The sequence below is a fragment of the Macaca nemestrina genome, chromosome 7, assembly GCF_043159975.1.
Source record: "Macaca nemestrina isolate mMacNem1 chromosome 7, mMacNem.hap1, whole genome shotgun sequence".
Lineage (NCBI taxonomy): Eukaryota > Metazoa > Chordata > Mammalia > Primates > Cercopithecidae > Macaca > Macaca nemestrina.
In genome coordinates, this window is record NC_092131.1 from 138,845,653 (window position 1) to 138,989,831 (window position 144,179).

A 144,179-nucleotide genomic window follows, 5' to 3' on the forward strand; every position below is an offset into this window, starting at 1 on the left:
GGTAAAACATTTCAGAAAGAAGGGCAGTCGAATGGTTAATCAAGTGGCCAGGCACAGTGGCTTATGCATGTAATCCCAGCACTTTGGGAGGCCGAGGCAGGCGGATCACTTGAGGTCAGGAGTTTGAGATCAGCCTGGCCAACGTGGTGAAACCCTGTCTCTACTAAAAATACAAAAATTAGCCGGGCGTGGTGGCAGGCACCTGTAATCCCAGCTACTCAGGAGGATGAGACAGAAGAATCACTTGAACCTGGGAGGCAGAGGTTGCAGTGAGCCAAGATTGCACCACTGCACTCCAGCCTGGGCCACAGAGTGAGACTTCTCTGTCTCAAAACAAACAAACAATCAAACAAAAACCAAAAAAACCCAAGCTACCAGTGAATTATGTCCACTGGATTTAGCCATACAGAGGTCATCAGTGACCCTCCCAGACATAGGGGTAAAAGGCAGTCTGTAAAATATTCTTACATGAATCTATGGTAAGAAAAAAAGGAAAGAGGAGAAAATGGAGAAATTTAGCTTTGGAAGAGAAGAGACAGGACACCAGCTGAAGACAGGAAATGGAGGGATCTTCAGAACATTTCACCCAGTTTCCTTGGTAACAAGTGATGCAATTTTGATCCTGCTGTGATCCTGAAGGTCAGAATGAAGTTACCGGCCCTATAGGAGTCAACCCTAGGACCCAGATTTCATGCAGCACTGGTTTTGTTGATGGTACAGGATGAGAGTCTTAACTACATTCTCTTAGAGTTTTTTTCAACTTCAGCTTGCAAACAATATTAACAAGTAAATTTTTTTTAAGGCAATGCAAAAGGAAGTGGCTGGGCACAGTGGCTCACACCTGTAATCCCAGCACTTTGGGAGGCTGAGGCGGGTGGATCACTTGAGATCAGGAGTTCGAGACCGGTCTAGCCAATACGGTGAAACCCCATCTCTACTAAAGATACAAAAATTAACTGGGCGTGGTGGCACACACCTGTAGTCCCAGCTACTCAGGAGGCTGAGGCACGAGAATTGCTTGAACCCGGGAGGCAGAGGTTGCAGTGAGCCAAGATCATGCCACTGCATTCCAGCCTGGGTGATAGAGTGAGACTCCAACTCAAAAGTAAATAAGTAAATAAATAAATAAAGGCAATGCAAGAGGAAGAAACCTTAAGAAACAAAAACAAGGAGGGCAAATATTGTTCATAAGAAATCAGATAAAGAATTACTACCTAGTTTATACTAAGTATCCATGTTTATAATGCCAAGTTGATTTAATTTATATTATATTTAATTTATATTCCAAATTTAGAAACCATAAAACGAAATACCTTCCTTGAGACATCAGAGAGAAAATTGCAATGATGGTAGAGTATCACATGATCTGTATTAGAGAAGTTACCAGTGTTTCTTAGAATTTTAGAGCTGAGAAAGGACATAGAGGTTATCCAATAAATTTTTTTTTTAAAGCAAACAGAGGATACAACAAGCCTAGAAAATGCTCCATTAATGAGCAGCAGAACCCGCTTGGAACCTGGAAGTCTTGATTTCTAGTTCAGGCCTCTTTTTGCTAGATCTAGCTGCCTCAACTGAAGTCTGACACACTTTTGATAATTTATTGACTAATGTGACTACCTATATGAAATATTTCCCTAAAATTTCATTGCAATATTTACTCATAAGGAACAAAAACTCATTTCATGTATTTAACAGTTGCTCTTTTTTTTTTTTTTTTTTTTTTTTTGAAATGGAGTCTTGCTCTGTCGCCAGGCTGGAGTGCAGTGGTACGATCTCGGCTCACTGCAACCTCTGCCTCCTGGGTTCAAGTAATTCTCCTGCCTCAGCTTCCCAAGTAGCTGGGACTACAGGCGCGTGCCACCACTCCCGGCTAATTTTTGTAGTTTTAGTAGAGACAGGGTTTCACCACGTTGGCTAGGATGGTCTCGATCTCTTGACCTCGTGATCTGCCCGCCTCGGCTTCCCAAAGTGCTGGGATTACATGCATGAGCCACCGTGCCCGGCCAGCAGTCGCTATTCTTAACCACAGCAATTTCCATTTTTCTTTCATCACCCAACTACTTTTGCCTTAGGCAAATGTATATTTATTTATTTTAATTTATTATTTATTTTATTTTCTATGGTACATTCTCATATATCCCTGGAACTAATATTGGAACACCAATCTTGAGGGTTGGAATCATGAAGTGGGAGAGAGGGTTTCCTCAATTTATCAATACCTAAACAACATTCTGGGTGATCTCTTTAAAAGCAAATCCATCTATACTTAATAAAGATTAATATAGTGTAAGATATTTGACACAGATTAAGATAGTATAAGGCAGTGGTCCCCAACCTTTTTGGTATCAGGAACTAGCTTCCTGGAAGACAGTTTTTCCATGGACTGTGGGTTGGGGTGAGGGGGATGGTTTCAGGATGAAACTCTTCCACCTCAGATCATCAGGCATTAGATTCTCATAAGGAGCACAAAACCTAGATCCCTCACATGCACAGTTCACCACAAGGTTCACACTCCTATGAGAATCTAATGCTGCCGTTGATATGGCAGGAGGCAGAGTTCAGGCAGTAATGCTCCCTGGCCTGCCACTCACCTGCTGTGTGGCCCAGTTCCTAACAAGCCACAGACCAGTACCTATCCATGTTCCCAGAACTGGGGACCCCGTAAGGTATTTAACAAAGATTAAAAGAACCAGAATAAAGATCATATAAGGCCAAGGTCGGATTGCTTGAGCCCAGGACTTTAAGACAAGCCTAGGCAACATGGTGAAACCCTGTTTCTACCAAAAAAAACCCACAAAAATTAGGCTGGGTGCAGTGACTCACACCTGTAATCCCAACACTTTGGGAGGCCAAGGTGGACAGATCACCTGAGGTCAGGAGTTTGAGACCAGCCTGGCCAACATGAGGAAAACGCATCTCTACTAAAAATACAAACATTGACTGGACACAGTGGTTCACACCTGTAATCCCAGCACTTGGGGAGGCTGAGGTGAGTGGACTGCCTGAGCTCAGGAGTTCGCAACCAGCCTGCACAACATGGTGAAACTACGTCTCTACTAAAATAAAAAAATTAGCTGGGCATGGTGGAAGGCGCCTATAGTCCCAGCTACTGGGAAGGCTGAGGAGGAGAATCGCTTGAACCCGGGAGGTGGCGCTTACAGTGAGCCGAGATCATGCCACTGCACTCCAGCCTGGGCAACAGAGTGAGACTCCACCTCAAAAACAAAATCCAAAAGCAAAACAACGAAACAAAAAATTAGCCGGGAATGGTGGCGCATGCTTGTAATCCCAGCTACTCAGGAGGCTGAGGCAGGAGAATCCCTCGAACCTGGGAGGCGGAGGTTGCAGTGAGCCGAGATTGCGCCACTGCACTCCAGCCTGGATGACAGAGCAAAACTCTGTCTCAAAAAAAAAAAAAAAAAAAAAAAAAAGCCAGGCATGATGGTCCATGCCTATAGTCCCAAATGCTCAGGATGCTGCGGTGGGAGAATTGCTTGAACCCAGGAGGTCGAGGCTGCAGTGAGTTAAAATTGCACCACTGCGCTTCAGCCTGGATGACAGTGAAACTGTCTCAAAGAAAAGTAAATGGAGAACAAAACTTCTAAATTACACTTAGCTCGCAAATTACACTTCACTTACTTCATGGGCGTGTGAATTTTGATGATGACTGAAGTACTGATTCTTTCATTTATGTATGATTATTTTGACACAGGATCTCACTTCTGTCGCCCAGGCTGGAGTGTGGTGGCACTATCACAGCTCATTGCAGCCTAACCTCCTGGGCACAAGCGATCCTCCCTCTTCAGCCTCCAGAGTAGCTGGGACTACAGGCGCGTGCCACCATGCCTGGATAATTTTTCTTTTTTTTTTTTGTAGAGACAGGGTTTCCCCACATTGCCTAGGCTGGTCTCCAACTCCTGAGCTCAAGTGATCCACCTGCCTCAGCCTCCCAGAGTGTTGGGATTACAGGCGTGAGCCACTGCGCCAGGCGATTCTTTCATTTATTAGACATCTACCATGTGCCAGACCCCTTACTGGGTATGGTAGATACAAAAACTAAAGACACAACTCCCACCCTTCAGGAGCTTAGAGTCTATCTAGTAGAGAAGGAAAGTAAATAGACAACTCAGATCCATGTGGTGAGTGACACTTTGGGCATACACAGGAGGCTTCTAAGCAGGGGTGGGTTGTAGCTAAAATCTTGCCAGAGAAACCGTCAGTGAGTCTTTTTTTTTCCCCCCCCGAGACAAGAGTGTCGCTCTGTTGCCCAGGCTGGAGTGCAGTGGCATGATCTTGGCTCACTGGAAACTCCACCTCCCGAGTTCAAGTGATTCTCCTGCCTCAGCCTCCCCAGTAACTAGGACTACAGGTGCCCACCACCACGCCCAGCTATTTTTGTATTTTTAGTAGAGACGGGGTTTCACCATGTTGGCCAGGCTGGTCTTGAACTCCTGACCTCAAGTGATCTGCCTGCCTCGGCCTCCCAAAGTGCTGGGATTACAGGTGTGAGCCACTGCGCCCGGCCCCTCAGTGAGTCTTGAAAGTAAGTGGAGGCCAACCAGGTAAAGGAGGAGGAAGTCAGCAGAAGGAGCAATGTAAGCCAAGGAATAAAATGATATGATGTGTGGGGGAACTGCATTTACTCATGAGGTTCAAAGGAAGAGTATGAGTTAAGGTGTGACGAGATTTAAGGCTGGGGAGAAAGAGGTGGGGATGGCAAAGGACTTTGTTTGCCATGCAAAGGAGTTTTTATTCCCAAGGTTAGGCAGTAGCACTAAAGCATTATATGTGGCAGGGACAGGATAAGATGCCACCTGTAAAACTCAGCACTGTGAAAACCGGATTGGAGGAAAATAAAATTAGAGGTGGGGAGACTGATTTGGAGAGATTACAGTGATCTAGGCAGAAGCTAAGGGGGCCTCAACAAAGACAGTGGCAGTAATAATGGACAAGTAGATAGGGGTAGGACCCACAAAATCTGGAGGTTGACTAAGGATCTACACAGATGATGGTGCTACGTATTATGATGGAAAAAGGACAGGCTGCCCCTGCCCCCAGAAGTGGGGTTTGCTTGGGGAAGGGGAAAAGACAGAGTTGAGTCTGAGTTTTAGACATGTTGTGTGTGATGTACCTGTAGTAGATCCAAGGGTGGATGTCCGGTAGGCAGGTAACTTTGAGGTCTGGCCCTCTGGAAAGTGGCTGGGGCTAGAGATACACGTTTGAAAAATGTTTTAGCTTTCTATTGCTGCTGTACTAAATTACCACAAACTCAGTGACATAAAGCAGCACAAATTTAGACTTACAGTTCTGGAGGTCGTAAGTACAAAATGGGTCTGACCTGGGCTAAAATCAAGGTGTTGGAGCAGGCTGGCTCCTTCTGGAGGCTGTAGGGGAGAATCTTTTTCCAGATCCTGCAGGCTGCTCACATTCCTTGGCTCACGGCTCTGCACAGCATCGCAGCACCTTTTCTCCCTCTGCATCCATCATCACGTGGCTTTCTTCTAATTCTGACTCTTCCTCTCCTCTCATGAGAAGGACCCCTAGGATTACACTGGGTCCACTTGGATCAAGATAATCTCCCATTTCATGATCCTTAACTCTATCCCCTCTGCAAACTCCTTTTTGCCATACAAAGTAACATTTGGAGGTTCCAGGGATTAAGACATGACCGTCCTTGAGGGGGTAGGGGAAGGGGGGTAGGGGCATTATTCAGCCTTACCACAGAAGTTATGAGCATTTAAAGAGCCACGAAAAAGGGTGAAATTATTGTGCACAAGTGGGAATCATGGGAATACTGTCAGAGAAGCCAAGGAAAGAACATTTCTCGGGTGGGGGAGAAATATACGGTGAAATGCTGCCAAGAAGTTAGCTAGGAACAGAACTGAAAACTGTCTACTACTTTAGCAGCTAGGCTGTCGTAAGCACAATGTCAGCGAAGTGCTGGGTGGGTAGAAGACAAACCGGAGTAGGTTAAGGAATAAATGGAAAAAGAAAAAGTGAGGATAGTAACTATAGGCACCTCTTTGAAAACAGATGCCTTTAAGCATAACATAAAGAAGAGGAAAAAGAACAGTAGGTGAGAAAGGTCCACAAGCCACAGGGTAGGAGGGTTGAGGATGCTCAGAGGCTGAAGGAAAGGGCTAAGAAATGATAAGGGTTTGAAGGTACAAGAGAAAGAGCTGTGAGTTCCCTGAAAGGCAGGATAGTAGTGGGAGGATGAATTCAGAGAAGGGGCAGAGAGAAGAGCCTGGGGTAAGAATGCCTCTGAGACCAAGAGGAAGGAGGTGAGGATGAAGGTGGCCTGTAGGTTAGGGAGGGAGAGGAGGCTAACGTGTTTCCTGACTGATGCTTTCCTCTGGAAGGAGGGAGGTGAAAGATCAGTCCGTGAAGAGGGACAGGGAAAAGGTAGGAAGCTTGAGAAGAACAGTGAAGGTCTGAAATGGCTGTGGGATGAATGGGAAAGGCTGAGACTGGGAACATGTGCAAACAAAGTAGGAGAGTATCGACAATGCTGGTGCCATCAAATTGGTTCTTTCCGTCTGGGCGTGGTGGCTCATGCCTGTAATCCCAGTACTTTGGGAGGCCATGGTGAGAGCATCACTTGAGCCCAGGAGTTGGAGATCAGGCTGGGCAACATAGTGAAACCCTGTCTCTACCAAAAAAAAAAAAAAAAAAAAAAAAAAAAAAATTAGCTGAGTTAGGTAGTGCCTGTAGTCCCAGCTACTCAGGAGGCTGAGGTGGGAGGATCACCTGAACCTGGGAAGTAGAGGCCACAGTGAGCCATGATCACACCACTGCACTCCAGCCTGGGTAACAGAGTAGACCTTGTCTCAAAAACACCATAAGGCTGGGCATGGTGGCTCACGCCTGTAATCCCAGCACTTTGGGAGACCAAGGCGGGCCGATCACCTGAGGTCAGGAGTTCAAGACCAGCCTAGCCAAAATGGCAAAACCCCATCTCTACTAAAAATACAAAATTAGCTGGGCATGGTGGTGTGTGCCTATAATCTCAGCTACTTGGGAGGCTGAGGCAAGAGAATTGCTTGAACCTGGGAGGCAGAGGTTGCAGTGAGTCGGGATTGTGCCACTACACTCCAGCCTGGGCAACAGAGTGGGGCTCCATATAATTAAAAAAAAAAAAAAAAAAAAAAAAGCACCACAAAACAAATTATTTTCAAGTGAAAACACAACAACAGAAACTAAATTTGCAAGGTCTAAGAAAGGAAGGGTGATCCATTTAAAGCTACAGGTTCTACAACAGAATAACCTTAGTGTATGCTGAGCTAAGTATGATGAACAGGAACAGGGGAGCTGGCTATTTTTCTAGATCTTTAAACAATTCTGGGTCAGATATAAAGTTTGCTAAAATATCTTAAGTCTGCCATGGTTTGAGTCATATACCTATCAAATTTGCAGAAACATTTTAAATTTTATTTATTTATTTATTTATTTTTGTGAAACAGGTCTCACTCCACTGTGTAGGCTGGAGTGCAATGGCCCAATCCCAGCTCATGGCAACCTCCACCTCCCAAGTCCAAGCAATTCTTCCACCTCAGCCTCCTGAGCAGCCGGGACCACAGGTGTGTCCTGCCATGCTCGGCTAATTTTTGTATTTTGTAATTTTGTAGTAGAGATCGGTGTCTCACCATGCTGGCCAGGTTAGTTTTGAATTCCCGACCTCAAGTGATCCACCCACCCCAGCCTCCCAAAGTGCTGGGACCACAGGCGTGAGCCACTGCGTCTGGTCCAAATTTGCAGAAACATTTTTAAAATGTGCAGTCCATTTCAGAGAGCCATTAGCATTTTCATTTTCATTACGTAGTTTTTATTTTAGACGAACATTATTATAAAAAAAAAGTTCACCTGGAATAAAATCCATTTAAAAAAAACACAGCATCAGTATCAGTACACAGTTAATGAACTGGCTTAAACAAGATTAACCACATGACAGGTCCACTTATCTGCAGGAGCTTTTCACATTAAGCCATTGGAGTAAAAATAAAATATGTTTAAACATGTACAGTAGGATAATTATATGGAAAAACTAGAGAGTTTCCATTAGGGGCATGATTTTCATCAAACAGTTTATGGTATTTTGCATGAAAGGAACTGCAGTGTCAGCTGCAAACAAAATAAAACCCATCTGTAAGGTCATAAAATTGAACTATAATAACTAAATTCACATTTTAAGAAAAGGTAAGAAAGTGAAATAAGTTCTATTAGTTTCTTGGCACAAGAAATGCAATTGCATATGGCACACGCATTTCAAGAAATGAAGTAAAATCTGAAAATATCCCTAGAATAATTGTTTGCTAAGTTTTATTTCTGTACATTTCATTTAGATTTTTTTCAGAGTGAACATGATAGTCATTAATTTTATTAGTCTAAAAAAATGACTGATTCTACTCTAAAGTCGTGCTAGAATTTGAAATTCTTTTAGCATGTCCTGTCCGTCTGGGTCCCTCTGTATCAAGGGATTTCATTTTTAGACATTCCTTTCCAACCACTCCTGTGCGCCCTTTGGATGTAACAAGGAAAAAAGAATGTCTCTTCTGTTTAAAAAAAAAAAAAAATTATAAGAAACCTGATTGCAGAAATGAGTGCTTAAAATTTACGGTAAGTAAACCAACATAATGAAATGTGGTTTTCAAATCTTCAGCTTAGAAGCTCATCTTTAAAGACTGAGAACTACATTTGTAAAGGAATCTAAGTCATGAACTTGAAAAGAATGTCTGCTTAAATCTATCACTTACTGACCACAGGAAAAACTTTATAAGCCTTAATATAGACTCTCAGCATTCAGAACCTGTAAAATGGAGTTATAATCTCTTACTTAGAAACTTCTGCAAAAACGCACCTATATTGCACAGCTAAATTTATTAATGGAGACAGGGAGATAATACTTTTTTTATGCTACTGGATATGACATGTATGCTCTATTCTAAACTAATATTTCCTACCTTTCCCAATGATGTCTTCAGTTCAAAACAAAACATAGAGTCTAAATTTTGTTAGATGCTTAAAAGCTGGCTCACTGTTTTTCTACCAGGTATTAGAATACTAGTTAGCTAAATGAGGTATAATTAAAAAATAGTCCTTCAAAGTAAAGAGTATAGTCTTCTGAAAATTTGTAACAAAGACTGCACAAAATGTTTATGTAAATAGTAAGAAACCCTGCAGCACCCACTAACTGATGCACAGGTAGATTATTGTATCATAGTCTCTCCAAGTAAAATATAGCTAAAATAAGTTCCCAGTGAAACATTTTACAATCAACTGATTTACATGCTACTTAGTTACAGCACATTTCCACTGTCTGACAGGCTCAGACTCTATTTGAAAAGGTCTAGTCCAATCATTGTCAAAAATTTACACATGATAATAGAGTGCAGCCACGGAACCACTAATACTGCTGCAAAACTCTTCATGTACCTTATCTGTAAGACCGCAAAAATGTCCACAAAAAACTAGATTTCTTCCGTTTCAGCAGGGAACAGACAATTATCTGTCATTGAATTCATCTACAAATAGAAAAAATAATGCACTGTATGTACATTATTAAGCAAAGTGGAATATTTATTGGGTCATTTTATCATGCAGAAAGTGAATTACCTAAGGTCTTAGCTCAATGTATATACAATTTAGCAAAGCTAAATGTAAGAAAATAGCAAGGACAATTTATTTCTATATAACAGAGCATATACTCCCAGTTTGCTGCTACTTCAAAGAGCACTTTTAGACTCATCTAACTTTCACAGGCTCTTTCAAGTGAAGTTCATGGAGACTAGTTATTCCACATAAGACAAAAGAAGAAAGAAGAAATAGAACCAAAGCAAAGCATTCTGTTAAAAAAAAAAAAAAAGTAATAAAAGCTAACCACAGAATATGTCAGTTTTGGTTTGCAGACAACCCCTGAGATTATATAAACCAAAGCATTAAGACACCAAATAGTCAGAGGTAAATTACTAAGAGAATTACATTCATACATGGTGTCATAGCACTTATCTTTTAGAAGGTACTTTGTTACCATCCAGAAAGCTTAACTGCTTGGAATTTTTTTCAGGAAATAGTCAATATAAGATGTTTCTAAAAAATTATTTTTTCCTTTTGAAAATGTATCTAATTTGAAGATAGTAGAATTACAATAAACTTTCAATCACGGAACTACTAATTATACTAGAAGAGCAATGAATGACTTTTAAGCCTATAGGTAATTACAAAAAAAAATTACGGAGGCTGAAATTTGTCAACAATAAGTTTAGTGTATCAAAAATAGCTTGGGCATATTTGCAGCTGCTAAATTGTTCCTTTATTTTCAAGTAAGTACGAAAGATCGACTGGTCCAAGCATTCTAAAGACATATCTTAATTTGAAGAGAATTCTCTGTGGTAACAAGCAATCCCTTTCCACTGCCATCTCCTGTTCTTAACTATCCAGCATGATAGTAGCCTTTGTGAAGCAAAACAGGCATACCAGGAAGAATAATTATTAACAGAATTCATTTCCCTCATCCCCTCGGTATTATCCCCCCTCTGCGTTATGACACTGAAGGCTAGAGTAACAGCAATGACATAGTGATCTGAATTTAGCACATAAGTTAACACTAAATACCTTATGATGGTTTTATCTACACAAGTATACCAGTACCAGTGTTTGCTGAGAAAGGCAACTAAGCTTTTGGTCGGCTTTAGCCCAGATGACTAGACTAAGTTCTGTAACAATGAACCAAAACAGATGGAACTGGGTTCTACACATTCAACAACAGCTGTTTGAAAACTGAAACCTTGGTCCTGTTTTCTCTAATGAAAAGGCAAGACTTTTCCTAGAGGCTACACTAGATCTAAGTACTTTTATTTCTAAAAATACCTCCCAAATAAAACCAACCAAAAGTCATTATTTTCACCATTACCAAGAGCTAGCTCTATTAAATTTATATCAACAAGTTAATCTGTCTTTATATAGGTAAGCTTTCCACAAACTAAAATCTAAACCTAACTTTTGTAGACAGGGGTTATGGCAGGAATTTGGTATTACAACTAAACCAGCCAGCTAAGGAGTGAACCTAAGAAAAAATCTATTACATATCCTTATTGACAGAATCACAGTTAGACGCTGGACTAAAACCCTAAATGGTCTATCTCTCAGCCCACGTAAAATTTCAGCTCAACAAGTTCACAAATAGAAACAGATAATAATGTTCGAATGTGTTACTAGTTTTAGGTAACTGAGTGATTACAGTAAGTCAAACATGGAAAAGAATAGCAAATACAAACCCCAGGGAAAAATGAGATTATGGTGATTTCCAAATGCAGTTTCTATAGATTAGGCAGAGGTAATCATTTTAAAAAGTGATTCATTCAGCTACCCAGACTCTGGCAAACAGGTCAGGAAGGAGCAAAGCTCTTAACAATCTGAAGAAATAAAGAAACTGTGGCCTTTGATGACTAGATGGGCATTTCAGTAAAATTTTTTAATGACTTTAATGATTATTTAAGAAAAAGCCCTTAAATAAATGCTACCAAGGCAGTAATATTTGACCATATGAACCAGACCAAATACCCTTTTAGTATATTAACCTCTGCCGTAAATGCTCTGCTTTTAACATTGCCACACGTACAATTTTGTCTAGAACTTCACGACACAAAAGTGTGCAAACATGAGTCTAAGATTGTGCTGAAATAGGGAAAGGCTAACACTGATGTGCAAAGTAAAAAAGAAAGATAACTTCTGTAACAGGTACTAAAACAAGGAAAAAACGAGTTAGGTCCTGCATGTGTCTCCACTTCATTGCTTCCATGTTTGAAAAAAGCAGCCTGTTCTTTTGCTAGGCCATGAGGCTGGAATCCACTTGGCATTCTGTGTTGAGAGGTCTAAGTTCAGTGGTGCTCTCAGCAGCAGCCGGGAGGTGTGATTCTGAGGCTGGGTGACCTGTGCTTTCAGAGAAGCAGGAAAGGGCCCTCTAGGTGTGCTGCAGTCTCTCAGAAAGAGTTCATCAAAGTAGCGAGCAACGAAAGAAACTGGTCTTCTTTGATCGGTTTTCTGTTATTTTCACTGGTCCACCTGCTCCTGCTGAATTGCTGTCATTCTAAAAAATAGAAGATAAAGTTACCAAGGAAATAAAAGTTTCATGGTTTGACCTCAGTTACCTAAAAAATAAAAATAACTAACCACACCATGTGAAATGTGTATTCTAGTGACATGTGTATTCACTAGAGTATTTTATTAGAACGGGAACTAGTTAAGCACCAATGTTGTCTTTTTATTTGGAAATGGTGAATTAAAAGGAGGAAAATGCCCTTAAAACAGCAGCTTTTATATCAATAATGTATTAGATAGGAAGCTTCTATTTCCAGTTCCAATAGAGTGCAAAGTTTCAAAGGTAATGATGGAAACAATGTTAAGATACTGGCATAGGCAATTCTGTTAGAGGTAAGAAGAGCTAGTAGTATAAGGTATGCAATTATACTCAGGACTCAGCATAAAACAAACTTTCAAGGTTGTCTTAATGATTTCAAATTTAAGCACACTTTAGCAACTTCAAAAGCATAGCTACATAGATATAAATATCTGTCACATGAAAACTGAACTGGATAATTTTATGGCAAAAATCGAATTTGTGCCATTACTGTTTTTATTATTCTGGTCAAAACTCAATTTCAAGATCACTTAAACAGCCAGATGAAAGATATGAAACAGCTGCAGTTCAGAAATAAGAATCCTAAACATATAGAACTAAGAATCAGAGTTCAACCAAATGAGTATCTGAGTCAGGGAAAAAAATGAGTTTAATGTGAATATCTTATAATTAGACCTATCCTTTTCATCAAATGCCAAATAGAGAGCATAATGGAAATAAAAATTATAAGTGATACAAACCATTTTTCTGTTGAGTTTTGTCATTATATCTCGTGCAAGTGTAAAAAATGCCTATAGGTAAAACAAAACATTTTCATTATTATATATTCACTATATATATATATATATATTCCCCCCACCTCAGAGATGGGGTCTTGCTATGTTGCCCTGGCTGGATTGGAACTCCTGGGCTCAAGCAATCCTCCCACCTTAGTCTCTCCTGAGTAGCTAGGACTGCAGGTGTGAGCCACGATGCCTGACTTATTTTAAAACAGAAATACAGAATTTTTCATTATTTCACTATAAATATACCACTTTAAAGTTTTAACATTAAGAAAGTAACAATTGTAATCATAGTATGCATGTGTTTACTCTTTTGAGATTGTATCATAAACATTTTCTAATGTTATCAAACTATCATTCATTCATCAAACATTTTCTTCATGTGACATAATATCTCTCACAATAACACCCTTGTTGAATCACGAGTAACTTCCTCAGTACACCAAAAACAGGCCACAAGCTCTGTCTAAGCTACCTAACTTCCCTAGAGCAGGGCACAGTGCTGATCTAGGAGATGCTAAATATCTAGTTTAATGAGTGAATCATTATGTATTACCCTATAGCTCTAAAATATGTCTTCACAAAAAACTCTACTTTTTATTTCTGACCTTTTCTTTCAAATTGCTCTCACTGTTATAGCTGAATATGTATAATTTTCCGTGTCTTAACACTTCAAAATCCCAACAGTTGCTGGAGCTCTCGGCTAAACTCCCCACTGTGGAAGTCAGTTCAAATAGAAGCAGGGCAAATCTGATTAATCTTAGTGATTAATTTATCCATAATGTCTCTTGATACAAACCAAGCATTTTTTAAACCCATCATCTCTTTTTCTATGAAGCCAAGAACTATTAAAGATTCTCCATTTGTCCCCATGCTAAACCCACTGTTAAATCAGCCTCTGTTCCCAACACTACTGATCCCCAAAAACTGTTCACGACAAGGATTATTTCCAATCTAATCAAATAAATATGACAACTACTATTATTACTCATTGTCAGTGTCTCACTGTCAAACTCGTCACCTATGAGTCTAACTACACTGATTTAAAGCTCTGGTAAAATTTGTTACCATCTGTATGCCTGGCTAGAATAAGCAGCTCAGGCAACTCCCAGTTCAGGGAGCTCTATCCATACTGTTGCAAATTATAGGATTTCATTCCTTTTTATTGCTGAATAGTATTCCATTGCATATACATACCACATTATTATTTATTTATTTATTTTTTAGACGGAGTCTCGCTCTGTTGCCCAGGCTGGGTGCAGTGGCACAATCTCCGCTCACGGCAAGCTCCGCCTCCCGGGTTCACACCATTCTCCTGCCTCAGCCTCCCGAGTAGCTTGGACTACAGGTGCCCACCACCATGCCCGGCTAATTTTTTGTATTTTTAGTAGAGACGGGGTTTCACCGTGTTAGCCAGGATGGTCTCGATCTCCCGACCTCGTGATCTGCCCACCTCGGCCTCCCAAGGTGCTGGGATTAAAGGCGTGAGCCACCGTGCCTGGCCCATACCACATTTTCTTTATCCGTTCATCCACTGATGGACACTTAGGTTGATATACTGATTTCTGTCTTTTGGGTAAATATCCAGTAGTGAGACTGCTAGATCATATGGCAGTTCTATTTTTAGTTTTTTGATTGTTCTCCATAGTGGCTGTACTAATTTACATTCCTACCCACAATATATGAGGGTTCCCCTTTCTCTACATCCTTTCCAGCATTTGTTATTGCCTATCTCTTTGATAAAAGCCATTTTAATTGGGGTGAGATGATAGCTCACTGTAGTTTTGATATGCATTGCCCCGGTGACTAGTGATGTCGCCATTTTTTCATATACCTGTTGGCCATTTGTTTGTCCTCTTTTGAGAAATGTCTATTCAGATCTTTTGCCCATTTTTAACTTGGATTATTTCTGATGGCGGGAAATTCTTTTGTAGCAAGCAGAGGGAAGCATTTTTCTGCTTATCTAAGCTTGTGTAAATAAATCAGTAGAGGCTTCCTGTTTCCTAACACCCATCGGCCAACCTAAACAAATAACTGTTATATTATTTAAAACAAAGAAAAAGTTCTGATCAGTGTCCACTGGCTAATAAAGTCATGTAGGTCTCGATTTTTAACCATCATGTTATGATGAACAATGAGTAACCTAGGAAATTAAATGTTTATGAGACTATCAGTATGATTAATTACATGTATTAATACATATCACATGTAAATTACAGTAAATTACATGTATTATTTTTATGATCAGTTGAAAAAATGTTTTTTAAAAAAGAAAATATCAACAGTTCTCTTGGTGAAGAAAACCTATTTTTTTTTTTTTTTTTTTTACCCTTTAAGTTCTGGTATACATGTGCAGAATGTGCAGGTTTGTTACATAGGTATACACGTGCCATGGTGGTTTGCTGCACCCATCAACTGGTCATCTACGTTAGGTATTGAAGAAAACGTATTCTCCTAAGACTTTAGATGGTTTGGTTTTCCTTAACAGCTATCTTAATGAAAATTTATTAACGCTACTCCCTGATAAACACACTTTCTTATTTCTACTAAATGCCACTGTTACAATTTATTGTGCTTAATCTACCTCAAATGTGTACACTAAAGAAATGTGTCCTATAAACTAACAGCTTAATTTTCCCTTGAGAGAGTACAGCCTTGAAAGTGATTTAACTCTTCTGCTGCAGGCATACAGAATGACATGAATGAGCACAGGACACTGGTTGGTCTTCTAGTCAAGGATTTCCAGCTGCCCAAACAAAGGGTAAAACTGAACTTCCACATTCTATTCTGTGAATCTTAACTGTGCAATCTAATTAACCCACGTGGAGGCTACGTGCTAGAAATTCAACAACCAGTATCTGCGTAAAAATCAGAAGCAGCCAGTTGTGGTGGCTCACGCCTGTAATCCCGGCACTTTGGGAGGCCAAGGCGAGTGGATCACGAGGTCAAGAGATCGAGACCATCCTGGCCAACATGATGAAACCCTGTTTCTACTAAAAATACAAAAATTAGCTGGGTGTGGTGGTGCACACCTGTAGCACCAGCTACTCAGGAGGCTGACACAGGAGAATCGCTTGAACCTGGGAGGCAGAGGTTGCAGTGAGCTGAGATCATGCCACTGCATTGCAGCCTGGCAACAGAGCGAGACACCATCTCAAAAAAAAAAAAAAAAAAAAAAAAATTAGAAGCACAAAAGCCTACAAAGTGGAGTTGGGTCAACAAAAGGCATTCACTAGGTCAGAAAATACCAAAGCTTTGAGAGCTGCTTGAACACAGGCCCCTAAGCACCTGTGCTGCTCTGTAACAAGTCACCAAACGTTTCCTTCTTACCTCTTCTACATTTGCACTGGATTTTGCGCTTGTCTCCAAGAATTTAATCCCATAGTCAATTGCTAGCTGAAAGGCAAACAGAAATATTTAAATTTAGCAAAAGATGCTCGAACATATAATGCATTTATATTTCTTAGGTTTTTCAAAGTCTCAAAGGTAGGGTATCTATTTCAGAACTCCTGTGGTTCTCAAATTTCTTTGTTTTCTTCTACTGTATTCGGAATTTAATAATTTAACTTAATCATCATAAGAAAGATGGCACAACTTCCATTTAAAACATACTTTAAGGCCGGGCGTGGTGGCTCACGCACTTTGGGAGGCCGAGGCAGGTGGATCACGAGGTCAAGAGATCGAGACCCTCCTGGCTAACACGATGAAACCCCGTCTCTACTGAAAACATAAAAAATTAGACAGGCGTGGTGGCACGCGCCTGTAGTCCCAGCTACTCGGGAGGCTGAGGCAGGAGAATTGCTTGAATCCAGGAGGCGGAGGTTGGAGCGAGTGGAGATCACGTCACTGCACTCCAGCCCGGGTGACAGAGCAAGACTCTGTCTCAAAATAAATAAATAAATAAAATAAAATAATAATAATAATTTAAGTACTTCTCTTTTTTTCTTTTTTTGTACTTTTAGTTCTCTAATATAGGATAAATATCTCCTGAGGTAGGAGAATAGGGTCTGTTGGCAGGGAACCTAAAACCAATTCATACTGACTTCCTATAACTAAATCAAAAGAAAAACCCCAGTCTTCCACGCCCAAGTAACACAAGTACAGGGGTTATTCCCTTTGCAACCTCCTCCCGTTTTCTGACTCACAGATTAAAAATGGAAAGTACCTCTGATTGGTTCTCTCCCACAACCAATCAGACGTCTGCGCAGGGCATAACTTTGTAACTTCATTTCATCCTCTGATTGGTCACCTTCTGCAACCAATCAGACTGGTCATGGGCCACTACTTCATTTATGTAGGGTGTGAACGAAGTAACCCATGGGAAATTTCTAGAGGGTATTTAAACCTCAGAAAATTCTGTAACCAGTGCTCAAGCTGCTTGCTCAAGCCCACTCCCACTCTGTGGAGTATACTTTCATTTCGATAATTCTGTGCTTTTTTTGTCTTCATTCTTTCATTGTTTTGTTTGTGCGTTTTGTCCAGTTCTTTGCTCAAAATGCCAAGAACCTGGATGACTTTGTAGTCAAGATCCTCCACTGGTAAAACTACCATTAGCCTGGGATTCATTCACTCCTTTTATCTGCTCCCAAAGTATAATTCTCCAACTTTACTATACTGACCAGGCGCAGTGGCTCGCGCCAGTAATCTCAGCACTTTGGGAGGTCGAGGCGGGCGGATCACCTGAGGTCAGGAGGTAGAGACCAGGATGGCACATGGCGAAACCCGGTCTCTACTAAAAATACAAAAATTAGCCAGGTGTGGCGGCGGGCGTCTATAATCCCAGCTACTTGGGAGGCTGAGACAAGAGAATCGCTTGAACCAGGGAGCTGGAGGTTGTAGTGGGCCCAGATCGTGCAATTGCATTCCAGCCTGGATGACAAGAGTGAAACTCCGTCTCAAATAAAAAACAAAAACCTATACTGACTTTTAATTACCCTTGTTTTTTTTTTTGAGACAGAGTGTCACTCTGTTGCCCAGGCTGGAGTGCAGTGGCACTCTCTCAGCTCACTGCAACCTCCGCCTCCCGGGTTCAAGCGATTCTTCTGCCTCAGCCTCCTGAGTAGCGGGGATTACAGGTGCGTGCCACCATGCCCAGCTAATTTTTGTATTTTTAGTAGAGACAGGGTTTCACCATGTTGGTCAGGCTGGTTTTGAACTCCTGACCTCGTGATCCGCCCACCTTGGCCTCTCAAAGTGCTGGGATTACAGGTGTGAGCCATCGTGCCAGGCCTTAATTACTTTTAATAAATGAGTCCAGAACTGAACAAAAATTTAAATACTAAAGTATTCAAGCTTTGATTTCTATTAAGACAAATTGAACTCTCATATATTCCTCAAAAAGTTCTTAGTTTATTTACAATGCTAAAATTAAGTAAATGTTTTTAGGGGAAAAAAGTCTTTAGCAAAAGTTCACAGTCAAATTGAAAAACAAAATGTGGCCAGGCATGGTGGCTCACACCTGTAACCCCAGCACTTTGGGAGGCCGAGGCAGGTGGACTGCTTGAGGCCGGGAGTTCAAGACGAGCCTGGCCAGCATGGCAAAACCCCGTTTCTACTAAAAATACAAAAACTAGCCGGGTGTGGTGGCACATGCCTATAATCCCAGCTTCTTGGAGGCTGAGGCATAAGAATTGCTTGAACCCAGGAGGCAGAGGTTGCAGTGAACTGAGAATACACCACTGCACTCCAGCCTGGGAGACAGAGCAAGACTCTGTCTCAAAAAAAAAAAACCAAAAAAAAAAAAAAAGAAAGAAAAAAGAAAATTCAATTTGCATATATAATTTTTTTAAAGGCTAAAGCAAAATTCCAAGACTTAAAAAGTGAAGCTTCTAAGTCAATTTAGAATCTGCCACAGAAGTAAATATGTGCACAAAATATCCTTTTGCTTTACAGGAGGACACAAAAGAGAGAAATGCCCATAAACAACATATAAATGACATCCATAGCTTGATCAATTACAAGGAATTTATCCATAAAACCTAAAGCTAATGTATAGTAAAATATTCTTAGGGGAAAAAATGAATTGGAAAATGATTCCTGTTGAAACTTCACCTACCCTGTAACTTTTTTTAAAAAAAGAATGAATTACTTTAGCTTCAAAACTGGGCATTTTCACACAGATCTGGAAGAAACAGCCTGAACTCTAAGCTGCAGGAATCTGAGAAAGGACCAATTTGTATCTCCCAGAAAACATTAGCAAATTCTTTAGGAATGAGTCATGACCACACAGTATAGGGAGCTGGATCTCGAATACTAATTCACACCATTCAAGTATGGATTACATCTCTTTGTTGTTGATATCCAATTTAAAAGGATTAAAACACAGATTAAAAAAAAAACTTAAATCAATAATTAAACAATATGAAGAAAAGAAATGCTTAATGTGAGTAGAATCCAACCTTTATTCATTCCATTCACATTTACCTTCTCCCCTCTTTCTTTTGACACTTGTCTTTTGTCATTCATATCACATTTGTTACCCAGGATCATTCTTTCAACATCGGAAGAGGCATGCTGCAGGGAGAAAATAGCATGCTATAAAAACAGCCTGAGAAAAACCCATTACTTACTAGACAAATCCAACTTGTCAGAAACACATGAATTTAATAAGACAAATAATCTTTCACTCACACAAGGCCTAATTCAGAGAAAAGTTTAAAGATGGGAGGAGGGGCAAAGCTACAGCACAAGAGCCCTCACAGAGCCTGTGCAAACCTTCTTCCTGAGGTTTGGAAAGAAGGTGGAACACACACAAATAAAGCTTACGGTGATCTAATGACAAAATTTCCAAATATTTGGGTCAAAGAAGGACAAAAACTTGGTACTGAGTGAACGAGTGGAGAAGGCATTCTGGATTCTGAACTATTTTAAAAAGAAATTCATCTAAGTTAATAGAAACGTGTACAAAATTGTATCAGTCAGATTTCTTTCTTAAGTGACAAAGACATTAAAAAATCTTAATACCAATTATCCTGGGATTAAAACAATCTTCAAATATCTAAGATAGAGAAAATGTCAGAAGGGTAAAAAGTTGCCAGGGTAAAGAGATACTGTTGCTAGCCAAACAGCATGGTGGGATAGAAGTTGGGAACCAGATGTTTTAATCCTGGCTCTTCTTTTTAAAGGCTGTATGAGCACAGGCAAATCATTTCTTTCTGGTCTGTTATTCATGTGTAAAATGTGATCTAGGATTAAATTATTTCCCATATCTGGCCCAAACTTAAAATCTTGTGACATTATTTCTCTGTTCCCCTATGCCCCCGTAGTCAGACTGGCAGCACCAGAGATTTATGGAGCTCTTCAGAGAGAGAAGGCCCAACCTGCCCATGCCCTGCTTCTAAGCAGCTCAGCTGCCTTGCAGAGACAGAGGAGCCTTTTAAAAGCACCCAGCAGGACTCTTCTCCAATGTCACCATTCTCTTTCCGCACATACCTCTTCAATGTTTCTGATCCAATTTTTAATATTGTCAAAGGATTTTTCATTTGTGATGTCATAGACCAGCATAATGCCCTGTAATGGGGAAAAAGACCTTTATTTAGTACTTTATATATTTAAAGTTATAGTATATAATGTCAATGTACTCCTACCCTCCAGAAACCTTTTGTTTGTCCATTTTTCCCTTTACAAAAGGATTCATAATAAATTTGAAAAGTACAGAGAAACAAAAATCAATAAATACATTATTCCACTGGTCTCACCATGTAAACAAAAACCCTGTTAACATTTTCACTGTTAACCTTTAACGAACTGGTGATTGTGGTAAAGGTGAGACACCCTTTCCACCTGGCCTAACATGAAAACAATCAGCACCAACTGGGCTGAGTGTTCAGTCAAAACACAGATAACACTGGGAGTAAGAGTTCGTCACTTCCATTGTGCACTTGTTTATTCCAAGTAGAAACTATCTTGCTTCCTACTGTTCTACTAAGATTGAGACTACACTGATTTAAAATTATTTTTTATATATGTTGATCAAAAAATAGGTTGTCACTATTTATCTAAGTACATCACAGACACTTAAAATCCAATGTATTTGTTATACTGGTTTAATGAAAGGCATTCTCGTCATATTTTTAAAGACTCCATGTCTGATATATCTTTCTTTCTTTCTTTTTTCTTTTGAGACAGTCTCCCTCTGTCACCCAGGCTGGAGTGCAGGGGCACGATCTCCGCTCTCTGCAAGCTCTGCCTCCCAGGTTCACACCATTCTCCTGCCTCAGCCTCCCGAGTAGCTGGGACTACAGGTGCCCGCCACCACGCCCGGCTAAGTTTTTGTATTTTTAGTAGAGACGGGGTTTCACCATATTAGCCAGGATAGTCTCGATCTCCTGACCTTGTGATCCGCCCACCTCAGTCTCCCAAAGTGCTGGGATTACAGGCGTGAGCCACTGCGCCCGGTCCATGTCTGGTATCTCTAAAAGGTTTACCTTCCAAATGTTTAAACTAACACCGGTATGCTATTGCAAAATCTATATCCCCAGACCACACTTCTGTACTAAGTGCTAGAACTACTCACCTGTCCATCTACTACACAAATATTTAGTGAGCACCTACTGTGTGCCTGATACTATACCAGATGCTACTAGCAATGAACAAGATAGAAAAGGTCTCTTCCTCTTGTAGATGGCTAGCAAAGACAACAGACAATGAACCAATATCTATACAACTAATCATAATTTTGACAATTGCTATGAAGATGCACGGGGAGCTCATATGCTAGGGATGTAATTGAATCTGGTTGAGGGGCTGGAGTGGGCAGGGGAGGCTTCCCTGAGGAAATGACATTAAAGCCAAAGCCGGGGATCTTAGTAGACATAAACTAGGCAAAGAACTAGGAGCTAGGGTGAAGAGGGGAAGCCCAGGTACCTGGCAAATGGCAGAAACATTGTAAATCTCTTACTGATGTTGAATCAGAGACCACTGGATTGAGTGAAAGAAAGTCAGCTCTGCAAGGCTGCACAGATCTAATGGGTGGAGGGCACAAGCTGAGGCTGAAGGGCTAGGCTGGGGTACTCGAGAGACCACTGTCTGGACATTGGCCAATAGATACCCCCTGTGATCACGGCAAACTCAACAAAGTAAAACATGAGGTTGTCTTGTCTCCTTTGAATCTTCTATTTGTCCCTGTATTACCATTTTGGTGAAAGTAATACAACCCAGTCAGCCAGTCCAAGCACACATGTGGGAGCTGTCTTCTTTGCTATAGCCAATCAGTCACTAAGTCCTGGAGACCCAATGTCCTAAATATTCCAGAATCTTACCTATCACACACACAGCCTTATTCAGATTCTCACAAATTAGTCTTTACCTGGATTCCCATCATCTTTAATTGATTTCCCTGATGAATTTCATTCTTTTTTTTTCTTTCTTGTTTTTTTTTAAGAGACGAGGTCTCGCTATGTTGCCCAGGCTGGCCTCAAACTTCTGAACTCAAGCAGTCCTCCCACCTCCGCCTCCTGAGCTGCTGAGATTCTGGGCATGAGCAACCACATCCAGCTTCCCTGCTTTCATTCTTAGCCTCCTCTAATCCACTTTCCATAAGGGCACTAGAGCTATCACTTCATTGATCAAATCTCTTTAGCACCTCTCCATTACACTCAAATTTAAATTAAAATTCCTTAGTATGGTAGGGGGAAGTCCTTCCAGGTCTGGCTTCCAACTTTGTAAGTAAATATAAAATATAAACATAAATAAATATATATCATATAAAACACACACATACATATAGACAAAGAATACAGGAAATTAAATGTTAACAGAATATATCTCTCAGAGTAGTGGGATTTTAGATGATTTCTTGGGATTTTCAAAGTTTCCTATAGTATATGTATCCTTTTTGCAACCAGAAAAACATACATTATTGTTTAAATGACAAACAACTCCTCTATCCTCCCTTCCTCTAGCCTCAAATACAAATGCTTCACTTCGGTTACATGCTGGAAAGGCGATTTTACAATTGTCTCAATGTAAATAATTTTATTTATAAAGGTCAGCCTGGGCGTGGTGGCTCACGCCTATAATCCCCAGCACTTTGGGAGGCCAAGGCAGGTGGATCACCTGAGGTCGGGAGTTCGAGACCAGCCTGGCCAACATGGTGAAACCCTGTCTCTATTAAAAATACAAAATTAGCTGAGCGTGGTGGTGCATGCCTGTAATCTCAGCTACTTGGGAGGCTGAGGCAGGAGAATCACTTGAACCTGGGAGGTGGAGGTTGCAGTGAGCCGAGATCGTGCCATTGCACTCCAGCCTGGGCAACAAGAGTGAAACTCTGTCTCAAAAAAAAAAAAAAAAAAAGGTCAAAGTAGAGAACTATACATTTTAAAATCGTCAAAATGGTAAATGTTCTATTATGTATATTTTACCACAATAAAAATAAATCAAAGTGGATTCTGCATAATTCCTGATGCAATGTGTTTGGCTGCCTACAATATTAAAATTACCCAAATTATTGCCCTAGCTCTACCATTCTTTGGACTGTGTGAACAACCCAGATCATACGTGCCATTTCATCATGAAGTTTCATTTCACTGGTTAGCACAGAAAGTGTGAACATGGTGTGGTGTTATGAACACAAGCTCTAGAGTCTGAGGCTCCTAACTCAGACTCCAGCACATATTAACTGGGAGATCCTGTAGACATTATTTTATTCCTCTCAGTCTCCATGACCTCATTTACAGAATGAGGACAATACTTCTTCCATGCTAGATCGTTTTGAGGATCTACTGAGATATGTGTAAACTACTTCACCTAGAGTCTGGGACATAGCTTGGACTCAACAAATGGCAGTTATCATTAATTTATATCTTTAGTTTCAATAGCAGAAATCATTCACCTATTTCTTATGTTTTTAAGCTAATAAGATTATGAATCAGTTAGAAATACAAATTCAAGTGTATCAGTTAAAACTTTATGTATCTAGTATATATCTACAAGAAGAACAGCTTCCTAAGAATTCAGAAGATGGTGTTGGTCTATGAGAAATGTTAATAATGTAATGATATGGTCCTGTTTTTCCCCAAAGCCCAAATGTCCATCAGGATCACTGCTATGCCTATGAATGCTGCTGATGTGTTTGAAGTGACATGGTGACAGACTCCAGTATAGTGCTTGTCAACATGCCACATACCTGAATCAACCAAACTAAACCTGCCATAACCACTACTTGCTGAAAATGGGGGCCCCGCAACCCACTGGAACAGATGACTTGAGAGATCCAAGACTCAGGCACAGCAGGATTTCCTGAAGATTTATCTAAGATGGTTTCTAGATCTAAAATATCCCACCGATTCACCCCTTTAGCAAGCATTTATTGAGCCTCTACTACGTGTCAGATACTGGCATTGTATACAGGAGAACAAAGACAGAAATCTCTACCTTCAAAATGTGGAAAATAATACTCTTTAGAATAGCAACAATTTCTAATTATCTGAAGTAATGTGAGGAAAGACTAGGCAGTAAATAAATTAAAAGACAATCCTCAAATCTAAATATATTATTTAATATATTTCCATGCCCTCTTTCTTCATACAATGGACTACAGCCAGACATTCAAGCAAAACATTTACTCTCATATTCTAAGTGCCCCTGCCCACCCTCCAGTGAAAATGAGCATGCAAATGGTGTCAGCACATCATTCCTAGCATGCAAAAAACTACTCAACAGAAAGGCATGTGTGTCTAAGATGCCTCTAATCAGAATTACCTGTAAACTATTCCAAATCATCCCTGTTATGATGTTCTTTTTATCCCTAAAATTCCTTCCTGGGGGAAACAAACAAACGACAAACAAATGTCTTCCTGGCACATATAATAAGCCCCTTCCCTTTGATTCCAGTCTAAGCAAAATAGAGAGTGGCTGGCAGCTATTTTTATTAAAACGATGACCCTTTACAATCTTAAAAGTATTATAGGGTGGAGTGTGCGGAACAAATACACATAAAATGGTTAGTGGTACACTTCCGCTTTAAAAAGAAATCCCTACTCTTCTTGTGGGGATGAGTTATGATGCTACTCCAACACTGGAGAGTGAGTGGTGGTGGAGGACGAAGGGCAGCATGTCAGTGAGGGGATCTGTGGGTTCAGACCACATCTTCCTGGAGGCGTGGGGACAGCTATCACCCCTTCAGCTCTGTCACCCTAGCACCACTCCAGGAATACAAGAATCTTTTAAGCAATGAGTTGGGAATGATGGCAGCTGGTACCCTACAATCTACCAGTTGGGGTTCACGATCTCAGTTGTTCAACCGTCAGACTCTCTGAGCATACTGGATTTCATCATAGTTCAAGACTCCAACTTGTGCTTGGCTTAGGCCTAAACACCAGAGATAAAGCCGTGGTCTGAACCTGACATTCTAGGCATGGTTAAGCACAGCTCATGGAAGTAAGGCGGCTTTCAAGCTGCCTTACTCACCACTGTACTCCTAGCATCACACTGCCCAGAGCCAAAAAGCAATAAAAGTGCACTGAATAGATGAAACATCTTAGGATAGAACATAACAAGTGACAAAGTTATGACAGCAAGGAAAAATGCCTGGATTCAGCAAAGAACTTGGTAGTCAAGATTCACCAGATTCTTTCCGGCCAGCTGGCAGAATGTGGTCAGGGGGATGACAGAGACATGAGCCACAGCAGTGGATGTTGTGGAGGTGGTGAGGTAAGAGATAATGGTGGCAGGGCTGAATGACAAGACAGTATAAGAAAGGAATACTTAGTCATAGGGCTTGTGGTTTGCTAAGATTGCCATAAGGTATTAATAAAAGGAAAAATAATGAAAATATAGAATCATATCAGAATGTGTGGAGGAGTTCTAGAACATCTATAAGTTAATCACCTGATTATTGTGATGAAGACCACTGGCAAAGTATACAGTTGCTAAACACAACCAAAAAACCCTTTAAATGTCTTGTTTCCCCATCATAAATTGTATTTTTCTCCATTGTACTAGACTCCAGCTTGAATCCTATAATCTTGGCAAACAAACATTCATGCTTTACTTCTACCTGAAGAGTTACAAAACCCTACAACACACTCACCATGGCTCCTCTGTAGTACGCTGTCGTGATTGTTCGGAATCTTTCCTGACCCGCTGTGTCCCTAAAATATGAAACAAAGGAGAGTGGTTTTTAAAGTCATCACCAGCATCACTGAGGAGAAACCCTGCTGTAGGAGATGTAATTCTGGTCTGCTCAGGGTGCAGTGGTCACAGGGGAAAGGAGAATGAGACACAAAGGGAGCCCTCTGCACATCTGCAAGCTGGAGGCGGTGGTAGCCACAGGAGCCTGTCAAGAGCTCACAATGACCCGGGTGAAAAACCCAGACCTTGATAAAAACAGCAACAGAAAAATAGACAGAAAAATCCTCCTAGGAACTGGCGTGTTATATTAGTCGAACACACGTGGGAGGGAATAGAGAATAATTCTAAATTCTTGGACTCCCGGAGGTAGTTATAATCCTTTTTGTAAGTGCTTAATGATTAAAGCACTTTGCTTTCTTGCCTGAATGTCTGATTTCTGTATAAAGCAAGCAGTTGAGCTGGACTTATTACTGTGTACATTCTGCTCTGCAGAGCACAATAAAATAGATCTCCTTAAGAACTCGTTCAGCTATGGAGCCCATGATTTCATGGGGACCTGGAGTTCAACACATAAATTTTGACAATGTTTTCAGACTTTTAAACATAAACAACATGTCAAAACTCTATAAACTTTCACATATTTTTGCTTTTTAGCTGATGGCATACCATTAAAATGCATTCTGAAAAATACAAGAGTTTCTGATTTCATTTATAGAAGCAATCCTATAAAGGAAGTTAAATTTCCTTGATACTTGAGAGAATCAATATTCTCAAATTTTCCACTTCCAGCCAGAGCTAATTCATTCCCTGTGCTACTAAGACAATTTAATTGCAGGACAGAAAGCAGCATTTGTGGAAATAGACTAGAAATCTAGTATATATCAAATCCTAATAAAATATGAAGGCCCAGGGGAATATCATAAGTTAAAAAGCAATAAATACCTCAACGTAGACATATACCTTACAAAATACTTTCACACTGCACTCACGTGATGTCTACCACAGCCCAGTAGGGTGGGCTACTGGGTGGGGGTATTACCAGTATCCAAGTTCTGCAGATGAGAAAACAAGCTCAGAGGAACTATGGCCCGAGCTCTGCCACTAAAGAGCTCATACTATTTGTTTATTTATTTGTTTGTTTTTGAGACGGAGTCTCGCTCTGTTGCCCAGGCTGGAGTGCAGTGGCACAATCTTGGCTCACTGCAACCTCTGCCTCCCGGGTTCAAGCAATTCTCCTGCCTCAGTCTCCCGAGTAGCTGGGACTACAGGCGCCTGCCACCACACCCAGCTAATTTTTGTATTTTTAGTAGAGACGGGGTTTCACCATATTGGCCAGGATGGTCTCCAACTCCTGACCTTGTGATCTACCCGCCTCGGTCTCCCAAGGTGCTGGGATTACAGGTGTGAGCCACCGCGCCCAGCCCAGCTCAAACTCTTGAAGGAGACAAGCATCTTAGGTCTCAGCTGTTCAGCTCTGGGTCAGGCCTCACACAAAAGCTATCTTATCTTGTCATTCTCTTTGATCAGCATTAGATACATGGGGCACTTGTTTGATGCACAGCTAACAAATCATGGGGAAATGGAAGCCAAGCACTTTTGGGTAGACTAACGATATTTTCTTGATTTGAACACACTGCTGACCTAGAACCCGCTTTGCAGTGAGGATGGAAGAAAAACATTACCACTCTAAATGTAAGTTGTGAGGACTGAATGGAGACAATTTTGTTGCTGAGAGTAATGAGAGATTGTGCCATGATGTTGTGGCTACTCTCTATTAAGTTATAATTAGCTGATCACACACAGGCTCCTAGAAACACTTATGATCAGGACTACACAGCACAGAGTCAGAAATTCTCTGAGAAACCCAAGGAGGGGATCATGAGAAAAGATGTAATTTTTTAAATCTGTAAAATATTTGGCATCTTGTTCAATACCAATGGATGGAAAGGGCAGCCTATAGTAACCTTCATAACATTTTCCAATGAAGTACACTGGAAACCACTAGGAAGCTAATCACTATGTTACAGGGCAGTTGAGTAGTTGTCCCAGCTTCATCACATATGCCCTCAGGTGGACCTAATCACTCTCAGTCCCTGTTTCCTTCTCTATAAAAGAAGGGCTGGGGGATATTCTTCTTCTATCCCAGTTCTGAGATTCAAAAAAGAAATAGAGCCTAAGGCAAAAGCTAATATGTATAACTTTACTCTTCAGCCCTGCCTCATTCTTAGTCAGTGCTGCTCTGAATTCTACGTTTTGTCTACTGCTGTCATCATTACACATTAGATCTGCAAACATCACCAAAAACCTCCCCAAAGCTCCAAATCTATATGGCTCCATGCAAGGCACTGAACTGAAAGAAATTAAACCAGCTTCTAGGAGGTTAAAAAAAAAATCTAAGAAGAGCTTCTGAGTTCATGTCAAAAATATTCAATCTAGCAATCTGGAGGAACCATATTTATTCATTGTAGTTGGACAGATTCTTCAGGAGTTTATGAACCAGAGTTGGGTAATCATAAGATCTTTGCCTTGTATATTGCAACATTAGAGTTGGGAAACATCCTAAGGACTGATAGTTTGTGTTCCTCCAACATTTATATGTTGAAGCCTAATCCTCAATGTGATGGTATTTAGATAGGGGAACTTTGGGAGGTAATTAGGTCATGAGGGTGGAGCCCTCTTGTGAAAGGGATTAGTGCTCTTCTAAGAGACACCAGAGAGATGATCTCTCTCTGGGCCATGTGAGGATACAAGTGAGATAGCTGTCTACAAATCAGAAAGCAAGCCTTCACTAGACGCTGGATCTACTGGCACCCTGATCTTGGATTTCCCAGCCTCCAGAACTGTGAGAAATAAATGTTTATTGTTTAAGACACCCATCTATGGTATTTTTGTTATAGTAGCTGTGATAGTGTGATACAGTAAGAAACACATACAATAAGAAACATATTTGGTCTCTGCTCCTGATTCTTGGCACACAGATAGTAAAATTCTTGGACTCTCCAACAAAGTGTTTAAGTTCTTTTTGTGTGCTAATGAAATAACTGGTGGCTGGGGCTCCTGTCCAGCCCCAGGATAGGAGGCTGGTTGCCAGGAGAACCAACCAACTAATAGGTGGGCTGGAACTTCAGTCCTACCACCCAACCTCTGGAGAAGAGAGAGGGGCTAAAGGTTGACTTAATCACCAATGGCCCACGATGTAATCAAGCACGGCTACATAAGGAAGCTTCCATAAAAATCCAAAAGGACTGGGTTTGGAGAGTTTCAGGATAGTGAGACACGTGGAGGTGCTGGATGTGCTTGGAAGGTAGATGCCCCCTCCCACAAGGAAGGAAGTGTGGAAGTTCCTCACCCCTTCCCACAGGCCTTGCCCTGTGCATCTCTTCCATCTGGCTGTTCATCTGTATTCCTTGCAATAATAAATGGGTAAACACAAATAAAGTGTTTCCCTGAGTTCTGTAAGCTGCTCTAGTAAATTAAAGGAATCAGAGGAGGGATCATCAGAATCCCAATTTATAGCCAGTCAGTCAGAAGTAGAGGTGACAACCTACTACAACTGAGTATCCCTTATCTGAAAATCCAAAATCTAAAATGCTCCCAAATCCAAAACTTTTTGAGTGCTGACATGATGCCACAGTGGAATATTCCACACCTGAGCTCATGTGATGGGACACAGTCAAAATGTAGGCATACAACACAGTTTATTCAAAAAATTTCATTGGCCAGGCGCAGTGGCTCACACCTGTAATCCCAGCACTTTGGGAGGCCAAGGCGAGCGGATTACCTGAGGTCAGGAGTTCAAGACCATCTGGCTACCATGTAGAAACCCCGTTTCTACTAAAAATACAAAAAAATAGCAGGGCATGGTGGCGCATGCCTGTAATCCCAGCCACTCAGGAGGCTGAGGCAGGAGAATCACTTGAATCCGGGAGATGGACATTGCAGTGAGCTGAGATCATGCCATTGCACCCCAGCTTGGGCAACAAGAGCGAAACTCCATCTCAAAAAAAAAAAATTAAAATATTGTATAAAGTTATGTTCAGCTTCATGTGTATCAGCTGTATATGAAACATAAATGAATTTCGTGTTTAGACTTGAGTCCCATCCCCAAGATATCTCATTATGTATATGCAAATATTCCAAAATCCAAGAAAATCCAAAATCGGAAACACTTCTGTTCCCAAGCATTTTGGATAAGGGATACTTAACCTGTACTTGCAACTGGCAGCTGAAGTGGGGACACTGCGGGACCCAGCCCTCAACCTGTGGGATCTGACGCTATCTCCAGGTAGACAGTATCAGAATTGACTTAAATTATAGGACAACCCAGAAAGAAAAAGAAGATTAAAAAGTATAGGACACCCAATTGGCATCGGCTGGAGAATTACCTGGTGTTGGTAGGGGAAACCCCCTGACATCTGGTGTCAGAAGTACTGTGCTATGTATGAGAAAAAAAGTGTGTTTAAAAATATCTTACAGAGCAGCCTGAACTATGACATAATTTTTTTCTTTTTTTTCTCAGTCTTCATTTTTCTACTTAATAAGAAATATGCAAATAAATCATAAAATATCATAGCTGGAGGGGAACCTCCAGTGTCATCAATCCAACCAATTTACAAGTGAGGAAAAGGTGAGACCGACAAGGGAAATAACAGGCCCAAAGCCGTCAATGTGGAGGCATCATGGCTAGAACCTAGATCTGTACTTCCTGCCAAAGGTTCCTACGACGTGATTACTTTGTCTTACCAGATTTCAAAGCTACAACAACTGTGACGAAGAAGTAATCTGCATTCCTTAGAATTTAGTTTCCTCCCCTCAAAAATTGTAGTTTCGGAAAGATGAGCTATGGGATCTCTTCTGGCTCCAACAGTTAGTACCCTTTCTCACCTTCCCAGCTCTTGGTGGAGATACCTTTGAAGGATTCCCAATACTTACTTATTTCGCCTTGCTTCTGATAAAGAAAAGATGTTTTAGCTATCACAAGATGACTCTAACTTATTACAATTCACATTTAATTCCTACTTTCAATTCCTAATTAAAGCAGAAACTCTGTGTGTGTGTTTACTTACCATATCTGAAGCTTAATTTTCTTTCCATCTAGTTCTATCGTTCTGATTTTAAAATCAATTCCTGCCAGAAAAACAAAGAAAGATATGTTAAGTTTCTTCAGATGTAATCCAAGTCTCATTAGGAAGAGGACAAAGATTTCTATTGAAAAAAAGCTCTCCAACGCACTGGAAAATGTGAACACAGAGAGGGTGTGAATGGTATGTTTCCTCTGAATACAGGCTGGAGAAAGGAATGCTAATTACTCAGCAAAGAATTCCCACACATGTTAAATGCAACGTATTATATGCCTCATTATTCTGACACAAATGGATCACATCCTGCAAAGTTATATAATTTAGATAGATTGAGAACATGCCATATTTCCAACTTCCTGAAGTACATGTAAACAATGCTTCCTATCTACTCCTCAACCCCAATCCTTCCCTAAAGAAGGCTATGGGACCGCTTTAAAGAATATTCCTCCATCCTCTTCCATTTTTTTAATTCAGATTTTGCAATTGACTATGGAAAAAAATCTGCATATTTGACAGTACGGGAGGGAAAGCCTGCATATCTATTTTAAACAGTTAGCAAGTATTTTATACACATTTTAATAAATGTTCCCCACAGATTACTTGCTAGAGCTGAAAACAGGCAGAATAGACTTTAGCCCTGACTGTACTCTAGAATTGCCTGGTACTATGATCTGAATGTCCTCTCCAAAACTCACGTTGAAATTAGATTGCCATTGTGGGACCTTAGAGATACTAAGTACTAAGAGGTGGGACCTTTCAGAGCTGATTCATGTGGAGCCTGTAAGAATGGATTGTCCTTATCACAGGAGTGAGTTATCTTGAGAGTGGGTTTTTATAAAAGTGAGTCCTGCTCCTCCTACATTCTTTTCTGCACGAGCGTACTTCCCTTTCCAGTCTTCCAGCATGAGATAATGAAGCATGAAGGTCCTCAACAGATGCTGATGCCATACCCTTGGAGTTCCCAGCCTCCAGAACTATAAGCTAAATAAATTTCTGTTCATTATAAACTATGCAGTTTCAGGTATTCTGTCATAGCAGCAGAAAATGGACTAAGATGACTGAGAAATATTAAAAAAAACCACACACACAAAAATTCATGATTAGGCCCACCCCCTTCCCCAAATTCTGAGATTGTGACTTAAGTAGTCAAGGGTGGGACCTGGGCACTGGTAATTTTTAAGTTTCCCAGATGATTCTAACCTGAAGCCAAGAGTTTTGGCTTTCGAAGGGCTATGCCTTTTGAAGGGCTCTGGCACTTCAAAAGTTCAACCCTTCCCTCACATATTTTCCCCCACTATGGTAGTTCAAAACTTATTTATCACTGTCAACGACAAGGAACCACAAAGCCCTTGACAAATATCAGCAAGCTCTATCATATATTAGGAATAAGCTTTCTGAGGAGACCAGTTAGTGAATACAACTTAGTTGCAATTTGCCAAATCCTCATCATCTGGCTACTCAGCTTTGTTTAGATTTTTCTATTATTTTGCATTATATCCAGCAGGGGTTCTCAACCCCTGGGCCACGGACCAGTACTGGGCTGCACAGCAGGAGGTGAGTGGCAGGCAAGTGACAGAAGCTTCATCTGTATTTACAGCTGCTCCCCATTACTTGCATTGCCGCCTAAGCTCAGCCTCCTGTCAGATCAGCGGTGGCATTCGATTCTCATAGGTGCGCAAACCCTATTGTGAACTGCACATGCGGGGGATCTAGGTTGTACACTCCTATGAGAATCTAATGCCTGATGATCTGTCACTGTCTTCTATCACCCCCAGATAGGACCATCTTGTTGCAGGAAAACAAGCTCACGGCTCCAGCTGATTCTACCTTGGTGAGTTGTATAATTATTTCACTATATATTACAACGTAATAAAAATATAATATAAGTGCATAATAATAATCAAGTAATGCGCTTGAATCATTCCTAAACCACCCCCACTACCACCTCCAGTCACTGGAGGAAAAACTGTCTTCTATGAAATCAGTCCCTGGTGCCAAAAAGGTTGGGGACCACTGCTATACAGAACCCCTTAAAGTGGTTTCCAAGAAATTTCAGGAAAACATGTAAATTACGTATCCTCTAAATTGACTCAAACATTAACTCCAGTTTTGTTTGTTTTTTTTTTTTTGAGACGGAGTCTCACTCTGTTGCCAGGCGGGAGTGCAGTGGGGCGATCTCGGCTCACTACAACCTCCGCCTCCCAGGTTCAAGTGATTCTCCTGCCTCAGCCTCCCGAGTAGCTGGGACTACAGGCATGCACCACCGTGCCCAGCTAACTTTTTGTATTTTTAGTAGAGATGGGGTTTCACCATGTTGGCCAGGATGGTCTCATTCTCCTGACCTTGTGATCCGCCCGCCTCGGCCTCCCAAAGTGCTAGGATTACAGGTGTGAGCCACTGTGCCCAGCCAACTCCAGTTTTTTTAGGTGGGGAGCATTCAACTGCTAAGTTACTACAATGTTTCTTCATATAAACAATGAAAGCACCCCAAAAAGCTGCTTCCTAGCTCCAGCTTTATACAATGCATAGACATAAACCAACTGAATTTCCCCCCTTTTTCTCTGTGTGGTACTTTTCCCCCAGGGAGCCTTTTTAGATACTCTTGTGAGTCTTGAAATAGGCAACAATCACACCCAAGCTAATTTAGCAGAACACCTTCTCAATCATTATTTCCCCTCACTAACAATCATAAATTATTAGTAAGTATTAGGTTGGTGCATAAGTAATTGTGGTTTTTGCCATTCTTTTTAATGGCAACCTAATACAATCTGATAACCAATATTCCCAAGTTATCTGGCTCACATTTTCTCCGTTAAGGTACCTCCCTCAGCATTTCAGGGTCTGGAAAGGTGACACAAAACTCAGCAACTCAGCATAAATATTACTGCTAGCATCTGACAAAATGTCCTGTTTCCATCACTCATGTAAGATTTAATAGACATTGATTTTTATTTTGATTTACGTTTTACATGCCACCAAATCCAGTGTAACAAAGACCCTCTAGGAATCCTCCTCCAACCTTTACCTCTCTCTGGGCCTGGCATCAAGAAGAATGCCCAGCACCTGGTATGTACTCAATACATGTTTCTTCAGATTAACATTTTAAAACAATTCATGACTTTCCAAATCCATAGAAACAGAATAGTAGTACAATGGTAGTTACCAGGATCTGGAGGGAGGGGGAAAGGAATAGTTGTTTAATAGGTTTGGAGTTTCAGATTTGCTAGATGAAATAGTTCCAGAGATCATTTGCACAACAGTGTGAACATGTGTAAAACTACTGAACTGTACACTTAAAAATGGTTAAGATTGCAACTTACATATTATGTTTTTTACCAAAATAAAAAATAATGACTTTCAAAATGCCTGCTGTATACTTGAATAAATTAATTAGAAGGCTAATGTTCAACATTTCACCACTGAAGAGTTCATTCACTTATTTTATTTATTTATTTTTTTGAGACGGGTCTCCTTCTGTCGTGCAGGCTGGAGTGCAGTGGCGTGATCTTGGCTCACTGCAACCTCTGCTTCTTGGGTTCAAGAGATTCTCCTGCCTCCTGCCTCAGCCTCCCGACTAGCTGGGATTACAGGTGTGCTCCACCACACCCAGCTAACTTTGGTATTTTCAGTAGAGACGGGGTTTCACCATGTTGACCAGACTGGTCTCGAATTCCTGGCCTCATGTGATCCACCTGCCTTAGCCTCCCAAAGTGCTGGGATTACAGGCATGAGCTAGCCTGCCCGACCTTCATTCACATTTTAAATAAAAGACATCATATACCAGAATATTTGTTCAGATTAATACTTTCCTTAAAAGATAGTAACTCCTGTTCTTTTAAGGTTGATTTTGCCTATAATTGGAAGTCATGGGCAACTTTACCACCTTTACTCAACAACGCCAATTTGAGGCTCCTTAAAGTCTCACTCTCCATTCATCTAAAACACTTCAAAAACTTCCTACTGACAGAGGCTTTTTTTTTTTTTTTTTTTTTTTTTTTTTGGTATTTGTTAGGAACATTATCTTTCAGTTATGTGAGAAGTTCTACAAGATGGTGATACTTAGCCATCTTTTCACTGCTCAAAGGTTTTCGATGTTTGTAAGAGCTGTGAACTATGGTATTTAGCTTTTGCTTATGCTGCTGTCAAGGGCCAATTGACAGACAAGTGCTGTAGAACAAATTCAAATTAGCACAACATGGAAAAAAAAAGTAAGTGGGGACCTAAAATAGGCAATAGTTTTAGAAAGTAAGAATTTCACTAAAAGTGGTAAAAATTCATTGAAAAGCACTGAACTGTAGGTTAGGTTCTGTCACTAAAAACTTGTGAACAGGCTGCTTGACTGCTCTGAATCTACATATCCTCATCCATAAAAAAGGGTTGACAGCATCTAATTAGATAAATTAGATGATTTATGTGAACGTGCTCTGGGATCTCTGAAATTCCATATAAACCTAAGAGATTACACATTGAGAGTCTATAACCCGACAGCTCTTGTCACTTCATGCATGGATTATTTGTAATAGTTTTCCAGGATACTGTGCCAACATCTCTCCCTGGTCTAATTCCCCTATATGCCACTTCTAGAATAACTTGCAACAATCCCTGTGGTAACGTCGCTGTACTATTTAAGAAGCCACGGAGCCAACTTCTTCAGCCTGGTGATACAGCCTTTCCCACCAGATGCACCATTCTCCTGACACTGCAAACCTCAGAGTTTCTCCACACGAGGCCTTTTGCTTCTTTCAGTGGGCCCCATACCTCCTTTCCTCCACTCCTGCATGACCACCTCACTTTGCAGCCTTCTCTGAGGATGCCATTCCACCCATGTAATTCTCTCTCTTCTCTCCTCAGCTCTTCACTCAGCCATGCCCATTCCTACCTCAAGACCTGGCTTTTGCACAGTGATTTAATCCTGTGTCATTGGGTTTTATTAACATAGTGCCCTGCAATTGCTCTCAGATCATGCAAAGACTCTATCCTCTCTTTGCCCGTTAAGTTATGCACAGAAACATGTGTACAGTAACTAAATTAAAGGGTAAGTACTCTTACATATTTAATTAAACATTATATACTACTAAGGGTGAAGATGGCTTTAAAAACTTTGGAAATTTGGCCAGGTGCGGTAGCTCATGCCTGTAATCCCAGCACTTTGGGAGGCCAAGGCGGGCGGATCACCTGAGGTCAGGAGTTGGTCAGCCTGGCCAACATGGTGAAACCCCTACTCTACTAAAAATATAAAAATTAGCTGGGCGTGGTGGCGGGTGCCTGTAATCCCAGATAGCGGGGAGGCTGAGGCAGGAGAATGAATCACTTGAACCCAGGAGGTGGAGGTTGCAGTGAGGTGAGGTTGCACCACCACACTCCAGCCCAGGCAACAGAGTGAGACTCTGTCTTAAAAAAAAAAAAAACTTTGGAAATTTCTTAATATATTATAGTTACAATAGTAAGGATGCTGAGAACTCTTATTTCAATAAGAAAATAAAGACACAATACAATTAGCTTGACAATAATATCAGTAGTGAATTAACATTCATGTTAAAATTTAAAGCAAAGATAATTTCCTGATGCTACTCCAGGGATTAAAAGAATAATTAGCTGTAAAATGATAATATAATTAGGATGCTTTCAACTGCAAATACAGAAACCCCAAATCAAACTAGCTTAAGGTAATTTGTTGACTCATCCACAACAAGCTCAGTGGTGAGCTGGGGTTCAGAGATGGCTCAATCTAGGGCTCCAGCTCCCTTCTCTGCACCTCCCTGGGCTCTGCCGTCCAGGGAGTATCAATTTCACACTCTTGACTGACAGCAGTTCCTGACCACAACAGCAATACCAGATGAAAATAGATTATTTTCCTCTGCCTCTCAAAAGTGAGAAAGCGTTTCCCCAAAGCCTCCAGTGAGTTTTCCTTCATGTCTCATTTCTGGACTTATAACCATGGGAATGTCATGTTCTGGCAGGCTAAGGCTGAATTCTGAACTAATCACTGCCACGGAGAATTACCAAGATTGGATTAATCTAAATCCATTCTCTAAATTTAGATTAATCAAGGCCTATCCCTGGACCTGGGTCACTCCTAGAATCTACAGGCTGCTGAAAATAGAATAGAAAGGCTATTGAGAAAAATCATAGTATCTCTATATTATATACATATTATATATCCTCTATATAATACTCAAACCTATCTCATTAATAAAATTTTATATTCATAGCTATATGAAAGGACAAATTTTATATTCATATCTATATGAAAGAGCGGCACTACTACCCTGTCATGAATGCTATTACATTTAATGAGAAACTGTAGTACTTCTCTGAAGGCAATTTCATGTAATGTTTGGCTAAGAACTAGAAAATAAGAAAGAAAAAGGGGACAATGAGAAGCCCAAGTAGCTGCCACAACATCTCTGTGCTGAACTGTGACCACAGCTTCTAGAAGAGTCCTTGAGTTCACAACTCCAAAGACATGGCTTATCCCCTAGCCCCAGATGATTGGAGACTGGAAAGAAGGAGGGGGCTATCACACCAACAGCAGCAAGAACCAGAGGTTATCCTGGCAGTAAGGGAGCAACTTTATTTATTTATTTTTTTAATTTAAAAGAACTATACAATCTCAAAAAACATAGTTATTGAAGGGCATTATCCCTAAGGTCAAAAAGCCCTTTGTTTAAATTATACTACAGAGCTATAGTAACCAAAATGGCATGGTACTAGCATAAAAACAGACACATACATCAGTGGAACAGAATAGAGAACCCAGAGATAAATCTATACATCTACAGTGAACTCATTTTGACAAAGGTGCCAAGAACATACACTGGGGGATAAATGGTGCTGGGAGAACTGGATATCTGTATGCAGAAGAATGAAACTAGACCCCTAACCCCCACCATACACAAAAATCAAATCAAAATGGATTAAAGACTTACATCTAAGACTTCAAATTATGAAACTACTAAAAGAAAACATTGTCGAAACTCTCCAGGACGTTGGGTTGGGCAAATATTTCTAGAGTAATACTCTGCAAGCACAGCCAACCAATGTAAAAATGAACAAACAGGATCACATCAAGTTAAAAAGCTTCTGTACAGCAAAGGAAACAATCAGCAAAGTGAAGAGACAACCCACAGAATGGGAAAAAATATTTGCAAACTACCCATCTGACAAGCTATTAATAATCAGAATATATAAGGAGCTCAAACAGCTCTACAGGAAAAAAATCTAATAATCTGATTTTAAAATGAGCAGAAGACATAAGCAGACATTTTTCAAAAGAAGACATACAAATGGCAAACAGATACATGAAAAGGTACTCAACATCATTGATCATCAGAGAAATGCAAATCAAAACTACAATGAGATATCATCTCACCCCAGTTAAAATGGCTTTTATCCAAAAGATAGGCAATAACAAACGCTGGCAGAGATGTGGAGAAAAGGGAACCCTTGTACACTGTTCGTGGGAACGTAAATTAGTACAGCCACTATGGGGAACAGTTTGAAGGTTCCTCACAAAATTAAAAATAGAGCCATCATATGACCCAGCAATCCTGCTCCAAAAGAAAGGAAATGAGTATGTCAAAGAAATAACTGCACTCCCATGTTTATTGAAGCACTATTCACAATAGCCAAGATTTGGAAGCAATCTAAGTATCTATCAACAGATGAATGGACAAAGAAAATGTGGTACATATACACAATGGAGTACTATTCAGCCATAAAGAGAATGAGATCCTGTCATTTGCATCAACATGGATGGAACTGGAGGTCATTATATTAAGTGAAATAAGCCAGATACAGGAAGACAAACTTCACAAGTTCTAATTTATTTGTGGGAGCTAAAAATCAAAATAATTGAATTCATGGAGGTAAAGAGTAGAAGAATGGTTAGGTTGGGAAGGGTAGTGGGGGGTAGGGGAAAGTGGTAATGGTTAATGGGTACAAAAAATAGTTAGAAAGAATAAGACCTAGTATTTGCTAGGACAACAGGGTGACTATAATCAAAAATAATTTAATTATACATTTTAAAATAACTACGAGTATAATTGGACTGTTTGTAACACAAAGGATAAAAATGCTTGAAGTGATGGATACTCCATTTGCCCTGATGCGATTATTATTACTCATTGCATGCCTGTATCAAAATATCTCATGTAACCCATAAATATATACATCTACTATGTACCCACAATTTTTTTAAAAAGCCTCTTTGTATTTCAAAAGTCTTTTTGAGAGCATCATTTTTTGGCAGCACATGATATAATAATTTATGTTCAAAATGACGTCCCTGAGTCATCCTGACTCATGAGCAATCCATGACCCACCAGGAGGCATGCAGCCCACCCAGCTGGAAATACAATCCAACATCTAAGTGTAGGAGGCAAGATTCCAAAGGTATTTCCATGTGTTCAAATATGCCTCAACATTCATTTTTTGATGGTTTTAAAGTAGTCCCAGTTTCCTCATTAATATTTATCTAGTCAATACAATAGGAAATATAAATTGTAAGAAAACATTCCCAAGGGAATGACTCAAAGACATTTTCATTTTGAATTTAAAAACTCTCTCTCTCTCTAATGGATTTTGCTTTCCTGAATTGACTCTTACGCTAAATGGTTGCTTATAACATAAGGAGACAGGGAAATAAGTATGAAAGAGAATCACAGAATTACAGACTTGAGAAGTACTTTAGAGATCATTTAGTTGAGTCCTGTCTGTGTAGCTAAGGAAACTGAGGCCGAGAGAGACGCAGCAATTTACCCAGATTCATGAAGACCAACAAAAAAAGGTTAGGTTAAAATCAAGTTTTGGCACTGAAAGATCAGGCCTTCCCTAAGAGGAATACAAGAGATATGTACAAGAATGTCCACATCTTGGTGGGGAAACCTCCTTTTTAAGGGTCATAGTATAGAACACAGGCAACAACTTAAATGTCCACCAACTGCAGAATGCCTTGGTACACAAGAAGAGAAGGAATACTTGAGCAGTGAACAAAAGCCATACTTATCAACATAGATGAATCTAAAAAGATGATGGTAAGTGAAAAGAACAAGTTGCAGAAATATACAGTCAAACCAATTTGTATATTTCTGAAAAAATATTTAAAATACCAACACAACAGTATTATCATTCATATATATGTTTTATATATATATCCATGTATAATAAAACATGGATAGGAATGATTATTAACAAATTGAGGATAATACTCAATGTTACCTCTAGAGAGAAATGGAAGAGGAGGGATTCATAGAGGACTTCGACTCTATAATTTATTATTTCCAAAATTGAGTGGTGGGTACATGGACATGGGAATGTTTTATATTAGCTATACTTTAATAGGTCTAAAAGTTTTTAAAATTCTTTTAAAAAGCAAATATTAGTAACCTGGAAAACATACATGGAGGTATGTTCATTAATGGCAGTTAAAAACCAAAGCAAATTTTAGAGATGAGGGGTACCTTACAAGATTTAGTCAGGGGAAAAGGAGGCTCTATCGCCCTTATTCAATACAGTATAAAGAGGTCCTGTGAGCCCTTGGTAGCCCACCCTATCCATCCCTGGTCACCAATGGCTTACAGCCCTTCTTTGTATCGAACAAGGGTGGTATGGCAGTGCCTGCTCTTTCCCTGACTAAATCTTCTAGGGTACATTTTATCTCTGAAATTTTGGTTGATTTTTCTACCACTATTAATGAATGCATGCCTTCACACGTCAGATTTCCAGATAACTAATACTGGATCAAGTTCAGATTGGATCAAGTTCAGATAGTGAGGGGCAGAGCAGGGAAGTGGGGTGGCAAGGAATGCTAGCTACTCTGATTTCAAGCAGGGGGTTTGGGGACTTTTCTTCTCCACCTCGTGGAAAAGGAGTTTTGACTTGGACCAAGAACAAGTGAAGAACATTTGGGTCACTGTTGGGAGTGGCACTCTGGCAGGAAGAACAAAGGAGTTCTGATTTTCCATTCAAGTGAAGAAGGCAGACAAGCCATTGCCCCACCCTTGGGGTGGGAGGTTTGGGCCAGGAGGCTCTTTCCTGCACCTCTGAGGAGAAGGCAGTGGGGTATTTGAGGTTTCTGCATTGTCCAGGGCAACCCACAGGGCACCAGAGCTCCCAGATACCTCACCATGAGGCACCAGTGAGGGGTAAGGAGCAAGCACTTATCCAGAGTACTGCTTATCAGCGATTTCTCAGCAACCAGTGATGTCGCTGGAGGCAGCTGAGGGGAAGGGCTTGGCCAGCAAAACAGAGAGAAGGAAACTTCCAAACTGGCCCAAGTCCATAGTTAACAGATCTAACAGGGAAAAGGAACTTGGAATGAGCAGTACTGGGCCACTTTTCATTCCACAAATTAGATATAATTGAACATGGGAAAGGGACAGATTGACAAGAGTCTTTTACACTAAAGTTAAATTAGTCAGTCAACAGATGTTAATAACATAATCTTTTCTGTTTCAAGAGAATAGGGAGGTTGCCCCTGGGTTTGTGAATGGGTGAAAGGATACCATTGCTGGAGTGTGGGAAAGAGTACTTTTCTTGGCCTTCGGAACTCTCTCTCTAGGGCCAGCTAGTTCTCCTGACCTCCAGCATGAGCTGTGACTTGATGAATTTTGGCCGGTGGGTGGTGCAGCTTAGAACACACACAGCTCTCCTGCTTTGGGTACTATCTTAGGGAAGTCTGCTGCCTGGTCCAGAAAAATCAGGGGTAGAAAAACATCAGGGACCTTCAACTAAGGTTTTCTATACCTGGTTCCCACTGAATTTCTTTTGAAAGACTAATTTGGCTGCAGTCATGAGAACCTTGAAAAAAAATTCAGACTTCTGGGTCATTCAGCCTTTCAATGAATGATAACAATGAAAGATTTCAATGTTGGGTTTACTCACAGCACTGCACATTTTTCTACAAAGGTTATCTATCCCCTTTGACCCACTTTAAGAAGCAGAAGTTAAATACTGTGCTTTTACAACTAAAAAGGAGAAAAAAAAGGACTTTGTTTCAAAAGTACATTTGGAAACATGTGTGATCCCAGGCTATCTGAATATGGGTTACATGGTTTGTCTATTTACATTTCAGAGATCTTCCAGAAATAGAAAAATAGTTTCCCAAATATTGAAGTCTACTTTAAAGAAATGCTACATTCACCTCCTTGCTTAAGATTTTTATTAACAATAAAGATACAGTTCTTGCCAGTTTTGAAACTTTCTTTGACAATCAAATTTTGCTTATACTTTTTTTGGTGTGAATTTAGATTAATGAAATTTTAGAGTAGCTGATTTTAGGATAATTAGTTGAAATCTCTAATTAGAAAAATTGACTACTGAAATAAAAAAAAATGAGTTATAAACTGAAGCTTTAAACTATTTTTTTTCTCAAAATAAAGGACTTGGAGAAAATATACAAGTAGAAATAAATTAAGAATGTTACTTAGATCGAGGCTGGGAACAGTGGCTCATGCCTGTAATCCCAACATTTAGGGAGGTTGAGGTGGGAGGATCACTTGAGGCCAGGAGTTGGAGACCAGCCTGGGCAACATAGTGAGATCCCATCTCTAAAAAAATAAATAAAATAAAAATTAGCTGGGTGTTGTGGCACGTGCCTGTGGTCCTAGCTACTTGGAAGGCTGAAGTGGGAAGATAGCTTGAGGCCAGGAGTTAAAGGCTACAGTGAGCTATGATCATTGCGCCACCACTCCCCAGCCCTGGCATGGCATGAGACTGTTCCCAAAAAAAAAAAAAAAAAAAAAAAAAAAAAAACACGTTACTTAGATAGAAACAAAAGAGTTCAAGGCATTGTTCTTTCACAAATATACATCACATTAAGTTATAAAGCTATTTTCACCAAGTACAAGTTATTTTGCTGGATATATTTAGAACTATTTAAATTTGGGTTTATTTATATTAAAATTGACTGTTGTTTGAAAATTAGAAAGTCTAAAGTTTAAGAGGAAAAACACAATAAAAGTAAGTTTAGAAAACATTTAACAACAGTGTGAAATGATCACTGGCAGCCAAATATGTTTATGTTAGCTTTGTTCAACCCAACAGAGGAAAAGGGGGCATTTTAAGGGGGACAAACAAATGGTCAGCAAATATAACTTGCCCTTAAAAAAATACCTGACAAACTAAGAAGACGGACTAGAATTTTCTGATGTGTTTGGTTCTTACATCCTATGAATAGGAAATGGCAAATTAAATGCCATTTATGTATAAGTCAACAGTGACACACATTACCACTTCCTGCTGAAAAAGCTGAACGGCTTTACACTGTTTTAGAATTTTCTATTTGTTACTAAATTAAATTCAATTCTTGGCATTCTTCATATGACAGCTGTACCCATAAGATCTAATCATACCAACAAAATATAACACTCATAAACTAATTCCAGAAATTAGGAAGAATTTACTAATTTCTCTTTGAGCCATAAACATGCATTACAGATATACAAATAGTACAATTAAGAATAGTTTTAAATAATGTCTCTATTTGAGTCTTGAAGGGCTTTAATTTGTAAGATTAAAATATAATGATCTAATTAACTCTTAACATATCTCTGGGAAATAAATGAGCAAAATAAATAATTATATATCAAATGATAACTACCAAAATATGTGTTGAATCACAAAGAAAAGGTTTCTATAATGCTAGAACTACCAAAAGTCAAGAAAGACAGAAATAGTAAACAAAGTGTAATAACACAGCTACAATTCAGATAAAGTATGCAGAAACAATTAGGAAACACTAAGAATTTTAAATCTGATTAAGGAGCCAGCAGAGATTACCCAGCATTCAGCTCACCATTTGAGCCAGGCCAAAAGACTTTATGACAAGTCTCTTTTGCAAATCTTGCACTTTGAAAAGGAAATGTGTTTCAAGTGTTACTCAATCTAGAAGTAGCAATAAGCTTGACGATGTCAAAATGTGGATTTTAGAGATTCTCAGTGAACAGATGTTTTACCTTCAGTAAAGTCTCTTTTCACAAAGGGGCTAACTGGTGAACAGCCTTTAACTCCTGGCCTCAAGCTATCTTCCCACTTCAGCCTCCCAAGTAGCTAGGACCACAGGCACATGCCACCACACCCAACTAATTTTAAATTTTTTTTTTTTTTTTAGAGATGGGGTCTCACTATGTTGCCCAGGCTGGTCTCCAACTCCTTTCCTTTTATTCTTTCTTAAAGAATAAAAGTTCATCGGGAGGCTGAGGCAGGAGAATGGTGTAAACCCGAGAGGCGGAGCTTGCAGTGAGCTGAGATCCAGCCACTGCACTCCAGCCTGGGCGACTGAGCGAGACTCCGTCTCAAAAAAAAAAAAAAAAAAAAAAAAAAAAGAATAAAAGTTCAGAATGCTTCTGAGCTTCCATTTCTTTTCCCATTATTAATTCATCACTATCTCAAGAACCAAACTGCTCCAAAACAAAACCAGTTGTGTCTCTCCTGCTCCATCGTTTCCAATAAAGTGTACCTTTGTAGCAGGAAAACCCCTCTAGTATGAATCTCTATTACTTCCTAAACCTAGAATTTCCTTGTTTGAATTCTGACAGCTTAGTCAGGTCTGTTTCTTTTAAGGGTGAGGTGAATACTCTGAAGACATTCAAAAACTGAAGTTGAAAAAAAAAAAAAAAAAAGGAAGTAAATCCCTGATTTTAGGCACTAAGGCACTATTGCTAAGGGAAGACCATATTGCCAAATCACTGGAATTATCACTGGAAAAAATTACAGCTACATTCCAATGATGCTGCACCAAAAATGCAGTGAAACTGATTATTTAGCTCTTTCCAAGTATTGACCATGTATCATATTTTCCATTCATTTAGAGGTAAGTGAAAGCTAAAAAAAAACCTAATAGAACTAAGTAACAACACTACATAGTACAACTAACTAAAAACAAATGATATATCTTTTCCCTTTTAGAATGAACTCTTAAAAGAAAAAATAAAAAAGATTGTTATCCACGTAATATATCAGATAGCAACCAGGGTTAAAACAAACTTTAGCTATATATACTTTTTTTACTTTCCAGGAAAATTCCCAAGTCACTTTGTTTAGAAATATTTCAGCTTATACTGGTATGAACTGTAAAATGTGGTAATTTTCCCCACCCAGTTAATACAAGTAAACATTTTAGCAGAGAGGGGAAGAGGACGGGTCTTCACCAAATTACTAGAGGCAGGAGAGAAAAATCTAAAGTCATACTCTCCCAGCCTGGGCAACATAGTGAGAGCCCATCTCTACAAATTAAATTAAAAATTAGCTGGGCATGGTGGCACATGCCTATAGACCTAGCTACTTGGGAGACAGAGACAGGAAGATCATTTGAGCCTAGGAGTTCAAGGTTACAGTGAGCTATGGCTGTGCCACTGCACTCCCACCTGGGAAACAAAGCAAGGCCCTGTCTCTAAAATAATATAATAATTAGTAAAATCATATTCTCTCCTGCAGGCCTGCCTCTTCCTTCTTTCATCCTCTTATCCCCCTGACTTTTCTCTAAATAAAAAGTGATAAGAGGCCGGGCATGGTGGCTCACGCCTGTAAGCCCAGCACTTTGGGAGGTCAAGGCAGGCAGATTACCTGAGGTCAGGAGTTTGAAACCAGCCTGTCCAATATGGCGAAACCCTGTCTCTACTAAAAATACAAAAATTAGCTGGGTATGGTGGTGCATGCCTGTAATCCCAGCTACTCGGGAAGCTGAGGCAGGAGAATTGCTTGAACCCAGGAGGCAGAGGTTGCAGTGAGCCGAGATCACACCACTGCACTCCAGCATGGGTGACAAGAGCAAGACTGTCTCAGCAGCAACAACAACAACAAAAAAGTGATAAGAGATGATAAAATAAACATAACTGCAAACTTCCAGTGTTCTGAATCTAGTTAACAAGAGCCTTTTCTTGATCAAAACCAACATCAATGCCACAAAAGTGTATGAAAATTAAGCAGCACTTACAGTTAACTGTAGCCAGTGTGATGGAAGGATAATTATAATAAGCTATTGCTGATGAGTAAAGTTATAACCAACAGAGTAATGCAGGTAAGAGGATGAGTAAAAAAATTAACATTTTGGTACAAATGCCGTATTTTTGCCAACCAATAATGAAAAACTACCAGTGACTACATCCTCCTGATTTGTAAGCACAATCCTCTATGATAAAAAAGTTTGAAGGTGACAACACCTTCATGGCCAATTACACTTATCTATATATGTAGCCATTCACCTTAAAATAAAGACACTCTTCTAACTTTACAGGGTGCCAAAGGATTCTGTCCTCTATTACTTCCTTGGTTTGGCTTCTTTTTTTTTTTTTTTTTTTTTTGAGACAGAGTCTTGCTCTGTCACCTAGGCTGGAGTGCCGTGGTGCGATCTCGGCTCCCAGGGTCTGCAACCTCTGCCCCCAGGGTCCAAGAGATTCTTGTGCCTCAGCCTCCAGAGTAGCTGGAATTACAGGCACGCGCCACCACATCTGGCTAATTTTTGTATTATTAGTAGAGACATGGTTTCACCAGGTTGGCCAGAATAGCTCGAACTCCTAACCTCAGGCAATCTGCCCGCCTTGGTCTCCCAAAGTGCTGGGATTACAGGTGTGAGCCACCATGCCTTCTTTTCAAATACTGGAGAAATACATTAAGGATCACTGAATGTCTGTGAGCACCTATCTTTCTCAGGCATATTTTTCCAAGTTACAAAATGCTTTTCAAACAGGTCCGGTCACCCCAAATGACTGACATGTAAGATACTGAAGACTCATTTGGAAATCTCGAGCCTGACCTTGAGTCCTGAAGGGCAATGACCCTTATTTCTATAGCAGAATACCTGGGAGTGTATATGCCTTTTCTTAGGCATGCATAGAAATACTTCCTGGAAAATAGCTTTCCTCCTCTCCCCCACCCCTTATTTCCCAATGCTGGGGTAGCCACTGAAGCCTTTGTGTCTTATTTACCATGAAGGAATATTTTGAAGCTATTAGAAGTGATCCTTGGTTGTTACCAAGGTTATATAGAGATCTCAAAAAATTTATGTTATCATGTTATAAACGTGGCAAAATATAAAATGCACTGTCTGCAACTATGCAGAAAATACATGTACATACGGAAAGCAACGTGTAAAACAATTAAGTAGCTATGTTAGGCTAAGTATATTAATGTGAGATGATTTTCAAAATTACAAACTAAAATTTTCACTTATATTATTTTTGCATTAATACGTTTTGAAGCAAATATTATACACACGATAGTGAAAACAGTACTCGCTATAAGTATACTTCAAATTCTGAATTAAAGAAGTTTTTAGGGGCTGCCCTTGCAAAATCTTAGCATTTAGTATAATGTTGTTTCTATGGGGAAAAAAAGCACAAAAAAATGCCACCAAACAACTAATTCACACACTCCATCAAAAGAGCTGGTGTTAAGTGGGGACTGCAATCATTATCTACCAAACAGCCCACACGAATTTGTTCCTCCTTCTCTAATACTGCAGTTCCGGTTTATTTGCTGTCACCTGCAAGACAGCATGCGGGAAACAAAGAAAGGGATCAAGATGTGAACTTGCCTTCACGCGCTGTGTTTTATGACCATCTGCAGAAACAAATCCAGGAGGAAAGGCATCATTTGCAGAATTCATTTTTCCAGGCTATCCCTGTCCCTAATTAACACAGATAATTCTGAGTTTGCCATATCATAATTTATTAACCATATTAAATTAATCTAATCAGCTGTAAAACAGGAGAGGACAACAGTACAAGTTTTAATAAAGTGAGCTCACTGGGGCAGGGTTCTGTAGCTCACACCTATAATCCCAGCACTTTGGGAGACCAAGCAGGAGGATCGCTTGAGCCCAGGAGTTTGAGACCAGCTTGGGAAACATAGGAGACTCTATCTCTACAAAAAAAAAATAAAACAATTAGCCAGGTGTGGTGGTGTGTGCCTGTAGTCCCAACTACTTAGGAGGCTAAGGTGGGAGAATTGCTTGAGCCTAGGAGGTCGAGGCTGCAGTGAGCCATGTTTGTGTCTCCAGCCTGGGTGACTACACTCCAGTGTGGGTGACAAAGTAAGACATGTGAAAGAGAAAGAAAAGGAAGAAAAGGAAAGAGAAAGGAAAGGAAAGAGAAAGGAAAGGAGAGGAAAGAGAAAGGAAAGGAAAAGAAAGGAAAGGAAAGGAAAAGAAAAAAGAAAAGGGAAAGGAAAGAAAAGAAAAGAAAAGAAAAGAAAAGAAAAGAAAAGAAAAAAGAGGGTGCTCACTGGATTTTAAAAGCTGCTCAGCTGAGGATCATGGTGAATTCCCACACAAAGGGCAAAAGCACCCTTGGTGAACAATTTGATTTGTTATATTTTTAACTCATCTATCTGTTTATAAAGCCCCATAATACAATGAAGTTAAGAACAAAACAAAACAGCAGGTATGTACAGATTATTTTAAAAATAAATCCAGGGGTTCAGAGGGTGAAGAATTCTGGGTTCCTGGGTGAACAGAGCCAGAATGTTTCCATATATGAACAGTTGAGGAAAACAACCAAAACTAAACAAAACAAAATTGAACATCAAGTTGTAAATTTACCTCTGCAATTGAAAAGTTAGTATTTTACTATGTTAACTTCATTTACCCAGTTTCTGACTGATTCAAAAGTACTTCTGCAGCACCCTAACAGTAACCCTAAGTTACTAACATGAAAAACAAAAACAGAACTATTCACTCACAGATAACTTTACAGACACAGTGTCATTTCAAAGATGTCCTCAGGCAAGCCTGGGGCAGGATTTCCACATCTGGTGGTCACAGTGTTGGTGTTCTCAGTTTGGTCCTCATTGTCATTAGGTCAGGAAATACATACAACAATGGATGCAAATGTCAGAGGCGTGTGAATCAGAGCAACTCCATCTTAAACAAGAGCAGGGTAAAATAAGGCTGAAACCCACTGGGCTCCATTCCCAGATGGCTAAGGCATTCTAAGTCACAGGATGAGACAGGAGGTCAGCACAAAATAAAGGTCAGGAAGACCTTGCTGATAAAACAGGTTGCCCTAAAGGAGCCAGCCCAAACCCACCAAAAACAAAATGGCCACGAGTGACCTCTGGTCGTCCTCACTGTTACATTCCCACCAGCACCATGACAGTTTACAAATGTCATGGCAACGTCAAGAAGTTACCCTATATGGCCTAAAAAGGGGAGGCATGAATAATCCACCCTTTGTTTAGCATATCATCAAAAAATAACCACAAAAATGGGCAACCAACAGCCCTAGAGGCTGCTCTGTCTATGGAGTAGCCATTCTTTTACTCATTTACGTTCTTAATAAACTTGCTTTCACTTTGCACTGCAGACTCGCCCTGAATTCTTTCTTGCATAAGATCCAAGAACCCTCTTTTGGGGTCTGGATCAGAATCCCTTTCCTGTAACACAAAGAAGCCAAGAAATGTGAAAACACAATGACTATGTATTTTTAACCTCAAATGGTCTATCAGCAGAATGAGAAGTGTGAAGGAAAATGTCACTGGCCATTTTAGGAACAGATCACAACCATAGATGGCAAATCTTTGCATGAATTTCTGAGGGTGAGAGAAGAAAGCAGGAAAACATGTGTGCATTCTGAAAAATTGATATTTAATCTATTTTGGATAGGTAATATACCTTTGCAGGCCTCAAAGTTGAAGGCTGAAGTGTGTATTTGGAGACTATGATACTGAAGTCAGAAAAGTGGGAGATTTGGCCCCTTATCAGATTTACAACCAATTCCTTATCCTACATGTGAGTATAATCCATTTATCAAATTGTAGATAAAAACATATATATATAATCCATAGATCAAATTGTAGTTTTCTGTTCTGAAAACTGACGGAGGCTGCTTCATTCTAGCTATGTAACAGATATGGCTAAAGAGTGCTCAACCACACGTGATAGATACAATAAGGTTTACCTGAGTCAAATGAAGTCAAATTTAGCAAAAATCAAATTGACTAATGAAAGGGCAAATTTCAAGATTTAATTTGACAAAGAATGAGTGGCTGGGCACGGTGGCTCACACTGTAATCCCAGCACTTCGGGAGGCATAGGTGAGAGGATCACTTGAGCCCAGGAGTTCAACACCAGCCTGGGAACACAGCAAAATCCCGTCTCTACAAAAAATACAAAAATTAGCCAGGCAGGTGGCAAGCGCCTGTAGTCACAGCTACTGAGAGGGTTGAGGTGGGTGGATCGCTTGAGCCCAGGAGGTCGAGGCTACAGTGAGCTATGATCACGCCACTGTACTCCATCCTGGGTGACAGAGCCAGACCTTCTCTCAAAAAGAAAACAACAACAAAAACAAAAACAAAAAAACAGAGAAGGAAAAAAAATAATAAATTATTCTTGTCAATTAGCTAAACAAGAAAAATGAAAAAGAATTAGTGGGCACCTCCACGAGCCTGACACTATGCTAGGCACTGAGGAATTCAACAATGAAGTTATGAGTCTCAAGGAGCTCCTACGCTAATAGTCATTAAAATTTCATCATGTGAAAATCCTACTCCATACTGGTGTCTTTGTTAAAGACAATATTCCAAGGTTCGCTGTTTAGGAGCAGGAATTAACAACAGATGACAAACTAACAAAACCATGATTTCCTAAAATGTGACACTGTCTGCTTTAATTCTGCCATTTCCAGAAGCAAGTATATATTTATCACCCAAAAGGCTGAGAGTAAGCAAGTGGCATTTGTCTGTCACAAATGGCAAAAAGTGTAATTAGTAACTTTTCATGTTGTTTAGAAACAAATTCGGCTTAAAATATATGACAGCAATAGAAATTAAAAGTACTCAATACACCACCACTTTTGCATTCTCTCCTAGCACTCCAGTAAATAAACTCTAGTCTTGGTCAAGTTTGAAATTCTGACTTGTAAGAGCTTTGATGACTAGCTAAAAATAAAAATTATCAAACATATTTATAAGGAATGGTAATACTAAAAACTCCATCACAGTTAAGTTACATTAACAAAGGCTAAGGGGCTCAGCAAACTTTGGTAGTGCAGCTGCAGTCTTGAATCCTGACTCCAAAGTCCTTTGTTTGATAAGCATGATGATATTACATTAAAGATGATATTATATTTATTGTGTACCTACTATGTGCCAGGTAGAACTATAGGAAATAGCCATCCCTAACCCTCATTTCACTGATAAAGAACCTACAGCTCTAAGAGGTTGAGTAACTTATACAAAATAACAAGAAAGTGGCAGAGCTGGGGTTTCAGCCCATGTCTGCCCATCTCTGACGTCTGATTTTCCCTTGTTGGGCTAAGGATGAGAATTCTGTGTCTCAAGTGACTCTAACAGGAGAATCAACCTTTAGAGTCCACCCTGGAGGTGGTACTAGCTCAGATTATGGAGGATTTGGGAGGAATCTGTTTCCAATACATCCCTTAAAACTGAACCTAACTCCAGATTATGTCGAGATCACAAAAGGAAAATTGGTTCATTCCTGGTGGACCTAAACATTAGGAATTAGTTCTTTGAGCCTCTGAGTATGCTTAGCATAGCCATTTTATTATGAAATCCTTATTTCTAGATTAATCTGAAATAGATCTGATCATCCTCACAAACTAGAGAAGACCCCATCTATGTAGGTCTGTTTTGATTCAGAATGAAGCTATCTCCCAAGGCAAGGTTCAAAATAAGAGATGTTAAGGAGATAGGGCAATAGGTAATTTTCCACTCATATGATTGAAATCCATCCCATGTCAGCCTATGTGACAGGGACTGTGACACTCATGCTGCTCCAGGAAACATGATCTTGGTTCTACAGTATGGCTAGGAAGAACTAAAAAAGTTTGGATACCTGGGGTATTATCAGTGGTCAAATGTACTTGGCCATTTGAAGCATACCTTTTAAACACACATAAATATCTTCCAACATGGAATGAATGCTTTCTATAACTTTTCTCTATCTAATTATAGTAGCATCCTCCAATTCTGAGTTTATAATGAGAAAGAAACTATGTTGGAAACAACTACAAATGATAAAAATAAAATAAAATACGGCCAGCTGGCAGACTGTTCTACAACATCATTGAGGCTCCCTGCATCACTTGAATAAAGCCTGATAGTTTATAAGCGTTTCCTTGTTTTGATCATCACAGACAACAACCCTGAAGATGTGGGTATAACAGGAATCATAACCTCCACACAGAGAGAATGAGTGACTTACCCAACACCACAGTGCTATAAGTGACAGTGATTCCAAATCCAATACTCTGTCCACTACATCACACTGCTTCATTAGGAGACATTTTGTGGGATAATAAAATGGGTTGCTTTTATTCCTCTATCTGAGGCCGCACTATAGAAGAAAACAATATAAAGACAAAAGAAAAACTCCTTTTTTGGAACAGTGTATCAGTCAGGGTCTAGTCAGGAAAAAGAAATCAAATACAGTCATGTGTCACTTAATCACCAAGTACAGTCATGTGTCACTTAACAACCAGTACAAGTACAGTCACGTGTCTTCAAGTACAGTCATGTCACTTAACAATCAGTACAAGTACAGTCATGTGTCTTCAAGTACAGTCATGTGTCACTTAACAACCAGAACGTTCTGGGGAATGCAGTTAGGTGGTTTCATCTTTGTGCAAACATCATAGCATGTACTACACATCTAGTCTACGTGGTATAGCCTATTTATTGCTCCTAGGCTACAAACCTACATAGTATGCTACTGTACCAAATACTGCAGGCAATTGTAACACAGTGGTATTTATGTATTTAAACATATCTAAACATAGAAAAAGTACAGTAAAAACATGGCATAAAAGATAAAAAATGGTGGCTGGGCCCAGTGGCTCATGCCTATAATCCCAGCACTTCAGGAGGCCGAGGCAGGCGGATCACCTGAGGTCAGGAGTTCGAGACCAGCCTGGCCAATATAGTGAAACCCCGTCTCTACTAAAAACACAAAAATTAGCCAGGCATGGTGCAGGCGCCTGTAGTCCCAGCTACTCGGGAGGCTGAGGCAGGAGAATTGCTTGAACCCAGGAAGCGGAGGTTGCAGTGAGCTGAGATCAAGCCACTGCATACCAGCCGGGGCAACAGAGCAAGACTCTGTCTCAAAAAAAAAAAAAAAAGTAAAATAAAAATGGTATACCTATATAGGGTACTTAGCATGAAAGGAGCTTGCAGGACTGGAAGTTGCTCTGAATGAATCAATGAGTGACTGGTGAGTGAATGTGAAGGCCTAGGACATTACTATACACTACTGTACACTCTATAAACACTATACACCTAGGCTATACCAAAATTATATTTAAAAAATAAGGTAACTGTAGTACAACGTTACAATAGTTATGATGTCACTAGGCAACAGAAATGTTTTAGCTCCATTATAATCTTATGTGGGCTGGGCATGGTGGCTCACACCTGTAATCCCAGCACTTTGGGAGGCCAAGGCGGGTGGATCACTTGAGGTCAGGAGTTCGAGGCCAGCCTGACCAACATGGCGAAACCCCATCTCTACTGAAATTACAAAAAAAATTAGTTGGGTGTCGTGGCACATGCCTGTAGTCCCAGTTACTCGGGTGGCTGAGGCAGGAGAATTGCTTGCACCCAGGAAGCAAAGGTTGCAGTGAGCCGAGATTGTGCCACTGCACTCCAGCCTGAGCAACAGAGTGAGAATCGGTCTCAAATAATCACCACCACCACCACCATCATCATCATCATCATCATCATCACCACCACCACCACCATCATCATCATCATCATCATCATCATCATCTTATGGGACGACCATCGTATACATGATCCATCATTTACCAAAATGTTGTTATGTGGTGCATGACTGTATTTACAACAGAAGGAATTTAATAGAGGGAACCAGCTAGATAAGCCATTAAGTTGCTGCAAACTATACTGGGGATGGTAAAAGGTTTAACAACAGCAGGGAGCCACTACCACCCCTTAGCTGGAGAAACAAAAGGAGGAGATGGTGTTACGGGAACTGAAGACCTAGAGTCACTTGACAAGAACTATGATGGTCCTGTCCAGTGAGAGCTAAGGCCAGAGAGAAACAGTCTCTGCTACAGAAGCCACCCAAGGCAGGAAGGGAAAAAGAGAAATATCTTGGTTTCTCCCTTTCTCCTCTTACACTATTTCCTGCCAGTTTCTCTAATTGGCTGAACCCAGTCTGAAGCTAGCTGACCCAGGAGCCTGGGTGGAGAAAGAGGGAAGAATGAAAGTTAGAGAAAACTGACCGAGGGCTACAGTTAATCCTTAGCTGCAATAATCAAATATGTGACTGTTACAAGCAACTGAGATTTTGGGGTTGTATAACTGCAAAAGCTAACTGATACACACCTCCACAAACATCAAGGAGGTAAATAAATAAGCAGACAGAAGTGAAATAAATGGAGAATCAAAAGTGAAATCACAGCAATAATTACTTTTAATAATTGCTTTGAAGGCATTTCTACTACTAATTTGTGAGCCCAGGATGGAAGGCAAGCACATGTACAGACCCCCAGCCATGCCCCAGTCCTGAAGGAGAAGTCCATTCAGGAACCTGTCTAGCAATGTGGTAGGATCCCCAGCTAGCGGTGGAGATGAGCCCTGGCCAGGACTGTCTTGTAGCTTCACAATTAACTGGGCAGTTCGGGACAGGATAACCCGGTGAACTAGGAGTGTCATGCTGGCAACTCAGGAGCCAGGACTTCCAAAAAGGAAGTTTGTCACTGAGTCAGCGATGTTGCCAAGCCCTAAGCCAGAGCAGTACTAATATAGCTCAAAGGTAACCACTGATATGGCCACTCAAGCTTTTTGCTTATAATACTTCCAGCACAGTACTAGCTTCCATCATAATACACACAGCATAGCTTCACTAGTTATTTATAATCCCTCCCTTCTCCCAAAGTAGACTGTATGCACCACAGGATACTGGATACCTTTTTAGCTTATGTAACTCTACAATTACCCATCTTAAAATAAATGGCCCCATCCAACATATCCAATGTTACTTTTCACAATTCCTCAGCAAACAACCTCACAAATGCCCCTTTCATGCTCTGTGGTATTCCCTGCCTCTAAGCATTTTTCAAGATCTCCCCATTGTCTGATACATTCTCCATCCTTTCCATCTAAATCCTGAAAGTGCTTCAAGATTCAGAAACTCTACCTCCTCTGTCCTCCAGTTATCCCAGCCAACTCTGCTCACTCTCTACCCTAAACTCCTACAGAATTTAGAATGCATATCATTATGCAGGCGGCATTTAATTATTTTTGTTGTTTCATATAAGTTTTACCTTCCCAATTACACTTGAACAGAGGATCTAGCACTGTATACAGCTGATTGAGTAAGTGCCTGATAAATGTTTAAAGGGATAAATGAAAGATAAACCCTTTTAAAAAAAAGCAGGAGCCTCATCTTTTACTTACAGTACTTCATTTGGAACCTCCCTCCTGTTTGCCAAGCAAGTAATAGGCACTCAACGAACACTTCTTGACATTGATCAATTACTTTGGAATACAATCAGGTTTACATATGTCCAAATTAATCCTACTGGAATGCATCTTAATGGCTGGCAAACAAAGTTACATATTTGGGTAACTTTAAGAGATAAAACAAAAAAGTGAAACACAAAAAAACACTAAAATATGAAACCACTGAAAGTTTCATAAAATAGCACTTGACTCTTACTCCTCCTTACTCTTATATCTGCAGTGAACACTACTCTGTCTTCTATTTTCATGTTCATGTCCTATTGTCTTTCACTCCATTAAAAAAAAAAAAGTTGGTCTGTACACAGTTGACTTCATGACCCAATAAAGGGTTGTAATCCATATTAAAAACACTGCCTAAAGATCATTCTAGAACAATTTTCTTAAATTATTAAGAAAAGTACAAATGACAAAACAGTACTAAGCATACATAAAGTAGATGTCTTCATTTTAGAACGAAGAAAAGGCAACAATGCAGTCTCTTCTACAGAAATGAAATAGAATGAAAGGTTCTGCTACCATTGTCTCAATTCTAATCACATTTTAATTTAGACAGGTTTAGGCGTTCGGATGATTTTTTAAAATTCCACACACTGAAATAAATACCAATTCTGTAATTATATTAAAAGGCCTGATATAAGGGCTACCACTGAAGTGGAGGGAAATAATTGGATATTTCATGTTGGTTAGAAAGTCTTACTTTCTTCAGACACCATAGTTTTCTTAACACGTGGACAACAATCACAAAACCAAATGTTGCGGATGTCTCTATGGTGTGTGGGAACTTCTACCATTTTCCCAACAACTAGAATGGCTTCCAGAGTTCATGCAGAAAGAGTAGAAAGCAGAAAACCAAAAAAGAAGAGAGACAATAGACTCATTACCCAAGTGACCCTCTCAAAAACACAGCCAGTGAAGCCAGGAGCAGAAGCCTTCTATCAATATAGGCTCAACAGTAAAAGACCCACTTTTCTTTCATGGAAAAAAAGGGATCTGTCTGATCAAATACAGCCTCCATAGAATTGGTTTTTCTAAAAAATGAGACAAGTCTTCAGTGGCAAACTGCCCTATAGCAGTGGCTTTCTGCCTTTTTTGACCTGCTGGTAAGAAATAATTTTTCTATAACAACACATTCCACATATATACATACTTACATAACTGAAACAAAAGTTTTATGAAATAGCACTTGACTCTTACTGCTCGTTATTCTTACATGTGCAGTGGACTCTGTGTTCTCTTACCTATTCTCATGTTCTTGTCTGTTCTCTTTCAATTCATTAAAAAAAAAAAAAAAAAAAAAAAGTTGGTCTGGACACAGTAAATTGACTTCCTGACCCAGTAATGGGCTGCAACACTTATTGAAAACATTGACCTAAAGAACATTCTGGAAGTCAAGGTCACATTTGCTCTCTCAAGCTCTTTCTCTCTTTCTTTCTTTCTTTTTTTTTTTTTTTTTGACAGAGTCTCACTCTTTCGCCAGGCTGGAGTGCAGTGGCGTGATCTCGGCTCACTACAACCTCTGCCTCCCGGGTTCAAGCGATTCCCCTGCCACAGCCTCCTGAGTAACTGGGATTACAGACACACGCCACCACCCCCGGCTAAATTTTTGTATTTTAGTAGAGACAGGGTTTCACCATGTTGGCCAGGATGGCCTCGATATCCTGACCTCGTGATCCACCCGCCTCAGCCTCCCCACGCCCAGTGATCTCTCTTTCAAAACAAAACAAAACAAAACAAAACAAATCCACTGCTGGAAGAAAAGGTCATTTTAGTTTCACTTTTTAGTGAGAGAGAGGAAAATGACAACTTCAGGGTCTTGTATATAGTTGCCCCTAAAATATTTGTTAAACTTAAGAGGCTATTCTAAAGTATTTTTTTCTTCCTATTTTGTGAGTAAAGTAACATATTAGGGAGCAGGGAGGCTAAGATTTAAAGGAAAAAAGGAGAATTCCAATAATGGAAATACTGCTTGAGCAACATGCCTAATATTTTGCGTATGACATTGCCAGGAATTCCTCTATCACCTGAGATACTTTGATTTATCAGCCTAAGGTCAAGAAACAAAAGAGAGAAAGGCCCATCACAAAAGGCCAGAAGACTTCAGCGGTTTGGTAACTGACCTCATTTCAAATGAATGAAGTGGGACTATGCCCTTTAAATGAGGAAATAATTGCCTGCAAAATCAATGACTCCAGCTTAAAACAATCCAGAATGGCTAAAGCACAAACTTTTAGAACAAAATGCAGCCAAACAAAATGAGCTTCAGATTAGATAACCCCGTATAGTGGAGTCCAATGATATTCTTTAAGATACTCTCCTGAGATCCCTGCTCAACAGATAATGATGCTGACAGCTATAATGGGATAGGCTATCATTAATAAAAATAGCTATCACTTCTCAAGAGCCCACTTAGGGCCAGGCACTGGGTTAGGTACTGAATATACCTTATCACTAGTCTGCAAGAGGGCTTTAATCCCCATTTAACGTAAGAGGAAACAGAGGTCCAGATAAGTAACTTGCTTATACTTGTAGAAAGTGATAAAACTGGGATAATGAACTCAATTGTTATATTTTAAACCTTCACCTCCCATTGGTACATTTCTTTTGCCAACATAAGGGTAGAAGCATTAAAAAAAAAAAAAAAAAAAAAGAACAGATAACCACATGTACAACATACATGAAGCAATAGGAAGGAAGGGAGGAAGGGGAAAAAAGACAAAAAGGAACTAGTCCTTTTAAATAAGAAAGACACATTACTTCAGAAAATGGCAGCTTCCCTTAGTTTGGAACCTAAGCTTTAGCTCTATAGTTCTAAGTGTCTATTTTAACAGCAGTTATTACTATGTGAGCTCTGTAGTCTCAATCCAGGGAAAAGAATCTTGCCACTAGAAGAATAATTTTAAAGTGAGAGTCTGCTTTTGATACAAATATTTGATACAGATACTAAGTGGAATAAACATAGCAATCTACCCTTCTCTCTCCTGAAAAACTGTCTTTATCACATTTTACTTCAAATTTAAAGACAGTTTAAAAAATTGCCTTTACCACATTTTACTTTACTTTACTTTAAATTGTTTAGATTTTCCTCAAATTAAAAAGACAAGCTAAAGAAAAGGTAATAAAATATTATTAAAGGCAATGCTTTAATTATACAGCATGGAAACTACTCATTTGCACAATGAGCATTTTATAGCTGAATGAAACTCTTCTCAAGCTTGGGGAAAACACTCAGAGGTATTCAAAATAATTAGTCCTTTGATCCTTCATTTGGTTTCAAATGGCCATAAGTGACTCTCCAAACTTGGTCAAGGATCTGGAGTTATTATACACAGTACCGCCCAACAATCGTCTTGGTTAAGGCTTTCTCACTGACCCAAAAACATGGCACATAGTGAAAAACATTTTCCTTAAATGTCTAAATTACGGCTGGAATAAATACTGGAAAAGATTGGAAACTTCCAATGGAAAACCCCCATATTCCATTCAATACTTTTAAATGTAAAGGACATTTATTTTTACATCTTTTACACAAAAAGAAAGTAATCATATAGAACAATCCTAACGCCATTATGCTTATTCCTCAAACCATTAGGCCCCCATATGTACCATCTTTTCATCCATCTCTCAAAGTACATTTGAATTCCTTTTATCTGACTAATCATACATTAATCATATATGATTTACCTAATGAGATATCTGATTATTCTTTCTAAAGATGAAGGAAACTACCATGAGCTCAGAGGATATAAGGAAATGAAATGAAAGAAAATTAGATTCAGTGGAACTAAGAGAAACACAGATGTAATCAACCCACGTGCATCTAGTCAGAGGCCAACTTCTCCCTGGCAAAAGTCCCCCAGTGTGTGAGCAACAGAGACTACTGCACTGATACCACTTTATGACTAAAAAAGGAGGAATACTTTACAAGTCAAAACTTTTTTTTTTTTTTGAGACGGAGTCTCACTCTGTCACCAAGGCTGGAAGGTAGTAGCCCAGTCTCGGCTCACTGCAACCTCTGCCTCCCAGGTTCAAGTGATTCTCCTGCCTCAGCCTCCCAAGTAGCCGGGACTACAGGCTCATACCACCATGCCCGACTAATTTTGTATTTTTAGTAGAGACGGGGTTTCATCATATTGGTCAGCCTGGTCTTGAACTCCTGCCTTGTGATCTGCCTGCATCGGCCTTCCAAAGTGCTGGGATTACAGGCGTGAGCCACCGCGCCCGACCACAAGTCAGAACTTTTAAATCAGTGGCACTGAACATTTAAAAGCTGGATTGAGGCCAGGCGCGGTGGCTCATGCCTATAATCCCAGCACTTTGGCAGGCCGAGGCAGGTGGACTGCTCGAGCTCACGAGACCAGCATGGACAACATGGTAGAATCCCATCTCCACTAAAATACAAAAAAAATTAGCCAGGTGTAGTGGTGTGCACCTGTAGTCCCAGCTACTCTGGAGGCTGAGGCAGGAGAATTGCATGAAACCAGGAGGTGGAGGTTGCAGTGAGCCAAGATTGTGCCACTGTACTCCAGTGGGGGAGAGACAGCAAGACTCCGTCTCCAGAAAATAAGTAAATAAATAAATTAATTAATTAAAGTAAAAGTTGGATTGAAACATTTATATGGACATTCAAAGAGAGGAGAAATCACAGTAGATAATATATATGAAAAATTATAAAGAAGAAAAACACATCATATGGTACTAAGATACTAATTATGAACTCTTGAAGAGGGTAATTTTCTTTTATTTTTCTTTTTTTTTTTTGAGACAGTGTCTCATTCTGTTGCCCAGACTGGAGTGCAGTGACGTAAAAAGGCTTACTGCAGCCTCAACCTCCTGGGTTCAAGTCATCCTCCCACCTCAGCCGCCAGAGTAGCTGGGACCACAGGTGCACGTCACCACGCCTGGCTAATTTTTAAAATTTTTTACAGATACGGGGTCTCACCATGTTGCCCAGGCTGGTCTCAAACACCTGGGCTCAAGCAATCATCCTGCCTCAGCCCCCCAAAGTGCTGGAATTATAGGCATGAGCAGCTGTGCCTGGTCTATAGGGTAAAAATTTTAAGGGCAAATATAATACAGTTCCTCTTTCCTCTGTATGTTCTGCCAATTCCCACTTCAACTTTCAGTAAAAAGTAAAGGGTTGTGAAAATAAGACTGAGTTGACAATTTTAAAACTGGCTAAAATAAAAATGAAAATTATGAGGACCTCAGGCATTTTTCAAAATAAACTAGAAAGAACTTTCCTTCTGATAGTCCATTTACGAGTAGCAAAGTCTGTCGTACAGGGATTCTCAATTCCTTCAAAGACTACAAAGAAATACAGTATGACAAAGATACAGTGTTAATTGGTTAAATTTTTACATAAGCATAAAAACTACTTACTCTTTACAAACTTGATATTGACCAGAAGGCAGTTTTTCATCTAATATGTTTGAAAAATCAGCAGTTAAGTAAAAAATATCAAGACGATTTTTGGAACACTTTAATTAGCAGTATAGAAGCATACAAATGAATTTTAAAATAAAATCAATGCATCAGTGAGTAATATCTAATATGAAAGTACTCACATTTCACGATGAGACTATGATCAGATGCAGAAAGGCAAAGGTCTAAATCCCAGTAGAGAAGGGATGGGTATGAGGGACAAAGGCCCTTGGACTGAATTATCAAGAGTGATGTCTTCAGCTTTCAGATTCCCAAAGCCCCTGTTGGTAGTTTGTGATAAACATGGTATTTGGTCACAAATAGCAACAGCAGGTATCTCTTGTGTCTAGAATGGGAAAGGAGCTCAGAATCCTGTGGAGACTGCAAACTCCTGACTCCATAAGAATGAGGTGGAAGGTCTGAGAACAGATGCCCTATTCAATTTTAAAGACCTTAGTAAACAAGAAAAATAAAATTAAATACTGTATGTGTGTTCCATAGGAAATTATTTTTATTTTTTCTTTTTGCAGGGGAGAACACCACTATATGCAGTTTTAGGAGGAAAAGATAAGAAACATGAATTCTCAGAAGCAGATTTTAACCCCCACAGCTCAAGGGTTACATTAAAAAAGAGAAATGAACTGCTGCTGAAATTAGAAGCAAGAGAACCCGCCCTGGTCACATCCACTGTCAGATGCAAAAGCTTTGTGAAGTGTTAGAAACTGGGCTGGGCATGGTGGCTCACGCCTGTAATCCCAGCACTTTGAGAAGCCGTGGTGGATGGCTTCTGGGCCTTTTGGCTAAGATCAAGTAAGAAGCTGTGGTAGGCGGATCACCTGACATTAGGAGTTCGAAAGCAGCCTGGCCAACGTGGTGAAACCCCATCTCTACTAAAAATACAAAAATTAGCCAGGCGTGGTGGCGTGTGCCTGTAATCCCAGCTACCCGGGAGGCTGAGGCAGGAGAACCGCTGCAACCTGGGAGGCGGAGGCTGCAGTGAGCCAAGATTGTGGCCCTGCACTCCAGCCTGGGTGACAGAGTGAGACTCCGTCTCAAAAAAAAAAAAAAAAAAAGAAAGAAAGAAACTGAGCATACCCATTTCCAAGGAATTCAACACCATTGGTGAACTCTTTTTCAAACTGAAATCAAACTCTTAGATAACTGCATTAGATCCTTTACCTCCCACACTGTAATACTCTGAAAGGAAGAGCCAATCAGAATTTTTAAACACTGGAAATTTCTACATTTTACATGTTGGTATAGAGAAGGAAACCACTTTTTTTTTTTCCCCCCTGAGACGGAGTCTCACTCTGTCACCCAGGCTGGAGTGCAATGGTGCAATCTCGGCTCACCGCAACCTCCACCGCCTAGGTTCAAGCAACTCTCCTGCCTCCGCCTCCCAAGTAGCTGGGATTACAGACACATGCCAACACACCCAGCTAATTTTTGTATTTTTAGTAGAGACGGGTTTCACCATGTTGGCCAGGCTGGTCTCAAACTCCTGACCTCGTGATCCGCCCGCTGCGGCCTCCCAAAGTGCTGGGATTACAGGCATGAGCCACTGTGCCTGGCCTGGAAACTACTTTTGTTTTGTTCTTGAGAGCAGACATAAGAGATGGGAATAAATGGAAAATGTAGAAAATTATTTGGAAGACAGAATTTACTCACTTTAAGTTTCAACACTCATATAAACAAAAGCAGTTGGAAAGAACTCATGTAGGAATTCCCCATAAGCAGAAGGAAGACTGTTTTGTTTTGGGTTTTTTTTAATTGTCCATATTACAACTTAAATTTACAACTTAAGCTTTTATCATTATTTTTAAAAAGAGAGCAGTATCATCTATAGTCATAAATGCACAGCCTACTGAATTTAAAAGAGGCGCACATTCCAGTTTTAGGCATAAGTACAGTAACTACATAGACTTGAACAAGAAATTCCTTATCCAGTACAGATTTTCTGAGCATTTGGCACCATACAGAAAACCATGATTTACTAAGCACCAATCAACTGACCTAAGTTACACTGTAACAGCACCCCTAGCCTAACCTCTGCTTTGCACCATGTCCCCCTCCACACATATCCACCCGGTTTTGGTAGTGAAATAGTACCTAGAAGACATTTGTCCTCATTGGATTTTATTTGAAGGAAGAAGTCAGAAAGGAATCATCTAGTAATAACTTAGTTACAATTTCAGGTACCAGCAGAGAAGCCGAAAAATGAAAATTAATCTGTGTACAAGCTAAAATTGTCCCTAGTTCTGAAAAGAGAATAGTCAGAACCTAGAGAGTTCCTTTTTGATTCCAAAGAGGGAGGGAAGGAAGGAAAGAAGGGAGGAAGAGAGGGAGGGAGGGAGGACTTAGACACTAAAACATGCTTTAGGACTCTGCCAAAGTCTTATTAAAAAAACTAAGACAAACCTCATAGTTAACTACTGACAGTGGCATGTGCTTTTAATTATATTCTGAAAATGTGCATGCAAGCAAGGCAAAATTATATCATGGTTCTCATTTACATTTATCATTGCCTCACTATGGGAATATATAATCACATACGGACATCTGTGGATGATTATATACGAAGATGGGCCTTTCAAGATCGAGTTTAAGAGTTCTAGTGTCTTGCTATTCACACACCAATCATGAAGCAATTCACTAGAGCTGTTTTAGGGAATACGGAAATATTTGGGGAAGTCCAGAGGCTGTCTCCTCATCACGTACGAAAATTTTGTAATAATTTCCTTCACCTCCCCCTCTCCCCACAGTAAAGCTCAGCAGTGACATTTCCTTTCCCCTGTCTAGTTATATGAATCACTTTGTACTTTACAACATTTTTAGGGATCCTGTGTTTTTACCTTCAATCAAAAGTGATGCCAAATTATCACTAATACATCTTGACTCTTCTGACCCCCAATCAGAATTTCCCCTCCCCTAACTGAAAGTGACATTTTCTAGTACAAAAATTTTCACGCAAAATGAGGTTAGAATAGAATAAATATGAGTCAGATGAACATGAACTGAAAAAGAAAAATGTGCTGGTGCAATCCCTCCCTTAACAACTTTATCTCACAACCCAAGATGTTTAAAAATGATAAACATGGTGACCTATCCAAGAACAACCTGGATATCAAGTTTTCGTTGTTTGTGTTTTGCTGTGAACTAGTTCAGCATGCTTTGCTTGTTATACACCAAGGATGCCTCTACATCAACTCAGAAGGAAAGACTACAATGCACTGTTCAGGAAGATGGGGCTTTTAGGCCAGGCACTGTGGCTCACACCTGTAATCCCAGCACTTTGGGATGCTGAGGCAGGAAGACTGCTTGAGCCCAGGAGTTCAAGACCAGTCCAGGCAACACAGAGAGACTCTCTCTCTTAAAAAATAAAATAAAATGAGCTGGGCATGGTGGGACACACCTGTAGTAACAGCTACTTGGGAAGCTGAGGTGGGAGAATCACCTTAGCCTGGGAAGTCGAGGCTGCAGTGAGCCGTGACTGCGCCACTGCACTCCAGCCTAAACGACAGAGTGAAATCCTGTCTCTAAAAAAAAAGAAAAAAACACAGGGCTCTTCATGATGATGAATGATCAACTAGGGGCAACTCCCCTTCAGCCATGACAGATAGGAGATGTCTATCAATATCTATCATGACCAGTCACTAGTCACAATTGACTAGTGTCAGTCAATATGTGACAATATTTAAAAAAATGTGGTGCTTGGCAAAAAAGTCCACCAAAACTATGACTACATTTAACTGGAAGTTAATTTTGAACTCTATCACACTACCTGTACTTTTAAGAAAATACATTTAAAGAAAGTAAATACTAAACACAGTATCAGGAAGCTTTATAAAGGAAATATCAAACTACGGCTCTCTCTAAAGTCTTCCTTAAACATTCTTTCCTATTCTAATGGCCATCAAAGTTAAGGATATAAAAGGGTTAAATAAGAATCTCAATGAGAGAGATGGTGAACATATACAATCTGGGGTAGAACACAGTTACAATATCCCAGGACGTGAGACAATAATCTCCCAACCTCCTAACACAGAAAGGGACAAGAATTCACTCAATCTGGCTGTAGTTTCAGGAACATCTGTGAAGCATTTCCCAGTATTCTCAGTAATTTCTACACTTCCGATCTACAAAGGATATTCTACTATTTGTTCTCTTGTCAAAAAAGAAAAGTTAGGCCAAAAGAGATTTTAACACAGAACACTTAAGCTAATAAAAGCAGAGCTGGTCTTTCACTTTTATTTGGGTTTTTGCAGATAAGACACACATCTCAAACCAACCATAGAATCCTCCCCCAAACTCTTTCCCTGCTGTTTATCTTTTGATATTGCAAGAGCTCTGATGGGTCCCTTATGTAGTGGTCTCTTCTGGCAAAAGAGGTTTCCTCAGGTTGAGTTGAGCTCCAGCTCTTCAAAGCTAATCAGAACCACACCACACAGTATCTCGAGTATGCTGCTAGAAAATGCCTGTGGTGTGATGTTAAGGAGACAATTAAATTTCTCTTTGTTCTCTTCAGAAGACAATTACATTTCTCATCTTTTATTTGCATACCAGCCACTCAATAAAAACCAGCCTACAGCCTAGTGAAAAAAAGAAGGCCAAGAATGGGCCTTGCCCACAGCTGCAGCTACCACCCACTACTTGCCCACCCCTTTCTCAATAGAAAAGTCAGGGGGAGGCCATGACACACACCTCCTCCTCCTTTCAGGGTCTTCCATGTCAGAAACCCTCCACATTCCCCACGTCCAAAACTGTCTCAGTGCTTTGGTGGGAAAAAATTGAAAAATGATCCACAGAAGGTTGGGAAGCTGGAGGTGGAAGGTACTTGGACAGCACTGAAGGTTCCCTTGTGCAGACAGCAGGAGGCCTAGCTGTGGCACTACCTATCTCTTACCCAGGTTTGCTTTCACACAATTCAATCTCAGTAACAAAAGATTTTAGGGGAGAGAGTAGAGGTAGACAAAGCAGGAAGAAGAAACAAATTCATTAAGGAAACATTTTGTAATGAAGAATGAAAGTGACAGTGCTGTGTGCAGCACAAAGATGGCTTTCTCAAACACACAGAGAAAGCCTCATTGTCTAAATCAGGCCAATGTTCACAGGGCACTGACAGCTCTAGAGAGGGCCAGAGGCAAAGAAACTGTAGCCTCTTACCTGGGGAAAAAGAAGATTTTTAGGGCCTCTTCTGTCAAAATAAAATAAAAATCAATTTTTCACAAAAGAAAGCCAATGAAACATGCAACTTCTCCACTTCACCACCACAACCACAGCAGGCCTGAATCCCACTCTGAGATGTCTAGAGTTGCAATCTAAGATTATTTTTTCTTTAAAAGATAAATGGTCATTCTCAGCAAACTAACACAGGAACAGAAAACCAAACACTGTGTGTTCTCACTCATAAGCGGGAGTTGAACGATGAGACACATGGACACAGAAAGGGGAACATCACACACTGTGGCCTATCGGGGAGTGGAGGGCAAGGGGAGGGAGAGAATTAGGAGAAATACCTAATGTAGATGACGGGTTGATGGGTGCAGCAAACCACCATGGCACATGTATACCTGTGTAACAAACCTGCATGTTCTGCACATGTATCCCAGAACTTAAAGTATAATTAAAAAAAAAAAAAAGATAAACGAGCAATCATTCCTAACATGTTTCAGTAAGCAACTATAATTCTAATTTCAGAATCATCAGAAAAAAAATTCTAAGCTAGTACCTTTAAAGGCTCCCTTCTCCAGAAAATGACAGTTTTATTTCATCAAATTATTTCTTTTTTTTTTTTTTTTCACTTTTTGTCTCACAGGCTGGAGTGCAGTGGGGTGATCTTGGCTCACTGCAACCTCCGCCTCCCAGGTTCAAGTGATTCTCCTGCCTCAGCCTCCCCAGTAGCTGGGATTACAGGCGGCTGCCACTACGCCCGGCTAATTTTGTACTTTTAGTAGAGACAGGGTTTCACCATGTTAGCCAGTCTGGTCTCAAACTCCTGACCTAAGGTAACCCACCTGCCTCAGCCTCCCAAAGTGCTGGGATTACAGGCGTGAGCCACTGCACCCGGCCTCATCAAATTATTTCATAATATCATCCTGAAATTTCAGTTGAATGACAATTTTTTCAAGCACCACATATATACCAAGTACAGTATTTGGCAATGCAAAGAACACAAAGACAAAACATGTTTCTGTCCTAAAGAAATTTATCGTGGCTCCCAGCACTTTGGGAGGCTGAGGCCGGTGGATTGTGTGAGCTCAGGAGTTCAAAACCAGCCTGGGCAACATGGCGAAACCCCAGTCCCTACTAAAAATACAAAAAATTAGCCAGGTGTGGTGGCGGGCACCTGTAATCCCAGCTACTTGGGAGGCTGAGGCAAGAGAATCGCTTGAACCCAGGAGGTGGAAGTTGCAGTGAGCCGAGATTCCGCCACTGCACTCCAGCTTGGGCAACAGATGGAGACTCCCTCTCAAAAAAAAAAAAAAAAAAAAAAAAAAAAAAAAAAAAAAAAAAAATTATCGTGGCAGTGGAGGGTTGGGGAAGCAAAGGAAGACGGTTCTACTTATAGGAACAACGTGTTAAGTGCCACATGAGAGACCAAAGTACTACAGAGTACAAAGTCCCACTGAGGAAAGAGAAAGCATCTTGGTGGTTGGGTTGGGGGTAAAGGGAGACAATTCTGAGATAGCCTCATAAAGAAAGTGACGTATGAGGAACATCAGGAAAGGCAGATGTCAACAGGCCGAAATGAGGTGTGTTCCTGGAACCTGCCATTCTGGGCAGAGCAGTACAGCAGTTAATCTTACACTTCTTAATTTTGTGAATTAGTAAAATGCGCGGGGGAGAATAAAAGGTGATGACAGGGAGAATAAAAGAAGGTGAAAGTCAGGCACTATCTATTCCATAAAGTTTGCTTAGGGAGAAAACTTATCTCCCTTAGAGAAACAAAATAGCAAGAATTCTATTACAATAGTTTTTTTCTTTCACAAATGACAGTGAGATAATGACCATCTATTACTACCAGCATTTTATAAGTAAAGGACCATTTTAATTCCAAAAATGTAAGAAGCACATCATCTCAGAGACTTAAAAATGATATTTCTTCTCATGTAAGGGCCTCTAAAACCCTTATACTGGTCAGGTGAAAATGTGGCCACAGTCCACCCAGCACAGATGTTGAGGGTCCCTGGATGAGAGTTTAGGATTCCTGTAAAAAGCAGAGAGAGATACAGCTGCAGCCACACTGTAGGGAGTTTGGAATGATAGGCCAATGATGATATATTCCAGTGGACAAAGTAAAAAATAAGATTTTTAAGGGAGGGATAAGGGATTAATATGATCATCAGAGCTATGCTCTAAAACTAATTTGCTTGAAGTATATAGAATGGAATTGGGGAAGGACACTGCTCAAATGAGACTGGAAGTGTTCGGGTCACTTAGGAGGATACGGCAAAGTCCAGGAGAGAGGTATTGAGGGCCTAATTTAGGGTGGCAGAAGAAAGAACGGAAAGGACTTGGCAACAAATTGTACATAAGAATTGAGGAAAAGGGGCCAGGCGCGGTGGCTTACGCCTGTTATCCCAGCACTTTGGGAGGCTGAGGTCCGCAGATCATGAGGTCAGGAGATCGAGACCATACTGGTCAACATGGTGAAACCCCGTCTCTACTAAAATACCAGAAAAAAAAAAAAAAATTAGCTGGGTGTGGTGGTGCGCGCGTCTGTAGTCCCAGCTACTCAAGAGGCTGAGGCAGGGGAATCGCTTGAACCCGGAAGGCAGAGGTTGCAGTGAGCCAAGATCACGCCACTGCACTCCAGCCTGGTGACAGAGCTAGATTCCCTTTCCAAAAAAAAAAAAAAAAAAAAATTAAAAAAAATTGAAGAAAAGGAGAGTCAAAGATGACTTCCAGGTTTTGAGCCTAGATACCTGAAAAAAAAAAAAAAAGTTAAAAAATATATGACAATTCATGAAAGGGTACTAGATAAAAAGAGGAAATGAACCAGCTGTGGGGTGGGATGCACACAGAGGGGTCTAAGAGAGGCTGGGAAGAGGAGGAAACAGAAAGTTGGGTAGTCACACATGGAAGGGAGCAAGCTTAGCTCTATCACCACTGGGTAGTCACACATGGAAGGGAGCAAGCTTAGCTCTATCACCACGTGGGAGCTTTTGAGCACTTCTACGTGCCCAGCACTGCACTAGGAGCTACGGATATGATGAGAACCATGATAGATCTGGTATGTGCACTCGCAGAGTTTACAATCTGGCAGGAGAGACGGACATTAATGCAATAATCACACAGACGGGTATAATTACAAATTTTATTGAAGTGTCTAATTCCTAAAAGAGAAAAAAAGGAAAACATAGAGAACAGACACTTGGAAGTGACTTCCATTAAAAGGCAAAATGAGAGACTACCCATGGAAAGGGGAGGCGTGGTTAGAGGAGTAGGAAGTATGCTGGAGCAGACAATTCCTGGAAGCCGAGGGAGGAATGAGTTTCAAGGAGCAGATAATAATAAACAGTGTGAAATGCTGCTGAGAGGCCAAGGATGACAAAGGCTGAGAAAGGACCCCTGGACAGTTGTTAATAAGCAGGTCATGATGACCTGAGTGCAGTTTTGAAGGGGGCAGAGCAGGGCTTTGAGGGGTTAATGAGTGAGGAGATGGGGGACAAGACTTACTCTTTCAAGAAATCAAGGAACAAGGAAGGAGAAAGGGGAGATGGGTGACTTGAGAAAGCAGTGAGTTTACGGGATATCCTATTTAGAATGAGGATGATTTCAACAGGGTTGAAAGCAGAGCAGAAAGGGCAAGCAGAGAACTAGACAGAGAAGACAGAGGATGGAGGAGAGGAGGGGAATGACTGTCAGGGCCAGGTCCCAGGAGAGTGGGAAGGTATTATTACATCAAGCATACCAACCAACAGGTTAGCACTGGCTCCTTGGAGAGAAGGGCGAAAGAAACAAGGAAAGGTGAAAATATCCAGAAATCAGAGATGGAAGAAAGGACGCTGGGGAAGCACTTGTTAGGGAATAGGGGATCTTTTCAGGAAAATGAGGGGGAGAGGGGAGTCTTCTGCTATGATTTCAGTGAGACACCAACAGCCGGGACTTAAGGCGATTGCTATGGGCAATCAACTGCACAATCATTAAAAAAATATTTACTGAGGGCCTTCTCTGCACTAGGAACTGTACATATTTATGTGTGGCATAAATGAAGTTAGCAGGCATTTGCTACTATAGATAAATACTCTGGGTAAAAAAAGAAATGGGCTGATTTTATTGCTTTCACATCTAGAAAAAGACCGTAGGCAATAATAGGTGATAATTACACATCCTTTGAAGCGCATGTATGTGCTAATGGAGGAGATATCACTACTGCAGGAGCCCAAGAGTCATTCCTCAGAAGGAAATACATGGTGTTAGTTCACTTATTCCAAAAACAGATACTGTGTGCCTAAGCACCAGATAAAAGAGCTCTGAAGACGCCAGTCATAGTTCCTGTCCTCCGGGAGCTTCCAATTGGGTATGACAGGCCCTGAAAGCTCCTGCTCTTCCACCATGAAGGCACATTTCACTGCTTTTACTGCCCATGAACTAAACTCCCCATCACAAATCTGTGTGTTTTATTAGAAAGTAAAACTCTCACCATCTGAACATTTTTTACAATATGCTTTTCTGGGTACATCAAAATTTTAGGGAACAGACTGGACCCGAGAGTTTCATGGCATGGGTTTTCAGTGCCATTAAACTTCAAAATAAACTCTCTTAAAACTGCTTTTAAAATTATAAATCAAATGTGTCACTTCTTATGAACCTGACATGTTTTCAGAGCAAAGAAATAAAATAAAATGTGTCACTTCCCTGAACGTAACTATAGTCAGAATAAAATCTGTCCTCCTTACACCGCCCCCCTTCATGCCCTTGTCCCTAGTGTGTTTTTTTTTTTTTTTGAGACAGGGTCTCACTCTGTTGCCCAGGCTGGAGTACAGTGGTGCCGTCATAGCTCACTGTAGCCTCAACCTCCTGGGCTCAAGTAATCTTATCACTTCAGCCTCCTAAATAGCTGGGACTACAGGCACATGATCACACCTGACTAATTTTTAAATTTAATTAATTAATTTATTTTTATTTATTTATTTAGAGATGGATTCTCACTCTGTCACCCAGGCTGGAGTGCAATGGCACGATCTCGGCTCACTGCAACCTCTACCTCCTAGGTTCAAGCAATTCTCCCGCCTCAGACTCCCAAGTAGCTGGGATTACAGGCGCCCACCATCATGCCCGGCTAATTGTTTTTGTAGAGACAGCGTTTCACCATGTTGACCAGGCTGGTCTCAAACTCCTGATCTCAGGTGATCCACCTGCCTCGGCCTCCCAAAGTGCTGGGATTACAGGCATGAGCCACTGTGCCCAGACAATGTTTTTATTTTTTGTAGAGATGAGGTCTCCCTATGTTGCCTAGGCTGGTCTCTAACTACTAAGCTCAAGCGAGCCTCCCACCTCGGCCCTCCAAAGTGCTGGGATTATAGACATGTGCCACTGCACCCAGCCCTCATCCTTGTATGAGAAAAAGTGTTAAAGGGAGGAAATCACACTTGATGTTCACTTATGCACATTTATTTTCCTAAATCTCTTGAGACAGTTTAAAGATGAAAAAGAAACTAACAGCATGTATTGATACTGTAAAAGTATGATTAATGACTTTTTTGAGATGGAAGTATCACCTTGATTATTAGGGAAAGAAAAACCTATTAACTAACTTTCAAGTTGGGTAATTTACTCCATTAAAATCAGCTTCCGTGTTTTAAGATTTAATGTATTGTTCAAATTCATGTATGCAAACAAACTCATTAAAATTCAGGAGATTTCACTCAGAAACTCACTGTACTTAAAATTCAGGGCCCTAACAGAGGGTATTGAACTAGAATATTTAAATGGAAACATTTGTCCCTTCTAGACAGGGTGTTCTACGCTGTTTTTTGTTTATGTTTTCACCCAAAGTAGGAATTCAAGATGCCCTGAGAGTCTGCAGCAATTGGAAGAACTTGCTCCTTATATTACACTAACATGCTGCACCCGAGGTCACGGGCTGATTTTCAATGCCTCCTTACACCCGCTGATGTAGGGGATAATTATCATCACTCTGGGGATGAGTTTAAAGACAAATATTTCTAATTCTAGCTCTGTAAAATGCATGTAGTCCTAAACTTTATTAAGAAGTAATCTTCTAGAAAACTTACATTCCTTTAAGTAACCAAAATGAATGCTCCCGCTCATATTTTGTAGGGAACTCATGCTAACAGGTGCTTCTTATGTTACCTGGATTAAAAAAAAAAAAAAAAAAACTCTCACCATATACTGAGCCTGACCGCGTGATAGGCCCTGTGCTTCATTAATGCTTTACCACAGTACTTCATTCAACCTCCTCATGACAATCCTCTGCAGAGAAGAGGAACTAAGGGACCACGCAGGTTAAAAAACCACATCGAGGTCACCCAGCTGGTAAGGAGTGGCACCCACAGTTCACCCTGCACCATACCACCTCCCTGAAGATTATGAATCAGAAAAAATACTTCTGAGTCACTGTTGGGATAGAAAAAAAGAATGGCAGTTAAAAATGGATTCTGGAACTAGACTACCATTTACTAGCTATATGACCTTGAAAGGTTATTCAACCATTCTGTGCCTCAATTACCTCATTTGGAAAATGGGGATAACAGAACACAACTAAGACGCTGTTGAAAGAATTAAATGGGTCAATAACATTAAATAATGTTAATGTCTAGAATTTGGTATACAGTAAGCATTCAATAAATGTTAGCTCTTATTAAAATCAAGTGCTATAACAATGAAGCCCCCAAAGACTACCAAGGTTCTTATAGCTGTCTGGACCTACCCTCAGTGAACTAGGGGCTGATTTCATTCATATGAATTTACACACACTTTTTGTGTGTGCGTCCCATGTGCCAAACATATCACATACACAGTAACAGCATTCAATTCTCAAAAAATAAAATAAAATAAAAGTCCTAAAAGGGAGTTACTATCCTTCTCATAATAAAGAAAATGGCTGAATAATTTGCCAAAGGCTCTCAAACAGGAAGTCGTAGAATCAGAATTTGAACTTTGGAGTTTCTATCTCAAAAGCCCAAGTTCTTTTAGCTACACCATTATTTTGAGTCCTTATATCTACTTTTTCCATTTTGTCAGTGAGTCCATTGGCTATAACTTAGGATCACAGTTTGGACAGAGACTTTGTATCTAGTGTATCTAGCACAACATTTCCTTTTCACACATGAAAAAATAAAAGCCCAGGAAGTTTACTGTCGACTTGTCTGAAGTCATATAATGAATGTCTTCCATAGTCCCACACTGCCACTTTTTCCTCTCCGATGTTGGTGGCCTGCCTCCAAGAGGCCCTCAGCCCTGCTCCTAATCCTTTGGGGCCATAGAGAAACCAATGACCACTGCATAAATCAAGACTATAAAGGCTAAGAGAGGGCTCAGAGACTTAACTATGAGGCAAGCTCATGCATTTTAGCAAGTGGACTCTTATATCAAAAGTTGAGTTGCTCGGGCTTCCCTACTTTCTGGATCGCACTGGCATTACGGAGACTCAAACAAATCAGGTGTTCATCTAGTCTACAGTGCTACTGTGTCTGTGAGGAAAACTTTGCCAAATAAGGTTTTTACAAACAAAAGCTAGAGTAGATAAAATTTCACCCTCAAATAAAAGGACAGGCTGACATGAAGTTTAAACTTAACTTGCCAAAGGAAGGAAGCTCACAATTAAGGTAGCTGTTCCTAGCACTTAGTAGTCTAAGGCCAACAGTATAGAGCATAACAAACCAACAGTCCCCATGTGGACAGAGAACACTGAGATTTCTGATATAATTAGCTTCTTTTTCACAAAAGAGTCAGATTCATAATTAAACTCTGTCCCCTCCCGTTCCCATTCTGCTGTACACATATTTGATTGCTTCCTAAGGGCCTGAGTTAGAAACCAGGAGACAGCCCCAAATCATAAGTCCACTGACCTCCAGGGGCCAAGAGGGAACTTGATGCATGTTTGCATTAGCTATTACTCAGGCTTGTCCAAAGAGAGGTTGATTTCATCTTCCCACTCAACATACTGTTCAAGGGTTTGTTGGTCAGTTTTAATAGTTCTTACAGACCACTGAAAGGGACTGGTCCTATGGCTAAGTGCCCAACACACTGAGTCCCGTGGAAAACTCCAGCACCTGTTTTGAGAGGAACAGGTTGTTGCGGCTAGAGTACAGCCCAGAACTGAAGTGCGAGGCTCATGTGTTGGCCCCTCTAGCTTCTTACTTGATTAATCAAGTCAATTACCCTCTCAGAGCTTTAGATTCCTTGTCTACAACAAGGAGGTATCCATCTCCTTCTACCTTATACGATTATTGAGTAGTTTACATGAAGTAATAACATAAGTGAAAGTACTTATGAAAGTGAAAGTAAACCGCAAAGGTCCAAGTAAAGCGAATGGGCAAATGATGTTGTCTCTTAATGTCCTAATTGGCCTCCCCATATATGATCCTACAGTGGCTCCCTACTGCTCCAGGATAAAGTCCAGACTCTTGAATGAGGTTAGAAGCCCTTCTGCCCTCTAATGACCCAACTTCACCTCTTGTCAAATCCCCCACTTCCCTGAGGCTTCAATCAAACAAGATGTCTTCAAGTTCCTCCTTCAAGGGCTATGCCATCTCTCTGGTGGGCAGCAGTGGCTCTGCCCAGAGAGCCTCCCTTCCTTTCTCTCTTCCATTCTACACAACTAACTCCTCCTTCAGGGTCCAATCTGAGCTGAGGCGTAATTCCCTCCTAGAATCTTTCCCCGACCTCTCCTCTGCACGCTTTCATAACACGTAGATTTACTCCTTTGTAGCCTTTTTCATCATTGTGCTAAAATTGCCTGGATACTCATTAACTCTTGCCCCTTTCAAAATTTTGCAGACCAAAAAGTGTTGAATGAGTGATTTTAGTGAAAATGATAATGACCTAATGTTTGGCATGAGTAGCTGACTGACAAACCAATAGAGTACCCCCACCCCCAACTTCATAAGCAAGGAGGAAAGAGGTTCTTGGAGATCTAGTTAAAATCTCACCCACCCCAGCCACTCCCTTTTAACCCTAAAGCAAAAGGCTAATCAAGGGCCGAATATGTACTTGCATCCCAGATCTCCTAGTCCAATTCCTTCCTTTTCTCCCACAAAATGTTGACTATGCCCAGACTGTATGCCAGACCATCAGTGTCTTTTCATAGCAAGAGAAATGAAGGCAGATGGGGTGTAAGAGAAAATAGATTTGAAATTAAAAAACAAATGCTCAATGTCAGGCTTTGTGTGACCTTGGGCAACTCCAATGCCTCTAGGCCTCAGGCCCACCATCTGTCAAATGGAAATTTAGCACCAGCAAAGGGCTTCCTATTATTTTAGACTATTTTTCACCTACCTCAGCACGAGGTTTTTTTTTTTTTTTTTTTTTTTCTGTCTTGTCTTGCTTTTTCTTTTTGTGGTGACGCATGTCTCACTATGTTGCCCAGGCTGGTCTTGAACTCCTGGGTTCAAGGGATCCTCCCTCCTTGGCCTCCCAAAGTGCTGGGATTGCATGCGTGAGCTACTGTACCTAGCCTCATCATGTTTTATAGGAAGAAAATGAGACTATTTGAAAATGCTTTATACATTTCTTCTCAAATAAATAGTTTTACAATTTTCAAGAAGTTATTTTTCTGGGGATGTTTAGCTTTATTACTCAAACCAAAGCATTTTAAAGAATAGGATTCAAAAACATTAAGCAATCTCTTTAGTACAACAAAGATTTTAGCCAATTTACAAGATCAATAACAGGCTTATTTGAATTAACTAATACTACTTCTTCTTCTGTCTTCATGTCATCAAAACACTAGCGTCTACCAGTGCAAAGAATCCTCATCCACAATCATTAACTGAAGAAAGAAAAGGACAAACCCTTTTACAGACACTGTTTGATTTCACAGACTCACAGAAAGCTGAAGCCAGAAGAGACCTGAAGACCATTGAGGCCTGCACTCACCCTTCATGATCAGAAAACAGTTTAGTCTGATGTTTAAAGGAGGGGCTTGTGCCATGAATAATTCAAAACACAAACCAATTTTTTGTCACAGGCCTACGTACTTTTTAAAATAAGAATTAAGAGATAACTTGAACAAAAAATGGTAAATCATATAATAAGATCACAACATAAATTTAAAATGTAATAGTGCTTATCAAAGTTGAAGTCTGGCCAGGGACAGTGGCTCACACCTGTAATCCTAGCACTTTGGGAGGTCGAGGCGGGCAGATCGCTTGAGCTCAGGAGTTCAAGACCAATCTGGGCAACATAGTGAAGCCGAGTTTCTACAAAAAATACAAAAATTGGTTGGGTGTGGTGGTGCACAAGAGGCCACTAATTCCAGCCTGATGACAAAGTCTCAAAACAAACAAACAAACAAACAAAAAACCCAAAGTTGAAGGCTGAAGGGCCAAAATGAAGACACAACTCTGATGATATTATATATACTTATATATGCATGTTTTTCAACTTAATTATAATGGAATTTTGTGTATGTTAAAGAAATTATTTCACTTTTTCCACAAATTTGTCTTCCTTCTATAAGGTTGGAAATTTTCAAAATGATGTAGACAAAATAGCGAAAGGAACAACTCAAATTATTTTGTTTGTGGACAACACCCCGGTCTGTGTTCACTACTGGCTATGACTGAGACAGGCACCAATTTTTAAAAATTATCTAGTTCTAAATGTAAGAGAAAAATGGAAGTCAAAGGTCACTATTAATTCTCCCACTATTTTACAGAGACGTTTCTAACTCTTCACCCAGTAGTTTACTCCAGCTGCTAACAAAAGCAAAAAGAGACTGAACCAAGTAGCCAAAGAAACAGACAGGGGAAGGGAAATGTTTTCATTTTTCTCTTCCCAACCCAATCCCCTCTCCCTCAGTCTTGGTACGGGTGAGGTGCTAATGGACAGCGAAGTAAGAAAGTGGTTGGAGTCATTCCAAAAGGGGAAAAGGTGACTTTCAATAAAGAATTGTTTTCCATGCTGTATCAAGATTTTACTCAGAGCTATTTAGAAGAGAAAAAGTAAATGATTCCTTGTTGAAAACCATAAACAGCTATCACATCCAAATTCATAAGTAATAGACAAATTACAGAAGGGTTAGTTACTGACATCTGACAACACAAACTCTTTTTTTTTGTAATGGATTTTGTGTATTCGTATGTATGTGTGTATAAGGAGATTAGAGTATGCTGCAACATCCATTCCAGATAAACAAATATTGCAGAAGAAATGCATTTACAATTCAACTTCTAATATATCATCCAATACTTCACATGAAAACTTGACCATACATCTTCAGAGACTGTCCTTCCACTTTATACATCAGAATAACATCTATGATTTATTAAAATAATTACCGCCAAGTTCTTCGCCAAAATATGCAAAATTATAATGAGATATGGGAAGCCACGCCAGTCCTAGCTCTGCCAGCGGAAGGCCGTGCAATACTACATGTTGCTTAACAGCTCTGTGGATGGTTTTTATCATGATGAAGTGGGATTCCATACCCAACTGAGCTGTTGCAAAGTGCTTTGAAATCCTGCACTACTGTCACGAGACCACAAGTAGTACCATTATCCAGGCTTTCTCAGAGGTAGCAAGCCTAAATATGATGAACATGATAACAAGCAGAGTGTTAGCACTTTCCCTGAGAGCCAAGAATTAAAATTCTGGGCTGAGGAAGATGGGAGCTCCCTGGAAAATGTCCAAAGTTACAGTAACACGTAAATACCAAAGTGCCTAGTTAAACTAACGCTAAATGCCACAAGTAGGACAGCAAGAAAATACTTTCATCACAGCTAATTGAGCTGCTGTGGAGAACCTGGTTTCCAAACTATTTCCACCACTTTATGTGGCCTCCCAAAGGAAGTCCCAAGCAGCTAAGTAACTTTTTTTGAAAAGTAGATTTATTTCTTCCTCTAAGGACAATCATGTACCTACCTCCTTTCAGGTTCTTATTAATTCAACTCGAAATAAGAAAAATCCCAAAACACAAAACTGAACATAGGAAAAGGGCACCTCTCCAGACATACTATATCTAATAATTATTTACTAATATTACTAATACTGAAATTTAGCCATAACATATTGGACAGCAAATAGCTACCTAATCATTTTAGAACACAGCAAATGTGTAGGAAGTTGCCACCCTCCCTCTCTTTCCCTACTATCCATGGCAGACATTAGAAATCCATCACAGCCCTCAGCCTTGCAGAGCTCAGACGGGACCTCAGAACTCAACAAAAAACAGCATTCCTGGCAGCCACTATCAATCCATCAGGATTGATATTTTTCATCCTAGCTTTGCATATTCCTCAACATACTACGCCAAAATATTGAAATGGGTCTTTAAAGAAAGCCACTGCAGCCAGGTGCGGTGGCTCACACCTGTAATGCTAACACTTTGGGAGGCCGAGGCAGACAGATCACTTGAGCTCAGGAGTTTGAGACCAGCCTGGACAACACAGCGAAACCTCGTCTCTATAAAAAATACAAAAATTGGCCAGGCGCGATGGCTCAAGCCTATAATCCCAGCACTCTGGGAGGCCAAGACAGGCGGATCACGAGGGCAGGAGATGGAGACCATCCTGGCTAACACGGTGAAACCCCGTCTCTACTAAAAAATACAAAAAACTAGCCGGGCGAGGTGGTGGGCGCCTGTAGTCCCAGCTACTCAGGAGGCTGAGGCAGGAGAATGGCGTGAACCCGGGAGGCGGAGCTTGCAGTGAGCTGAGATCCGGACACTGCACTCCAGCCTGGGTGACAGAGCAAGACTCCTCCTCAAAAAAAAAAAAAAAAAATTAACCAGGCATGATAGTGTGCACCTGTGATCCCAGCTACTCCGGAGGCTGAGGCAGGAGAACTGCTTGAGACCAGGAGGCGGAGGCTGCAGATTGCCCCACCACATTCCAGCCTGGGCAAAAGAACAAGACTCTGTCTCAAAAAAAAAAAAAAGCAAAGAAAAAGAAAAGAAAGCCACTTCATGACAGTTTCAAGACTAATGATCATTTTTTCCCGTAAGATGAGAATAAAACATAACCATAAACATCAACACTACAGACATATGCTATTCCAGTGAGATACACAAGGGGTCTATATAAAAATGTTTATATAATTTTTTTTTTAATAGAATTTGGCCTTATTCAACCCAAACGCCTAGTCCAGGTCTAATCCACTCACTACCCTGTCACTCAAATGAGTGCTGGGCAGAACACAGACACAAACACAGCTCCATCTGCTAATTAAAAATGGGCATGAAACTGTTAACAGGCATCTGTTGCATTGTTTGAAGCTAATGGGCAGAGACAAAGCTGAAATGGCTCTTATAATGCAAACCCAGTGATTTCACTCATTTTCTATTTGGTATTTATGTTAGTGGGGGGTTGGAAGCTGGTGTTAAAACAGCTTATTATGGAGACTGAAAGATAAGTGAAATATCTTTGATAATCTAAAACAACCCTTTAAAACTGATTATGGAAAGATATATAGCATTTTGTACTGGGGGAAGTAACATTCCTGTGTTAAGAGTCCAAATTAAACACTTTTCATCTTAACTCAAATATCATCTAATAATCTACAATATTGTGAAAGAGAAGAGTAACAAATTCAAGCTATGCTTTACAGCTCATATAGGGCTTTCACAATTCATCCCTTCATCCATTCATTCATCCAGTGTGTAGACATTTAATACAGGCCTTGGAGATTTAAAAGGTGAACATGACTTGATTTTTGCCTTAAGGAGCTCACAGCAACTCTGAAAGGTAGACATAGTATTCTTACACTATGTTATAAGAAACTAAGGCCCTAGAAGGATAACTGACTCCCCAAAGCCCACAAAGCTAGAAGAGCAGATGCCCCGTGGCTCTTAATTCAACATGCTATCTCCATAATGCCAAACATGCCAGTCCACTTCATCTGCCCGTAAAATGAAAATAACTTAAGGCTTTTTCATGTCAATACCAGCTCTGATAAAGGATCTATTTTAAAGTACTGGAACCAGCACACATCCTTGATGGCCATGCCTGCTTTGCAAGCTGGTAGCTCACAGGCGTCATCTAGCCCACAGACATGTCTGTTTGGCCCTTACTGTAATAACTCTCACGTTGTTTTTTGTTTGTTTCTATTAATTGCCCATAAAGTTCAATTTTTATGAGAAATTTTCAGCAAATCTTGAAATACGTGATGATTTTCCAGCATGGCAATGGTAAAGCTGCAAATAAAAAGCAGCCACTACCTCAGAGAGGGGAATACATACAATCCAGGGTCCACATCACACCCTGCTGCTTCCCATTCTGGTCCACTCCCCTTATTCATAGTTCCCACCAGACCCAATTGAGTTTGCAACCCCTAACCTAGGCAGTAAGAATCTACAATCTTACCTTGAATTTCCCTTTTTATGTTTCTATGGCTACTTGCATTTCCGAAGCTTAGCGATATCATACCCCACATTACTCGCCACCTAAAATCTACTTCCCCATCCTCACCCCAACCCTCTTCTCATGCTATGAAAATTCTATTCCTGCAAAATATTCTCAAGTAACAGTTCTAACACACACAGGAGAGCTGATGTCCAGAGCTGGGCGCAGACAGGAGGACCTAGACTAGAGCCGACCTGAGGCCGACAGCTCCCTACCCATCCACTTCAGGATCTATGGTTCTTTTCAGATTCAGTTATGGAATTCAATTCAAAAATATACTGCTAAATTTTTCTTTGTCCTCACAGACTATTTACCTCTAAAACAATACCTAAACCTATTTCCCTCCAGCTTTTCTCAGTGGATCCAAACAATCTCGCTGCTGTTGCCAAGAGAACCTCCTCCCTGACTTGCTGCCTGCAGAACAGCTGGTGAAGCTCTTCATTAAAGTACACATTCTTCAGACCGATCCATATTTGTACCCAAGACTTAGTTTCCCCATGTCCATCCTTTACATGTAGGAAGGCTTTTTTCATTCACTAGAACATGGATTGAAGAGATGAGTTTAACCCTTTATGATCAAGTATTAAATTCAACTTTTTCTGAACCAAAGTCATTATCAAAGCTATCGCTTAGATGGGAAATCTACTGGCAGCTTTGAAAGAACACAATGACATTAAAATAAGGCTTTATGTACAAAATGTTCAATTTGAACTTGCATGTTCCTTGCATATTTTTGTTTGAGAAGCTGAAACCAAGGAAAACAACTATGAAAATGAAAATCAACTTGCTCTACATATCTGGACTATGCTCAGCCAAATGTTGATATCATCTTGGATAAAAATGTAAATATGACAAAGTTTGTTTTTCAGTCAATAAGTCTTGATAAAAGCTTTGAAATGCTACCAACCAAAAACAGTTTTTAATTTTAAGCAAGGATCAGCAAACTTTCTACAAAGAACCAGTTAGTAAATATTTTTAAGCTTTGTGGGATACATATGGTCTCTTGTGCATATTGCTTTATTTTTTAACAACCTTTAAACAAATATAAAAACCATTCTTAGCCTGTGATCTGCACAAAAACAGACTGCAGGTCACACTTGGCCCATGGGCTGTAGTGTGCCAACCCCAGATTTTAAGGAAAGTGAACCCAAGAAAAATATCCAATGTTACAGAATAAAATGTCTAAAAGTACTCTGATGAGACTAAGCTGCAACAATTACCGACATACCCCCATTCATATGATTTTATTAGTTACTTTATGTATGGAAGAAATTCTAATGATGGGATACACTTTCTTCTCCTAATCTGAAATTATAGACACAGAAAGAAAGGGCAAAGGACTACTATGCACTGAGTTATTCCAGTATAAAGTCCAACAGAACTCAGAGTCATTGTAGTAACATTTGCTATTCACCTGAACAGCCCTGGCTAATCGAAATGGAAATGTCTCAACTTCCTTCACATAAAGGCGTATGTGCAAACTCTACTTCTTCCCTGGAAAAGGTGATGACTTGAATTAATGCGGATAATCATACTGATTAGGAATAGTAGCAGCTCAGTTGTGAAAAGTGACACAGACTTGAATTTGGGGTTTCGCTACAGGATCTGCTATAATCAGCTGTGTAATTTTCAGGGTGTCAAACCTTCATTTTTTTTATTTATAAAATTGGGACAGGAATAAAGTAGATAATATCTAAGACTCTTCCTGCTATTAAGCTATGACTATACTAAATAGTGAAACCACTCAGGAAATACCTAACAGGAAGAAGGGGGCAGGGCAGGAGAGAGATGGCAAAGGGAAGAAGCTCTGATTGTCCTGTCAAGAGGACAGGGCTGGGTTATCTCTTTTTGTTCAGCCAGCACCTTTTTCTGTGTAGAGCCATTTCAAGATGTCGGTATGCCCTCATATCAATATTAAAATGCATCCATTTCCCATAGGAAATATAATCTATAGCTGACTGTATTATCATTCCTAGTTGTCTTTATGTTACATTTTACAGGCATTTAATTAAATGTGTTTTTGTTTGTTTGTTCGTTTTTTGTTTTTTTGAGACAGAGTCTTGCTCTGTCACCCAGGCTGGAGTGCAGTGGCGCGATCTCGGCTCACTGCAAGCTCCGCCTCCCGGGTTCACACCATTCTCCTGCCTCAGCCTCCCAAGTAGCTGGAACTATAGGTGCCTGCCACTATGTCCAGCTAATTCTTTGTATTTTTTAGCAGAGACGGGGTTTCACTGTGTTAGCCAGGATGGTATCAATCTCCTGACCTTGGGATCCGCCTGCCTTGGCTTCCCAAAGTGCTAGGATTACAGGCGTGAGCCACTCTAGCCAATTAAATGTTAATTATGATTACATAGGGTTTTTTAGAGCCAATAAAAAAAAATTCAATTTTCAAACATTTGAACTGAAAGGCGGGTTGGTCCTAGGCACTGGACCAATAATTTCAAATGGATAAAACATCCCTTCTTCATAGTTAACTAAATTATTGACAGATATCCTAGAAGATCTTCAATAAGTAAGATAAAATAAAATCTACCTTCCACCACCCCTCAAAGAGCAAAAAGAAAATTGAAGGGACCTGCGATATCGGAGAAGATAGCAAAACCTTATTTATTTACTTATCTATTTATTTTTTAGAGACAGAATCTCGCTGTCTCCCAGGCTGGAGTGCAGTGGTGCAATCATAGCTTACTATAATAACCTTGAACTCCTGGGCTCAAGTTACCCTCCTGCCTCAGCCTCCTGAGTAGCTAGTATTAAAGATGTGCACCACTCCACCTGGCTAATTTTTTAATTTACTTTTTGTAGAGATGGGGTCTTGCTGTGTTGCCCAGACTGGTGTCAAACTCCTGGCCTCGAGTGATCTGCTTCAGCCTCCCAAGTAGCTATGACTACAAGCACACACCACCACGTTTGGTGAATTTTTGTATTTTTGTAGAGACAGAGTCTCGCTATGTTTCCCAGGTTGGTCTTGAACCTGGGGCTTCAAGTGATCCTCCCACCTCAGTCTCCCAAAGTGCTGGGGTTACAAGTGTGACCCCAGCAATAGCAAGATCTTAGAGAAGTGAGAAGAAGAAAGTATCTGTGAGACAACTGTATCTGGAATCAAAATGACTAATTGTCTCCTTCCCTTCTTGATGACAGAACCCCTATCAAAACAGTGTCGAAAGATGGCAGATTCCCGTTTTTAAAACTACTAAAACTTTGACAAAGCAAAACTAAGACTTCAAATGTATCTTCATGGGAAGAAACAGACACCTATACATATCTACCAAAACACATACACACAAACCCCAGGCGTTAAGAAATGCATCTTTCCCGTATGACACAGAGCTTATCAAGTGTTGTCAGCAATGCTGTGGCAGACCTCATCAAAACCCAGTCAGAAAAGCACAGGAACTTACACACTTAGGTACTTCATGACTAGGGAGGAGACGGGCTGTCACCTCAATAACTTCAGATCACCTGGGAATGAGGTGAGGGGCATGCAGGGAGTGGCTGCTAGAGATGTCAACACCCAAAATCTATACTTGTAATCAGTGAAGAGTCTGTGGAACCAGAATGATGCTAACATTCACCTTATTTTCCCAGCTTAATTTTGACTGCAGAGCATTAGGTTTCAGGTATATAAATTCTGCTGTTTGAAGGCAGTGTGCTACCACTTCCTGTTGGAGCTCTGGGGCTAAATAAGAGGTACGGGATTTCCCCTCCTCCACGTCAACTGAAGACACAGCTCACAGCCTCTTTTTACCACATCCACCTCACAGAAAATATAAAGACCAAGATCTCACATGAGATTCACCTCCTTTTCATGTTCACTTCCTATTCTAATCTGTTTCAGAGCACTGGTTTTCATGCCTTCATAGCTGTCACCCTCCAAAGAACCTCATTTCCATCATTTTTTGAAATCCACTGATAGACTTGAACCCTTCAAAATGAAAAGTAATTTTTAAAAGGTACTATTTTAAAAGGAAGCAGACACCCTTAAAGGAAACATGGGACAAAAATTAAGGAAAAAACAGAAAATGAATAAAGCTATCACAAACAAGCAAGTTATCCAAGAAGCTTAACAAAAACAGCATCAGTGAGATTCACTTACTTTCAAGGCAGGAGATACTTCTGGGAGGCTCAAATACAGAATGGACAAAAGGACACCCACTCAACTTGTTAGAAATTATCCTTTACCATCTGTACTGCAGTATGCATTCAACAATGAAAAGTCATTATTTGAGGCTTTGAAATTAATACCAGTGTCAAAAATTAACGCCCTTTAGTTGCTGTACCAGCAGCTACCACCAAATCTTAGGAATATACTTTAGAGATGACATTTAAAATCTGCTTTTTCAGAAAAGAAAAAGTCCCACTCAAGACTGACTGCCAAGAACTTGCAATTCAAACTTCCTTAAGCCCAGACATCATAACACCCAGGAGATTTTAGACCATTCAAGCTATATGAAAGAAGCCAGAATGAGCAAACAAACCATAGCCTTTTCTAATACTTAAAGAGTGGTCTACACCAAATACTCTTTTTTAAAAAAAAGATAAATTATTTTTAAAAATACACAAATATTTAAACACACGTATTACCAAAGCACTAGCTCTCTATTATTTCCCAACCCAGAAATTCATGGGGAAATATGCTCTAAGAACCATATGAAAGATGCCTAAATAAGCCACTATTAGAGGCCAGAAACATCACCAAGACAACCAAAAGCTGAGATATTCTTAAGGTATTTAATTAACCTGCAGCTATTTAACAGGAGAAATGATGTCAAGGTGGTCACTTCTAAGACAGCTTAAAACCAGCTTTGACTTGGTCTTCAGTTTATGGTAAGTTAAGAGATTTTGTTACCTGAACACAGGGTCTTCCAGTACAAAAGTAGAAAGGACAGCTCCCAGCCAAGATCAGAAAGACTCTTGAATCAATTGGAAGTAACTTAGAGGTGTATCACATGTTGTGATTCATTTAACAATAATTAGAACCAAAGCAAAATATACAGGGAGGCAGGTAGAACATAAGATCAATTCCTTGGCTGAGAAGTTGTTAAACATTCATACCCAAGGATTTAAAATACTGAGAAGTCTTGCTTCTCAGGAGATCATAGTAAAGAGGTGAACCATATTTTCCTGACCACATCATTTCCAAAAGTCACCAATTCCCTTAACATCCATTAACACTCACAGAACAAATTAACGCTCTACAGACATTATTCCATCATTAGTCACATTTTGCTTTCTCCTGCACTTGATCCAAAGGAAGTAAAGAGAACATGGTAATCAGTTACTGGAGCAAGTCCTGCGCCCCACTACTTTCCATTTCCTCTCTTTTCCATCTCCTCTGTCTTCTCTGCTCAACCTCCCTTTACTATGATGTTGCTTCCTCTTTTCCTTTCTGTCTCACACCCAGATCTCCTTTACTTTCTCCACCAAGTATCCTCATTCCGCCCTCTGATCCCTTGAACTCTTCTTCCACCTACAATTTTCTTCTGCCCCCTCCTACGACATCTCGGTCCAGACCTCCTGTGGCCAGCCGTCCCCTTCTTCCTCACCTCCTGACCGCTCATTCCCCTGAATTCCCTTCCAGTTGCCTGGTTCTCACCTCTCTGTCCCTTGTGTCCTCTGTCCCTTTACTTCACATCCCTCTCATTGCCCCATCCCTTATTTCCCCCTTCACATTTCCTTCCTCTCCTGTCTTTTAATCCATTTGCACGTCCACTATCCCCTTCTCTCTCTACACGAGATTTCCTGCGTCTTCCCCCAACACATTTTGTCCCTCAAAGACCCCTCCCTGTCAGTCTGCAAACCCTCTCGTTCCCCCAATACCCCTAGTCCTTGTTCCTCTGTTCCCCTTCCCCTTCCTTTGCCCCCAAGTTACCCCTTCGCCCTAGCCTCACGTTCCCGCTCGCCCCTCTCCCTCAAACGCCCTCGCCCCTCTCAGTGCCCCCGCCACCTTGCAGTCCCCGGGATCTCCTCTCCCGGGCTCCCAAGCGCCCCCCGCCCTCTCCCCGTCCCCTCGTACCCGCCCCCCAATTCTCTCCCCGGTCCCGGGCCGCGGCCCCTCCCTCACCGATGGTGGAGATGAAGGTGGTGTTGAAGGCGTCCTCTGAGAAGCGGAACAGGAGGCAGGTCTTGCCCACCCCCGAGTCGCCGATCAGCAGCAGCTTGAAGAGATAATCGTACGTCTTCGCCATCTTCTCGCTCCGGCCCTCTGACCGGGGAGCCAGAGGAGGCAGTGGAGAGAAGCGAGGAGGGGGCCGCGGGCGAGGGGGCGTGCCCGCCAATCCGCCGCTGCTCGCTCCGCCCCGCGCCCCGCCCCTCCTCTCAGAGAAGGCCTGCGCGCCCCTCCCCGTGAGGCCAATCCGCGAGGGCTTCGTCATCACCGCCCGCGCCCCGGGGCTTCATGGGACTTGTAGTTCCTCCCAGGAGCCTCGGGCGTGCCCCGCGCGGACTGTCCAGGCGGCTCCAGCGGATAAAAGACCTGCTATGGGCGGGGTGACAGGGTGGAGGCGTTTCCACCCGAGCTGGGAAGGGACGCCCCGTTTCGAACTCTGCTGGTAGGGCCACTGGAACTTAACTTTGTAATTTCTTTGTGTGCGGGCGCCTTCCAAATCCAGGACCTCAGAATCAGAGCCCCGTAGTTCCCGCATCTCTTCCGCCGAGACCTGGAGCAGAGATGCTTTCTTTCCTTGGCGCTGCTGTGGCGCAGCCTACGGGTTATCTGCAGAGTGCATTATCCAGCTTCTCCCCCAGGCCATGCCCAGAACCACTATAACCCCCCTCCGGCAGCCCCTCAGTCACAGAGCTGAGAAAGAATGGTTACCATGCTAACTCGAACCTCACTCGTGCCCCCTTCTTCAAGCCACACAGACCAGAGCCAAATACGATGAGTATTCAAAGAATCTTTTACGCTGATCGCTCCTCTCTCCTCGCAGGAGGATGGATTTTTAAATCTGGGAAACCTTGTGCTACAGGTCTGTGCCCCATAAAACTGCAAGCGTCCTGTGAGGCGGGAACCGGGCCACGGGAATTTAGAGAGTAAGATTTCAATTTAGTCTTGGGTTTGCTGCATAACCGCTGTGACAAGTCACGCAAACACTGTACTTTTCAGTTTTCTCATCTGTAAAATGGATATGAAACAAGATACTTCATAGGGTTCTAGTGAAACTTAAATACTAAATGTGGAAGTTCTTTGAAACCCATAAGGCACTGTTAGCATTGATGGTAATATTCATTAGTCTTCAGTAGGCTCTCACTTAACTGATGACGAATATAGGGGGAAACAGTATTGTTATACTGAAGTTAATCCTTTATTATTTATTGTCTTAGGCTAATTCTTTGTTTTGTGGGTGTATTGTTCAGTGCCCCTTGCTAGTGGCAGAAACCCAACCGGATTAGCTGTTGTGAAAAGGGAGTTGACTGGTTCAGGTAATGTGGAAGCAAAAGGCTAAGGAGGTGTGGGACCAGGAGTCCACCCTGCCAGGGCTCTCTGTCTCTCATCTGTTGTTCTCCCTGGAAAGTTTTAATTTCTAATATGTCAAATACGGACAGATAAAATCCACATAAACAAAAGCTTCTTGGAGTCTTCAATAATTTTTAAGAGGATAAAGGGGTCTTGAAACCAAAATGTTTAAGAACCTCTGGTCCAGACGTTTACCATTTATCTTAGCTATATAAACACTTTCTGGAAGGCTAGAGGTTATTAAGGGAACCAGTGGACTCCACCATTAGTGGAATAAGAAAAGAAAAGAAAAAAAACGTGGACAGTTAGTTGAACAAGCCAGTAGGCTTTTTCAGACACATACTGTGTGCCTTGTGACTTTACGAACAGTACCACTGATAATCCATTCTCGGTCGCATTGTGGCAGAAGACTTAGTTGGCCCTGGAATTGGCCTTCATTTTCTATGTGGGTAAAAGATGAAATGCATCATCATTAACTTATTGATCATACAGTAGCCAGAGGGCGGCGGCAGCTGCTGCTGCTGCTGCTGCTGCCGCCGCTGCTGCTGCTGCTGCTGCTTACGGAATGTCTCATTCCTAGAGTCCACTAGATAGGAACAAAGCTCTAATGAGGTCAAAGTCACAGTGTCTGCCCCTAATGAAGAAGGATTCTGCTCTCTGGCACAGGCTGAGTCTCCTTGCCCAAGCCAGTCCTTGAGCAAGCCTCTGAACGTGACTTCAGCCATGGTCTGAACAGTGTGGATTGTTCTATACCTTCCTCCTCATTCCTGGAAAAGAAGGGGGAAAAATTCCGCAAAGACGAGTGAAATTTCTTTCTTTTTAAAAATATATATTTATGGCCGGGCACGGTGGCTCACGCCTATAATCCCAGCACTTCGAGAGGCCGAGGTGGGCGGATCACGAGGTCAGGATATCGAGACCATCCTGGCTAACATGGTGAAACCCGTCTATACTAAAAACACAAAAAGCCGGGTGTGGTGGCGGGCGTCTGTAGTCCCAGCTACTCAGGAGGCTGAGGCAGGAGAAGGGCGTGAACCCGGGAGGCGGAGCCGAGATCGCGCCACAGGGCGACACAGCGAGACTCCCTCTCAAAAAAAAAGAAAAAAAGTATATTTATTAAAATCATGTTTAGTCCCACTGTCTGTATGCAACTATTATCATTCTCTTTCTATATGAATCAAAATGTAGGAATAAAAATGTAGAATAAAAATGATACGGTAAAGAACTTAAGTTCAAAAGAGAAACTAGCATTAGGAATTTTAAAGTCCCTAAATTTTCTTAGGGGAATTTTGTTAATTGGTGGGAATTTTAAAAAATAATAATGTTGTCTTATTTTCACTTCCCCAGTTTTTCTCTGCTACCAAGTATATATAATACTGGGACTTTCTAGCTGGTAAGTTTGCACACCACTGTTGAACCATTCAAGCATTTTGACATATTGATACTACTTCAAAAAGAATTAGTTTTTTTTCTCTTACACATTATTCATTTTCATATTTTGTGCAACAATGTTATTTAGATATCAGAGTCTGGTAACAGTAACTGAGTACTCTTGAATGAAGGCATTTTGCTCAAAGGACTGAACATTAAGTATATCTGTAGCACTACAGTTACCTAAGGTAGCAGGTTGCTGGTTGCCACTGTTCCTTCTTTCTCTCAGAGCTATCAGTGGACCCCGTTTTAAACTCCAAGTTACTATGCTCTGAGTGAACCATATCAATACTTTCTGTCAGTTTCCCAAGCCCACCCTATAAATACTACATGACTGCAGAGCACTAGGCAGACCAGCACATTCAATTTGATTTAGCGAATGTTTATTGAAGCCTTCTATAGGGTTAACATTGTACATGACAGCTTGACTACAGTAATCTAGATGTCCAAGGAGTCTACCTGCTGTGAATTTTGTCAGACCAACACTCTTTCTGCTTTTGGAAAGCCACTCCTCTTTCTAATGGTGACTGTGAATCATGTCACTTCACTGCATATGCCACAGAGGTAGGCATATGACCCAGGCTGCGTCAATCCGAGTTCTTCCCTGTGAATTTTTAAGGAAATGGGTTATTGCTGAAAGGTCTGTCTGGTATGAGGTCTGTGTGAGCTTTTGGCTGGTTTTGATCAAAGTTTTAGTTCATTTTCCTGTATTCTCTTGTTCCTGCTCTCCTCTGCGTTTACTTTGTCCTCAGGCTAACTTTCCTCATGGTAGCAAGAAAGACTGCCATGTTGCACAATGCCAAAGGCATTATTCACTCTCCACAGTAATGTATTCATCTTGGGGGTCCACCCCCAAGATTCTACAAACATAGTCTTGAGGGTCTGTGTGTTCTCTAAGCAAATTTTCAAAATAATTTAAGAATTATTAAACTGGTTTAAGTTGCTCCGTGACACTTGAGAGCAAGAAATGTCACCTTTCTTAATTGCTTTAATGAAATTAAATTTGACTGAGACTCCTACTTATCAAAGGCTGGCAAAACCAATATCAGGTTTTTATTGTTTTTGAGAAAGAGTTTCACTCTTGTTGCCCAGGCTGGAGTGCAATGGCACAATCTCAACTCACTGCAACCTGTGCCTCCTGGGTTCAAGCAATTCCTCTGCCTCAGCCTCCCAAGTAGCTGGGATTACAGATGCCCATCACCATGCCCGGCTAATTTTTATATTTTTAGTAGAGATAGGGTTTCACCATGTTGGCCAGGTTGATCTCGAACTCCTGACTTCAGGTGATCCACCCACCTTGGCCTCCCAAAGTGCTGGGATTACAGGCAGGAGCCACCACGCCCGGCCCAATATCAGTTATTATTGGGACTTTTCCTCTCCTTAATTGTATCTTATAAGAATCCAGGAGCTTACATGGTCCTGAAAAATTAAAGGCAAAGCAGCCTCTGGGAATCAGTGTGTACCCATCTCGGTTGACACTTCTGCCCAGCCACTCTTAGGTTCTGGCCCTCTGCCATCTGTTAAGCACAGCTGTCCCGGTGGGCTACAAAGATGTCCTTTATGGTGATTATCTTCACTGACTGATGACTCAGCTGTTGAATAAGTTCTCTCTCTGTTATTGAATGGTTTGTGTGCTTCTTTGTCTGCTCCCTTAAAAGTTGAGCTCTTTGAGGAAAGAGACTGCTAAGGTATTGCTGCATCCCCAGCATGCTTTATACATAGTAGGTACTCAAGGTGTTCAATGAATAAATGAATAAAGATCTGACTGGCATCTCAGCAGTCTAGCTAATTTTAAAACATCTGGACACCTTTAGTTTATGATTTGCTATAATAGGTGTTTGGGACCTCACTAATACCTTTCTATTTGTACTCTACCTTGTATTTATATGTTATTCATTCGGTAAGTACACTATTCATTGTTGTGTTTAAGAAATCAGCATAATTATATATTATTTTTCTGGTTTGTCAAGATCACACTGAATGATAAGCCCTTAAAAACACCATTTTTTCATATCACCTGTGTGTCATAAAGAAAATGCTATTTAGTGATACTCCAGTGTATAATTCTACAATTATCCTAATCAGAGGGACAAACTGTACCCTTTCCACTCACTGATACTTCCTGAGCAATCACTGGGTGAAAAATGTCCACACAAACGTTCATTAAGTTCACAGTTTGAAACCAGCTAAGCAAGGCCACCTGGAGGATACAAAAAGATGTCTCGTGTGGTCCTTGCCCTCAGTTTGCTCCCAGCTAATTGAGGGGAGAGACCACAAGTGAAAAATTCAATGGTAAATGTGAGGCTTGTACACACTGCATTTATCTTGATAGGTCAAGATAAGTTGTCCATTCTGATTGGTTGGCTTTTCATTCGGATTAGTGGGGCATGCATTCTAATTGGTTGGGTGTTGATTTTGATTATTTGAGCATCCATTCTGATGGGCCAGGCTTCCAATCTGCTCGGTCAAGTGTTCCTGCCAAACTGATTGTTACATACTATGCATACCACCACTGAATGCAGAAGTTAGATAAAAGTGAGAGATGATAAGACCCCTACATTATATACATTCTACATAATGTAGAATCAGTGGGAGCCCTGAGCTTGTTTTCCTGCAACTAGATGGTCCCGTCTAGGGGTGATACGAGACAATGACAGACCATCAAGCATTAGATTTTTTTTTTTTTCTTTTTGGGACAGAGTCTCACTCTGTCACCCAGGCTGGAGTGCGGTGGCATGATCTAGGCTCCCTGGAACCTCCACTCCCCAGGTTCAAGCGATTCTCCTGCCTCAGCCTCCTGAGTAGCTGGGATTACAGACGCACACCACCACACCTGGCTAATTTTTGTGTTTTTAGTAGAGATGGGGTTTCACCTTGTTGGCCAAGCTGGTCCCAAACTGCTGACCTCAGGTGATCCGCCTGTCTTGGGCTCCCAAAGTGCTGGGATTACAGTTGTGAGCCACTGCGTCTGGCCTAGGCATCGATTCTCATAAGGAGTGTGCAGCCTAGATCCCTTGCACACACAGTTCACAATGGGGTTCATGCTCCTCTGAGAATGTAGTGCCACCTCTGTTCAAACAGGAGGCGGAGCACAGGTGGTAATGCTTGCTCACCTGCTGATCACCTCCTGCTGTGTAGCCCAGTTCCTAACAGGCCACTGACTGGAACCGGCCCACTCAGGAGTTGAGGACTCCTGCACCCAAAGGTGGTTTGGAAGGAATTCATTCTAATACCTCTTATATTATTTCTTTCTCTGATAATAAAGTTGCTGACAATAAAATATTAGTAAAATTCATTCATTTCATTAAGCTAGGCATTGTTATTTTGTGGGATTTTGTGTAAAGTAAGATGTGCAATAAGGACTATGCATTTTGGGTAGAGCTTCTTGTAAACTTGAGTTTTTTGGTTTTTTGTTTTTTTTTTTTAAGTCTCTTGGGGCCAACTTTAAAATGGACTCTTATCTAATGGCAAAGTCAAGACATGCTGAAACTCACAATCAGCATCAGAACAGGTATTGGGATGCTTATGGTAGTAAATAACAGAATACTAAATGACCTAAATAAAAATACTTAAGTAAACCATAAAAATATTTAACCCTAAACTAAAATTATCAGATATAGGCCTAGTGACAGGTGAGGCTTAATCCAGTAGCTCAAATTATATGCCCAGTTCCTGGTTTCTCTCTGTCAGCATCTTAGCAACACGTCTTCGAAATAGCACTTATTTCAATAGGCTAGCCCCAGGTGGTTGCAAAATGTCTTCCTGAAACTGGTGGGGCTCCTTGCTTCCATATTCACACAGAGCAGAATGTAGAGAATCCTTTTCCCCAAGAGTTCAAATAAATACCCAGGAATTGAGTTCCATGGGCCTTGACTGCCCTTCCCTGAACCTATCCAGGTCCCAAGAGAGTGGCCTCAGTCAACTGATCTAAGCCACTGGGACTGGGTGTAGAGTCAGCCTCACCCTAAACACAGGGTTCTCTTAGTGAAGACTGGAGAAGATAAGGCTAGGAAACCAACAAATGAGCACCATCTGTGTTTGTGTGTCAGATGCACATGGATATTTGTTTGCTTGTTTTTGAGACTGAGTCTCATTGTATTACCCAGGCTGGAGTGCAGTGGCGCGATCTCGGCTCTCTGTAACCTCTGTCTCCCGGGTTCAAGCAATTCTCGTGCCTCAGCCTCCTGAGCAGCTGGAATTTCAGGCACACGCCACCACACCTGGCTAATTTTTTTACTTTCAGTAGAGACAGAGTTTCACCATATTCGTCAAGCTGATCTCAAACTCCTGACCTCTGGTGATCTGCCCACCTTGGCCACCCAAAGTGCTGGGGTTACAGGTGTGAGCCACCATGCCTGCCCATCACGTGGATATTTGTGTCAAGTACTACCAAGTGATGGATTACATTGGAGAAATCACAGAAATGAATCCAGAAAAAGTGTAATTTGTCATTCTCTAAACAGATGGGTTGATGCTTAACTGGGAAGAAGGAAATATGGCCTCCTTGAGGAGGGAATGGGTAGCCCAAAGCCAGAATTAACCAAAGCACTTCGACACCTGGTCTCTTTTCTGCCCTACTTCAGGAATCAGCTAAGGGTATAAAGCCCATTTTGGCAGCAAAGAGTTTAAAATGGGCTTTATACCCTTAAATGGCTCCTGAAGCCAACTTTCTGATTTTTCTATCAGGCTCTGACTAATCTGTCCTGGAACTTTGTAATTGTAAAAAGGACTGAACTCAGCATCAGATGACCTGAGTTCTGTTTCCCGTCTGCCACTAACTAGTTCTGTGACCTTAAACAAGCACAGCCTTTCTGTGCCTCAGTTTCCTTAACTGTAAAATGGGAGGAGCTGAATGACATCATCCATTCCCATCTGTAAAATCCTTTGAACTCTTGAATCCAGGCCTCCATAACAGATATCCTGAGACCTGGAAGTTCTGGTCTTTCACACAATAGTCTCCTGAGCCACCCAAACACCCTGGTGAATCGGGGGATTTATCAGCAACGTCAGAGGCCTTGTGAGTCCCATTGAGGCCATGTAGGGTATACAGCTAGGAAAGGAGCCCAAGACACCTAGTTCCTTGTTCTAAACAACATTCGATTCACCCTTATGACTCAGTTATCAGTGCTTCTCTCTTTCCAAGGAGCACAAAGTTTCAGTCCTGAAATAGCAACAGTGATTTATTGGGTTGCCAAACTACTGGGTTAAGAGAAAAATGAAATTCTGCTTTGTACTTTGAGCCAACTCCAATCAGATTTCTGCCTGCAATTGCTACTTAATATGAATAATCATAATCATTTCCCGAATAACCTTAAACATAGACATATATATATATTTATTTATATATATATATATATTTAGAGGCAGGGTCTCACAATGTTCCATAGGCTGGAGTGCAGTGGCTATTCATGGGCACAATCATAGCTCACTGTAACCTCAAACTCCTGAGCTCAAGTGATCCTCCTGCCTCGGCCTCCCGAATAGCTAGGACTACAGGTGCACACTACTGTGCCTGGCTCTGACTTTTTTTTTTTTTTCTAGTTTAACAATAGCAAGGGCTTATAAACAGAGTTAATCACAGAACACGTTGAATTGCTCCAGAACCTGTGATAAAACACCCTGTCCCTTTGTGAAATTCCTTGCTCTCACTGGTTTAGACAGAACTGAAGAGTTAATATGAAATCAAGCAAGACTCTTTGATTATTCACTTTTAAAATTACAAGGATAAATGATGATGATAACCTGATAGAATGCTGAATAAATAAGGCTGAATAGGTGATTCCTTTGGGCCAGGTTGAATATTCAGATTAAGAGAAACTGAGAATGAAATCCCAATCACGTTGTAATTTCCCACCTACCGCTTTCTGAAACTCAAGTAGCTATATGGTCTAATTAGGCTGTTTGGGGGATTATCACATTTTATTTCTGCAATGAAAGGCATCATTCGGGGTTTAATATTTATTGAGGCTTTTATGAAACAGAGAGGTTTCCATATGTCTCTAGAGCAAAACATTTGTGTTTGCCATCTGCTACTCAAGGGTAGTTTTATAGAAAAAGAATGCAAATTGCTTGCTTCTTTAATTACTTTGGGGCTAGGCTATACTATAGTTGGGACTGCGGAATAGCCAGTGGAATTAACTGCTGGGAGAATACCGTTGTTTACTCAGCCACCAACTTAAATAATTCTTTACAAGCAAACTGCATAAAAAGAGAATAAAGCCTAAAATTATTTTCGTTCTTTTAACTCAAGGCAAAGACCAAGTGAAGAGATGTGTGAGATTTTTTTCGAGCTGGCAAAAAGGTGACCCTATCTAGGAGACAAGGCTTTAAGGTCAGTAGAGTATCAGTTCTCTTTTTCAAGACTGACACCAACTGAATCTGACTCATACTTAGTACTTTAAAAAAAATAAAAAATCAAAGGATCTCCTTGAGCTCAGTATCAAAAAAAGTAATTTACTTTTCATCACCAGGAGCTAATTACCTGCGCTCTGGACTCCATACTGTTTGTTTCTCCTTTCCCTCTTCTCACTGGCTTCTCGAACTGTGCATAAGTCTCTATTCAATAACACCTTCACTAGCTTGTAGAGAGTCATCATTAGAAAATATAGTATTTCTAATCGCTTTTGCTTAATCAGGAGTCACTTCAACCAACAGGGCTCACCGAAAAGTAGAAACTCTGGGGCTTAGGAATTGTCTGTGGATTTCAATTGCTGATGCTTTTTCTAGCTTTCCTCACAGTAAAATTTTATTCATCAAGGTTATGAGAATACAGAATGTAAGAAATTGACAGATGAAAGGGACCTAGTCTGCCCGCTGACTAACTGAGATCCTTGATAGGTTATCTAACCTCAATGGACCTCTGACTTCTACGATTACTTCTTGCTTTAAGAGGCCATAAAAACCTGCCGGGCGCAGTGACTCACGCCTGTAATCCCAGCACTTTGGGAGGCCAAGGCAGGCGGATCACGAGTTCAGGAGATTGAGACTATCCTGACCAACATGGTGAAACTCCGTCTCTACTAAAAATACAAAAATTAGCTGGGCGTGGTGTAATCCCAGCTACTCGGGAGGCTGAGGCAGGAGAATTGCTTGAACCCAGAGACGGAGGTTGCAATGAGCCGAGATTGCGCCACTGCACTCCAGCCTGGTGACAGGGCGAAACTCCATCTTGAGAAAAAACAAAACAAAAAACCAATGACTATACAGATGTATTCCAGGGTTTCTCAAAATGTGTACCTCAGAACACTAAGTGAGTCAGCAGGTGCTAGTAGGTGACACAAGAAGAAAAGATTTCAGGGCTAAGCATTTTGAGAAATGCTGCTATCAGTTGTTTAGACGGTGCAGCTTCTCGGACATCAGTGTGCAGAGGCGCAGCTGTGAGTCTCCACGGCAAGGTGTGGCACACGGCTTTCCCCACACTCCAGTCTGATGGTGCATCTTATGGGGCTTATGTCCTGCAGACTGTATGGTAGTCAACTGATTTAATCTAAACCTTTTTTTTTTTTGAGACGGAGTCTTACTCTGTCGCCCAGGCTGGAGTGCAGTGGTGAGATCTCGGCTCACTGCAGCCTATGCCTCACGGGTTCCAGAGATTCTCCTGCCTCAGCCTCCGGAGTAGCTGAGACTACAGGCGCCCGCCACCACGCCTGGCTAATTTTTTGTATTTTTAGTAGAGACGAGATTTCACCATATTGGCCAGGCTGGTCTCGAACTCCTGACTTCAGGTGATCCACCCGCCTCGGCCTCCTAAAGTGCTGGGATTACAGACGTGAGCCACCGCACTCGGCCCTTATTTTTATTTTTTATTTATTTATTTATTTATTTTTGAGACAGGGTCTCTCTTTGTCACCCAGCATGGAGTGTAGTGGCACGATCTTGGCTCACTGCAACCTCTACCTCCTAGGCTCAAGGTATCCTCCCACCTCAGCTCAAGGCATCCTCCCGCCTCAGCTCAAGGCATCCTCCCGCTTCAGCTCAAGGTATCCTTCCACCTCAGCTGGGACCACAGGCCCTCACCACCACGCCCAGCTAATTTTTATTTTTATTTTTTGGTAGAGATGGGGTTTCACCATGTTGCCTAGGCTGGTCTCAGACTCCTTGCCTGAAGTGATCTGCCCGACTCGGGCTCGCAAAGTGCTGAGATTAGAGACTGAGCCACCTCCCGCAACATAACCCCCTAGTTTTAGATATGAAAACACTGAATAGCAAAGTCCTACTATCAAGTTGAAAATCAGCATGTTTACAGGAAGCTATGAGGAAAGACGGCAGCATCCATCTCCTGAATTCCTGACAGACTGGCCTGAGAACACCCGTCCCTGCCTCCCAGGTTTCTCCTGAGTCCCAGGGGAGGGCTCCCTGCTGCCGCCTCTGTCACTATCAGATCCACAGAAAGATCAGAGAAGAGGGTGGGGCGCTGTGACGTCTCTCTGTCCTCCACACCTGGGGAGGCCGCTTCACCCTCAAGCTCTGGGGCACTGGCAGATGTGGTACTAACCTGGAATGAAAATCACCTTCTGTGCAGAAGCATATTTACCCGAAATTCTGAATGAACATTCTGAATATTGCGTTTTTGAGAAAAAGACTAATGTCAAGTAATTAAGCTAACATTGGCATTTTTTGCTTTGTCTTGTTCTGTATTTTGAACGAATTATAGGCTAGGTTAGAAGGTCAAATCACACCCAGGCTAATTTCCCACGTTGACATTTAAAGTGCTGTAAAAATGATCTGCACAATGAAATGTTTTTACAGAAAAATTATTTAAATTTCTTGAGGGCATGAATTATATTCACATTGTATCCCTAATGACTGACTAACACAGGCTTGGCATATATTAGCCACATAGTGACAAATATGTTTGCATTAATTAGTAAATTATAATCTACTAAGCAGGTTTTAATAAAATTAAATAATGGTAATAATACGCTTACAGCACTAATGGTATCCTACCTTTTCAGATTAATTGGCTTATCATGGTCAAGGACCATGAATTCTGGTTAAGGCTTATTAACAGAGGCTATTTAACAGTTTTCACTTGTAATCTCCTGGTTTCATAAACATGTTCTTTCAGGTGATAATAAGTGAGATCATTTCTATTTTGACTTTTCAACACATACACACAGAATTGGAATGAGCTGGTAGTTATCAAGTCCTATCTTCCAGTCACTGAAGAATTCCCTGTTCAACCACTTGGTCTATGCTTAAACATCCCCATAGATAATGCACATAATAACAACCTTGAAGAAATGTGTGATCCTGGAGGGCCCTCTGAGTCATCAAAGAAGGATTAAGTCATGTTAGTAAATGATAGTTTGTGTTCTATAGTTTCATTCATTCAACAAAAACTCTTTCAGCACCTATAATATATAAATCAACTTGCTAGATACCATAAGAGGAATAAAGATGAAACTGACACAGACCACTCAATAAGAAACCTATGGCCTTCACAGGAGGTGGGACCCACACTTAAATAGTTAAAATACTAGGTAGAATTATGATATGCTGGTAATGTACTGTTGTGCTAGTTTATAGTTCTTTTTTTTTTTTTTTTTTTTTTTTGGAGACAGAGTCTCACTCTGTCACCCAGGCTGGAGTGCAGTGGTGCAACCTCCGCTCACTCCAACTTCTGCCTCCTGGGTTCAAGCGATTTTTCTGCCTCAACCTCCCAAGTAGCTGGGATTACAGGCACACACCACCATGCCTGGCTAATTTTTAAATTTTTTTGTGAAGATGAGGTTTCACCATGTTGACCAGGCTGGTCTTGAACTCCTGACTTCAAGTGATCCACCCACCTCGGCCTCCCAAAGTGCTGGGATTACAGGCGTGAACCACTGTGCCCAGCCTTATAGTTATTTCAAAACTAGTTTATATTTCTTTAGATACTGTTAGTCTATAATTAAGTGGATTACCCAGTGTATTAGAACACCTAATTCCCTAACTATTGTTGATAAATGGAAGGTTACAACACTCAGTATCAGTGACATCGAGTTTTACTAGCAATCATCAGCATCACCTAAGAGAGATGCTCTTGGGTGAACCATCCCAGCAAAGTCTGCTGACCAGCATTGAGTCACCTCCTTTAGGAACAATATTATTGGAGAAAGTTGGAGGAACCCTTGCCTGAACCGAGAATCCAGAATTCAATGCTGTTAGCATTTAAACACACAACAACAAATTTGCATCAAAATAAACATTGTACACATTTCCTTACATCTTTTGCCTTGAGAATTTGGTGATGAAAATACTTTTTACATGTGGACATTTTTCCCTTAATATTAAATATTGTAAATTATTATGCAAAACTGAGATATGGGTGAACAATAAGGAAACTCATAATTTTGGCTTCTTTGCATCTTAAAGCCAGGACTGTAATCATGACGCTGATTCTGAAGGAAATGATGTGGACAGAAGCTGTGTTGTCTGACAGCTCCTCACAACCTTGACTGACCCAAGCAACCCCCACAAAAAGCAATGCCCAGCGGTCCAGGGAGTCAAGCTTCTCTTCTTTCTCCCCCTTGGTCCATTCTGGGGAGGCAGCAGCAGTGGCACTGACCTTTGGATCACCCTCTAGAGTTTTGATGTCTGGTTTTACATGGGAGTGCAACCGTAGCAGTAAAATATTTACTTATGGAGCTCATTCATTCATTCTCTGGCTCTCATACCTACTGGAGATAATGCCTACTGCACAGTATAAGTAAGTTATTTATTGGAGGTAGCAGATAAAATATTGAAACAGCTCATGCCTCTGTGCTGTATAGTTGAGGCAGAAATAATGGTACCCAGATTCGTGCAGACTCTATTAACTCACACCTTTGGCTTATTTATTATTTGTACAGATACGATTTGCTCTTAGGTCTTGGCAAGAGGGGCCTCTCCCCTGGGGCCCACTGTGTAGAGAGCCCTATGATACCCTTGTTCTCTTCTGGCCAGTCCTCTCCACTGGGCAAGGAGTTTACAGACAAATTGGATTTACTCACCCAGAGCCATGCCATCTTTTTAGGCTACATTCCAGGTACCCAGAACTCAGGATTCCCTGCCAATGGCCCTGCTTCCAGGATTGGTATGGACCTCTTCTCCTTATCTATCTATCCTTCCTTCCTTCCTTCCTTCCTTCCTTCCTTCCTTCCTTCCTTCCTTCCTTCCTTCCTTCCTTCCTTCCTTCCTTCTTTCCTTCCTTCCTTCCTTCTTTCCTTCCTTCCTTCCCTCCCTCCTTCCTTCCTTTCTTTCTTTTTTATTTTTTTTGGAGATGGAGTCTCGCTCTGTCACCCAGGCTGGAGTGCAGTGGTGTAATCTCGGCTCACTGCAACCTCTGCCTCCCGGGTTCAAGCAATTCTCCTGCCTCAGCCTCCCAAGTAGCTTGGATTACAGATTACAGACACACACGGCCACGCCCAGCTAATTTTTTGTATTTTAGTAGAGACAGGGTTTCACTGTGTTGCCCAGGCTGGTCTCAAATTCCTGAGCTGAGGTAATCCACTCGCCTCGGCCTCCCAAAGTGCTAGGATTACAGGCATGAGCCACTGTGCTTGGCCCTTTCTCTTTTTTTTGAAACAGAATCTTGCTCTGTTGCTTAAGCTGGAGTGCAGTGGTGCAGTCTCAGCTCACTGGAAGCTCTGCCTCCAGGGTTCAAGCGATTCTCCTGCCTCAGCCTCTCGAGTGGTTGGGATTATAGGCGTCTACTACCATGATCAGCTAATTTTTGTATTTTTAGTAAAGACAGGGTTTCACCATGTTGGCCAGGCGGGTCTCGAACTCCTGACCTCAAGTGAGCCTCCCAAAGTACTGGGATTACAGGTGTGAGCCACTGCACCCGGCCCTGATCTATACTGAGGGTGGACTGTACAATTGGGCCATAGGCCCAAGTGGTAACCAAAAGGGGGTGATGATATGGCCAGCACTTGGACATATGGGCTGGAATCCACATCATGTGTGTGTGAGGCCCTTCATGATGTGGGCCCAATTTGAAGGGTGAAGGAAGGGCAGTGTTCTGGGCCAGGGCTGCTCTCCTGAGCCACCACGTTTTGGTATGGAGCTCTAAGGAGCTGAAATACTCTAAATTCAAACCAATTATCTGCATCATTATAAAGGTATATCTGTCAAGGTAGGAACCCCAAGTTTGTTAGCTTTGGCTAGAATTTTTAAATATTTAGACATATGACATGTTGGTTTTCGTTTTCATTCTTGCTCCAGGCCCCACAAAATGGGAAACCGGGCCTGTCCTTGGAATGTGTTTGATTTTGAGTTTGTTTAAAATTCTAATATAAAGGCTCTAGTAAGTGGTTGGAGTGTGGGTAATGGGTGGGCCACTTTGCCACCAGGTCAATCAGAGCATTGCTGTCAACCAGCATTCCAACTACGTTCCAACATCCTTCTGCTCCCTGATCCAACAAGAGAAACTGTGTGTGTGTGCGCGCGCGCGTGCATGCGCATGTGTATAATATCTACTGAAAATCAGGAAAACATGACATGGCTGTGCTCACATCGTCCAAACCTCACACTGATGTTCTGTTCTAGATCGCCACGGCTGCTCTGCCAAGCTCCTCTTCCCACTTGGCTTCCTTTAGCCGCTCGGAGTTAGGAGCGAGGCATTTTGAAGGCCTCCTCCAGGAGAAGAAGAATGAACTAGAAAGGGAATCATGCCAGGCTTCCTTGATTGAACCCCACTTCACTTCAGCAAATCCTTAAGCCTTTCTGTCTGTTTTGTCAGCTGTAAAATGAGCAGACTAATTCAGCTCTACCTCAGAGGGCAATGAGTGGCAGGTTTAATTAATGCTGATTGTGACGGGCTTTGTAATGTAAAGTTGTATATAAATGAAAAAGAGCTTTAGAGCCATTTTATCCAAAGTCAGCTAAGTTTGGAGTGCATCCTGCTTTCCATGGCTATGGTTAAGCCTCTACGTTCTGATCACAGACTGCTGCAGACAACAGAGGAGCAGGAAGGCACAGCCGGCTCACATTGCCTGAACAGAAAGCAGGGCTTAGCAATGGCAGTGGGGGGCAGAGCATGTAATCAACGCACGTCTCAGATGTCTGCATGGCAGGCAGCACCAAAATTCACTAGGTCCAGCTGGTGGCAGATGATGGGCTGGTTTTTGCAATCAAAGTGCAAAGAACAAGGTATATCCGTTTATTCCTGGGACTGTTCTGGAGAGATCCTTGAGATCTAAAGTGTCACACAGAGGGAAGAGCTCTTTCCGAAGATCTCCTCTGCAGGTCTTCCTATCATCCCTGCCAGGGTTTGCTGGCTGACAGCTCATGATAGGAGTCTCCTCTTCAGGGACAGTGCTTACCGAGAACACGCTACAAGGCTCAGGCCTGTCTAGAATCCATTCCTTCCTTTAAAGTCTTGTGTCTTTCCTACTTCACTTAAAGAGATGGTGATATGGTTTGGATTTGTGTCCCTGCTGAAATCTCATGTGTGAATTGTAATCCCCAGTGTTGGAGGAGAGGCCTGATGGGAAGTGATTGGATCGTGGGGGCAGTCTTCCCCCTTGCTCTTCTCATGATAGTGAGTTCTATGACATGTGGTTGTTTAAAAGTCTGTAACACCTCCCCCTTCGCTCTCTTCCTCCTGCTCCGGCCATGTAACACGTGCTAGGCCGGGCGCAGTGGCTCATGCCTGTAATCCTAGCACTTTGGGAGGCCGAGGCGGGCAGATCACGATGTCAGGAGATTGAGGCCATCCTGGCTAACACAGTGAAACCCCATCTCTACTAAAACTACAAAAAATTAGCCGGGCGTGGTGGCGTGTGCCTGTAGTCCCAGCTACTCGGGAGGCTGAGGCAGGAGAATTGCTTGAACCTAGGAGGCGGAGGTTGCAGTGAGCCGAGATCGTGCCACTGTACTCCAGCCTGGGCAACAGTGCGAGCCTCCGTCTCAAAAACAAAAACAAACAAACAAACAAACAAACAAAAACGACGTGCCTGCTTTCCCTTCGCCTTCCACCATGATTGTAAGTTGCCTGAGGCCTCCGCAGCCATGCCTCCTGTACAGCCTGTGGAACTGTGAGTCAAACCTCTTTTTTTCAATAAATTACCCAGTCTCAGGTAGTTCTTTATACCAATGTGAGAACAGACTAATATACATGGCTACCTAACTTAGCAGAAGTCATAGTGGTCCCACTGAGGATCACACCTGGGGACTGTTGGTTACTGTGGCTAACATGGGATTTCTGTCTCTTTCACACGATTCATCTAGCAACATTCACCTGCAGCAGATCCTAACTTGTATATGCTTAGTGGACATGACCACTCCTTCCCTTAATCTCCTAGAGCCCTGTGTTTCTAGGATGACAGATCATATTCAGTGTTGTGGTATAATTATGCTTATACAGGCTCTTCCTCATATTAGATGACCTTGAACTCCTCGAAAACCCCAAGAGGGTCTTAAGCATTTTTATATTGCCCTTGACCTCAGTACTTCTTTATAGGAAACATAAAAGACACTTGTTCAAATGCACTGGAAATAAAAAGACGTAATGAGTGATGAAAATGATAGGAAAGCCTAATGTCCATGAGGGAGCTTTGTTTTCAAAATTAAAAAAAAAAAATCTTGTTGGAAGATCTAGATATATTATATTCATAAGGATTAAAGGTCTTCAGCTTCAGCCAGACTTAGGTTTATAGCTTGGTTCTGAGAACTTAGGAATGGTACTTAACTAGCTCTGTGCCTCAGTTTCCTCATGTGTAAAATGGGGATAATAGTACTATCTACCTCATAGGGATGTTGGAAAGATCAAATTAGATAATCCATGTGAAGAGTGCCTAGCATGGTGCCTGGCACAAAATCAGTGCTCAGGTGATATCATCGTCATCATCACCACCACAACCACTATCAGAGATTGTGGGGGAAGGAGTCTTAGCTGCTCTTCAAGGCTCACAGTATAGCTTTTGGATTTAACAATGTGCCCCATAGTTCCCTTAATGGCACCTGATAAATCAGAAGCAGGAACCCACTTAGGTAAGAACCTCTAGATTTTCTGCTTCTTGCCCCTAATTTCAGATTTTCTTCTTTGGCCACTTGAAGAAGTGTGAATAAGATAGTTCTCATTTAGACATAATGTGAGGGCTGTTTAAAAAGGCATTTTGCAAATGAATTACTTGTATATTATGCATAGTAATTTTGTTGGTTGTAAAATATACTGTTAGACACACGTAGATCCTTGTAAACTGACTCACTTCCAATGTACTTGGCATGTCTTTAGTTTAAATGGTTTCTCCCCTCAACATGTGGTCCCCAGATTTGATTATTCCATATGAAAAAATGTTTTTGTTGGCCGGGTGCGGTGGCTCATGCCTTTAATCCCAGCACTTTGGGAGGCTGAGGCAGGCAGATCAACCTGAGGTCAGGAGTTCGAAACCAGCCTGACCAATGTGGAGAAACCCCATCTCTACTAAAAATACAAAATTAGCGGCGTGTGGTGGCTACTCAGGAGGCTGAGGGAGGAGAATCGCTTGAACCTCGGAGGCGGAGGTTGCAGTGAGCTGAGATCGCGCCATCGCACTCCAGCCTGGGCAACAAGAGCGAAACTCTGTCTCAAAAAAAAAAGAGAGAGAAAAGAAAAAATGTTTTTGTTGTAGACATTCACCACCAGTTTGCTGAAGTTTGTGGAGAAAATGTTTTCAGTTAACAAACGATGTCCCATTAATGCTGGGGGTTTGAGGGAGAAGGCAGGCAGCCTGGAGGGGAGGGCGCAGAGCCACCAGCTGCGGTGCCAAAGGCAGCAGAGACGCGTGGAGGGAGTGGGCACCTTTAGGGTCTTCTGTTCGGTCTGTGCCTCCTTTCCTCAAAGTTGCCGCCAGCCTCCTTCCACAGGCGTGGCCCCAGCAGTCACCATCTCCTCAAGTGGCCCTGCAGCTCTACCACAGATGACCAGGGTAGACTCTCCTGACCCAAGCTGAGACAACCAGATTCTCTCTCCAGGGCACCTGGAATTAGGACACAGGCCTCTGGTCAGTCTCAGTTGGCCCTGGAACTAGGACAGCTTATAATGGGGGGCTGGCCTGGCCATTTTCACTATGTACTATGGAAGGAAAACTGGGCTGTGCAGAAAGGATACTGACACAGTGTCAGGGAGAAAGAGAGATGAGAAACCAGGTCACCCCAAGAGAAAAAAGGAGGTGGCAAGAGTATGGCTGTCTCCATTCGCAGTGGCCTCTCAGGGCTTTGTTCCCACCCCATGAGGCCCAGCTGCCCTTCCTGCCCTGGCCCATGCCCAGCACACTCTGCATTTTAGCTCAGGCAAGTGTGAGATATCTCTGTTACTGGAAACCCAAGGAGCCTTGGCTAAGTCCATGGGCTGGCAGGGAGAGAGGCTTAGCCAGAGATTTTGGTTGCACAGAAAGGGTCTGCCTGTTCACACCTACCCTGCTAGTCCCATCACACTCAACTTGCCCGTCTAAATCAGACATGCACAGATCATTTTTACTGATGATAATATTAAATGCAACAGATTCACACTTATCCCTAAAATAATGTTTTCTCCTAGTCACTTCCTGATATACCTTCTTGTGTCGTAGGAAAGTGGATAGATGGCATTATAGATGGCATACCCAGAATGAAACAGGATTGGCACTGGTCTTACCAATTCCCCTGACAATCGGTCAGTCCCATTGCTGGGACATTTGATACTCATCTGTAGCTTTGGCCCTGCCCCCGGTTCACATGCAAATCCTCTGTCTAGATGGAGGGTTTTAAGAAGCCCTGTCTCAGTGGTTCAGGAGACACAGTTTACTCTGTGACTTGTCCTGCTTTTTTTTTTTTTTTTTTTTTTTTTTTTTTTGAGACAGTCTCGCTTTGTCACCCAGGCTGGAGTGTAGTGGCATGATTTTGGCTCACTGCAACCTCGGCCTCCTGGATTCAAGCAATTCTCCTGCCTCAGCCTCCTACGTGTGCCACCACGCCCGGCTAATTTTTGTATTTTTCGTAGAGATGGGGTTTTGCCATGTTGGTCAGGCTGGTCTGGAACTCCTGATCTCGTGATCCGCCCGCCTCAGCCTCCCAGAAGTGCTGGGATTACAGGCATGAGCCACCGCGTCCAGCAAGACAAGTTTCTTAATTTCTTTAGAATCCAAAGGGATTGCTGAAAAGATCACATGAGATAATGTGCCTGGCAAAATTTAGCAGGTATTTAATAAAATAAAACTGTCTGTCTTTCCTGCACTTAGTTTTTTTAACAGGTTTATTGAGATATAATTTACATACCATAGAGTTCACCAATTAAAGCATACAATTCATTGGTTTTTAGGGCAGGGCACGGTGGCTCATGCCTGTAATGCCAGCACTTTGGGAGGCCGAGGCAGTCAGATCACGAGGTCAAGAGATCGAGACCAGCCTAACCAATATGGTGAGACCTCCCCCCATCTCCTGTCTCTACTAAAAATACAAAAATTAGCTGGGCATGGTGGCGGGTACCTGTAATCCTAGCTACTTGTGAGGCTGAGGCAGGAGAATCACTTGAACCCGGGAGGAGGAGGTTGCAGTGAGCTGAGATAGCGCCACTGTACTCCTGCCTGGGTGACAGAGTGAAACTCCATCTCAAAAAAAAAAAAGTGAAATAGCATTGGCTTTAAATATATTTTTACAGAGACACATAATTGAACAATCTACTAGAAGGGCTATTGTCATTTAGTAGTGCCAGGCCAGTAGTCATTGGGTAGCATAGACTCTCAAGCAGGAGGGCCCTGGTCAATGAGCTTGGAGGTGGGGAGGAAGGGGTAGGTGTGCTGATCAGTAGTGTTTGCTAATTTCCATGGTGAAAATATTCCCACTATGACCACTTTCAATCTACTAAGGTGAAGTCAATTTACAGACAGTTGGGAAGAGACGAGCACAACCTTCTGATCGGTAATGCCTAAGTCTTTTTGGAGTATTTCCATTATCATCAGAACTGCTAATAAAATATCTGTATTGATCATTTTGGGATTCTTTTTCTCTATCCTCTGATCAGAAAGCGGGAGCAGAAATGAAAAATGAAAGAAAGAATGATCTGTTAGATTAATCCACAGACTGGAACATTGGCCTTGAAAGAAGAGTTGACCTTCTTAATAATTTTACCTGCCTGGGTATAATACATTGCACAGAGTAAGGGCTCTATGGGACATGGCTTTCTGACTTGTAAATAGTATGGTTATATATTAAAGATAGAATTTCAGATTAGAGGCCAGGTGTGGTGGCTCACGCCTGTAATCCTAGCAGTTTGGGAGGCCGAGGCAGGAGGATCACTTGAGCTCAGAAGTTCGAGACCAGGCTGGGCAACATAGTGAGAAACCATCTCTACTGAAAAAAAAAGAAAAAAAAATCACTTCACATTAGGGACAATCCACTCCAATTTTAGACAGCTCTAATTGTTCCTTATATTGTATCAAAATCTGCTTGCTTTTTAATTTGAATTCACCTATCGAAGTTCTGTCTAGGGAGGGAACATAGAAATACATATCATTCATTTTACAAACAAGTCTAGGCTGGGCACAGTGACTCACACTTACCATCCCAGCACTTTGGGAGGTCAAGGTGGGAGGGAGGATCACCTGAGGCCAGGAGTTCAAGACCAGCCCGAGCAACATAGGGAGACCCTATCTCTACCGAAAAAAGAAAATTAGCTGGGCATGGTGGCACATGCCTATAGTACCAGCTACTCAGGAGACTGAGGAGGGAGGATCACTTGAACCCAGGAGTTTGGGATTATGAGTGAGCTACGATCTCACCACTGCACTCCAGCCTAGGCGACAGAGTGAGATTCTGTCTCTAAAAAAATAAAAATAAAAATAAACTGTAGAGCTAATTAAGGATGATATTTCATCTCCTCTAAGGCTTTATTTCTCCAGGATGAGTATCATTGGCTCCTATAAACAGTTTCCCATCACTCTTATCACATTTCTCTAGTCATGCTCCAATTTGCCCATTTCTCTCTTAAAATAGGCCCAATGACTGAACACACTGCCAGCTGAGAATAACAGGGAACTAGTACTTGTCCTGTTCAGATTATCATAAGTGTATCAGTATATCACTGGCTGCTATTTCACGTTTGTTTGAGGGCAATTGGAATTTAAGTGGTTTCATTTACTTAATGAGTTTCGGATGAGTGAAATATTGGGGGAAATACTTAGGGAAGACTAGATTTCCTAGTCTCACCTGCCCTGTAGGCCATATTTGCTGTCTTTAGGAAAACCCAAAATAACTATGGTCTGTATATTGAAGGGGCCTATTATGCATAGCTACTTATGGAATGACTATGTAACATGACTGGGAAGACATCTCCAAGGTGAAGGCCCCCTGGAAACAGGAAGTTAAAGTTCTCTGCTGGCCAGCGCTTATCCTGTGTAAGTGGCTCCTTGTGCCAAATATTGGATCTTGAAATAACAATCTCTCAGCTTTTGATTCAGAGATTCCAGTAAGTATTTTTTGCAGATAGAACATATTCTCATAATCTTCCTTAAGGCAGAACTGTTGTAATGACATTGCATTTTACAAGTTGTTATGAGGGAAATGCCATCAGTCCAAGATTCCCAGAGCCAACTGATTTCTTTTGCAAATTCTAAGCACCCCGGAGAACTTATACAGCAGTGGTTCTCAACCCTAGCTGCTATGGAATTTCCTGGGAGTTTAAAAAAATACTGCCACCTGGGTTCTACCCCAAGTACTCTAATTTAATTGACTTCAGCTTCTCCTTTGGTGATTCTAATGTACAACAAATTTGGATTTTATTGACTTAAAGAGTTCCTAGAAGTGGTAAGAAAGAATGAGAGTTGCTGGAATGAACAAAGTATTTTTGTTCATTCTAAATGAAGAGGGGAAGAGAGGTGCTTTCCTGCTCCATTGTGGATAAAAATCCTTGATTTCTTACCCTGGAGTAGTAGGAATCTGGGTTCTGGCTTCCTGAAAACCACTAGGAATTACAGTTGGCATTTATTGAACACTTGCAGTATACTATGCCTCATCTCATTTTTTCTTCATATAATCTTTTGAAATAGGTATAAATATTTTCATTTTAGAGATAGAGACACAACTTAGAGAGGTTAAGCGGCTATTGAAGTTTCTGTGCTCCCAGGAAGTAGGGTTTCCAAATTGCTTACTGCTTTGTATATACCAGACATTCCATAAATAGTTGAATACGTTTTTCAGTGTGAATAAATAGAACACCATTCTTCTTTATACTTTGAGCCCTTTAACTCATTAGCCTTTTAGTCAGCTTTTATTTAGTGGAAAACCAGAATGCTTTTCACTTATTTTGCTTGTACTCACTTCCCAAGGGAAGAAGCAGAGGTTACTACAGTGTCGCATTAATTCTGCAGTGACTTTGAATCACTTTTCTCATTTTATCTTATTTATTTGTTTGTTTGTTTGTTTTTGGAGACAGGATCTCAATGTTGCCCCGGCTGGAGTACAGTGGTGCAATCATGGCTCTTTGCAGCCTCACCCTCTTGGGCTCAAGCAATCCTCCCCGCTCAGCCTCCTGAGTAGCTGGGACCATAGGCACATGCCACCACGCTAATGTTCTTTTTTTTGTAGAAATGAGATCTGGCTATGTTACCCAGGCTGGTCTTGAACTTCTGGCCTCAAGCAAACCTTTCACCTTGGTCTCCCAAAGTGCAGGGATTACGGTTGTAAGCCAGCGCACCTGGCCTTTCCTAATTTTAGAAACAAGTTAACTGAGGCTTCGCCAGAATTCAGTCGTCTTTTGGTCTTTTCATAACACGAAGGTGAGATAGAGGAATGATCAAAGGCGTGCATCAAGAAGGATCGACTAAAACTAAGACGAGAAGAAAGGGATTCTAGATAACTGGAATTGGGTTGTTAAAGAATGACTATCAAGTCAGCTCTATTGAGTATGGTACTCAGCATATTCCTGGAGTGCCCATTATGCACTGTGCTAGGCTTTTGGGGAGATGAGACCAAATCCTGATCTTCAAGAACCCCATGGGCCAGGCACAGTGGCTCACGCCTGTAATCCCAGCATTTTGGGAGGCCAAGGTTGGCAGATCACCTGAGGTCAGGAGTTTGAGACCAGCCTGGCCAACATGGTGAAACCCCCTCTCTACTAAAAATACAAAAATTAGCTGGGCATGGTGGTGCATGCCTGTAATCCCAGCTACTCAGGAGGCTGAGGCAGGAGAATTGCTTGAACCCAGGAGGTGGAGATTGCAGTGAGCTGAGATCGTGTGACTGTACTCCGGCCTGGGTGACAAGAGCGAGACTCCATCTCAGAAAAAAAAAAAAAAAAAAAAAGCCAAAGGACTTTTGGGGAAGAGAAGGCATGACACACGGAAAGTGAAATAGCAGTATAAGAGCATTTTTTTAGAAGTTCATACAAGACAGCGGTAGTTATTGACAAGTGGTAAAGGTAGGCAATAAGAGTTCAGAAAAGGGAAAGATTTTATTTGCATAAATTTATGCTGGCCTCAGCACCTTCATAAACTTGACACTGTGAACCATGGGTTACAATGAAGTTTGAGAGAACACCGTGCGTCTCAGTCACTCTCTTCCCTGGAGCCTCGGGCGGATAGTGAGAAGGTTTGCAGGAAGCAATGGTAGGGGAAATGAAGAGACCTGATCATCAAGGCAAGCAGGACAGGTGCTGGGAGATCTCACCTGGCTGCCAAGCTTGGCTATTTTGAATGGCTATTTTGAAATATTAATGATTTTTTTCTCCTGCATGTTTCCCTCATTCTCCTTTTAAGCATTAGAAGTGTATAGTACTTTCTGGGCTTTGCTTCTACAAATTCTAAGCCCTCCAGACAACTTATAGCAGGAAGTTCAACCCTGGTTGTTCATGGAATCACCTGGGGAGTTTTAAAAATACTGCCGCCTGGGTTCCATCCCTAAATACTCTAATTTAATTGATCTCACCTGCCTTTGGTGATTCCAAAAAGCAACCAACTTTGGGTATCACTGACTTAAAAGTTTCCTAAATATGGTAAGAGAGAGTGAGATTTGCTGGAATGAATAGAGTATCTTGGAGAAGCAGTAGAAGAGTGCTTTCCTGTTCCAATATAGAGAAAAATCCTTGGTTTGTTACCCTGGAGTAGCAGAAATCTGGGTCTGGCTTCCTGACAGCCCCAGCAGGGAGGCAGGAAGACTCCAGAGAGAATGGCAGTGTGATATATTTAGGCCAGTGCTTCTCACACAGGGATGTGCACAAGGATCACCATTGTTAAAATGCAGATTCTGACTCAGTAGGTCAGGGGCGGAGCCTGAGAGTCTCTATTTCCAAAAAGTTTGTAGGTGGCTGGTCCACAAAGTGGCAAGGATCTACATGGCTAGGACTATAGGCTGTCTCCTTTAAGATTCCCATATCCATTTCAAGCACAGAACAGGAGGAGCCACAGCCCGTTAAAACTGAATGGTCCCACAGTCAGGGACAAAGGATGTTTCTGCGGTGATTTGGTTTGATTGATGACCAGGAGCAGATGGACCTCAACTGCAAAGCCTTCTAGGCTAAAAGAGGACCACATCCTGACAGGGGATCCTTGTGTCAGGGTCCTGGCAGATCACAGATGGCCACTCAAAAGGGATGACTGAAGAGAGTTTCATGAAGCATCCTCATGAATAACAGATAGATTGCAACTCTGCAGTTGGCACTTTGGGGGCCATGGGTGTGGTCCTGTTGGAGAACTGGTATGCAGAAAAGATGCACACTTGCAGAAGCTGCTGCTGATTTCAGGAGTGTGTTGAGAATGAGCCACAAGCACTTGAATAACTGCCAACAGGTGGACAATAGAAGGAAGAGAAAAAAGAATGCAGTCTTGTTTTAGTTTCCTGATGACACAGGTTTCTTGCAGTATCTGAGAAAAATACTTAGAAAGGGAATGAAAACTTATCTTTAGGCCGGGCATGGTTGCTCACACCTGTAATCCCAGCACTTTGGGAGACCAAGGCAGGTGGATCACCTGAGGTCAGGAGTTCGAGACCAGCCAGGCCAACATGGTGAAACCCCGTCTCTACTAAAAATATAAAAATTAGCTTGGGCGCGGTGGCGCATGCCCATAGTCCCAGCTACTGGGAAGGCTGAGGCAGAAGAATTGCTTGAACCTGAGAGGTGGAGGTTGCAGTGAGCTGAGATCATGTCACTGCACTCCAGCCTGGATGACGGAGTAAGACTCCATCTAAAAAAAAAAAAGAAAAAAAAGAAAAGAAAAGTTATCTTCAGTCTGGGCAACATGGCAAAACCCTGTCTCTACAAAATTTTTAAAAAATTAGTCAGGTGTGGTGGTACACACCTATGGTCCCAGCTACTCTGGAGGCTGAGGTAGAATCGCTTGAGCCCAGGAAGTCAAGGCGACAGTGAGCTGTTTCACACCACTGCACTCCAGTGTGAGCAACAGAGTGAGACCTTGACTCAAAAAAAGAAAAGTTATCTTTAGGACCTCTCCCTCAAACTCTAATTTTTTTTTTTCTTTTTTCTGAGATGGAGTCTCATTCTGTTGCCCAGACTGGAGTGCAGTGGTGCGATCTCAGCTCATTGCAACCTCTGCCTCCCGGGTTCAAATGATTCTTCTACCTCAGCCTCCTGAGTAGCTGGGATTACAGGCACACACCTTGATGTCTGGCTAATTTTTGCATTTTTAGTAAAGACGGGGTCTCACCATATTGGCCAAGCTGGTCTTGAACTCCTGACCTCAAATCATCCACCCACCTTGGCCTTCCAGAGTGCTGGGATTATAGGCGTGAGCCACTGCGCCTGGCCTGAATTTCTTAAAAGCAAAACTAAACTAACCCCTTGATCATCTTTCTGGAAAAAGGGCATAGGCATGAAATTCAGTCCAGGGGAAAGCTGGGGATCTGATTTATTTAGAGCAGCACTTGGGGCCTGAAATTTAGCACTCGTTGGGTTACCGGCTTAGCCTGCCGGAACACCTGTGTGTTTTCCCAGCACTAGAAGTTGGTGAAGGGAGGCTGGGCACGGTGGCTCACGCCTGTAATCCCAGCCCTTTGGGATGCCAAAGCAGGCGGATCACCTGAGGTCAGGAGTTCGAGACCAGCCTGGCCAACATGGTGAAACCCCATCTCTACTGAAAATACAAAAATTAGCCGGGCATGGTGGCGTGCAACTGTAGTCCCAGCTACTTGGGAGGCTGAGACACGAGAATCACTTGAACCCAGGAGGTGGATGTTGCAGTGAGCTGAGATTGGACCACTGCACTACAGCCTGGAATTCCATCTGAAAAAAAAAAAAAAAAAAAAAGAATTTGGTAAAGGGAGATGGGAGTAGAGATGGCCACACCCTTCTGAGGTCAAGGGAGCCAGTGCCAAATGGGAGGTTTCAGTGGCACCTACTTAGACCTGGCTAGCTAGAATAGCTGGAAAGTTCCCAGGACAGTAAACAGGATTTTGACTGGTGCTTTACAGTTCTTTGGAAAGCCAGGTGCACGATCCCTGAGAGCAGGCTGCCAAGGCAAAGGGACTCCAGGGCCCTGCATCTGCCATCAGTGCAGGGGCCTGAAAACATTTTAGGAGAAATTGAGCTTTGGAGGAGGAGAAGGCAGAGTTGTAATTACAGTCCAGGTCTTCTGGACCTTGAACATTTTATTTCTCAGGCTGCCTCTGACTGTCTCAGAGGCTGGAGGGTTTTGACACTGTAATGGGCATTAGTTAACAAGAACTGAAGCCATAACTAGGCCTAATAATCAGAAATTGTTCTGAGACCTATGATACATGAAGTGCCAAAATAAATTCCAACTTAATTAAAAAGTTAAAGAATAAATATCATAACAAGAGAATTAGAAGAAAGCAAGGGCAAATATTCAGTTAATCCTACAGTGACCAATGCCTCTCTAAAAACAATAGCAAAAAGGAAAAAAGCAATAGATTTGAAATATGTGTGTGTGTGAATATATAACATTAAAAACTTCTGCATGATTAAAACAAATCATCAAAAAATAAAATTAGGCAGGGCACAGTGGGTCACAGTGTAATCCCAGCATTCTGAGAGGCAGAGGCAGAGGCAGGAGGATTGCTTGAGGCTGGGAGCCATGATTGCACCCCTGCACTCCAGCCTGGGCAATAGAGCAAGACCCTGTTTTCAAAAACACAAGAAAAAAACCCAGAAAAATGCTAATGGACAATAAGCATATGGAAAATATTAATTACAACAATAATGAAATATGACAAAATATTAGTTCAAAACAATAGTTCTTCTGGATTGAGATAGGGAAAAACATAATATCCAGTATTGTCAAGGGTGCAAAGAAAGGGACATTCACATACATTTATATCTGGAATATAAATTGGTTTCGCTTTTTTGGAGGGTAATTTGGCAGTTTATATTACAAACCTTAGAATGTGCATAACGTATGACTCAGCAATTCCTCCTCCAGGAATTGATCCTAAGGGAATGAGGACAAACACAAAAACGTATCTCCAAGAATGTTATTGTAGTGTTACTAATGAAAAATTGCTGGGGGGGAGTATTGAATATTAAGCTTTGACAGAGCTAGGTAGTGGGTACACGCATCTTCATTATTGCATTAGTTTTCTATTGTTGCTGTAACCAATTACCATAAATGTAATGGCTTAAAACAACACAAATTTATTTATTTATTTATTTATTTATTTATTGAGACGGAGTCTCGCTCTATTGCCCAGGCTGGAGTGCATTGGCGCCATCTCCGCTCACTGCAACCTCTGCCTCCCAGGTTCAAGCAATTCCCCTGCCTCAGTCTCCCGAGTAGCTGGTGGCTACAGGTGTGTGCCATGACGTCTAATTTTTGTATTTTTAGTAGAGATGGGGTTTCACCATGTTGGCCAGGCTGATCTCGAACTCCTGACCTCAGGTGATCTGCCCGCCTTGGTCTTCCAAAGTGCTGAAATTACAGACAACAAGACAAATTTATTATCTTACAGTTCTGGATAGCAGTCTGAGCCGGGTCTTACTGGGCTAAAGTTGAGATGTTGGCAGGGCTGTGTCCCTCTTTGGGGGATCCAGGAGGGAGTCAATTTCCTTGCCTTCTCCAGCTTCTAGAGGCTGCCCACATTCCTTGGCTCATGGCCCTCTTCCATCTACAAGCCATCAACATAGCACCTCTCAGACATTCTTCCATTACCACATCTCTTTCTCGCTCTTCTGTCTTCCTCTTCCACTTTCAAGAACCCTTGTGATTCCACTGGGCCTACACAGATAATCCAAGATAATGTTTCTGGATTAAATCAGCTAATCAGCACTTTATTCCACTTGCCGTGTAACTAAAGGTTCTGAGGATTAGGACACTGATGTCTTTGGGGGCCATTATTCTGTGTATACAATTCTATCGTTCTATATACTTATCCGCAAGAAATATTTAATATTTACCAATATTTTATTAATATTTAAGTATCAAATATTTAAAAACCCAAACCTAATGCCCAATTTCGTGTATGGCTGAAATGAATATATATATAGTCACAGGACAAATGCCACATGCCCATTAAGAAGCATAATGTAGAATATTCCAGCCTGGGCAACATGGCAAAACCCCATCTCTACGAAAAATACAAAAATTAGCTAGGCGTGATGGCTTGCACCTGCAGTCCCAACTACTCAGCAGGCTGAGGTGGGAGGATTGCTTGAGCCTGGCAGGTCGAGGCTGCAGTGAGCCAAGATCATGCCACTGCACTCCAGCCTGGGCAACACAGTGAGATCTTGTTTAAAAAAAAAAAAAATGTAGTGACATGGAGTGATGCTCATTTTTATAGTACGTGGGAGGAAAACTCAAGTCTACAAAAGATTATGCACAAGATGATCCCAATTAGGTTAAGTCAAAACCCAAAATAAACCTATATCCAAGTGAGTAAAAAATATTAGGAAGGATATAGGTCAAAAGTTAAAAATGTTTATCTCCAGATGGTAAATTTTCTTCTATTTTTCTGCATTTCCCAAAATGTATATTATACATGTATCCTTTTTGCAAAGACAAATAAGGTGATTAAGAACATCCAGTTAGGGCCGGATGCAGTGGCTCACGCCTGTAATCCCAACACTTTGGGAGGCCAAGGCAGGCGGATCACTTGAGGTCAGGAGTTCGAGACCAGCCTGGCCAACATAGTGAAACCACCTCCCCCCCCCCCCCCCCGTCTCTACTAAAAACACAAAATGTAGCCGGACATGGTGGCAGACGCCTGTAATCTCAACTACTTGGGAGGCTGAGGCAGGAGGACTGCGTGAACCCGGGAGGCGGAGGTTGCAGTGAGCCAAGATTGTGCCACTGCACTCCAGCCTGGGCGACAGAACAAGACTCTGCCAAAAATAAATAAATAAATAAATAAATAAAAATCCAGTTAGGCCAATTTTCTGGTCAAGTGTCTTTCTGGTTTCTTGCCTTTTGGTCGCCCATGACACCCATCTTTCAAGCATAGAGTTTCCTCCTCAAAAATAGAGCATGCTGTCACGCGCCTGTGGTCCCAGCTACTTGGGAGGCTGAGGTGGGAGGACTGTTTGAGCCTAGGAGTTGGAGACCAGCCTGGGCAATATAGCAGGACCCTGTCTCTAAGAAAAAAAAAAAAGGCAAAGTGGCGTCTTCCTGTGGTCCCAGCTACTCGGGAGGCTGAGGCGGGAGAATCGCTTGAGCCCAGGAGGTCGAGGCTGCAGCGAGCTGTGATGGCATCATTGCATTCCAGCCTGGGCAACAGACCGAGACCTTGTCTCAAATAATGATAATGATAAAGACTCCTGTTCGGTCATCGGTGACATTCGCCTTTCTCAGGCCCCCGAGTTGTCCACTCTGCAAAGTACGTGTAATCCTCAGAAGACAGAAAGGGGTGGGTCTCTTAGTGACCGAGGCACAGCAGCGAATCCGTGCTGTTATAAAAACTTATTTTCAGAACAAAGCAAACCAAAGGCACAGCCGCAAACCTAAGGCACCGCCACACCCCGCAGAAAACTTCGAAATCTCCGCCTTGGAAAGGGAAGCCAAAAGGATACGAGCCTCTTTCATAATTTCTCTGGCATGTATTAATGGTTAATAATACTGTATTTTTTAATATACAAAAGAAGAGAATAGTGGCATCGCCGCGTGTGCCCACCCCCAGAGCCAAGCGAGAGCGGCCAGGCCAGGGGGCCGGGGCCGGCGCTGAGGGTCAGCCGGGTTCCGGAGTGGCGCCGGCCAGGGTGGCCACCAGCGCTCCCTCGCCATGGCCTAAGCCCGAGGCCGCTCCCCCGCCAGATTCTGGCCTCAGGCATCGCAGAGCCCGCGGCCCTCGCCGACGAACCCGTTGGACCCACGGGACTTGGCACCCTCGAACGCGCGCCATCCCCGGGTCTTCCCTGCGTCCTGGACCTGTGGACCCGCCTTGAGGGTCCCCGCCTACCACCGAGAGGAGGGCCTAGAGCGGAGAGGCCCGCCCCGCTGCTCCTCCCAGCCGCCTCTATCCCGGAAGTTGATGCCGAGCGCAGATCGCGTGCAGCTTGCCAGCGGTGTACGCTGAGAAGTCTGTGAGGGCTGGGCTTGCGAGAGGATCAACATGCCTGTAAGTTGTTTACGTCGGGCTCCGGATTTGTTTTGGGCTTCTTTACCGAGGGTCCTATGGGACGGATGAGTCCGGCTGTTTCCCGGGCCTGTAGTGTCCGAGAGTGGCGAGGCGGCTCCGGTTGCGCAGCGTCTTCGCGCGTGGCGGGCATGTAGTGACTTGCCCGGTCAGCGCGGCGCGGCTGGCCCTGCAGGGGCGTGGGCTGCAATTCAGAGGCGGTGGCTGGGAGGGGAACAGCTCTCTGGGTAGCTTATGAGCCGTCTTGGTTTTTGATGGGTGTCCCTGAGGCTGTGATCTTTGGGTCTTTTTGCTTTCCTAGTGCTTGGTGTTTCTCTCCCCCCTGCCTTCTTTCGAAAGCGATTTCCTACTTGTTTTCCTTTTAAAAAAGCTGTCGTCGTTGTTGCTTTATATATGAATTCCGTCAAGGACGGTCGCTCAGCCAGAATTCCTGTCAGATCAGCTGTTGAGCCCCAGGAGCAAAAATCACCCGGGCGCTGGCGTTATCTGGTCTACTTCAGCAGTTTCTACTCTAAGCGAGTCCACAGTCGGGGTCACTTTCTTTTGTTAGCACCTCGACTTCGCGCAGTTTTCCCTGAAGACAGTTCATTACGCAGTTGAGTAAAGGACAGAGTTTGCCTTACCATATGTTTCCTGATCGCCCGAAAGCACTTTCACAGGGAGAACTTGGAGAACACAAGTATTACGGAAAGTATTGATGAAAGTTATTAACAGGTTTCGAAAAATAACTTTACTATCTGAAGTGTTGCTTCTGCCGTGGATGACCTTTATTCCGGTTTTTGCATGTATATATTACGTATGGTTAAATGTGCCAGCATTGTGGTTTAAAACTAATAGTAATAATATGCTTCTTTGTTCAGTTGGCTAGAGATTTACTACATCCATCCTTGGAAGAGGAAAAGAAAAAACATAAAAAGAAACGCCTGGTACAAAGTCCAAATTCTTACTTTATGGATGTAAAATGCCCAGGTAAAATTTGAAATCTTAATTCCTTTACTAAGGAAAATTTCTGTAGGGATTGCTAGTGTGATGTGTATAGGTAAGATACATTAGAACCCTCTGTTGAGTAGACGTGGGATTACAGAATTGGAAATGTCAGGGACATTTTCATAATCAATGTACTGAAACCATTGTAGAAACATTTCGGGGTAAGTGAAAACGGGCATTCAAAGGAGATATGCCGTTTGAGTTAGTCTTTAAGCTCTTCAGATGATGAGTTTTCTATTTCATGATACAAGGAAAAGTCTGTTGATATTTTGGAAATATTAAGTTTAATAAAATATATTATTGATTTTACCTGTTTTTAAAAATTTTGTGTCGCTGCTAAAAAAGTTTATGTTACACATATGGCTTGCTGTTTCATAGCACTAAAGTTCCTAATTTTTTTTACATGTTACCGGAAATGAACAGGTGCTGTTTTCCTCTGCTTTTCACTTTAACATGCCTTTTTTTTTTTAGGTTGCTACAAGATCACCACGGTTTTCAGCCATGCTCAGACAGTGGTTCTTTGTGTGGGTTGTTCAACAGTGTTGTGCCAGCCTACAGGAGGAAAGGCCAGACTCACAGAAGGTACATCATTTGGCATTCTCCAACCCAGTGATGAGATTTATGAGTATAAATGTCTCCATCTTCACTGAAAAGTTTAAAGAAATTTTAATGATTACCAAAATAACTTATCTTTGGTTGTGTGCTTTCAGTAAAGAATGTCCTGTTCAAATGGATATATATATACTCCTGACCTTGCAGGGAACTCCATTGACTTATTTTTCTTAGTTTAGAACACCAGTTCTTTTATATTTATTCACTTAGTTTGCTTAACTTGGAATAAATTAAAGAAATCAGAATAGGCCGGGCGCGGTGGCTCAAGCCTGTAATCCCAGCACTTTGGGAGGCCGAGATGGGCGAATCACGAGGTCAGGAGATCGAGACCATCCTGGCTAACACGGTGAAACCCCGTCTCTACTAAGAAATACAAAAAATAGCCGGGCGAGGTGGCAGCGCCTGTAGTCCCAGCTACTCAGGAGGCTGAGGCCGGAGAATGGCGTGAACTCGGGAGGCGGAGCTTGCAGTGAGCTGAGATCCGGCCACTGCACTCCAGCCTGGGCTACAGAGCGAGACTCCGTCTCAAAAAAAAAAAAAAAAAAAAAAAGAAATCAGAATAGAAGCAAAAGAACAACTACATGTTATAGGACATACGGTTTTTTTGTTTTGTTTCGTTTTTTTGATTAGGAGTCTCGCTCTGTCACCCAGGCTGGAGTGCAGTGGCGCCATCTCGGCTCACTGCGACTTCCGCCTCCCGAGTAGCTGGGACTACAGGTGTCCGCCACCGTGCCTGGCTAATTTTTTATATTTTTAGTAGAGACAGGGTTTCACTGTGTTAGCCAGGATGATCTTGATCTCCTGACCTCATGGTCCGCCCGCCTCGGCCTCCCAAAGTGCTGGGATTACAGGCATGAGCCACCTCCCCGGCCAGGACATACGGATTTTTAAAACCATATAGAATTTTAAAATTTCTTTTACAAAATTTTGTATTTAGTACATATAATAGTTTTTTTTTTTAATCATTGCCAGCTAAGCAACAGATAGCTAATGTGTAAGTTAAAATACCAGAGTTTTTATTTTTATGAGCAACTGCAATGATTAATATAAAAACCTAATTTTAATTCCTCTTTCACTTTAGTGCAATAAGAAAAAAATTGTATATATAGTTTCCATAGTAATACTTGTAAATTTACAATTCCATAATGATGTTAGAAATTTGCTTGTGATATTTTGGGAAGCTGTAAGTTCCATGTTCTCACTGGAAGAGTTCAAGTGGATTGGCAGCAAATCGGACATCTATTTGGTGTGACCTGGTGAAATCTAAATATGAAGTCAGCACATGATATTTTCACAGTAATATTACTAGGTATACGTGTGAGATTTTTGAAACCTTTATTTCATGTCATGATTTTGGAATTTAGTGCCCATATGCTGAGAGATGGTTTAATGGCTGTATCTGTTCTAGAGTTTTCCTAGTAGGTCTGAAAATACCTCTAATCAAAATTATTTTCTTGAAAAAAGTATTCAGAATAGTTCCTAAAAATTAAGAGTATATCTTCTGACAGCTTACTTGAAACAGTCTTCACTGTTGAATTCAGGCTCATGGTCTTAAGTACACTTCATAGCATTTGAGAAACAGGAGTGACACTTAGTCATGCCAGAGTAAACTTAGATATGATAGATGTATTATAGCAAATTTCTGGTATAAGAGGATAAATAATCTGTATATGAGTATTAATCCAATATTCTTAAAACTTCAGTATTTTACTTAAAAGTACTTTTTGTCATTAAAATTATAGCAAAGGTAGAATGCACTTGTTTAATATACTCTCATGATTCTTTTGCAGGGTGTTCATTTAGAAGAAAGCAACACTAATGATTCAAACAGCTTCCTGAATTTTGTGTTATCTCACAGAAAGCCTTATCATAAATTCCATAGTTCTAATTAATTTACCAAGATAATGTAATTACATTTGGTTTTGTAAGGTATACAACAGTAATCTCCTATTTTGGTGTCCGTTTTTCAATAAAGTTTTGATTATGGACAAATCCCCTCTTGTTCTTTTTTCTTTTTTAAATATATGTTAAGTATGCCATACATTTATATATACGGTGTATATGAATTTGGTTTAAACATTTTTAAATTTATTCTGATTAGTTTGTATCTTCTTTTTAAGAGAGAGTCCTGCTCTGTCGCTCAAGCTGGAGTGCAATAGTGCAATCTCGGATCACTGCAACCTCTGCCTCTCAGGTTCAAGCGATTCTCTTGCCTTGGCTTCCCAAGTAGCTGGGATTACAGGCACACACCACCATGCCCGGCTAATTTGTGTCTCATTTTCAAGAGTAGAAACCCTAAATACTTTGTTTTCATTCCTTTTCCAAATTGCTATGAATGGGATTAAAGGATTACAAATGTAAAGTCTTTTATTTGTGAATTCTAAATGTAGTTCTGCTGTTGTACCTATGGAAACATCTTAAAGAAGTACATATTTTGCACATCCTGCACATGTACCCCAGAACTTAAAATATAATTAAAAAGAACAGCTTCAAAAAAATACATATTTAACACAGTAACGATCACAGTGTAATGCCTTGAATTTATGTGGCCGCCTTATACTACTATATAATTTAGGACAGTAACTGCTAGCTGGGGTCTGAGTTATTTATTGGAAGCTCCTTTTTAGGGTAGAAAATTTGAGGAGAGATCAGAAGTGGCATGATTTGCCCGTAGAAGTCCTGGTTGGGGATAGTAGATGGTGTTGAATTCTCTGGCCCAGATAGGGGCCAGAGACTACAGATGTGTGTTGAGTAGTTCTGGTGCCTCATTGTCATGTTCATAGTTTATGAAGTAATCCTGGGTTGCTGAGAGGGGGAGTGTATCCACTCACTATACAACTCCTCATCGGACTAGGAAGATAGTCCGGTTTCTACTCTGCTTCTATTTGATTTGTTACCTTACGGCAGGTACTTAAAACAGGCATTTCCTATCAACAGGTAGGCCTCTAATGTGAGTGACTGATCCTTTTACATACTGCTTAAATCAGAGAACTCTTGCACAAGAACTGAAGAATGATGGCAAGTTTGGGGTGTATATACTTGTACGAGGAAGGCTGGGTGCAGTGCCTCATGCCTGTAATCCCAGCACTTTGGGAGCCTGAGGCAGGTGGATCACCTGAGGTCGAGAGTTCAAGACCAGCCTGACCAACATGGAAAAACCCCGTCTCTACTAAAATTACAAAATTAGCTGGGCATGGTGGTGCATGCCTTACTGTAATCTTAGCTAACTCGGGAGGCTGAGGCAGGAGAATTCTCTTGAACCTGGGAGGTGGAGGTTGTGGTGAGCTGAGATCGCGCCATTGCACTCCAGCCTGGGCAACAAGCGTGAAACTCCATCTCAAGAAAAAAAATAAATATTATGTATATATTTATGTATATATATTATATATTTTTATTATGTATATACTTATATATGTATATTACATATATACATATATACATAACATATATATAAAATATATATATTTAGAAGTAGATGACCCAGAGATTCTCAGACTTTTGATTTCTGACATCGTTAGAATCTCAGTAATTTTTTTCAGGTCGTCCCTTGGCCAAAAGAAATACCTAACAGTTACGTTTATTAACTTATGTTCTATCAACTTTAGTAGCCATTTGAAAAAAAATTATACACGAGCAAAAGTGATGTGATGATTTTTTAAAAAATAGAGACAGGGTCTTGGCTCTGTTGCTCAGGTTGGAGGGCCGTAGCTCACTGTGACCTCAAACTCCTGGGCTCAAGCAAGCCTCCCACCTCTGCCTCCTGCGTAGCTGGGCCTTCAGGCATGTGCCACCACGCCCACCTAATTTTTTTGTAGAGATGGGGCTCTGGCTATGTTGCCCTGGCTGTAATGAGCTCCTGGCCTCAGGTGATCTGCCTTGGCCTCCCAAAGTGCTGCGATTACAGGTGTGAGCTGCTGTGCCCAGCCTGATGTGATAATTTTTATCTCATCCTTAAATCATCACAGTTACTAATGGAATGTGTGTGCCTTTTGGGCTCCGTAGAATTTCTCAAAATTGGAATCAGATTGGACCCCATTGTCCTTATTTCTTCTGCATTGATTTTTGCATGGTGCTTTTTGTCACAGCAGTGGCTCCAAGCCCAGCTTCACAAAGATAGGATGCCATCAAAGGGAAGGTAGTGCCATATCATATTGAAACGGAACTACCTGGAACTAGTAATTTATACAAAAGATGTGTCAGTGTCAATGTTTTTCCTCAGTTACTCCAAGATACTTCAGCTTGCCCAGTTTAGGATACTTGGCTGTGAGGAGAGCCGGTGGGGATGACGGCTTTTGATGACAAGGAATCAAACCTATGATGAGGACTCATCTAACCCCTGAAAATTCCCTTGGAAGTAGTTTTTAAAAAAGGATTATACTTTAAAGAACACATCTAAGGGCTGGGTGCAGTGGCTTATGCCTATAATCTCAGCAGTTTGGGAGGCTGAGGCCAGCAGATCACTTGTAGTTAGGAGTTCGAGACCAGCCTGGCCAACACAGTGAAACCCCCTCTCTACTAAAAGAACAAAAATTAGCTGGGCATGGTGGCACACACCTGTAGTCCCAGCTACTTGGGAGGCTGAGGCACAAGAATTGCTTGAAACCAGGAGGCAGAGGTTGCAGTGAGCCAAAATCGCACCACTGCACTTCAGCCTGGGCGACAGAGTGAAGCTGTGTCTCAAAAAAAGAACACATCTAAGGATTTACTTGGCGTTGGGAAACGAATGGTCTATTAAGTTTTACTTTATTATTAATCTAGATGGTATTACTGGTTTTGAAAAGTGCTGAATAGGACACTGGGACTTTCCCAAACTTCAGGTCAGCCACATACATTATTATATACTGAATGTTTTAAATACTATTATTTATATTGACTTCATATTTTAATGTAAATATATTTCTAAAGGAAAACTTCCATAAATTTAATGAGTGTATTTTTAGGGGAAGCCTTCCATAAATGGAAAAACCAGTTACATAAAGATAGCTAAAAATAGGCCGGGTACGGTGGCTGACACCTGTAATCTCAGCACCTTGGGAGGCCGAGGCGGGCAGATCACGAGGTCAGGAGATCGAGACCACCCTGGCTAACACAGTGAAACCCCATGTCTACTAAATACAAAAAATTAGCCAGGCATGGTGGTGGGCGCCTGTAGTCCCAGCTACTTGGGAGGCTGAGGCAGGAGAATGGCATGAACCCGGGAGGCGGAGATTGCAGTGAGCCGAGATCGCACCACTGCACTCCAGCCTGGGTGATAGAGCGAGACTCTGTCCCAAAAAAAAAAAAAAAAAAGATAGCTAAAAATAAAATGAAATTCTTGGCTTTTGGCCTGATGAGATGACAAATGGTTTTGTGCCTGGTTGTTCGGTTGTTCCTGTAAGTCATCTGATAAAGCTCTAATTCCTTTTTATTTTATTTTTCTGGAGATAATGATTCAGATACTATAAAATCCAACATTTGTGATGTAAAGTTCAGTAGTTTTTAGTATATTTACAAGGTTGTGCAACCATCACCACTGTCTAATCCCAGACCATTTTCATCACCTTACAAACTTCATACCCATCAGCATTCACACTCTTTATTCTTCCCTCCTCTCAGCCACTGGTAGCCACACTAAGCTACTTTTGTCCCCATGGATTTGCTTCTCAATATTTCATATAATGCTATTATTTCATATAAATGGAGTCATATGCTATGTGGCTTCTGTATGTTTCACTTAGCATAATGTTTTCAAGGGCTGTCCATGCTGTTGCATGTATCAATCAATATTTCATTCCTTTTTTTGACAGTATTCTGTATAATAATATGCAATGTTTATCCATTCATCAGTTTATAGACATTTAGAGTGTTTTCACTTCTTATTTATTTTTGAGATGGAGTCTTGCTCTGTTGCCTAGGCTGGAGAGCAGTGGTGTGATCTCAGCTCACTGCAACCTCTGCCTCCCAGGTTCAAGTGATATGGCCTCAGCCTCCCGAGTAGCTAGGACTACAGGCACGTACCACCACACCCAGATAATTTTTTTTATTTTTTGTAGCGATGGGGGTTTCGCCATGTTGCCCAGGCTGGTCTTGAACTCCTGACCTCGGGCCATTCACCCACCTCAGCCTCCCAAAGTGCTGGCATTACAGGTGTGAACCACTGCACCCGGCCAAATAAAGTATTCTTAATTACATCTGCAAAATCTCTTTTGCTATGTAAGGTAACATATTCGTAGGTTCTGGGGATTAGGGTATGGGAATCTTTAGAGGGCCATTATTCTGCTACCACAGAATATACAGTTGTAAAATTCTACCCCATATTTGGAAACTGAGATTCTTAAATTATGTCTTTGTAATTCTTCCCTTCCCTCCCTTTCCCTTTCCCTTCCCTTTTCTTTTTTTTGACGGAATCTTGCTCTGTTGCCCAGGCGGAGTGCAGTGGTGCGATCTCTGCTCACTGCAAGCTCCGCCTCCCAGGTTCATGCCATTCTCCTGCCTCAGCCTCCCGAGTACCTGGGACTACAGGCGCGTGCCACCATGCTCGGCTAAATTTTTTAAGAGTATTTTTAGTAGAGATGGGTTTTCACTGTGTTAGCCAGGATGGTCTTGATCTGCTGACCTCGTGATGCGCCCGCCTCAGCCTCCCATATCTTTGTAATTTTCCATGGAAAAAAATGTAAATCTTTGGAAGGAATAGAGTACATTGTTGCATTTCACAAAGAAAAGGATAACTTTTACAGAATAATGACCTTGTATTCTTTTAGGAGTTTACAGTTACTTTTTCACAACTACAGGCATAGAAAATGACATCAGGGGCCGGGCACAGTGGCTCACGCCTGTAATCCCAGCACTTTGGGAGGCTGAGGCGGGCGGATCAGGAGGTCAAGACTGAGCGCATCCTGGTCAACATGATGAAACCCTGTCTCTACTGAAAATACAAAAATTAGCTGGGCGTGGTGGCGGGCGCCTGCAGTCCCAGCTACTCAGGAGGCTGAGACAGGAGAATGGCTTGAACCTGGGAGGAGAATGTTGCAATGAGCCGAGATCGTGCCACTGCACTCCAGCCTGGGCGACAGAGCAAGACTGCGCCTAAGGAAGAAAAGAAAATGACATCAGGTCATGGTGTTTGCTATTTATCAACATTGACATAGCCTTTGAATTTTGTTTCAAAGGAGATGCCAGAATAGCAAATTTTCTCCGCTGATTTTTGTTCTACCGATTCTGGCTTGCTTCCCCCCTACTCTACCAGGTCTACTCTCACTTTCATGCCTAGCAAAACCTCACCTTTCAAAGAATTAGGCAGAATATTCCTAAGTTAGTTAATAAGCTTTCATTTTAAATCTTAGGAAAGCAGTGTTAGTTTCAGTTATTCTACAGGAACAGAAATTGGAGTTGCTACAACCTTCTGAACCACAGCCCGGCAGACCCTTGGCTTCAGCCCTGTTCAGTGTTTTTGTGGCTATGAAAGTCTTTTTAATTTTCTCATTATACATTTTAGATATCATGCTATGTATTTAGAACAGAGGGGGTGTGTAAGATTATGACCCTATGTTTTCTTTATCTTGTCTTTGTGTTAATTTGAAGTTGTTTTTCTTTATTTGTAGCCAACTAATTAAAATAACAACACATTTATTTTTATTCATTTTTATGTGACAAACTTTTAAATTGAAGACTGCATCAATAAAATTGCATGCCGTTAAATATGACTTTTATTGGATTGGTAAATTTTTAGAGATGACTTTTTTTTTTTTTTAAGACAGCGTCTTGCTTTGTTGCCCAGGCTAGAGCGTGCAGTGGTGCTATCTCGCCTCACTACAACCTCTGCCTCCTGGGCTCAAGTGATCCTCCTCCCACCTCAGCCTCCCAAGTAGCTGGGACTGCAGGCCCATGCCACCACACCTGATTTATTTTTGTATTTTTTGTAGAGACAGGGTTTCACCATGTTGCCCAGGCTGGTCTCAAACTTCTGGGCTCAACTGATCGCCTACCTCAGCCTCCCAGAGTGTTGGGAATACAGGTGTGAGCTACTGCGTTGGCCTAGAGATGCTTTTTATGGGAAGTCACGATAATGGTTAAAACAGGCTTTAGAGTCAGATATGTGTGGGTTTGAAACAAGTGCTAGTTAATTGTTTGTGACCTTGGGAAAAATAATATTTCTACTTAATAGAATTATGTTGAAGGTATAATGAGATAGCATATACAAAGTGCTTAGCAAAATGCCTTTCCCACAGTAAGTGCTCTGTTAATAGTTTGTGTGGGCCGGCTGCAGTGGCTGACGTCTGTAATGCCAGCACTTTGGGAGGTCGCAGCGGGTGGATCAACTGAGGTCAGGAGCTCGAGACCAGCCTGACCAATATGATGAAACCCCATCTCTACTAAACATACAAAAATTAACTGGGCGTGGTGGCATGTGCCTGTATTCCCAGCTACTCAGGAGGCTGAAGCAGGAGGATCTCTTGAACCTGGGAGGCGGAGGTTGCAGTGAGCTGAGAACGTGCCATTGCACTCCAGCTTGGGCAACAAGAGCGAAACTCCATCTTAAAAAAAAAAAAAGTTTGTGTGTTTTTTTAAGGGGAAAGCAGTCATGTCTATTCAACATCAAGTACTTTAATGTTCCATTTTTTCCCTAAAGTTATTTATCCACCTTACCACCACACTGGAGCATAGATATGTTAACTTTTGCTACAAAACAAGTCACCCCCAAATCTAATAGCTTAAAATGTTGACTTATTACTATTTCTCATGATTATATGGGTTGGCCGCTTACTCTGTTGGTCTCACCTAGGTTCACTTACACAGCCACCTTCACCTGGAGGCTCAAGTCATAGGTCTGGCAGCTGGTGCTAGCTGTCAGCTGGGACATCTCTGTTCCCCTCCATGTGGCCTCCCATCCTCCAGGAAGCTAGTCTGGCTTCTTTACATGGCAATCTTGGGGTAGTGTTCTTAGAGGGTGGCAGACAAAAGCTTGAAAACCACTTAAAGCCTATGCGGTGGAACTTGTGCAACATTATTTCCACCACATTCAATGGGTCAAAAGGCAAATGATAAAGCAAGACCAGATTCAAGGGAGTGGAGAAAGAGCTCCACCTCTGATTGGAAAAAGCAGCAAAATCACATTGCAAAGTTGCATGCATAATGGAATGAGAGGAAATTGTGGCCATCAAAGAATTGGTGGCCGGGCACGGTGGCTAACGCCTGTAATGCCAGCATTTTGAGAGGCTGAGGCAGGAGGACTGCTTGAGTCCAGGAGTTTGAGATCAGCCTAGATAACATGGTGAAACCCCTACTCTACAAAAAATACAAAAAATTATCCAGGCATAGTGGAATGCGCCTGCATTTCTAGCTACTCAGGAGGCTAAGGTGGGAAGATCACCTGAGCCTGGAAGGTCAAGGCTGCAGTAAGCCATGATTGTACCATTGCACTCTAGCCTGAGTGACAGAGTGAGACCCTATCTCTCAATAAATAAATAAATAAATAAATAAATAAAAATTCCAAATGGGGGCCAGGCATGGTGGTTCATGCCTGTAATCCCAGCACTTTGGAAGGCCGAGGTGGGAGATCACTTGAGCCCGGTTACAGTGAGTTATGATCATGTCACTGCACTCTAGCCTGGGTGCCAGAGCAAGATCCTGTTTCTAAAAAACAAATAAATTCCAAATAAGATAAAACATTAACATTAAAGAAACATTACATATTTAATGTTAAAATAACATTAAAGGAAGGCATGACGTTTTTATGTTTATCTAAGGGCATGGATTGAAAATTTGACAAACATAAATACAGGACCTAGAGATCAGAAGTCAGAAAGAAAGAAGGAGATGAAACGGATCTGTTTTAGAGAGCTGCTCTCTTTCTACTTCAACTAACTCAGAGATATCCATTTACTTGTATAACAAGTGTTAAGTGAAGAAGCAGATTTAGGGCTCAGAATTAAAGAAAAGCCCTTCTTTTATTAGAGTGTATAAAAATTTTGATTTCTTTTTGAATTTTCCTGAGTTCAGTGGCACACCGGTAATCTCTAGTACACATGATATATGGCTGTTAGAACAAAATTCCCCAATATGTTAACACTGCAGCTTCCAAAATGGCTCCTAATGATCCCCACCTTCTGGTATCCACTCCTTTGTACGGTCCTCTCCCACACCAAATCAGGGTTGGTTTCTGTAACCAACAGAATTTGGCATAAGTGATGGCATATAGCTTCCAAGGCTGAATTAGAAAAGACATTGAGGTGTTCGCCTGTTTCTTCAATCCCCTGGTCTAAAGGGAAGCCATAGCACAGACAAGCAAACCTAAGGAGAGCGCCATGTGGTGAGAAACTGAAAACTCTTGCCCAAAGCCAACAAGCCACAAAGACCTCTTGCCCATGGCCACATGGGTGAATCATTTTGGAATGAGATTCTCCAGCCCCAGTCAAGCCTTCCCTCAGATGCTTAAAGCCCCTGCTGACATCTTGTCTACAAACTCACGAGAGACCCTGAGCTAGAAACGCCCAGCAAAGCTGCCCCCAAATTTCTAAAACACAGAAACCGTGAGACAATAAGCTTTGGGGTAATTTGTTATGCAGTAATAGATAACTAATATACATTATACTACAGGAAAAAGCTCAAGACACAGAAGGCCAGATATGGTGTGATTCCATTTATATGAAACATCCGTAACAGGCAAATCCAAAGAGATAGAAGGTAGATTGCTGGTTATCAGGGGCTGAAGGACAGAGGAATGGGGAGCAAATGCTAATGGGTATGAGGTTTCTTCTTGTGGTGAAAATGAATTGGATAGTGGTAATGGGTGTATAATCTCGTGACTATACTAAAAACCACTGAACTGTACATGTTAAAGAATTTTATGGCATATGGACTGTGAATTATATCTGAATTTTGTGTGTGTGTGTGTGTGTGTGTGTGTGTGTGTGTGTGTGTGTGTGTATTTGGAACAAAGCAGTGGATGGAAGTTGGAAGGACTTTGAGGAGAGTGTTAATGAAAACCTGAAGAGCCTTGAAGAAATTGTTGAGAAGTATGGCCTTTGAGGAGGCTCCATATGTAGTCTTAAGGAAAGTAACAGAAATCTTATTGGCAATTAGAGGAGGGGATTCTTGTTTAGTACTGACAGAAAATTTAGCAACACTGTCACCAGGAGTAACTCAGAAAATAGAAAATGTGCCTAATGAACTGGGTGACTAGCTGATGGGATTTCCATATACAGTGTTCTTTTTTTTATTTGTTTGTTTTGAGGCTGGGTAATTTATAAAAAGAGGTTTATTTGGCTCACAGTTCTGCAGGCTGTACGGGAAGCATGGTGCTGGCATGTGCTTCTGGTGAGGGCCTCAGGAAGCTTACAACCATGGCGGAAAGAGAAGGGGGAGCCCGGATGTCACAGGGCAAGAGAAGGAGCAGAGAGCCATACCCAGTGTTGAAGTGCTTCCTTAATTCTTGTTGCTTATACTAACATGCAAGAGAAAGATAAGCTATAGGAAGAACTATTGATAAAGAATTAATACTTGATGGTTTAAAAAATTGCCAGACTTCAGATGGCAAATGATGCCAAAATTAAGAAATGGCTTCAAGAAAAAGATAAAATTGAGGGCACTTCCAGGAAAACATAGTCTAAAGATGAAATTGAGGGCATGACTATACAATCCTTTCTCAAGACCTCAAAATGAACCAACATGGTGCTTCAGAGAACTATTTAAACAAGAGTTCATTAGATTATTAGCGTAAGTAGTTCTTCCCATTATCTCGGCAGAGACAAGCCCCAAGTTAGAGAGGGGCTATTCTTAAGGGACTTTGGGGTAGCTTGTCTACTGGTATAAACCCCAGTAAGATTCATAGGATACTCTTAACATTTTTAAATGTTATATTGTCAGCTAATAGGTTGCTAAAACAAATTCAAATATTAGAGAAATAAAATATTATATTGGCAGAGTCACTGTTAACTTAGACTGAAAGGACAGAGAGAGTACAAAAAGGCCTTTGGGTCTCCAAACTTCTACAAGTGGAAAGCAGACTGAGAAAACCACTCAGCTAGAAAGATATGCTACCTTTCATGAAAAAAAGGTATAGGGAAGTGGCCAGGCTTAGTGGCTCAAGCCTGTAATCCCAGCACTTTGGGAGGCCGAGGGGGGCAGATCACCTGAGGTCAGGAGTTCAAGACCAGCCTGGCCAACTGGTGAAACACTGTCTCTACTAAAAATATAAAAATTAGCTGGGAGTGGTGGCACGCACCTGTAATCCCAGCTACTCGGGAGGCTGAGGCGGGAGAATAGCTTGAACCCAGGAGGCTAAGGCTGCAGTGAGCCGAGGTTGTGCCACTGTACTCAAGCCTGGGTGACAGAGGGAAACCCTGTCTCAAAAAGAAAAAGAAAAAGAAAAAAAAGTATAACTCAAGGGCTGGGCGCAGTGGCTCATGCCTATAATCCCAGCACTTTGGGAGGCTGAGGTGGGTGGATCACTTGAGCCCAGTAGTTGGAGACCAGTCTGGGAAACATGGTGAACACCTGTCTCTTAAAAAAAAAAAGAAAAAAGTATAACTCATAAGGCAGAACTAAAAGCCCAGAGAACATAGCCAAGAGGTAAGAATTATTCTGAAGGCTTGAGTACTAATCAGAGTTGCCAACTTCTGTCTGACTGAATTTCAGTATTGCCAGTCTCCTGTATGTCTTCCATTTCCCTACTTTTTGAAGAGGACGGTATCTAGCAATTGTCCTATATTTGCTGTGCTATTATATGTTACACATGTGGGGAGCAAATAACTAAAGTTCACAGGTCTTACAAGAAACTGTACTTGAGTTGCTGTACCTAAGGAACTCATCCCAAGGAGCCCTCATTCACACTTGGACCTGACCTGATTTAGATGATAAGATACTGGGCTTTGAGCTGATGCTATACTAAGGTGAAACTTTTGGAGGATTTGAAAGGAGGTAAGAGTATTTTGCTTTGGGAAGGACATAAATCACTGGGGACCAGAGGTCAGACTGTGGTACCCAACTTCCAAGTTGACACCCAGTGATTCCTACCTCCTTATATTCACAATCGATATAAACTCTCCAACATTTATTAGGCCCCATGTAACCCATGGAATTTGGCAAATGTGATGGTATGTGACTTGAGGCTAGTTTATAAGAGTGACTTCTGCCTGGCACTCTCTGTCTCATCACTTACTCTGCGGGAAGCCAACTGCCATGACATTAAGATACTCACGCGGCCCTACAGAGAGGTCCATGTGTTGACAAACTGAGCCCCCTTGCCACCCACCAGCCAGAAGACTGACTCTTGCCAGCAGTCATGCAAGCAAGCCATGTGGAAGCATTTCCTCCAGCCCTGGAGAATTCTTTAGATGATCATAACACCTTGTCTGCAACCTCATTCAAGACTGCACCAGACCCACATGACTATATTGCTCCCAATTTCCCGATTCCTTCCCTGAACATTTCTTTTAAGCTGTAGTAGATAATATACTATTTCTCATGCTTTTGTTACTGCTCTCCTATTAAAAGGATATTTGGCCTGGGCACAGTGTCTCACGCCTGTAATCCCAGCACTTTGGCAGGCTGAGGCAGGTGGATCACCTGAGATCAAGAGTTCAAGACCAGCCTGGCCAAAATGGCGAAATGCTGTCTCTATTAAAAATTCAAAAATTGACTGGGCATGGTGGTGGGTGCCTGTAATCCCAGCTACTTGGGAGGCTGAGGCAGGAGAATCGCTTGAACTCAGGAAGCAGAGGTTGTGGTTAGCCAAGATCACACCACTGCACTCCAGGCTAGGCAACACGGCAAGAATCCATTTCAAAAAAAAAACCCTCAGATATTTGGAGGCTCCTGTTGAATGAGATTTTCTCTGTATTACACATGCAGAAAGTACATATTTTATCAGAATATTTTATTTCAAGAGTTAACACTTTTTTTCAAAAAGTAAAAACAATAGAATTACTTCCCTGAGTATAAAGAACCAATTCTACAATAAAAGACCATTACAAAATTAAGCAATTAGAGGTACATAATTCTCTGCATTCAATTATACTCTATTTCAAATTTATTCTTAAAAATTTCATGTTTTGGAACTTTAATGTTTCAAAAAAACCCCAAAACAACTCATTTTGCACCTGTGGTGTTAAGGTATCAGTCTGATCTGTCTTTATCAAATTCAAGGGCAATCTTCAAAGCGGTGCTATTGAGGCCAACAGACTGCATGTTACATATGATAGAAACGATGATTCCTCTTGGGGGAACCTTGTTATTTATAGTCTCCGTATCCAGTTCTTCAGGAAGGACCAGCAGGACGCTACTAGCACCCACGGCCCCTCCAGTATGTGAAGCATAATGTCGTTGCTTTCTACAAGAACCATACGTTTGCTTCTTTTCCACCACACCCCACGCCATTGCATATTTACCCTCTTTATCCCAAGACATCTCTGTGTTAGGGACAGGGGTCCACATCATAACCATTGTTTCCGGTTTGAGGTATCCAGGTAAAAGACTTCCATTTGAGTTCTTGAACAGCCCGACTTGGTAACCATAAAGCATCGCATTCCCAAATTTCAGAAGGTCACCCACTGTAGACAGAAATCCACCACCAGCCCATTTATAGGAGTTATCCACGTAAGGTGTGTTGACAAGACGTTTCTTTTTATTGTAAACATAAAATCTAAAAGGAAATAAGAAATGATCATTAAAAATTTAATAACCACTGACTTCACACATGATAGAAAAATGTGTACATGAGACAGATTGTATTTCAATGTAATGATCATACATTCTTAGAAACTATAAACTAACCACTAATTTTCAGTATGATTCAGGTCCTAATGACACACAGATACTAAGTAAGGTAGTCTAATTACCTTTTGAATTAAAGCATAGAAAGTGGTTTTTTTTTCTATTGGTATGGCTTGTCCATGCTGAGTGTATCAAACTTTTAATACCTGCAAAAATTAATATAACACATGACATATTTGCCCTGTGCATATGGAGACACTTATCATTTGGTAGATATTCCTTGTCCTTGTGGTTAATGCTGAATCATGCCACAAGTGAATTTTATAACCAACACTGTAAACATCCAAAGCATATTGGGATGTTTAGGAATAAGGTTATTTGTAAGATGACTAGATTTCTTGGATAAAAATACCATATAAGCTGGGTGCAGCGGCCCGTGCCTGTAATCCCAGTGACTTGGGAGGCTGAGGCAGGAGGACCGCTTGAGCCCAGGAGTTTGAGTCCAGCCTGGGCAGCAAAGCAAGACCCTATCTAAAAAAAAAAAAAATTCTAAAAATAATACCATATACATATCGTATATAATGATGTGACATGGTAGTTTCTTGGTGCAGTGGGAAAGGTTGGAGTTAGCAAACCCTAGTTTGAATCCTTTCTTCTTTTTTCAAGATTCTTATACGTAACCTAAAAGTACAAGTCATAATATTGGGTGAAGTAGGGCTGGCAATTAGGAAGGGAATGGCCACAGGTTTGTGTCTGAAGATTTAAAAAAAGAAAAAAAGTCTAAAGGGGATCTTAGCATGCTCTTTAGAGAACCAATGACTTGATAGGTGGTTTTCTCATTGTCTCAAAATCAACATGTCTGTCATATTTCTTTCTCTCCATTAAAGCCTTCATTATACAACTTTTAATGACTTTCTTGCCCTAAACTCTCACATCCAGTAAGATGCTAAATCCTATTTATTCAATCTCTGCTTTGTGTCTTACCCTTCTCCCTTCCTTCCATTCCTATGGCAACTCTCAAATTTTAGGCCCTCGTTACTTTCTGCCTCAACTCCCGATTATATTTGTAATTCCAGCCAACCAAGTCAAATTAAATCTAAAAGAAGTTACATAATAGAAACACATTTTTTTTTCCACTGAGAAATAAATTTCCACTTTTCTTTTGAGACAGAGTCTTGCACTATTGTCTAGGCTGGACTGCAGTGGTACAATCATGGCTAACTATAGCCTCAACCTCCAGGGCTCAAGCAATCTTTCTGCCTCAGCCTCTTGAGTAGCTGGGACCACAGGTGTGTACCACCATACCTGGCTAAGTTTTTTCTTTCTTTCTTTTTTTTTTTTTTTTTTGGTAGAGATGAAGTTCTCACTGTTGTCCAGCCTGGTCTCAAACTCCTGGCCTCAAGCAATCTACTCGCCTCTGCCTCCCAAAGTGCTGGAATTACAGGCATGAGCCACTGTGCCCAGCCAATAATCAGCTTTCTGTAACTTCTTTTTTTTGAGACGGAGTCTCGCTCTGTTGACCAGGCTGGAGTGTAGTGGTGCAATCTCAGCTTACTGCAACCTCTGCCTCCCAGGCTCAATTGGTTCTCCTGCCTCAGCCTCCCCAGTAGCTAGGATTACACGTGCTGCCACCATGCCCAGCTAATTTTTTTCTGTATATTTACTTATTTATTTATTTTTGAGATGGAGTTTCACTCTTGTCGCCCAGGCTGGAGTGCAGTGGCGCGATCTTGGCTCACTGCAACCTCCGCTTCCTGGGTTCAAGCAATTCTCCTGCCTCAGCCTCCCAAGTAGCTGGGATTACAGGTGTGCGCCACCACACCCGGCTAATTTTTGTATTTTTAGTAGAGATGGGGTTTCGCCATGTTGGCCAGGCTGGTCTCAAACTCCTGACCTCAAGTGATCCGCCCACCTTGGCCTCTCAAAGTGTTGGGATTATAGGCGTAAGCCACCGTGCCTGGTCTATTTATTGATTTTTGAGACTGAATCTTGCTCTGTTGCACAGGCTGGAGTGCAGTAGCCCAGTCTCGGCTCACTGTTCCTGGGTTCAAGTTATTTTCCTGCCTCAGCCTCCCTAGTAGCTGGGATTACAGGCATGCACCACCATGCCCAGCTAATTTTTTTTTATTTTTGTATTTTTAGTAGAGACGGGGGCTTCATCATGTTGGCCAGGCTGCTCTCGAACTCCAGAACTCAGGTGATCTGCCCGCCTCCACCTCCCAAAGTTCTGGGATTACAGGCATGAGCCACTGTTCCCGGCCGATTTTTTCTTTTTTTTTAAACAGAGTCTCGCTCTTTCGCCCAGGCTGGAATGCAGTGGCACAATCTCGGCACACTGTGATCTCCACCTCCCGGGTTCAAGCAATTCTCCCTCAGCCTCCCGAGTAGCTGGGATTAAAGGTGCCCAACACCATGCACGGCTATTTTTTTTTTCTTTTTGTATTTTCAGTAGAAACGGGGTTTCCCTATGTTGGTCAGGCTGGTCAGGAACTCCTGATTTCATGTAATCTGCCAGCCTCAGTTCCCCAAAGTGCTAGGATTACAGGCGTGAGCCACTGTGCCCAGCTCTGTAACTTCCTTTTAACAGTAAAGCATTTCAAACCACTTACATTAAGACTGGAAACTAGAACTCCTCAGTTATTCCTCCTTTAAATATTAAAATATGGAGACTTCTATACTTTAGAATTCTAGTTTTAATAAGCAAATTCTAGATTTTAATCTCTTAGTTCCTTTTCACATAGGACCAATGAGTACATTTTTATGAAAATAATTTTGTTCAGCTGAAAGATAAACTTTACTATTTCAAATTCCTAACACATTTCTGCTTAAAAGAATATAGACACAAGTTCTTGACTAAGTTGCTGAAACATTTTTGTAACTAACTGATGGGACGATGCCAGATGACAAACAGCTTCTTCATACTTATTTATAAGAATCTCCAGATTCTGCACAAGAATGTTATATAACCACAGAAATCTACATCTACAAACTTATAAACTAAAAATACTTTTTTTCAAGGGTGGGGGGACAGGGTCTCACTCTATCACCCAGGCTGGAGTGCAGTGGTGTGATCCTAGGCTCAGGTAATCCCCCACCTCAGCCTCCTGAGCAGCTGGGACTACAGGCACACACAACCTTGTCTGGTTAATTTTTGTATTTTTTGTAGAGACAGGGTTTTGCCGTGTTGCTCAGGTTGGTCTTGAACTCCTGGGCTCAAGTGATTCACCTGTCTCCGCCTCCCAAAGTGCTGTGATTACAGGCATGAAACCACTGCGCCCAGCCTTATTTTCAAAATGCTTCTTAAATGTCTTTAGAGACAATATTCATCACTTGGTATGTATTGTTATAAGACGTTTGAAAACCAACAGAATTTCAAATGCATATTATAAAAACAATCCCACTTTAACATTTAGTATTTACATTTGGATTGAACTACTAGTAGAGAGTCTGTCAGCTAAAGGCATGAAAAAGAGCTTGATACGGAACAATTCTTAATTCTAGAAGACACTTTAGAAATAGAAGGTAAAGGCCATATCCATACTGTCAAAATGCAGCCAAAGTTGAGAGAAGGTGGGATGGTTAATGGGTACAAAAGAAACAGAAATAATTAATAAGATCCAGTATTTGATAATGTACCATGGTGATGATGGTCAATAATAATTGTACATTTAAAAATAACTAAAAGAGTAGGATTGGATCGTTTGTAACACAAAGGATAAATACTTGAGGGGATGGATAACTCATTTTACACGATGTGATTGGTATGCACTGCACGCCTGTACCAAAACATCTCATGTACACCGTAAGTATATACAGCTGCTCTGTACCCATAAAAATTGATATTAAAAATTTTAAACATTAAAAAATACAGCAAACACTCCAGAAAACATTCATTTTATTTGGTTTTCATCCCATCTAGTTATAAAATTAGAAATTTTTGTTGCAAACACTGTGCCAAACACATAAAAAAAATGGCCAAGTTCTAATAATAAGCTGAGGCATTGACTGAGGATTCCCCTATCAACAAATTGAGTGTCTCTCAGTGGCAAGAACAGTCAATGGGCTCCTTTGTGATGTTCACTTACAGAGTTATTTAGTGTACTTGCCTATACAGAGTATATTTGCTACACAGAATCAATAGTTATGCGCCTAAACAGAATCAATGTTCCCACTGTTCCATTTAAGAAAATCCCAATTTTATTCAAGACAACAACATACCCAGTTAAAAACAATTCTCTTGACTCCCTTACAGCTAAGTGTGATCTTGTGACTCAAATCTGAGCGAAAGAATTTCAGTGCTATTGTGAGGTGGGATTCTGGTGAGATCCTTTGAACAGGTGACAGACACCGTGTGGTACTATTTTCAACATGTGCATAAACACACAAAGAAATGGTAAAGAAGAGAAATATTTACTCCTGGAAACACAGTAACTCTAAAAAGCCTTAGTCAGGATATTATAAACAGGTTTATGGTTATACCCAACAAGTCAGTAGACTACATAACAAAGCTGGAAACATTTTTTCCCCTGCAAAATGGTACCATAAAACAAATCAATACAAACATATATATTAAGTTTTACTTTAAGGTTTTATTTTTGTCTATATCTTTGAAAAGATTTCTTTTACTCCCCGAACTCCCCCCCAAAAGCTGGTGCCTTTAAACTCCTTTAAAATAATTATTACAAAAAAGAATCAGAGTTGAGTTTCAGAGGCCCAAACAGATACTGTATCAAATAAAACAAATAAAGCAAATAGATAAAACATTTTCCTAGGTAACAATATTTCCTTCTTTTAGTGCCCTCTTTTATTTCAGCAGCCCATTTTACCTAACTAAAATGAATCAACTACCCTTTAGAACCACTGAGAACTACTACGAATTAAAACGAGACAAAACAAAAACACCAAACCAAAAGCATCTCAAAGCTGATAGGGACCCTTAACACTAGAGATAGAAACCCATTGCCTTTTTTCAAAGAATAGAAAATAAAATGAGCTAGGCTCATGCCTGTAATCCCAACACTTTGGGAGGCTGAGGAGGAAGGATCATTTGAGGTCAGGAGATCAGCCTGGGAAACACAGCAAGATCTCATCTCTACAAAAAACTTTTAAAATCAGCCAGGTGTGGTGGTGCACATCTGTAGTTCCAGCTACTTGGAAGGCTGACACAGGAGGATCACTTGAGCCAGGGAGTTCAAGGCTGCAGTGAGGTATGATTGTACTACTGCATTCCTGCCTAGGCAACAGAGTGAGATCTTATCTCAAAAAAAAAAAAAAAAAAAGAAAATGAAATTAACTCACCATCATATGGCAATTTTGATTTTTGCGCAAGTCACAAGTTAATTACTCATCAAGAAAACAGGAAACAATAGCTGCTCTGCATTCTGCACATTCACAGAGCCTTCATTTCTAGCTTAGAAAAGAGGCTCGATGAGTGGACATAATGTCCTTCTCCCCCTTATATACAGAGCTAGACATCCATTTTCAAATTTTCAAATGTCTAGATCTAAATCACAGTAAGGTCATGCATCTATGCCATCTTTACTAGAGAAACTTTTTTTAGATTCAACTGACAACTTCTGGTATTTGTCATTTGTTTTTGAGACAAGGTCTCATTCCATCATCAGGTGAGAGTGCAGTGGCACGATCACAGCTCACTGCAGCATCAACTTCCTGGGCTCAGGTGATCCTCCCTGCTCAGCCCTCAAGTAGCTGGGACTACAGGCTCATGCCACCACGCCCGGCTAATTTTTTTGTATTGTCTGACAGGGTTTCACCATGTGGCCCAGACTGGTCTTAAACACCAAGGCTCAAGCAATACACCCCTTTCGACCTCCCAATGGTATTTATCATTTTTCTTGTGCTTTCCAGTAAAATATAATGCTAGATCCAAAAATAATAAACACAAAGAGTCTGAAGTAGTTGAGAACCACAGGCCATTTAAAAAATTAAAATTCATTGCTTGTTGCTAACCTAATTTATTTTGGGTCCCCAAGAAATCTCTTTTAGGCCATAGACTGATTTGCAATGCATATTTAATCCTTTTAAATAAGCTGATAATTAAAAAATTATAATTTAAATACAACAGATTGAACAAAACTAGTACGGAGATAGGAACATAAAACTAAAAACATTTCCAAAAAAAGCCACCATTTCATCTATTTCTTTATAAAGTGCAATTAAACCATTTGTAAAGCATGTACTAATGGAAATATGCAAGGTAAAAGTAATAGTTGATTTGTTGAATGTGCTACCTTTCTAACAAATCAAATAATAAAATGGAAAATAAAACACCATAACTGTAAAATTCCTATTAGTAATTAAGCTTCAACATTCTATCCCAAAACTCCTTTCACAAATTACTAGTAAAAAATATAATAAAATTTTAGTTTGATATATTCCACTGAATGGCTTTCAAACATTTTTTTTAACCTCAACCCACAGTGAGGAATACATTTCTCCTTTCGACTGAATGAAAACACACACACACCCACACACACATACACACATCACACCCTTCTAAAACAGAAGTTTTATGGAGCAACACAGTGGCCAGTGGCATAGATGGCTGCTTGCTCACAAAACTGACTCTTCTATTCTTCCTTAGTAATAAAGTAAAGCAAGGCACATGCCTGCTCAGCTAGAAATTACATTTCTCAGCCTCCCTTGTTGCAAAGTTTGACCATATAGCTAAGTTTTTGCCAACAGAAGGTGGACAGAAATGAAGTGTGACACTTGCAAGCCTGGAACTTAAGGCCCTGAGTACAAGCTCCATACCCTGTCTCTTTTCAGGAGGCTGGGGCACCTTCGGGGCTATGATTGAGCTTCAGGTGTACAGACAGGGACACCACTGTGGAGAGAGGAGCAGTAAGATGGATGACTCTGGCCTCTTAAAGGCTTGTGGGGAACCAATCAGAACTGTTCACCTTAGGAATGCTGCAAGGAAAATTAAACTTTTGTTTTCCTCACGCCACTGCATTTTGGTGTCTCCTTAATGCAGCAGCCTAGCCTTTATCCCAAAGCTTATATTTACCTTTACTACCTGCGATGTACGTTATCATATTCTATTCTATTTTGTTCTATTAAAAAAAAGAAATCCTGCTACTCAACCCACTAAACTGATTTTCCAACTCAATAATTGGACACACAAACCTACAGTTTGAATACCACTACGGTAGGAAGAGAGAGGAGTAAACAGATAAAACTCAGTAAATACAAATACTTAACGAATTGAATTAATTCTGACCATAAATAATCAAGATATAACTCAACTGGCCATTTTGTAAACTTCTAACTCACCCTCCTAACATTTGACACAACTGCCCTTTCATGAGTGTTCTTTGTTCTTTCTGAACAAAGTATTTTTGAAAAGTTATCAAGTATTTGCTGTCCAAATACTTTTTCCTCTAATAATAAAAATCCCAAATTACTTTAAAAGGTCAAACAAATTTTTATTGCATTTGCTAACACTGTGTCTCAAATTTTTCTCTACAAAATAAGCTCAAATGTTTGTAATTTTAAAATTCAATACTTCCATGTGTGATTTTTGAAGTATACCAGTTCGGACAAGAAATCTGTATTTGGTTCACATTATTTTAATCCTGTCTCATCTCAACCGAACATGTAAACTTTTTAGCACTTTTATATAGTCTTGTGCTTGTTTTATTCAATTAACCAAGTAATTAATTAATTTTTAGAGACAGGATCTTGCTTTGTCACCCAGGCTGGAGTGCAGGATATGATCATAGCTTACTGCAGCCTGAAACTCCAGGGCTCAAGTGATTCTCTCCTCCTGATTAACTAGGACCACAGGCGTGCGCTACGACGCCCGCCTCCTTATTTAAAGAATTTTTGTAGGGATGGGGTCTCACTCTGTTGCCACGGCTGGTCTCAAACTCCTGGCCTCAAATGATCCTCCTGCCTTGGCCTCTCAAAGTGCTGGGATTACAGGCATGAGCCACACAGTACCTGGCCTGAGTTATTTTAGATTATGTAAATTAAAGTTAAAACTCTAAGTCATAGAAAACGTCTCCATAACAGAAAGCATAAATTAAATTGTAAAATTTGTAAAGGCTAAAAAGCAACTAAACCCTTTCCTATTATAGTGGTAAATGAATCAAATATGAAATTATATAAAATCATAGCATTTTTCACTCTTAAGGGTAAAAATTCTAGTTAACTTGTCAAAATCTGTTCTAAAAGCCTCTCCATAAATTATATTAAAGTCTGCTTAAGCAATTCACCTAGGATTTTGTTTGAACACCCAATTCAAATTTACATAAGTAACTTGAACTTGATATTTTATATATAAAAGCTATAGAAGAAAATGGAGAGAAAATGTGGTTTAAATGTTTTAAATCTTAAATCTTACTAAAATTACCTAAGGATGCCTCACTGTAAAATAGTGTTTACACCCAGATAGTTTTTAAGTATTCAATTACTTTAGTTAGATACTATTTTGTATTTTTACAATATATCCAAAAAAATGTTTTTTGGGATGGGGTCTCCCTCTCTCGCCCAGGCTGTAGTGCAGTGGTGCAATCACAGCTCCGTGTAGCCTCACCCTCCCAGGCTCCAGTGATCCTCCCAGGTCCGCCTACCAAGTAGTCAGGACTACAGGTACACACTACCATGCCTGGCTAATTTTTTTGTACTTTTGGTAGAGATGGGGTTTTACCATGTTACCCAGGCTAGTCTTGAACTCCTGAGCTCAGATGATCCACCCGCTTCAGCCTTCCAAAGTGCTGGGATTACAGGTGTGAGACACCTCGCCCCACCCCCAGAATCTTAATTACCCTTATTAATGGCATGTAGGAGAGGTCTACATAATCCAAATAAGAAGAGCATTTTAATGTTCACTATCAACACACATAAAATCAAGCAGAAAATCATTCATTTAAAAATATATACACATACATAAGAAAGAACAAAATCATGTCCTTTGCAGCAACATAGATGTAGCTAGAGGCCATTATCCTAAGTGAATTAATGTAGAAACAGAAAATCAAATACCACATGTTCTCACTTATAAGTAGGAGCTAAACACTGGGTACACGTGAACATAAAGATGGAAACAAGAGACACCAAGGACTCCAAAAAGGGGGACGCAGGGAGGGAGGAGGGCAAGGGTTGAAAAACTACCTATTAGATACTAAGTTCATAAGTTCATTATTTGGGTGACAGGTCCAAACCTCAGCATTATACAATATAGCCATGTAACAAACCTGCACATGTACACCCTGAATCTAAAATAACAATTACAAAAAGGAGGGGATTACCATGTTAGCTACATATCTAAAGGGTGGTGTGGCCCCACTGATAACTATGTTACATAATCATATTCTTTTCTTTGTTGGGCCGGGGGGTGCTACAGAGTCTTGCTCTGTTACTCAGACTAGAGTATAGTGGGGCGACCTCCGCTCACTACAACTTCTACCTTCTGGGCTCAAACAATCCTCCCACCTCAGCCTCCCGAGTAACTGGGACGACAGGCACGCACCACCATGCCTGGCTAATTTTTGTATTTTTTGTGGAGATGGGGTCTCACTACGTTGCCCCAGCTAGTCTCAAACTCCTGGGCTCAAGCAATCCTCCTGCCTTGGCCTCCCAAAGTGCTGGGATTACAGGTGTGAGCCACTGTGCCTGTTCATAACATGTATTCCTTTTGAAAGAAAATTTATGTACTTAATTGATTTATTTGCTGGATGTTGGTCTTTAAGCTCCTGGAGGGCAGGAGCTATGTCAGGTTAGCTTTACTATGTGGTACAATATGTGGCATGTAGTATTTGCTCAATAAATATTTACAAATGTATGGCAAAACAAAACAAAAACTACACATATAGGTAAGCAATCTAATAACCATTTACTGTTACAGTTTTAATATTTCATATACTATTTTAAAAGCAATATATTAAATAATGACAGTGACAGATTATAACTCACTGACTAAACTAAGAATCCATGAATGCATATTGGTATGAATAAATAAATAAGAGAGAAGGGAAAGCACTTTTTTTTTTCTGAGATAGAGTCTACTGTCACCCAGGCTGCAGTGCAGTGGCATGATCTTGGCTCACTGCAACCTCTGCCTCCAGG

At 41.3% G+C, this 144,179-nt stretch overlaps 3 protein-coding genes and 2 long non-coding RNA genes across 7 annotated transcripts in view; 2 read left to right on the forward strand and 3 right to left on the reverse strand.

Annotated features, from left to right (window-relative positions):
- Positions 1–10,031: 10,031 nt before the first annotated feature.
- On the reverse strand, positions 10,032–86,759 carry LOC105488949 (RAB8B, member RAS oncogene family). Its single transcript, XM_011753488.3, has 8 exons — positions 86,523–86,759; positions 31,056–31,116; positions 25,949–26,009; positions 20,350–20,427; positions 19,342–19,431; positions 16,249–16,314; positions 12,877–12,927; positions 10,032–12,085 (listed from the first exon to the last, which is right to left on the reverse strand). Exons 1-8 carry the CDS (start codon positions 86,644–86,646, stop codon positions 11,993–11,995), a joined length of 624 nt encoding a protein of 207 aa, XP_011751790.2. The 5' UTR covers positions 86,647–86,759; the 3' UTR covers positions 10,032–11,992.
- A 78-nt stretch (positions 86,760–86,837) lies between these two features.
- LOC105488947 (uncharacterized) lies at positions 86,838–99,953 on the forward strand. Of its 2 annotated transcripts, none has more exons than XR_011626455.1 (4): positions 86,838–87,426; positions 89,262–89,307; positions 95,596–95,676; positions 99,702–99,953. It is a non-coding gene; the product is annotated as an uncharacterized lncRNA (long non-coding RNA). The 2 variants fall into 2 exon arrangements; XR_011626454.1 differs by having other exon boundaries at positions 86,838–87,009.
- Positions 99,954–114,419: 14,466 nt separating this feature from the next.
- LOC139364455 (uncharacterized) lies at positions 114,420–117,538 on the reverse strand. The gene is made up of 3 exons (XR_011626456.1): positions 116,633–117,538; positions 115,284–115,447; positions 114,420–115,141 (listed from the first exon to the last, which is right to left on the reverse strand). It is a non-coding gene; the product is annotated as an uncharacterized lncRNA (long non-coding RNA).
- An 82-nt stretch (positions 117,539–117,620) lies between these two features.
- LOC105488969 (ribosomal protein S27 like) lies at positions 117,621–121,389 on the forward strand. The gene is made up of 4 exons (XM_011753522.2): positions 117,621–117,779; positions 118,658–118,766; positions 119,256–119,366; positions 121,187–121,389. The coding sequence occupies exons 1-4, from the start codon at positions 117,774–117,776 to the stop codon at positions 121,213–121,215; spliced, it is 255 nt and encodes an 84-aa protein (XP_011751824.1). The 5' UTR covers positions 117,621–117,773; the 3' UTR covers positions 121,216–121,389.
- Positions 121,390–133,234: 11,845 nt separating this feature from the next.
- LOC105488978 (lactamase beta) overlaps positions 133,235–144,179 on the reverse strand; it is a 19,553-nt gene continuing 8,608 nt past the window's right edge. Inside the window, exon 6 of one of the 2 annotated variants that reach the window (XM_011753531.2) lies at positions 133,235–134,016. In XM_011753531.2, the coding sequence (XP_011751833.2) occupies positions 133,491–134,016 (526 nt within the window). In that variant the 3' untranslated portion in view covers positions 133,235–133,490. The remainder of the gene's footprint in view (positions 134,017–144,179) is intronic. The other variant, XR_011626457.1, reaches the window with a different exon arrangement.

Coding starts and splice junctions, on each gene's coding strand:
- LOC105488949 (XM_011753488.3), bottom strand. CDS start 86,646: ATGGCGAAGACGTACGATTATCTCTTCAAGCTGCTGCTGATCGGCGAC. Junction 26,010..31,055: donor AAAATTAAGCTTCAGATATG/GTAAGTAAACAC, acceptor TTCATATTTTAG/GGACACAGCGGGTCAGGAAA. Junction 12,928..16,248: donor CCAGTGCAAATGTAGAAGAG/GTAAGAAGGAAA, acceptor TTTTACCTATAG/GCATTTTTTACACTTGCACG.
- LOC105488969 (XM_011753522.2), top strand. Junction 118,767..119,255: donor TATGGATGTAAAATGCCCAG/GTAAAATTTGAA, acceptor TTTTTTTTTTAG/GTTGCTACAAGATCACCACG. Junction 119,367..121,186: donor AAAGGCCAGACTCACAGAAG/GTACATCATTTG, acceptor ATTCTTTTGCAG/GGTGTTCATTTAGAAGAAAG.